The sequence below is a fragment of the Lontra canadensis genome, unplaced genomic scaffold, assembly GCF_010015895.1.
Source record: "Lontra canadensis isolate GAN:19392208 unplaced genomic scaffold, GSC_riverotter_1.0 scaffold39, whole genome shotgun sequence".
Lineage (NCBI taxonomy): Eukaryota > Metazoa > Chordata > Mammalia > Carnivora > Mustelidae > Lontra > Lontra canadensis.
Genome location: NW_022631033.1, coordinates 14,505,427 through 14,649,605, shown reverse-complemented (window position 1 = coordinate 14,649,605; position 144,179 = coordinate 14,505,427). Strand labels below are relative to the sequence as shown.

The window sequence follows — 144,179 nt, the reverse complement described above, 5'->3', positions numbered from 1 at the left end:
CCGATGTGGGGCTCCATCCCAGGACCTTGGGATCATGACCTGAGCCAAAGGCAGAGGCTTAACCCACTGAGCCACCCAGGAGACCCTATTATATTTACTTTTAACACAATAATTTAAGGACCAAAATGGAAAGGTTTAACTCATGGGGCACTACAGAGGATAGACTGTACATCGGCATAAAATTTGGATGAGAGCCAGTGGATTTGGTGAGCAAATCCTTGCACTAAGTCTTTGATATTTTCAAGCTAAGGTCATTTGAGCTAAAAGCCAGTTGGTAACTGAAGGAACAAGACTTTATTTTGAAGACAGAGCTCCGCCTAGTGGTCACTCCTAGGCTGACTTTGAAAGTTGAGTTCTAAAAACTTGGCCGGGTTCAGGGGAGCATCTCCCAGTTTGTTTTCTTTCTGCATTTATTTTCTACCCCTCTGCTTGAGCTGGGTTTCAGCTTCTACTCACCCCCTGGGTCAGGGGCCCTTGTGAGTCATTCTTTCACCTGGATGATGGTGACACACCCTTTCCTACTGTGTGATCAGATAGAAGGCTAAAGGGTCACAGCTGGCTTTGGCTGCCGTTTGATGGTTATAGAGACAGCTGGAGGCTGGCAGTGGGAAGAACATGGGGCTAAGGACCCCAGGAGACAGACGCAGGTCTTGGTCTTAGCTGTATCGTTAACTGGTACGCTGGTTTCCCACTGCAGGCTTCGAGCCTTCCTTCATCTGTGTAGCCAGAGGCCTGAGGAAGACCACTCTTCAGGGCCCCGGACAGTTCTGAGATTCCGTGGTTCAGGACAGTGTTTTGAGAGGAAGAGGGATGGTAGACCTGGCATCTGTCATTTCTCGTGGAGGCCTTCTTCCATGAGTTTGGCCCTCTCTGAAGTCAAGTCATATGGCTGGCCTGGGGCCCCGTGAGAAGACAACGCAAGCACCAGCTGCGGGATGGCTCCAGTCACTTTAGTGAGGGGGTGTCCACGTCCTCCTCACAGGGGAGTTTGCTGATGGAAGGAGTCTTGGAAGAAGTACTCAAAGGGGAGGAAGCAGCCTTTAAAATGGGCAAGCACTGGGCACCTGGGTGGCTCAGTTGCTTAAGCAACTGCCTTGGGCTTAGGTCATGATCCTGGTAGTCCCAGGATCAAGTCCCATATCAGGCTCCCTGCCTGCTTCTCCCTCTGATCCTACCCCCCTCTCCTGCTCTCTCTCTCTCTCTCAAGTAAATAAATAAAATCTTAAAAAAAAAAATAAAATGGGCAAGCACAATGAGGGACTGTAATTTAAATCTATCAAATTAACAAAGAGTGTTTTTTTTTTTTTAATTCTGCTCATTGGAGGCAAGGCTTTGGTGAGATGAGCAAGCTGATGGGAATGTGAACAGGTTGACCTTTGTGTCAACAATTTGTTGCAATTTGGCAACATCGAGAGCTTTAAAAAATGATCATTATCCTCAGCCCTCCATTAGGTTAGAGAAAAAACTAGAAACGAAACGGTCTAGCTTTAGAGAAGAGGTTGAATAGGGCAGCCTTCAGTTGTTATATTTGTACTTGTTTTGCCACCAAGTCTTTCTTTAAATGCAATATTAGCTGAAAGTCTAAAATGCAAAATGGATTGATGTGGAGGATGGGGGTTCTGCTCCCGGTCCCCCACCTGGAGGGGAGGACTCGGTCAGTCCTTGTTCTATCTCCACTCTGACAGCTCCCAGGGCACTTCCTTGGCAAAAGCAGGGCTCTGTGGCATAGCTCAAAGCCACTGAGTCTGTCACAGGACAGGAATCGCATTTCCCTCTGACTGGTAGAATTCTAGATGATTCTTTCCCCAATATTTTTACTTTTCCATACTTGGCAAATTTTTCATCATGGTCCTTTTTTTTTTTGCCACTAAATATTTATGTTAAGATATTAAAAATGTCAGTTTATTATTTTAGAGTTGTACTCATAATTGTCATAGGAACTACATGTCAACCTGGCCAGCATAGTCTTTCTTCTTGGCAGGTCCTCAAGCTTATTTGGGAACCTCGGTAACAAGAAGATCAGGATTAGGAAAATAAAAGCCACTCAAAATCCCACCACCTAGAGAAAACTACTGTTAGTATTTTTAGTGTATTTCCTTTCAGATGTTTTCTATGTGATATGTGTACATATATATACAGTATATAGGTATTATTAAATATATACTAAATGTATCATACAATGTAGCTTACATATGGCATTTTTTATTATAAACAGTTTCACATCCTATTTATTTATTTATTTATTTTTTAAAGATTTTATTTATTTATTTGACAGAGAGAGATCACAAGCAGGCAGAGAGGCAGGCAGAGAGAGAGGAGGAAGCAGGCTCCCTGCTGAGCAGAGAGCCCGATGCGGGGCTCGATCCCAGGACTCTGAGATCATGACCTGAGCCGAAGGCAGCGGCTTAACCCACTGAGCCACCCAGGCGCCCCTCACATCCTATTTATTTTTGTAAACATTATAAATTCCCAAAATGTGAGGTTTTGAAAACATGCTGTTTAATAGTTTCTCAATATTCAATTCTATTGACAAAACAATTTTATAACCAATGTTTTTGCTGTGATAGCACTCATGTGAATATATTGTCCATTTATCTTTTCTGTATCTAATTCTTTCTTTAAATTAGATTCCTAGTAGGGGCCAAAGATTCTGAATGTTTTCCAGGCTCAAGAAGTGTATCGCCAAATTTCCCTCCCATCAGTGATTATGACACAACACTTAGAAAAAGTCCTCCCAAAAAGTGAGTGACCCAGTAACCTTTATTTTGGTAGTGATCAATTGATTTAGGATTAGAAATTTATGTACAATGTAGCCTGTTCATTAGGGAATAAGTGTATTTATTTAGATAATAATTATAAGTCTGCTACAGGAATTTACATGTAAATGTTTTTTATTTGTTTCAAATTCAGCTCTGATCTCTTGCATGTTAAGGAGTCCTTTTTCCTTTGTCAGTTTATAGTCCATTAACATTACATAGTTAAAGCAAATTGCTGGTTTTCGGTTTTCTGTGACTAGCCTCAGTTAAGCCAAGACCGACAGCATTCAGCTTTGGACAGAGAATAAAGGCAAAAGCAAGCCAGCAAACCAGCAATCCCCCCACACTCACTGAAAGCAGTCTGTCCTCTGCTTCACGAAACGCAGAGAGCTGCTCTGTCTCCGACTGCCCATTCTCAGAAGCTTGCCTCTCCTGTTGTTTCACAAACGAGATGCAGGCTTTGCTCCCGGGACCCTTTGCTCCCAGGACACTGTGCTCCTTCCCTCGAATCCCGAGTGTGTCCTTGTTGATGGAGCTTTTCCCCTCATTTTAGAGCTGGCAGGAGAATATCCTTACATCAGAGCACTCAGATATGACATGCTGGCATCGAGTCCTGCTTTGCGTAAAAACCTACGGGTACCTACATGCCAGAGTTTTTAGGAAGTGACTTAGTAAGAACGTCTCAAGGGCAGGAATTCCCCGAACCTAGTACAGTGTCTGACACAGGGGACGGGCTCAATAAAAAAATTGTTGAATTGCGACCTGGGAATGTAAAGGTGGGTAACATTATAGGAATAGTTTATATTGATTCTTCATTTTTCTAAAATAATTCTAAAATAATTGGAAAAAAATAACTTGGAGAAAATGAAGCTTTTTGTCTTGAATTTTGGAGAGCTTTTTTGGTTTTTGTTTTTTTAATGGCAGCTTTGCTGGCTATCCTTACTGATGCCACTAGTTTTAAATGTCAGTAAAAATGTAAACAGTATAATGATAGTACTTTACACTGGTAGTTTACAAGGATTCCCTCATGTATCTTATCTCATTTAATTCTTAATTAATTAGTTAAAGCATTTCATATTAATTAAAGCACAAATTTTACATTTAGTATTAGTGCCCTTGCTTGTTTCTATTTTATAGCTAAAAAAAAAATAGATATTTAGAGAGATTGAATAGCTTACTCACATAAATATCCAAGCTGGGAGTCACTTTTTCCCACACTATGAAGCCCTATAAACATTTGAGATAAACTTGGTTTTGTAAGTACAGAGTCACGTTGTTGGCAGGTACAGGGAAGTTGTAAGAACGTTTCCTTGCTGGTTGTAAAAAGTAAAGAAACTGCAACACTCAGAAAATCACAGGAGTCCACTTAGCTCACAGGAGCCCCTACTTTGTCTTTCAGTGTCCCTGCCTGTTCGCCCCAGTGAGGAACAGTTTAAAAGTTGGAGAGTCCACACAACCCAGATCCCAGGTCATGTGTTGGGAGGCAAAGCCTCTCCCATTGCCCTTTCCTTTCTCCTCTGCTTGGCTGGTCCTTAATATCATGATGTGAAAGGCCCCAGCATTGCAGTTACGGAGGGAGAGCTGGACGTGTTCTTCTAGAAGGTAAGCAACTCTGTGATATCTTGCTGGAACTGGGGCATTTTCTTAGTGGGGTGTCTGCACTGGCTCATGCTGGCAGCGAGCAATGAGTCTGTCACTTAACGTTTCTGTACTTTTTGCAGCCAGGTGTCAAATACAGCTGCTGTTAAATAAGGTGGCATCAAACAATGTTGTAATCCCTGCAGCTCTGTGAGGACGGTCGGCACTGGTGCAGTCAGGAGCACTGAAGCTGAGGGAAGTTTCTGCTTAGACTTTCTGAATCTAATTTGTACAAGGAAGAGAAACAGTTTGATGGTAGATCACCTATTAGATTTAATGACAATAAATTTATCAGGAAAAAAGAATTAGAAGCTTTCTACTAGCAATTTATTGGGAAATTGATCAAATGGTGGTGGAAACGCAGCCGCAGGCTGACTAAGGATACAGGATTTGGGCAAAAACCAACTAAAGTGTTCTCTGAGAATCAGTTGGACAGATGGAATTTTCAGTAAAGAATAGTGTATATTTTAGTATTATCCGTAGATTGCATACTACACAAACTTTGTACCAGGTGTGTGTGTGCGGTGTCATCCATACATACCCATGTATGTGTCTGTAGTGAGACCTGCTTTTAAACACTTAGTAGCTAGCACATGACTGCCTTTGAGAATGAGAGGTGGTGCTGGTAATACAGATGCGGGAACAACAGGTGAATCAGGACAAACACCCCCGCCCGTATCAAACCTCCTAGGTTTACAGACTGTCTCTGCCCAGAGGCTCTGCCTCATCCTCCAAAAAGCCTTTCTCTCTGTAAGCACATTTGCCCCCAGGGGATCACAGGAACATTACTTCCTGAAAGACTTGCTTCCTCTGGCTTGATCCTTTCTCCAAGCCTTTCATTTTAGAACCAATTCTGGTGCTTAGTAACTCTGATAGGAGACTCTCTTCATGTCCGGTGGATCTTATTTTTCTTACTGCAAAATGGGCCCAATAGCACCACCTTACAGGGTGGTAAAGTTAGAAATAGTACATGTAATGTGCTTTAATATGTTTGTCAAAAAGTAGATGCTCAATGAATGGTATTATTTTTCTTATTATGGCTACTTCTATTATGATTATTGTTACTCTTTTGTTTGATGCTCTTGCCTCAGACTCCATATGTTGGACATACTTCCATTGGCTAAAGCTTCTGGACTTTGATGATTCTGAGCTCTCTAATCTACCCTAGAAGGTGAGGGCTGCTTTCCCCCTTTCCATGCCTAGTCCTGGTTTGTGGGGTGGTGGTTGCATGGAGGTGTAACCTGCGATCACTCTGCTTGTTTTCTAAGAGGAGCCCTGATACACAGCGGTGGGCCTCCGCAAATAGCTCTTGGTGCCCAGGGCTGTCCCTTCCCTAAGCTAAACCTGTACCCAAGTTCAGCCAGTCAGACTACTGTAGCCCTGAGGGCCTACCTGTGCAAACCAGGCTGGGAAGGATCCCTCCCTGGGAGCACCTGGAAGGCTCAGTTGGTTAAACTTCTGACTCTTGATCAGGCTCAGGTTTCCATCTTATGGTTGTGAGTTCAAGGCCCATGTTGGGCTCCACAATGGGCATGGAACCTACTTAAACAAAACAAAACAAAAAAAAACAAATCCCTCTGTGGTATAGATGTAGTGAAAAGAAGGGCTTTCTGTACTCCAATATTCATAGCAGCAATGGCCACAATTGCCAAACTGTGGAAAGAGCCAAAATGCCCTTCAATAGACAACTGGATAAAGAAGATGTGGTCCATATATACAATGGAATATTATGTCTCTATCAGAAAGAATGAATATCCAACTTTTATATCAACATGGATGGGACTGGAGGAGATTATGCTGAATGAAATAAGTCAAGCAGAGAGTCAATTATATGGTTTCACTTACTTGTGGAGCATAAGGAATAACACGGAGGACATTAGGAGAAGGAAAGAAGTGAATTATGGAAATCGGAGCAGGAGACAAATCATGAGAGACTGTGGACTCTAAGAAACAAACTGAGGGTTTTGGAGGGGAAAGGGGTGGGAGGATGGGCGAGGCCTGGTGGTGGGTATTGTGGAGGGCACGGATTGCATGGAGCATTGGGTGTGGTGCATATATAATGAATCTTGGAACACTGAAAAAAGAAAAAAAAAAAAGAATCCATCCGTGGACTTTCTGAATTGGAATGAAGGGAAGAACAGCGTTGATTGGGGGCTGGAGGCCCAGGGGCTGACGGAGACCAGTTACTTACCTAGAAGAGCCAGTGGGAGAGTCTAAAGCCAACGATAGTGAGTCGGATTCAGGAGGTGGTGGGAGAGTCCTGCTGGGACAGTTGTCCCTGAGGTCTGGTTGCTTCCTATTCCTCTCTGGAGGTGTCCTGATATCTCCACACCTTGCAAGGATGGTCTCCCACTTCACTGAAGCCAATCCCAGCCAGCTTTCCTTTGCTTACAGCAACAACAATGCTTCTAATTAATACTTCTGGGGTCCCCGGTTCCGGAGAGGGGAAATTGGACACTCTCTGCCCCTGCTCTCTGCAGAATGGGCCCCCATTTAAGGATGGAGCTACCTCTTAATGTTTTATAGCAAATGCTCAAGACAAGCACATAGCATACCCCAGATAAAAGGGATGGGACACTAGTGTCCATGGCCTAAAGAACCTGGCTCTAGGGGGCTGCTGTGCCCTGAGTGGATCAGAAGTGACTCCTATGACTTACTGGCTTGATTCCTGGATCTGAGCTCCTAGAAGCCCTTGTGAATAACAGACCAATCGTGCTGCTTTGCTGTGAAGTGGACAGTGTTTGTGGTTTTTTGTTTGTTTGTTTGTTTTTTACGATTTTATTTATTTATCTGACAGTACAAGTAGGGGAGCAGCAGGCAGAGGGAGAAGCTGACCAGAGAGCCTGATGTGGGGCTTGATCCCAGGACCCTGGATCATGACCTGAACCGAAGGCAGAGGCTTAACCCACTGAGCCACCCAGATGCCCCAGACGAACAGCATTTAATTCAGGGAGAGCATGTGTCTCCACGGCCTCTCCCAGGTTTGTGGCAGGCATCACCAATCGATCACAGCACTCCACAGTTGAGCTTGGATGCAGCCTCTGAGCCCCTTCCATCACAGGTATGCTTGGTTCTTCTCAGAAATACCACCGAGTCTGTCTTCACAGTCCAGTGGGCCTCTGTGTTTGAGGCCACATAATATAAAACGGCAATTTTGGATTTGGCTCTTGTGAGTTCTTTGCATGTGGATGTTCTGTGTCCCACAAAGCTACTTCCACTTCTGAGTTAAACGTTAATACCCAGGGGAGGTGACAGTCTACTTTTAAGTTGCTAGTGAAATGGGCTGGGCAGTAGGTATATACAAGTGGGCTTATGGAGCAGTCTGGGTTTCCATAGAAACAAGAGGCGGTTGAATCAAATCCGTGAATCAACTTTTCCACACTGGTTTCGAGCCCAGAATGAAGCCGGAAAAGGATATTTACCAACCATGCAGGCAGAGTGAGAACTTCGAGAGCAAAGCCCTCCAAAAAGACAGCCAAAGAAAATGGCAGTGGCTCCCCACAAAACTCACATCGGAACCCCGGCTGCAGCCTCACGGGCCACTGGCATGGCACAGATGCCAAGTAGCCCGGCTCGGGAAATACAAGTGTTTGTACCTCATTCTGGACACGTCCCACCCTTAAGAAAGCCTTCCTCAGCCTGGGGGTGGTGATTTAGGGTCTTGGAGTTTAATGCAAGTACAGTCCCGCACTTTGCAACCCCAAAGCTTCCAGCTTCTTGGACACCTCGTTAAGAAAGCCAAAGGTGTGGTGCTGGCCAGGGGGAAGGTTCAAGCGGAAGGCCGCCGTGAGCCATGAGCACAGAGCTTTGGCCCCTCCATCATAGCCCTTGTTCTCCAGCAGTCTGTGTGGAGGGCCGGGTGCTTCTGCTCACACTTTCCTTCAGGCCGTGCATGTGAACTTGTGAGCCTGTGATGACTGCCTTCCTGCAGGAGCAGGAGAAGCCGAAGGAAAGCCCTTTGGTGTGTATGTGTGTGTGTGGGGGGGTGCGGTGCAGGTAGGCATAGTTTGGAAGGACGTCCCTGTTTTCCTCGAGACTCCCATCCAGCCAAATGGTTGCAGCCCTGGGCTTTGCTCTGATCAAACCATCACGGAACAGATAGAGTTGCAGAAACCAAAGCATCACTGATATTTTATCAACTGCTCAAAAAGCTAAGAACTCTAGTTTCGTAGAATTTGGAGAGCTGGAGGGGACCAACAAGGTTTTATAAGATTTTTAATCCAACCCTCTCCTTCTCTCTGAGAAGAAGCCTATTCAGCCTACTGATGTGCTTACTACCTGGCCAGGCTTAGCCCTGAATAAGCATCCTCTTGTGGGGGCGGGGGGAGGCTGGGGACATATGCTCAAAACTGAATCTCGGTCGGATTTGAGTCTTCGGAGCCCATGGTACAAGGCTTACTGGCAGGTCATTTCTGAACAGATGAATTCAAGGTCTGACAGCAGTTCACATTTCCTCCAGGAACGCACTTAGGGCACATGTCAGTTTCCTATTGCTGCTGTAACAAGGTACTACCAATTTCAGGGCTTAAAACTGTACAGATTTATTATCTTACAGTTCTGGATGACAGAAATTTAAAATAAATCTCGCAGAACCGAAATCAAGGTGTTGCCAAGGCTGTGTTCATTTTTGAAGACTCTCGGGGGAATCCATTTCCTTGAACTTCCCACCTCCAGAGGCTGCCCCCATTCCTTGACCTGTGCCCTCTTGCCCCCCCCCCCCTTCAGAGCCGGTGACGTGGGCTCAGGTTCTTCTGGTTTGCACAACACATCACTCTGACCTCCCTTCCAAATTCCCTCTTTCACATTTAAATACGCTTGTAATGTCACTGGCTGCACTCTGATAATCCAGGATAGTTTCCCCAGCAACCCTAATGCCATTGACTTTAATTTGCCACATACCTACCTTATACACACGTTCCAGGAATTAGGACGGAGACCTCTCATTCTTTTGTCTACCCTGGTTTGTCAGGAGCAGTCCCTACAGCAGGCCTTTGACATCCATCATCTTGACCTCTGAAGATTTGGAGGTTCTTGGTTTCAGCTGTTTGGGAGTGATAGTGAGGGTTCAGGACATATAATCATTTGCCGTTTTACTTCAGTGCTACTGTGCCAAAGCCAGTATCTTACCAGTGAGTGAGCCTGGCCTGCCTCCTAGCTGCAACGTTCCTCTGTTGATTTCGTTTAATGAGTTCAGATTAGTTCTCACAATAACCCTGTGAAATTGATATTATAATTCCTGGATTTACGGTGAATATGCATGTAAAAATTATAGGCTGTAACTCTATTTCCAAATTCAAGGATTATTTACACCTTCTCCACAAAAATGTGAAGGTTTTACGTTCTTAGTGGACCCAGGCTGTCTTGCATGCAGGCCCGAGTCTTTCTTAAGAAATCTTTGGCCACTAGAGGGAGACAATTCTTTGAAGAACCAAGGCCATTTCTCATCTCTGTGGGTTTAGATAGCTGAAAACAGTGTTTCTGTTTAAGAAGGTATCTAGGGCTGATGTCACGTTGGACAATGACGGGGCAATTCCCACACTCACCCCCAGTGATCAACTTTCACCATTATCCCCTTGGCTCCTGCTTCCATAGTATTCTTTGCCCTCCTAAGCAAGGGTCCTTTTTACCTATCCACTGGCAGCTTAAAACTTAAAAAATCTCCTCTGTCTTTTCTTCCTGAGGGGAACTTTGTGGAAAGAAGGCCCCCCAAAATTTCAGAACTGACACTATATAAAAACATAGAATCCCAAAGATTTCAAGTCTCTAAGTGCTGCCACATAGGGTCTAAAATAGGGGCCACTGCTCACCCCGACAAACCCTGTTGGAATGACGGGTCATCTGACAATATTGTTCTGAAAGGGAACCAGGTACATTTTCTATGTTAGAGGGTTCTGGGTTCTCTGACTCAAGACCCTCTGTTAGAGGATTCTGGGTTCCCTGACGCTCCTCACATTTCACAGTCTAAAAAATGCAACTTCTGTGTTAAAGGGCTTGCATTTCATGAGGTAAGATGGCGGATCTGGTGATCACGTGAGCCCTGTTGAGGCACTATGGAGGAAAATGAGGCACGGATACTGGGTAGTCACGTCAGTAATAGAGTGCAGACAAGACCCAGTAGGAATGAAACAGAATGACTTTAGCTCAATGCTCTGTGTAACAGATTTCAGACCGTTGACGGCCTATTAGATAATAGCCCATGCCCTCCTCCCCTCCCTCTCTTACACTTACACAGACATTCTGATTCATCCCTGGAAGCGCTGTTGCTAAACCACCGTTACTAATTGGGATGTGTCATATCACTTGTGTTTGAGGAGGTAAATGGGTCTCAGTTATGACTGTGGATTTGTAATTCACCTCGGAGAAGCCAGTCCTGTTATTTCTTAGCCATGCCTTAGAAAGAGAAAACATGATACATAAATGTGAAAATATGTGGGAATCATTTTATGATGATTTTATTGATACTGATGATATTTCAATATTTTATTTGCATTGCAAATAAAATGCATGTTCTTTTAAAATACAGGTGGACAGGGGCTCCTGGGTGGCTCAGTCATTGAGCGGCTGCCTTAGGCTCAGGTCTTGATCCCCGGGGTGCTGGGATTGAGACCCGCCTTAGGCTCCCTGCTCGGCAGGAAACCCGCTTCTCCCTCTCCCACTCCCCCTTCTTCTGTTCCCTCTCTTGTTGTCTCTCTCTCTGTCAAATCAATAAATAAAATCTTAAAAAAAAATACAGGTGGACATATGGAAAGAGTACCTAAGTATGCGGCACAGCTCTTTGCCATGACTAAGAGATGCTAAAATAGAATGGCTTATACAAAACAGAAGTTTATGTATCTTTTTTCTCATTAACTTTCAAAGGTAGAGGAGTGGTTTGGGGATAGCGGGCTGGCCTTGCTTCATGAGATCATTCAGGAATTGAGGCTGCTGGGACTCTCTGCTGTGGATCTCTCACCTCTGGGCGCACTGTGACTGTTCCTGTCACTCTCTTTCCTCCTTCCATGGGAGGGGGGAAAGCAGTACAGAGTAAACAGTTTTGTCTTTAAGGGAATAATTTCACTCATATCCCAGATCTTATCACATGGCCTCTCTTGCCTGCAAGGGAGAGACTGGGAGAGAGGGTCTCTCAAGCTAGGGAGGCACTGTGCCCAGCTAAAACTCAGAAGCGGAGACCAGATGTCTGGGGACGGTTTAGTAGCTCCTGCCACCATCAGCCTTTCTGGCTACAGAATTACTCATGGGCATGCGCACCCTTCTTCTTTATTCTATGGAGAATAAATATCCCTGTCCCCCAGGGGAATAAGCCAGAGTGCCCTCCAGTTTATGGTCCAGGAACTTCAGACAATGGAGAGAATTGAACAGGTCCAAGTGGGTCTCCTTTTGGTCCAAAGAATGATCAACCAAAAGACGAGCTGTCAGCCTGCCTACCTCCTCCGCGATGGAATGGGGACAAGATCACCACAACACAAACTGCCGTCCAGGAAAAGGCAGAAGGGGAACCCACAGCAGCCACTGTCCCTGGCATTCAGGTCCTGCAGGGTTTGCATAGAGTAATCTCCCTTTTGAGAGGCACGATAAGTTCTGTGATCAGCCCGCCTGGCATCTCCAGGGACCCTCTGGAAGAAGCGCCCTTGTCCACCATCCTGTCTGGCCCCAGTTCCTCCCGGGGAAGTTTCCTTCTTGTCCACGTTCCTCCTTGGCCGCCTTTGAAGCAGGTGTGATAAGTCTTCCCTTCGTCTGGCTGGATGGCGCTCACCATCCAGTTCCTGTCTGTGCATTTTCAAGGGCCTGGGGAATGATTTATGGGTTTGAATCGTCACAAGCTTTTGCCAGGTTTGTGGTTTCTTTGGCAATATGATTCTTTTAAAAATATAAAAAGATGTCAATCTATTTTAGTCTGTCAATTTCATGAGCAAGTAACCACAATCAAGGATCTTGACTGACATGTAATTATTTTACCTGCAGAGTCTGGTCTTTTAATCATGTCTTCAGAGTTCAGTCCATTTATTTCTCTTGCTACCAAGTAACACTTACCTTGAGACCCTCCAAAAAATGAGCTGGAATGGGGAGAAACTCCCCTTAATTGCCTCTCCCCCCAAAAGCTCATTGCTACAGAGATGACATTGCTTCTAGGCCTTTCTGGTGAACAGAGCTGTGGGTTTAAAAAGTAATAATATATAAGGATTTTTATTGACATTTTCTTTTCAAATTTTATGCAGCATGGAGTTTTAACATCTTTGCTTCTGTGATAGTATCTCTTTTCATTATTTAATTTCTGTTACTATTAGAACCTAATTTTTTCTTTTTAGTTGGCACACAACGTTGTTAGTTTGAGGTATATAGCATAGTGATACAGCAAGTCTGTATGTTTTGCTGCGTTCACCACCAGTAAGGACCTAATAGTCTCGAGTCAATTTTATTATCTTATGGATTTCTAGAAATTTGACAATCTTCTCTGTTTTTTTTTTCTTTTAAAAAAAGATTTTATTTATTTATTTATTTGAGAGAGACAGAAAGCATGAGAGAGGGGAGGGTCAGAGGGAAAAGCAGACTCCCCACTGAGCAGGGAAGAGGATTCAGGACTCCATCCTGGAACTCCGGGATCATGACCTGAGCCAAAGGCAGATGCTTGCCTGACTGAGCCACCCAGCGCCCATCTCTCTTTTCAACTTTATTGAAATTAAGTAGTTTGGGACATCTTCCATTTCTGTTGTTGTCTATTTGTGTACTCACTCTCACTCTCTCTTCTTTATTGAACTTGCCAACTTTTGGTTTTTTGAACATCTGTTTTATGTTCGTTTCTATTTCTTTAATTTTGGCTCTTTTTATTGATTTGCTCCTAATTTTGTTGGGCTTATTCTGTTGTTCTACTTGTAATTTCTTGGGTTAGGTACTTAGATCATTAATTTTTAAGCTTTCTTATTTTATAATATAAATATAAATATTTACAAATATAAATATATTTCTAAATATAAATATATATAAATATAAAAATATATTTATTTATATTTATTTATAAATAAATATATTTATATTATAAATATAAATAATATAAATATTTAAAGTTATAAATTTCCCTCTAAATGCAATTGTAGCTGCATCTGCTTGTTTTATCTTGGAGTATCAATATTCTTCTTCCACTCTGAATATTTTATAGTTCTCATAATGATTTCTTCTTTATCCATGAATTATTCAGCATTTTCTTTGTTGCCAGACCTATGTAATCCAGAGTGTTTGTGTTAGAAAAATAAGAAGGAAATTCTCTTTTTACTGTTGATTTAAAATTTAATTAGGTTGTGGCCAGATACTATGGGCTGCATGGTATCAAATTCTGAAATTTGTTGAGTAGTTTTTTTGGTCCATTTTGCATAGATGTTCCATGTGTGCTTGCACAGAATAGGAGATCTCTGCTTGTTTGGTGCAATGTTCAATATGCCTCCATTAGACCATTCCTGTTGATTATGCTCTTCAAATGTGCTCTGTTAGTGATTTTGAAGCACCGATTATTTGGAGAAGTGTTTTGGAATCTCCCATCATGGGATAGATTCTTCCATTTCTCATAGTTTTGTGAGGTATTCCTGCATATCTTTGGAGACTGTATTATAAGTTATTAGAACTTTGTAATTGATCCATTTTCCTGGCAAACTAAACTTTTTTATTATGTAGCTTCTCTTCATCTCCAGTTGTGATTTTATCTTAAACTCTATTTGGTCTGATATTAATATAGCCTTACCTGTTGATTTTTGTCTAGAATCTGTGTGCTACCTTTTTATTTTCAACATAACTGTAGACTTACATGTTTAAGGATATTCTTGTAAATGGCACATAGTTATATTTTTTAAAATCCGATTTGATAATCTTCACTTTTAAAGGGGAAAATTGAGTTCTAGCATTGTTCGTAAGTAATAGGACACCTGGATTTGTATCTGTCACCGTGTTTTATTGCCCATGATGTTGCTGTTGTTCAACATTTTCTCTTGTGTTCTATCATTTTTCTTCTTTTGGGGTTGGTTATTTTTCCTCACATTTCCCTCTCTCCTACTAGTTTACATTTATATATTTTAAATGCATGATTACAAAATTTACTATGACATATTCAGTTTAGAAGAAAGCCAACAAAGATGACCTTAGATCTTCTTCACTTTCTGTGTAATTATTGTATTTCTTTCTGATTTTAACCCCATGCAGCCTATCAATACTGTTTTCTGTACCAAAGTTTCTTCTGATTTAGGCGCATAGTCATTATTTTCTTTATTTTTCCTTCCTTCTTGCATCAGAAACCAATTGGGTCAACTTACCTCATATCTAAAGCATATCCTTTATAGAGTTTCCTTTAATGAGTCTGTGAGGCAAACTCTCTCAGTCTTTATGTGCCTGAAAATACTTTTATTTTGCTCTTACTACTGAAAGTTATTTCCCCTGATTCTAGGCTCATCATTATTTTTTATTGAGCAACTTGACAATATTACTCCATTGTCTTCTGGCTTCCACTGTTGCTGATTAAGAAGTAATTTGTTATTCTACTTTTTGTTTCTATTGACTATTCTCTCTCTCTCTCTCTTTTTTTTTTTTAAATCATGTCTACTTTCTAAGAATTTTATTTGGTCTTTGGTGTTGTCTAATTTCACTATGATCTGCCTAGATATATACTATTTTTTCCACCCTCAGCTTTATTGAGGTGTAATTGACAAATAAAAATTATATGTGTTTAAGGTATACAGTGTGATGTTTTGATAGCCGTGACACTGTGCAATGATTACCACAATCAAGCTGGTTAACATCCATCACCTTGCATAACAATCATAATTTTTGTATGTATGGTGAAAACACTTAAGATCTGCTCTCTTCTTTGCAAATTTCAGATATGCGATATCATATTATTAACTATAGTCACCATACTGTACAGCCAATCCTCAGAACTTATTCATTATGTGTAACTGGAAGTTTGTTCCTTCTGACCAACATCTCCCCATTTTCTCTACTGCTCAGCCCCCAGCAACCACCATCCTACTCTCTGTTTTTATGAGTTCAACTAATTTTAGATTCCACATTTAAATGAGATCATGCAGTATTTGTCCTTCTACATCTGGCTTATGTAATTTAGCTGAATGTCCTCCTTGTTTATCCGTAAGCATTACTTCTTATTTACCTATCTGGAACTTATCGGGCATCCTAAATCAGAAGGCTGCTGACCTTGGTCGCTTCTGGGCAAGACTCCACTAATACTCTTCCAACATTACCCTGCCCCATTTCTTCCTCTACTTTAGGAATTATGTTTAAATGTTCAGTATCCTCCACCTCTAACCATGCTTTCATATTTCCTTTCCTTTTTTCTTTCTGTACTGCATTCTGCATTATTTTCTCAGCTCTGCTTTCCAGTTCATTAATGCTTTATTCAACTTTGTCTAATCTTTTATTGAAACTTCCTCTAAGTTTGAAATCATGTTTATTTTACTCTTCAGTTATGGAATTTCTGTTTGGTTCAAGGCAAGTTACTTCAGCATTTACATAAGCATTATAATTAACCTTTACTAATTTCAGGTGCCTGTGAGCACTATCAGTTTGGGGTAATTTGAAGCCACATCCTTCGCCTGCCGTTTATTTGACTATGCAAACAGTGTGCATTTGGGTTCAAACTCACCTGGGCGCTAGGTTGTCATTAAGAATTCTCATGGACTTTTCACTCACCAGAATTTCAAGAAAGGCAGTTTTCCTTTCTTGTTGTCTCAGAGTGATAGAGAGATGGGTTTTGTTTTGTTTTTCTGTTTTTAGTGATGGTCTTTCATCTGTTGTATGGAGTTCCCTTTTTATGATTCTGTTAGACTCCCCCTCATCTTTATCTGGCCTACTATTTGTCTCTTGTTCCCTGCTAGGAGTGACACCTTAAAAAGCAGGAAAAATAAAATATGATAAAAACGGTGAAAGAGGCAAGCCATAAGAGACTTCTACCTATAGGAAACAAACAGGGTTGCTGGAGGGGAGGAGAATGGGCGCATGGGGTAATTGGGTGATGGTAATTAAGGAGGGCACTCATTATAATGAGCACTGGGTATTATATGCAACTGATGAATCCCTAAATTCTACTCCTGAAAGTAATAATACACTATATGTTAATTAAATTGCATTTAAATAAAAAATTTAAAAATAAATAAAAAATAAAAAGCAAACCTCCAGATCACCTCTATCTGGCAAGTGTGCTCATGGTGAGAGCTGATCTTAGTGGTTGACCAGTCTGGCTTCTTGTGTTCACTTGGTTTGGGGTCCCAGTGATTCTTTTCTTTCTTTCGAGATTGTTAATACATTTCACAAATATTTTAAAGAAATTATTTGGTAATTTTTTTTAGTTGATTTCAGCAAGCAGGTCACAACTGATATTTAATTCATCATATTCCTAGAAATGACATCACCACCAGGTTTTATTTACCTCTAGAACCAAATTTAAAATTCGGCTTCAGTTGCTAGCAACATACATTGACTTGGAATGTACATTCTCTGTGATATGCCTACCTAGCTCTTAGAGCATAGAAGAGTGCTGCACAACTTTTGCATGATGATAGCATTTGGTATTAAAAATAGTCTCTGTTTTCATAAGATAAGCTCACAGTAATAAATGCATATTTGCAAAATTGCTCTGATCCTTGGGTGTCTTTAGAGAAGGGACTCCTGAGAGCTCGACATTTTGGGTCAGCCTCTTACAAGAAGGAGAGATCTTGGGTCAAACGAAGACCAAGCCCTTCTGCCTGGATAAACATAGACCTGGAAAGTATATCCCTGGGTGATCTGGGATGCTTCTGGCTCCGCTTGAACCAGTTCGGGCAGGTGCATAGTTAACATTTTTTTTTTAACATTTTTTAAGGCAGGAAACTGGAAACTTCTTTCTAGACCCCACTTGTCAGACCCTGGACTGGAAAGAGGTACTTTGTGTGACCTAGTAGCCTTAGTGCTTAGGTGGTTGTTGGTGCAAAGATCAGAGTCCCCCTCAGAACCCCTTAAGAAAATGGGGTTCCCTCCCTCCTACACTGTTGGTGGGAATGCAAGCTGGTGCAACCACTCTGGAAAACAGCATGAAGGTTCCTCAAAATGTTGAAAATAGAACTACCCTATGACCCAGCAATTGCACTACTGGGTATTTACCCTAAAGATACAAACGTAGTGATCTGAAGGGGCATGTGCACCCGAATGTTTATAGCAGCAATGTCTACAATAGCCAAACTATGGAAAGAACCTAGATGTCCATCAACATACGAATGGATAAAGAAGATGTGGTATATATACACAATGGAATACTACGCAGCCATAAAAAGATGAAATCTTGCCATTTGCGACGACGTGGATGGAACTAGAGGGTATCATGCTTAGAGAAATAAGTCAATCGGAGAAAGACAACTATCATATGATCTCCCTGATATGAGGGAGAGGAGATGCAACATGGGGGGTTAAGGGGGTGGGAGAAGAGTAAATGAAACAAGATGGGATTGGGAGGGAGACAAACCTTAAGTGACTCTTAATCTCACAAAACAAACTGAGGGTTGATGGGGGGAGGGGGACTGGGAGAGGGTGCTGGGGTTATGGACATTGGGGAGGGTATGTGCTATGGTGAGTGCTGTGAAGTGTGTAAACCTGGGGATTCACAGACCTGTACCCCTGGGGATAAAAATATATTATATGTTTATAAAAAATAAAATAAAATAAATAATAAAAAAAAAAAAGAAAAAAAAGAAAATGGGGTTCCCTAGGAGGATACCATGGACTCAAGGCAGAGCTGACAAGGATCCAAGGTGGAAGTGGGACTGGCTACATCCTGTTTCTCTGTTTTATGGACGTACAGTATCTCCCACATCTGTTTCTGCTTCTCCTTCTTCATTTGCTCCTCTCCACCACCTTGATTCCTCTGCTTATTTAATGGTTTCTGCTTCTTCATGGCTTCAGCTTACATATGTCTCTGGCACTGATCCAAGTGCTGGTTCCCAGAGGGGGAAATCTTGTGGCCATGTTCATCTTGTCCCTTGAGGCCTATACAAGTTGTTAAACCAGCTTGCCTTGGGTCACAGGCCCACCCTTGACCAATCAGCTGTGGTCAGGTCATAGGGCGGAGTCCGCTGACACACAAATGGCTAATGGGAAGGCTGCCCTCCAGTGGGGCCTGGGGCCTGGGCAAGGCTGTGTAGGAGAGAATACTTCCAAGGGGCTTGGTGTGTCCACAGAGGACAAATGCTTATTGCTGGGATTTAAACTAGTATCCTCCAGAGCAAAGGTAGTTGGTGCTTGCATTCTAATTAACAATCACATACATGTTTATGGCTTTCCAAATTATCAACTCATTCCTCCCTCTTGCTAGTTTCGAGGCACCTCTACCTTCTAGAGCTTCTTATGGCACTGGGCATTTTATTAAGACAAAGGGAGGGCTTGTCCTTTCTGTCTTTCTAACAGTATTCTGCATTGACAAGGCCTCACCAAGCCCTATGGACTAGAAGCAAAGTAAATATCCTTACCCAATAACATTGAGAGTTTTCTCCAAAACATCAAGTTTATGTCCCTGTCCTCAATTCCGGAATTCAAAAAGCTCCGAAAATGTAAATATTTTCATAACTTACTTGGGGAGAATCCCGATCTTACCTGAACTCACTGGGTGGCGTACATCCACCTTGATCCAGTGTGAAGCCACTTAGAGTTTGTGTTTTTCCCACTTAGTATGAATGTATATACATTTTCTGTAGAAATGTTAACAGACTTGATGGAGTGATGCCTCAGATGCTGCGGAACTTTGTAGAATATACTCGATGTGCGCTGCATTCCCTTTGTAAATCAGAAAAACACCTCAATTTCAAAACATAGCTGGCCCCAAGCATTTCAAATAAGGGATTGTGGAGCTGGCCCATTGAAAGCAAGTAATAAATATATGACAGACAAATAAGCAATAAAAGGGAGAGTTGGAGTGGAAGGAGACACAGAATAAAGTTGAAATCTAAAAAAAAACATTAATATGGGAGACAACTCTGCCCTTATTTACTTTTGCGTTCCCATAGGCAAGTTCTTGTACCCACTCGACACTCAGCTCTCTCTTCTCCAAAATGAAGAGAGTACAGTTGGATCATTTCTGCAATCCCTTCTGTGTTTACAGTTCTGCAATTCTGGGGTCCCAGTTCCTTTTTTCAAAGCAGTTCTTCCCATCTGGCAGCAACCAAGATGTGGCAACCTTTTGTCAAGGCATTTCCAGTGGACACGCATTGTCCTTTCACATTTCACACAGTGAAGATAAACTCAAACATACTCATTGATTTGACTAATCATTTTCCCAGTTTTCTTAAAAACAAAACAAAACAAAACAAAACACAAAAACCAAAAAAAACACCAAGCAGTTTCAATTGGTTGTGAGTCTTTACATGCAACTGTTGCATAATTATTAAATAATTTATTTTATTTCCTTCTGCATCCATGATGATTTCTATTTATCCTGCAAAGACATAAAGAGAGAACATTAGGTCATTTGTACAAGAATATTTGAACCAGGACTCAGAATTGCTCATTCTTGACGGGTGTGCTGAGATCACTTCCCTAGTTCTATTTTGAAGATAAAGTTCCTTTGTTACCTTGGACCATGGTTTGAATTAGGTTAACTTCTCTCTTTTTTTTTTTCTGATTTATATGACGAGGTGATTGCTTAAAGATGGCAATTCTCCGAAAGTACCGATCCTGACAAATGGTACCACTCTGTCATCCAAGGCAGAACCTTGGGTTCTATCCAGGACCTTTCCCTTTCTCTTACCACCCACATGTTCAATTAATCACCAAGACCTGCTGATTTAAAAAAAAATAATAAGTTATACTATGTTTCTGGCCTACAGAAAATCTGAGAGTGTAATATAAATGACACCCTGGTACCAACCTTCAGGTTTGTGAAATTGTAGCATTTTGTCACAAATCTATCAACCTTGGGTTTTTGCTTTGTTTTTTAAATAAATAGAACATAACAGACATAGTTGAAACCCCCAGTGTACGTCTCTCCAATTTCATTCTCCTCTCTCCTTTCGAGAGGAAACCTCAATCCTGATTGTGGTGTTTTTAATTTCCTCTGTGTTGATACTATTAATATATTGGGCTGCATGTTTGAATGTTAATATTTTATATTGTTTGTATCAACCTGCAGTTTGTTTTTCCATTCAACGTTGTTCTTGAGATCCGTCCAAGAACTAGACATTTAAGTCTACAGTCGTTCCCCCTTCTCTGTGGGCGATACATTCCAGGACCAACTGCAGATAGTTCTGAACCCTAATATATACTGTGTTCTTTCCTATACATACACACCTCTGATGAAGTTTAATTTATAAATTAGGCACAGTAAGAGATTAACAACAATAACTAACAATGAAATAGAACAGTTATAACAGCATGCTGTAATAAGAGTTGTGTGAATGTGGTCACAAAATCTCTTACTGTCCTATACTCCTCCTTCTTCCTGTGATGCTGGGGGACTATCGGATGCCTCCCTGGTGAGAGGCAGTGAGGTGAATGAGGTAGGTGTGACCCAGCTTCAGGCTAGGCTATTACTGACCTTCTGATTCTGTGGCAGAAGCAGGATCATCTGATCCTGACCATGGGTGACCACAGGTAACAAACCATGGAAAGTGAGACTGCAGATGGGGGCTATGGACCCTTGGGGTTCATTCTTTTGAGCAGCTGTGTTGTGTTCTATTAGACGAATGTTGATGTCACTTATTCATACTCTCACTAGTGGACATTTCGACTGTTTCTAATTTTTTACCATTAGACACTGCTGCAGTAAATGCCTATGTGCCTAGATCCTTGTACAGACAGAGTGAGAGCTTCTCTGGGGACTGGTGGAGTGCAGCACCGGTGTCCAGACACTCGTGTGGTACAGAACCTTGATTTCTCTTAGCACACTTTTTTGGTCACAGGGTTATAAGCTTCCTCTTTTGGGAGCCACTAAAACAAATCTTTTGATAGTATAGAAAAGCTTTCTTGCCTGTTTCAGTAAGAAGCCTTACAAGCGGTACCATGACAAGGGGCAACGCCAGTGTGGACTGACCGGTGCGAGTGCGCATGTATTTGCAGTAATCTTCACCCCCAGCTCCCAAACAGAGGACTCCATTGCTTTGTTTTTCTCAAAAGCGCTTTTATCTTCCCAAGATGCCTGTTACTGATGACCAGGCTTCTAGTTTCAATTTAATTTTTTTTAACTTTTCATTTTGAAAAAATTTTAGACTTACTGAAAAGTTGCACAAACAAGGCAGAGTGTTCCCATAAGCCCTTCCCCTACCTTTGCCTGAGGTTAGCATTGTGTGTCTCCAGAGTACAGTTATCAAAGCTAACGCTGGTCCAGAACCATTAAGTGGACGACTTTATCTGCATGTACCAGTTTTCCCTTCCTGTCTCCTTCTGTTCACGGATCCCATCCAGGGTCCTGGGTCCTATTGCAATTGGTTGTCATGTTGCCTCAACTGCCTCTGGTTTGTGACCCATGTCTTGGTCTTCCCTTGTTTTTCATGACCTTGATATTCTTTTTTTTTTTTTAAGATTTTATTTATTTATTTGACATAGATGACAAGTAAGCAGAGAGGCAGGCAGAGAGAGAGAAAGGAGGAAGCAGGCTCCCCGCTGAGGAGAGAGCCGGATGCGGGGCTCGATCCCAGGACTCTGGGAACATGACCTGAGCTGAAGGCAGAGGCTTTAACCCACTGAGCCACCCAAGTGCCCCATGACCTTGATATTCTTAAGGAGTACTTGATAGTTATTCTGTAGAAAATACCCCAGTCTGGTTTTGTCTGGTGTTTTGCTCACGATTAGGTTGGGGTTATGGATTTTTGGAAAGAACACCTTGCAGAGCCAAGTGCCTGTCCCATCTTATGAGATGACGGGGGTACATGATGTCCATGTGACATCATTGGTGATACTAACCTCCATCACCTGTAATGTTGTGTTTGCCATATTTCTCCCCTGCAAAGTTACTTGTTCCTTTCTCTATTCGGTTCTTTGAAAATTGGTCTCTAGGTCTGGCCCAACCTTGATGGCAAGGGAGTAGGGATCAAGTTCCAACTCCTGGAGTGAGGGTATCAGCATGTATTCTTTGGAATTCTTTTGAAAGAAATATTTGTTACTTCTCCCCTATTTATTTGTTTACTCAGCAATTCATTTTACATTATGGACTTGTATATTTCCTTTGTACTCTGGATTAATATTCCAATATTGCATTGCTTAGTTTATGACGCAGATTGTTCTGGCTTTGGCCACTGGGAGCCCTTTCAGTTTGGCTCCCACGCCTCTTTGACACACCCCATCCTTTTCTTCTCTTCTGATCACTTCCTGACTTTCTTCCAAGGAGTCTGGCATTCGTCAGTGGATGTTGCCCGTGACAGTCATGTCTGTAGTGTCCTAATGGTCATTTCTATTTCCTCCCTCACTTCAATCAAGATAAATGAAAGATACTTAGGGGATTTATTATTTTTTTCTTTTGCTCAGGCTTTGATTCCTCTTCCTAATTTCAAAAATTGAATGTTTTCCCCCCAGACATGGGTCTCTAAAGAGACCTGGACTTGAATTTCCATTCTGTTGTTTCAGGCTCTTTGGCATTAGGCTTCCCCGAGCCTTGCATTTCCTTTGTCTCACAGAGGTACATGGAAAGAACCAAGATGCCCTTCAACAGACAAATGATAAAGAAGATGTGGTCCATATATACAATGGAGTATGATGCCTCCATCAGAAAGGATGAATACCCAACTTTTGTATCAACCTGGATGGGACTGGAAGAGATGATGCTGAGTGAAATAAGTCAAGCAGAGAGTAAATTATATGGTTTCACTTACGTGTGGAGCATAAGGAATAACACAGAGGACATTTGGGAGTTGGAGAGGAGAAGTAAATTGGGGGAAATCAGAGGGGGAGACGAACCATGAGAGACTGTGGACTCTGAGAAACAAACTTGAGGGTTTTGGAGGGGAGAGGGAGTGCGGGGTTGGGTGAGCCTGGTAGTGGGTATTACAGAAGGCACAGATTGCATGAAGCAGTGGGTGTGGTGCATAAACAATGAATTTTGGAATACTGACAAAAAATTAAATTAAAAAAAAACCCCCAAATACCCACCTTATAAAGTTATCAGAAGGTCCAAATGAAGCCCCCCACCCCCATGGCCTCCAGAAACTATTTGCTAACACGAAAACTGGGACAATGATGTGACCGTGCTCAGCTTTGTCCGCTACTGTGTGGCACTGTCCACGGTGTTTCCTGAGCGGGGCTTTGACCAGAATCAAATGAGGAACTTGAAAAGCCACATTGGCTCAGTCTTCCTGGCTGGGATCATGGTGGGGTGGGTTCAGCCCTTACCTGTACTCTGGACAGGTGAGCCCCGGGGGGTTCCACCACAGTACGTGTGAGTCTGGAGCCAGGTCCAAAGGCGAACGGGGGCTGCTGATGGCTGGAAAGAAAGGATCCCTGCCTCTGACCTGGAAACGCCTGAGATGGCGGACGAGTGAGGCTAATGATTTCTAGATACTCCACTTCATATTCGTATGAACCTGCTTAGTCAGCTGCCTTTTAAAGAGAGAGTCTGTTCTTGGGAGACCTTTTTCATTTAAAAAGTGCACAAGGACTACTTTTCTGGCGGGAACAAATAGAATGATTATTGTATGGACTTTCTCTTAATACTACCTTGGACTCCTTTCTACCGTTCACTCTCATACTTGCCCGAGTGCTCACCCACTCGCTCGCTTTGATTCATTATGCACATATGTATTAGGAGATGATTACCCCAGTAAGGCTAGTAATACCCCCATCACCTTACATAATCACTGTTCGGGCTTTTGTGTGTGTGGTATAACATTGAAGATCTACTCTCTCAACAACTTTCAAGGATATCATTAATTGTGGTCATCATACTGTATGTTGTTAGATCCTAGAACTTACTCATCTCGTAACTGGGAGTTTGTACTCAACATCTCCCCATTTCCCCCACCCCACAGCCCCTAGCAACCAACCACCATTCTACTCTGTTTCTATGATTTTTTTTTTTTTTTAGATTCCACACACAAGTGAGAACATAGAGTTATCTTTCTCTGTCTAACTTGTTTTGCTTAGCAAAATGCCTTCTGGGTCCATCCATATCATTGAAAATGGAAGGATTTCCTTCTTTCTCGTGGCTAAATAATATCCTATTGTATATGTATATATACCCTGTCTTCTTTCTGGTTTCACTCATCGATGGACATTTAGGTTGTTTCCATTTATTGTTATTGTGAATAATACTACAGTAAACATGGGGGTGCAGCTAGCTCTTTAGGGTAGGGATTTTATTTCCTTCTCCATATCGTCACCAACACTTGTTATTTTTCATCTTTCTGAGGCTAGCCATTCTGAGAGGTCTGAGTTGATAGCTCACTGTGGTTTTGATTTGCATTTCCCTGATGATGAGCAACACCGAGCATCTTTTTATGTGCCTGTTGGCCATCTGGATGTCTTCTTTGGAAAAATGTCTATTCAGGTCCTTAGCTGGAAAAGACCAGAAAGCTTCTATCGCTTTTCAGAGGAGAGCACTGAAGCATGGAAAGGCAACTTCTCAGAATCACTCAATTGCATAATGCCAGAAGCCAGGCCATGGAATCCTGTCTTCTTTCTACAAGCCTTGATTTCTTTTCTGCCATGTCACCTTCCTTTCCATGGAGGCAAGGCTAAAAAGTGCTGACAGATCTGGGTAGCGCACTCTGGAGAGCTCATGCATGTCACTAGCAAGACCTGGAACAGAACAACTTTCAACACAAAGATGGTTCCAGATTTGGGAGGAAATTTTCCACTTTTCTGCATTGTCCGGGTTAAACTACTGTGACAAATGACCTTGTAGCATTGTCTACCTTTGAAAAACAAGTAGCAGGAAGTACTCATTCTTAAGTCTTAGGTGTTGGTAACCACATCCAAACAAGATCCTCCAGAGAACAAACACACACTTTGGATTGTAAGACTTTGGGCAGTTAATATTAACCACATTCTCTGACCTACTGCCTTTCAGCTTTTATTTCCAACCTTTTCCAGACCAGAAGGTAAAAGATTAGGGGGAATCTTACTGTAGGCAATGCTGGGATTTGTTTTGAATTCTATTCCATATGTTTCTTTCTTTTCTTGTGTGTTGGTATGTATACCAAAGGGGCTTATTTGCAATAACTTATTGACCCAAAACTTTAGAGAAGTTGTCTAAATGTGATCATAAAACAGTAAGATCATGTAAAATAAGATAAGCCTTATCAGCAGTGCCCTCCCCAGATATGTCACAATCACTATCAGTGGAGGCTTGAGAGCGTCTGAGGACCTGTGGATTCTCAGGGAGCTGCATTTTGGGTTGTGCCCCCCGATAGCGGCAGAGGAAAGTGGATACCCCAGTGTATACTCATCCTTAAAATTCAGAGACCTTTCCCCAAGTGAGTCCAGGCCCCCCGCTTCCCCAAATGGTGAAAACCACCTCCTCCTGCAGATGAGTTCGGACACCAGCAACTTGAAAAATAGGACAATAAACACTGTATACAGCTGCATAGAAAAAAAAAAAAAAGTGGCTGAGACCTAGACAATATGTTTTTAAAATGTGATGGTGACGGAGACACCAGTGCAAAGTTCACAAATGGTGCTCACCTATTTTTATCATCTCATGTTTATATTCTGAATGAAGAAGTTTGTGTTACTAAATTGTAAGCGAAAAAGTCAGAGAGTTCAAATTGGGCAGAGACGCAGGATGGCAGCAAATTAAAAGATTGTCCTTTTCTTGACTCCACCCGTTGGTTAGCCCAACTGCAAAGTTAGCGTAGACCTCCGTCATCTTCTAAATTTCTACCTCTCTGTGAGTGCCTGTATTTCTGGAACGCTCACCCAAAATAATAAGGTCACCCTGTCTTCCCTGGTGTTGATTCTGGGTTGTTTGGGGACCTGGCTTCTCTGAAGGAGTTGGTCTCCAGACTTTCTAGTAAAGGGTGAGCATAGATGTTTTTAAAAGGGGGTGCTGTACCTTTAAATTCTGAAAGTGAACTTGGCTCAGGAAGGCCAGCAGTCAAGGTCCAGCCCCTGGAAGAGAGAATAGCTACACATTCTCCATCCTCAGTCTTTGCAAGGGGACGGCTGTGCCAGCCGAAAGGGCGGGCAGGCTCCTGGCAGCATGGCTGTGAAGCTCAGGGCCCTCCTGCTGGTCCTTGCACTCAGCCTGGCGCAGCCAGCCGCGGCTGGCCGGAAGCTCCTGGTGTTTCTGCTGGATGGTTTTCGCTCTGACTACATCAGTGATGAGGCCCTGGAGTCCTTGCCTGGTTTCAAAGAGATTGTGAGCCGGGGAGTAAAAGTGGATTACTTGACCCCCGACTTTCCTAGTCTGTCTTACCCCAATTACTACACCCTAATGACTGGTGAGTACTGTGTCCTCTTCTGGGTGGGGTGGGGGTGGTGGCCAGAGCCCAACAGGGAACAGTGAGCTCCTGGCATCGAAGTCTGATTTAAATGTTCAGGTTTCCCTAGCCCTTTGGGATGCCCAAGTTCTTGGCTGAGACTTTTTTTTTTTTCACAGTTGTGTTGTTCTCCAAAAGTTATCCCAAGGACCTGTTTTGGTGTGGAGAACATGTGACATAAATAGATGATTTTAGAAGTAGTTATTTGTTTCACAAATAAAAATCCTAGTTAACTCTGTACTTTCTAAGTTCAAGCTAAAAAGTCAACAGGTCTTCATGTGTTGGTACCAAATTCCTTCTGTCCCTTTGCTCTGCAGTCATCTGTCATCCTGGAGGTGTTTTGGCTTGTTTATCAATGTGCCCAATGATGAAAATTACGCACAGGATTCCTGGATTGTGTGGAGAAAATGTGTAGGTCATTCCCTGAAGAATTACTGAGCAATGCCACTTGTCCCTCTTTTGCTTTCTTGGGCCAAGTAAAATGACATGGAGAAGAAAAAAAAAATGTTTTGTGGTTTGGATTCCCATCTTTAACTTTTAGTATCTTTTAAAACAAAACAAACAAAACCCTAGCCAACCCCAGAGCACGCTTGGGTTTGGGAAGCTGATTTTTCCTAAAAATGATCTTCATCAGGGATTTCCAGAACGCCAAATGTGATTGCACAAACTCAGTCCTCTATCTGTGAGATAGAACCGTATTTTCTGCTCTCACAGTGGGATTCCCAGCCTCTGGTTTGTTTTCTAGTTAACCTTTGTTAAGGCCAGCAAGAGGCTTTCAGAAAGAATTTATTAAACTGTCCAGGGAGGCTGTTAAGAATGCGCTGTTAGTGCTGCTTATGCAGGACTTAGCTACGTGCTCCGAGCATAAGGAAAACTCTATAAATTATGTTAACGGGAAGAGGAGGAGAACTCTTGGATCTCATTATGAATCTCCACACCGAGGCAAACCCGAAGGAGTCTAGAAAGACAAATTGATACTTCTGACTTCAAGCGTAGGTAGTGGATGCATCTGTACATAAAAATGCCATAAAATTAAGGGGGGAAGATACTTTGGAGAATTAGGAATGAAAGTATGGGGAGTAAAAAAAATCCAGACAGCACCCAGGCAAGGAATTTATTTGCTTGTTTTTTAATTTCCCCCAACAGACAAACAACCAGCCTCAGTAAGATAAAGAGAATGAACAAAAGTCCTCTCGTCCCCACTTGGCATGCTTCTGCCCTTGCAGGGAGCTGGTTCGCAGGCTGCTGGGTCACACATAGATGGCATTGTGTGTCACAGCCTGACTCCAGTTCTGTCCTGGGAGTTTCACACACGCAGACCACCCCCACTCCGGTTGTCTCACAGTGTCTTGCTGGGAGACCCAATTCATAAAGAGCCACGTGCAGTTTTCTCCAAGCCAGTGGAGAATGAACAAAATCCATTTTAGAGAGCCAGGCTCCAGTGAGGAAAAGGGGACTGTGACAGTCTGCACAGTGAAACCAAGCCGGTGGCCTGGCCTTTTGTTTGTCAGACCCACACTCCTGATACTGGCACAACGAATGATTGGCACAAAATGCCAGTCACGCGGGGACATACCTTCTTCTCAGACTAGGGTTTTTTTCACTTTTCTACTCGTGACAGAGAGCCCTTTCCGTGATGGGACAGGCAGAGCCCATGAGTGTCTGGCAAAGAGCTCACCTTCACTGTAAAACCAAGGCTAGCCTGAGCTCCATACATGTTCTGCCTGAATATTTTTAGGTGGTAAGAAGTAGTATTTGAAAGCCTTACTTATGTCAACTTTCCCACTTTTATAGAAGCAATATTTTTTTAAAAGATTTATTTATTTATTTGAGAGAGGGAGAGAGCACGAGTGGGAGGTGCAGAGGGAGAAGGACAGAGAGTCTCAAGCAGACTCCATACTGAGCGCAGAGCCCCACATGGGACTCGATCTCATGACCCTGAGATCACTACCTGGGCTGAAACCAAGAGTTGGATGCCTAAGACACTGTGCCACCCAGGCACCCCATGGAAACAGTATGGTACACAGAACGTGTCTAACAAGGCTCACGTTCAGGCACGTGTGTCTTTGGGTTTGTCTCGTACCTACTGAGTGAGCATATGGCCCAGAGCAAGCTTGGGGGCCGGGAGCACCAGGCCACAAAGCTGGTTTCGTCTCCACTGCCCTGGAACTGACTCGGGGCTACGTTGAGACAATTCCTCCCAATGGCCATGCTGAGTTTTCCACCTGATGTTGAAAAATTCCCGTTTTCATTTAAGGAGTAATATATCCATTGGGAATTGTACTTAAACATACGGTTTGAGCATTTGAGCACTTTATGAATCGACAAAAGGAGCATGCTGGATCCTTTGGTACTAAAAGTTATACTGTTATAAGGTTCATCAGAATTCCTAAGAGAGATGATGATCTCACTTCATTACATGAATTACTGCCCACAAGACATAAAGCCTTTGGTGTTCTTACTTTGCATAATGAGGAATATTAGGCTGTTGGCCTTGGAGCTGGAAAAACTTGGTTGGAGTCTTCTCGGGGTCAGGATGGTACCGGACAACTTCGGGCAGCCCAATGCACTGCCCTGAGCCTGTTCCAGATCCTAAGTCAGGCTAGGACCTCAGGCGCTGCCAGATGCAGGCATGAAAATAAGCAGTACATAGGGAATTAAAAAAAAAAAATTAGGACTGGCAACTCTTGGGAGCCTAAAAATGAGAAATGAAGCAAAGGTCTGATACCCTAGAGAGGAGAATTTTTTGGGAAGCCACATGGATGGTGACGGGGAATGAACAGTAACGGGATGCATAAGGAACCTGGGAAATCGTCTAGCCTAGTCACTGACATGAACCCACTGTGGCTGATTTTTTTTCTCCTTCAAAATACATATTGGCAGCAGGACCAATGTGAACAAAATTCTAATTTTGGATTAAAATTAGAAGATCCATTAAACAATTGATTGCTGGGGAGACACAGAATCTTAAAACAGGGCCTTTCATCCAGGGAGGCCACCATCAAGTTGAGGAGGACAGACACCTAGTTGGGTACCTACTAATATCCTAAGATGAATGAAAAGGGCTGAATTGTTTCCCTCCAAAATGTATGTATTGAAGTCCCAACCCCGAGTATCTCTGAATGTAATATATACAGTAATGACTGTAAAGATACAGTCTTCAGAGAGTGAGTGAGGTGAAACGAGGCTGTCCGAGAGGGCCCAATCCAATCTGACTGATATTCTTTCAGAAGAGGAAGAGACACCAAGAATAAATGTACTCAGAGAAAAGGCCCTGTGAGGACACAGTGAGCAGGCGCCATCTGCAAGCCAAGGAGAGAGGCCTCACCAGAAAGGAAATCTGCTGGCACCTTGACCTTGGATTTCCAGCCTCCAGCACTGCTGTTTGGCTGCCCAGTCTGTGGTATTTTGTTATGCAGCTCCAGCAAACGAATACACAGACGGCCTGAGGGTTCTTTTCCTCATATGCTGCAGGAGACCAGAACCAGAGTGTTCTTCCAGTTGTGGTGGCATGTGAAGCATTTTAAGGAGGTGGGCTGTGAGCTGGAGTCAAGAGCCCCACGCATGGCACGCACAGGTGTAGATCTTCCTCTGTGCATCAGCTCTCTTTCCGAAGAGTTGTGTGGACCAGCCTCATTTCAGTTAAAACACAGCCATGGTGTAAACACAACCACTGCTCCGCTTTCTGTTTTGTTTTTAATTTAAAAAAATATTTATTGATTTGAGAGAGAGAGAGAGAAAGAGAGTGGCGGGTATACGGGGGGACAGAGAGAGAAGCAGACTCCCCACTGAGCAGAGAACCCGACATGGGATTCAGTCCCTGGACCCTGGGATCATGACATGAGCCAAAGGCAGACACTTAACCAACCGAGCCGCCCAGGTGCCCCTGCTTTCTGTTTCGATCTCTCTTACTGTAGATCTCGTTGTAAAGTTATTCTCTCTCTGAGGTTAATTCACAGTTAAGTAAAGTTTAACATAAAAATCCATGGAAGAAAAGCAACGATTTGCTCACTCCAAATCATGGGTAAGAGAAAATGGTGGATATTTTTGAGGAAGTATAACTTAGTATCATTTTATCAAGGCTGATGGCAACGTTTGTTTGTAATTCTTGAATGCTTCTGGTTAAGCGTTTGGGGAAAGTGGTCTAGAAATGTCCTGAATAGCAGGGAAGCTGGTCTAGAATGTCATCTTTACTGAAGATCATCTACAAACATATGCTGAAATTAGCTTGTTCTGCAATATGCTATTATCAGTTCAACATTTAAAAACTTGTAAATAAAATACAGGGAGGTTGGGTGCCTCACTCCAGGCACCAAGCAATGTCAGTAACAGGACGGACACTAGAGGGCAGGTGTCAGAGGCCAGGTTCTCACCAGCAATTAGCAGGACTCTGACCCCCGTCCTGGAGTGCCGAGGAGGTCAGGCGTCAGACCTGGGACTTGGGGACAGAAGTCTCCTCAAGACCAGTCCAGGAGACAATTAGAGCCTGAGTAAAGGTGCTTCATTGATCTGCTGGAATCCAAGGAAACCAAGGATGTTAAGCATTAGAATTAATATTTGTGCCAACGTCTTTCCTGTTGCTCTCCTAGAAATTACATGGACACAAATTCTTCCCAGTTATCAAGGATGCAACATTATGGAGTAAGATATTGCAGGGTAAGGTATGCTTTTCCCTGATTTTGTGAAAATAGCTGATTTAAATGAAAACCAGCTGTCACTTGAACCAACAGAAATCACTACAGAAAGTAGTTGAGAAATCACGTTTTGAAAAAAGCCTGCCTCCTCAGTCTTCTGGAGAGCTCAGGTTTTACCTGATGGACTGCCCACAGATCCCTGCATCCCCACAGCACTAGCAGTGTGGACGTGGGCCCCAGGGCACCCTCCTTCCCCCAAGCTCAGCATCTGCTCAGGGACATTCATCCCAGCATGTTAGCGTCCCTCGATTTAGACGCCTCCTTGAATACATGATATCCAGTATGCCCTCTACTTCTCCTGTCTTTCTCTCTTACACAAAACCCAGTTCCACTTTTTGTTTTCACCAAAGACCTCATATGGTCAAATGTCAATCCTCAGGCTTCTATTTCAGGCCCAGCAGCAGCGCTGGGCTGGGCCCTGCTGCTCCTTCCCGATAGCCCTCTCAGTTTCCTCTGGTTGTACCAACTGCTCGCTCCTTGGTCCCTTCCTTACCTCACTCTCCCTCACAGCCCGAGAGGGCTATCCTTTCCAGGTGCATGGCCAAATCTGTACTCCTCTTACCTCCAGCCCTAGAGTCCACACCCTCTGTTGCCAGAACTGCCCTACAGCCCCTGTTCCCTCCACCCACCTGCCCTACCTTCTGTGCGCCTCCACGGACAACCAGAGTAGTTCTTTTACAGCATGAATCTGATCACGTCGCTCCTCCATTCAGACCCTCCAGTAGATCCTGCTTTCACTCCAAGTAGAATCTAAAGTTCTTTGAGAACTGGCCCCATGCAGCCATCCCATTCCTTTCCCAGCTCATGCCTGACCCTCTTCCCCTTGCTTCTCACCTGTTCCAGGCACGCGGCCACCCCTGGAATGCTTTTCCCCAGAAAGACTCAAGGTTTACGCCCCTTCTTTTTTCAGATTTCTTTCCTGAAGTCACTGCAGTGATCTGCCTTCCCCACTCACTACCTGAGGAGCCCACGTGACTCCATCATTCTCTCCTCTCTCTCTCTCTCTCCTTATTCTTCATCTCAGCACCATGGATTATTTATTCTGACTTCTTTAAATAAAATTTGTTATCACGAAGCAGTATTATAATAATGATTAAAACATTCAGAGTTTCAGGGAACTTGTCAGTTATTATTTTGGTTCTAGATAACTCCTAAACTAAAAAGAAGGAAAAAACCTGAAATTATGCTCTGCTCTATGGAAGCAATTAACAGCCATTTAGGAGAACTAATTACTAGCTATGTCTAATAATCTCATATATCTCAAGACATGTCATCAGTTTTGTTTTAAATTTTGACTATAAGGTTGGAGGCAATAAGAGGGTTGAAAGGAAAGTCACTCATGGGGGGGGGGGGGGGCTGTGCCAAAGTAGGAGATCAAAAGCATGGGGCATTGGGAGGAGATTTAACTAGGAAACTAGTCATCAGCATAGCCCAAGAGAGAACCTGATTCTCACCAAGATTGCTGAGGCCAAGAAAACAGAGGCAACGTTAAAACTCGAGCAAGGCCAATGGCTCAGAACCACCTGAACATCCGTGACAGGACAGTGAAGGACAAGGTTCGTGTGGTCCTGGCTGTCGGACCTTGGATCGGATCTGGCAACTTGAAGGGCTGGAAGGGCCATCCTTATGTTCTGAGCCTCCAACCCAGATTGTTTAAGTGGCCAAGGTAGGAACCTAGGCATCATGACAGGCTCTGTAGACATTTGGAAACACGAGATCGCATTGGGGCTGAATCGCGTCCTCCGGCCCTGCAGATTTATATCTGGTGGGGCCTAACCCAATATGACTAATGTCCTTGAAAGAAGGGATTAGGACACAGGTGGGCACAGAGGGAAGGCCATGTGAAGACATGGGAAGAAGGTGGCCATCTACAGGCCAAGGAGAGGGTCTTTAGAAGAGGCCAGTTGTGATGACATCTTGCTACCAGATGTCTAGCCCCCGGAATTGTGAAGCAGAAATTCTTGTTGTGTAAGCTGCCTGGTATGGTACGCTATGCCAGCTCTTGGAAACAAATACAGTCAGGAGGGTGACGCAACTCTGCCAACGGAAGAGTGAGGTGTTTTTAGACAGACCTCTTCTGTCCCCCATATTCTGAGAGTTTCCAGGGGTTTCCACCTCAGAATTGAGTTAGTCATGGTGCATTGATTTCCTAGGGCTGCTGTAACAAATTATAACACGCTGGGTGGCTTGAAACACCAGGAATTTATTCCTTCACAGTTTTGGAGGCTGGTGATCAGAAATCAAGGTGTTAGCAGACCCCTGCTCTCTGGAAGACTGTAGGGGAGAATCTCTACCATGCTTTTCTCTTAGCTTCTGGTGTTGCCAGCAATCCTTGGTCTTCTCTGCCTGTTGATGCACTGATGTCTCACTCTAGTCTCTGCCTCCGTTGTCTCCTGGTGGTCTCTCTGTGTATCTCTGTGTCTCTTCTCTTCTTACAAGGACACCAGCTACACTGGATTAGGGTCCATCCTAATGAATTCATTTTACTTGACTATATCTGCAAACACCTTGTTTCCAAACAAGGTCACACTCACAGGTACTACGGGATAGAACCTCAACACGTTTTTGGGGAAGCACAGTCAACCCCTTACACACGGTAGAGTGGAAAGAGCTGTGAATTTGCTGCAGAAGACCTGATTTCATCTCTTCTGTCACCTCTTAACTTCCAGAATTTGAACAAGTTCTTGCAAGTTTGAATATTATCTGTCATTAAAATGGAAAAAGGAAAACTTACCCACCAGGCTTGTGGGACCCTTCGTGTAAAGCCACCATTATAAAAACTGTACCTATTACACATTTTATCACTAAGATTAGGCAAAATTATGTTGTAGTTAACAAGCTGTATCAGAGGTTTACAACCATGGTTTATCTCTCACTCATGTATGGACTTTAAGGATTAACTCTGCCCCATATCCTCTTCATTTTGAGATCCAGGCTGAAAAAGGAACTTCTGTATGGGATGAGCTGTTCACGTGGCTAAGGGACAAAGGGAACCTGGCAGAATGACGTGGCAATGTTTAGAACCTTTGCTCCAAGTAGCACAAATCACATCTGCTCAATCCATTGGGCAAAGCAAATTATATGGCCCAGCTTGATGCCAGTAGGTCATAGTGGGGACAGGAACTGTCTTGAACATTCGTGCAGCATATCACGCACACTGAACGGGCACTAGCTGCATTTGATAAGAAGCTTGTGGGTCTTCGTGAGAAGGAATGGCATGTATGTGTCTACAATGCAGGCAGAAAAGTATTATTGGGAGTTATTCTGGGCTTGGACATTTCCATCTAGTTCCATCTAGAACTAAACATTGAAAGATGAGTGGAAAGATTTTTAGCAGGAGATGTGTTTGGGGCCAGATCTTAAGGGAAAAAAAAAAAAAGAAAGAAAGAAAAATCTGTGAAATCTGCCAGATGTGAGAGTCACAGCACAAGCAAGTCAGAGAAGCAGAACAAGGCAGGTGAAAGGGCGCTAAACCCATTCACCACTTGAGTGTGGGCTGAAGGGCTGGAGAGATGAATTTGGGGAAAAAAAAAAAAAAGACGTGCGGTTGATGGAAGGCTTTGAAAGCTGCACTGAAAATAGCCCACTAGGCTCCTCCTTTCTTCCTCTTCCACTTTAAACGTTCAAGCCTCTATTCTTCATGATGGTCTGTAAGTGAGGGGTTGAGTTTGAGGAGCAGCTTGAAGGCAGCCCTCACTGAGGCCCACTCAGCACTGAGAGGGTAGGAGGAAGTATTAGGAAGGGAGCAGGAATTGATTCGAGGACCCGGAGGTACCCAGAGCCCGGGGCTCCTGTGAGCAGAGACCAGAGACGGGGAAGCTTGGAGACCCATCTATTTGGGGAAGTAGACTTTTTTTTAAGATTTTATTTATTTATTTGAGAGAGATCACAAATAGGCAGAGAGACCCACAGAGAGAGAGGAAGGGAAGCAGGCTCCCCGCTGAGCAGAGAGCCCAATGCGGGGCTCTACCCCAGGACCCCGAGATCATGACCTGAGCTGAAGGCAGAGGCTTTAACCCACTGAGCCACCCAGGCACCTGGGGGAAGTAGATTTTATAAGAATAGATTTCAAGTTGAAGTAGGAGAGTAATCTGAATTGGCCCTTCAGGGGATCAGAGAGAGTGGCTTAAAGGACAGTTCCAGAAACATGCGGAATAACAAAGACGGAAAATGCTGCAGTGGATCCCAGTGGGCCCCCAGTGAATGGACTTCTTTTCTCTCTGGGTGTTTCTCACAGACACACACTTAAATCTCTCTTCCCGTCTGCCTGAGCTTGGTCTGCATTTTGTCATTTACCTCCCAGGGACGCCGAACCGCATCTTTCTTACGGGTCCTGGTCGCGCGGCCTCAAGAAGCAGGCTGGCTGGGTAAAGTACAGGACCACAGAAGTGTGAAAGGCAGGAACCGGCTTAGGCTCAGAGAAAAAATGTGTTCCAGGAATTTACAAAAATAATCTTTGCTGGTGTGTCATTATTTAAGCTCCCATCAGCAGACCTCTCTACACCAAAGTGCCACTTTTCAAAAAGTGTGTTTCTCTTGGCTTCCATGGTGATGAGAGGGCGTTCTTGTTATATGGCATTCAGCTGCTGGAACCTGACTCCTTGAAGAAGGGAATGGTTTAGGGCTGTGGGTAAAGCTTAAAAATGTGGTGAAAGCTTTTGATTATAATAACAGCAAACCCGTTTCCAGAAGGTTCACCGGCACGGTCCTCCAACCATGGCTGCTCTCCCCTCCCCCTTCCCGTCCCCCCAGTGTTGATTGATAGGACCATATTCCTCTTGCCAAGGCTTCTGGGAGTTTGGTTGAAGCACGCTGCACTCAGTACCTGCTTCATCATGAACGATATGCCAGAAATGGGTTAAAGGACATTTAAAATTATTTTGGAGGGAGCCTGAGTCAGCGTGCTAATAACATTTATTTCAGAGACATTTTAAACAACACGTACTCAAGTTTCAGAGTCCTCTCACATGAATAGTGCCATTGTGTCCACCGTCTCCCAGGCGAGGACCTGGGGCAGGTCTGGGGCTTCTCTGGCTCCCGTGTGTAGTTTTTGGCTCTTGTCGGATACTGTGCTCAATCATAACCCGGTCCTACCTTCTGCCATTTCCTTCCCAGGGAGAAAGGGTCCGGCAGACAGGTCAGGGAACCACGTGGAGCCGTCTCATTTGGGCAAAGGGCTGCTCAGGCTGGGATCATGAACAGACTTGTAGTCGGGGTTACTGTGGATATTTTACCCCTCGATGAAGTCACGCCCCCTGGCTGCCTGCCTCAAAGAGCTTCTGTGGTCACCAGGTGTGCAGCAGGAGGACAAGTGGGGTCGCTGTGCACATGTTTGCAGCACCGGGTCCCAGCCTGGGTGCTGGGGTCCTGGTCCCTGCCCAGTCCCCTGGGGATGAGCAGCCTTGTGTGTTCATGCCATGTTGTCCAACCCAAATGTCTGATGTGAAGCAGGTCGAGAAGCGCTGGTGGAGCAGAGAGGGCACAGGAGGGAGGGCAGGGTGCCAGGTTCGGCTCCTGACTCTGCCAGGACCGCTGGGAATCAGATAAGTCTTGTCATCTTCCTAGCCCTGAGTTCCCACAGCTTTAAGATGAGATACCACCTTACACCAGTTAGAATGGCCAAAATTAGCAAGACAGGAAACAACATGTGTTGGAGAGGATGTGGAGAAAGGGGAACCCTCTTATACTGTTGGGAATGCAAGTTGGTGCAGCCACTTTGGAGAACAGTGTGGAGAGTCCTCAAGAAATTAAAAATAGAGCTTCCCTATGACTCTGCCATTGCACTACTGGGTATTTACCCCAAAGATACAGATGTAGTGAAAAGAAGGGCCATCTGTACCCCAATGTTTATAGCAGCAATGGCCACGGTCACCAAACTGTGGAAAGAACCAAGATGCCCTTCAACGGACGAATGGAGAAGGAAGATGTGGTCCATATACACTATGGAGTATTATGCCTCCATCAGAAAGGATGAATACCCAACTTTTGTAGCAACATGGACGGGACTGGAAGAGATTATGCTGAGTGAAATAAGTCAAGCAGAGACAGTCAAGTATTATATGGTTTCACTTATTTGTGGAGCATAACAAATAACTTGGAGGACATGGGGAGATGGAAAGGAGAAGGGAGTTGAGGGAAATTGGAAGGGGAGGTGAACCATGAGAGACTATGGACTCTGAAAATCAACCTGAGGGTTTTGAAGGGGCGGGAGGTGGGTGGGAGGTTGGGGGAGCCAGGTGGTGGGTATTAAGGAGGGCACATATTGCATGGAGCACTGGGTGTGGTGCATAAACAATGAATACTTTTACGCTGAAAAGAAAAAAAAAAGAAAGAAAAGGCGGGAGGCCTGGGAAAGAGCCCTGGGGTTAACTGTGCGCTTACTGAGTGCCAGTTACATGCTGGGAATGTTCTAAGTGCCCTGTTCTAGGTTCTGGGAATGGTCATGAGGCTCAAAGGAGATTCTCCGGGGCCACGGTGGGACGGAGGGAGAGGGTGATCAGATGGGGCTCTCAATGATGTTCTGCCTCCTTCTGTTAGGGTCACAGCAAGTCCCCTTTGACCTCTTTTATGCATTTAAAGGAAGTAGTCTGTGGTTCACCCCACTGGCTGCTGGTGGCCCCGGACAAGGGTACCGGCCTGAGGGGAGGGTGAGAGGCAGCGGACAGAGGTGCCCCCATCTAGTGATGTAGGAGTCAGCCACCCCTAGAGTTTGCCTGAGGGATCCCTGGGCCTTGGCTCTTCTTCTGGATTCTGCACACAAACCAAATAATTGAGCCCACTGGCTCTGCGGCTGTCTAGTTTTCCCTGAAAAATATCTATATGTATAAGGATTTGATTTCCTTGGGTGGGCTTGAGGAAACATTCTGCTTTAATGATTGAAGGCAAAAACCTTAAACAAACATAGGTATTTGGGAGAAAACCTCCAATATTGGGCTTCTAGTCCTTCATTCCCTGGCAGATCACAGGCCCAGCCTCAAACATGCTCCCCACCTGCGCCAGCCCCTGCCCCTGTGGGGGGTGCAGGGAATGGAAGCCTATTAAAGGGTTGTCCCACCAGGTTCACCTTCTCTGGCTGTCTGAGCTCCCTTTCCAGGCTTTGGTGTGAGCTCCCTTTCCGGGCTTTGGGTGTGCTCTCCTCTCTAGGAAACACCCTGACCTGCAAAGACACCCTGCCAAGAGTCCACCAAAGAGGGCAGATGTGAGGCCAGGCCATGTCAGGCCACGAGGGCACCTCAGAGCAGTCACCAGGGTCTACACTCCTGAAAAAGGTCCCCAAACCCCTCTCCCTGAGCTGTTCCCAACTGCCAGACCATGTACTCTGTGTGAGTGGTCAGTTATTTTACAGACTTTTCACACATATTCTCCCGGTCTCCAGTCAGAAACAGTGTCTCCCACCCTCTGCCTGGCCGGGCCCCACCAGGAGGCAGGAGGTACAAGCAACCTCTGCTGGAAGACACCCCCATTCAAGGTCACTGGGGCCCTGGCAAGGATTTTTGCCAACTGGAGGAAAAACCTACCTTTAAAAATAGACAAGAAACTAGAGCCACGGTTCCCTCCTGCAGGTATGTGAGGGACAAAGAGAGGAGGGCGATGTCTTATTGCCCGTCTTTTGAACAATATGATTTCTCTACTCAAAATATTAAATTAAAAATATATCCATATCCAGTGGAACGTGTTCATCTCTATTTGAGTAAGTAGACGTTTTAATTTAGCATTAATAAGGCCCCCTGTTTTCCTTCAGGCTGCTCTAACAAAGAACCGTAGCTTAGGCAGCTTACAAACAACAGAAATTTACTTTTCGCAGTTCTGGGGGCTTGAAGTCTCTGATCAGCATGCCAGTGGGTCTGCTTCTGGCGAGGATTCTTGCAACTCTTCTGGGTTGCAAATGGCCCTGTTCTCATTGTGTCCCCACATGGCAAGGAGGGTGAGAGAGTTCTCTGGGGTCCCTTTTATAAGGGCGCTAATCTCATTCATGAGGGCTCCATCCCCATAACCTAAGCACCACCAAAAGACCCAGCCTCTTAATAACTTCACGTTGGAAATTAGACTTCAGTGAATGACTTTGGACATTTAGTCCATTGCACTGCCCTTGTGACTTAAAGAAATATATTCACACTGAAAGAGTTTTTAAGAAGATGCTTTCCAGGCTAGTGGGCATAAAGCAGTGTTCTGTGGTTTGCTTTGGTCTTCTCAGTCTGTACTGCAGGCTTTCCAGCAACAACCAGCCAGGGCTCAGGAGATCATGGTGAAAGCCACTCCCATCACCCTTCATGGAACACTGTCTCCTCAGGGGAGCTGCCACTGCCCCCCGCGAGAAGCAGGACTGAAGACAGTCTATCAGGCCCAACCTTGTTTCTACCCTCTAAAGGCTCTTCCATTCCCTAGGTGCGTCCTTCCAACTACCCCTGCGGACAAAACGAGTCCGCACAGCAATCCGTCCTGCTTTTGGTCTACACCTGCTCACGGGCAAAGGGAGTGTTAGTTGTCTGTGTCTGGGTCCGGTGCTTGCTCAGAAGAGACATTGTTTGTCGGACCTTGCTGGTTCAACTAGTAACGGGACTTCTGTCCAACCCCTGGGGGAAAGCCTTATGTCATCTATCTTTTTTGTAGACTCTATAGAATTTTGTTGCTGAACATTCCCTACTAAGGTTCCACCTCTCTTTAACAAACCACTGGTGCATTCATATTCCTGTGTCGATCTCACTGGGTTCTGGAGTCCTTCTGGCCATATTTCAGAGGCTTCTCAGTTCCCCCCTTCACGTTCACACCAAATATGCTTCTCCTCCCCCGGGGCTCATAGCAACACCGTCGCTGCTTTTAGCCTGTCATCCTGGACTCCCCAGCAGGCAGGGCTGTCCTCCCTTGTGCTGGGCTCTGTGGGTGGATCCGATTCCATGTTCCCGTTACTCCCAGTCCAGCCCCTTCCCCTACAGGTTAGCCAGCTGGCCTCGTCCCAAACCATGACACCCCTCCCTGTGCAGTCAGAGTCCATTTTAGCATGCATTCGTCAGTGTAAAATAGAACATTGAAACTATGTGAATGAGCTTGGGAATATGTAACAAAACCCACTATATCCCAATCCAAAATGTCCCCCAGAGGCATTCAGAATCACACAATATGAAAAGCAGAAGCAGCTGTAGAAATGCTGGTGCATTTGTTTGTCTCATTGTGCAGAACAGGAGACCAAGGCCTAAGATTCAGACCCAGCGGCTAGGTAAGGGCAGAGCCTCACCAAGCACAGGGCTCTGCAGCCGACTGGGGTCTGGCGTCCCTCGAATGCACAGGGACAGAAGCCCAGGCGTCCTTTGTGACCCTGCCTGCCTGTTTGTCGGTGGGTTGCTCTGCCTGGGCTCTCAGCTCTGCTCCAGACCCACCCCTCTTTCACAGCGGGGCTTCCCTGCCTGGGTGGCTCTTGCTTCTTCCCTCACCCTTATTAACCTCTCCCAGGATGTATAAGCTGAAATGGAATGAGAGTCAAAGTAGCTTTCTGTGAGATTTCCTCCAAGATCTGATCAAGGAGGAGATGGAACCACCTAGAAGGCTGGGGCTGGTGTTGGACACAGCTGAGCCATCCTCCCTACTTCCCGGGGCCATGGATGATCACTGAAGGCTGGCTGCTATCCTTTCAGCTTCTTAAAAACCTCCCCCAAGTTCTGATGGAGCAGATAAGAAGACCCCGTTCCAGAGAATTTGCTCTCAGACTGTGTCAGCATGTACTTGAACATCTAGCTAAAAAGTAAAATAATCAGATGGGGGAAAATGACTTTATAGATCAAATCCCAGCCATCTGTTTGTTCTTTTGAAATGAGTAGCCGGCTACATGGGTGTCTCGAAAATTCACCTCAGGAGGTTCCCTCAGTGGGCATCAGATTAGTCCCTACCATTTAGGGTCCTGTTGGCCAGTTGTGAAATCCCCACTAGAATGGAATTCTGGAGAATGATCTCTTCACTTCTCCCTTGTCACCTCACTGATTTTGTTGGAGGCCTCTCTGGGAACTCTCAGTCCTTCCCTTTGCTGAAGCTACTTATTGCTTGTGGAAGGATTCTGCTCCCGTCCTCCCTGGAACCCCCAAGCCTCCGCTCCAGCCCACATGCCAGCTTCCCTCCTCCTGTCCTTCTCCTGCAGGTCCAAATAAGATGTATTTCCTGTAAAGGGCTTTGACCCACAGATGGGGACCTTTTAGAGCTGGGTGGTGCTTTGAGTTTGCTAACTCCTTTACCGCTTACTGTCTGAACCACAGAATTTGGTAATTACGACAACATATAATGTGGCCATACACGCATACAGTACATTCATGTATGAATACTCTGTATGTGAGAATATAGCAAACATTTACTATCCTAAATAAGTCGCTATTCTAGAGATGACCAGGACATGGCTTCTGTCTTGGGTGAACTTGGAATTAAGCAACTAAACTGGCGTTGAAATAAATAGAATCACAGGACAGAATAGAATAGGCACAGGAGACACAGAGACCCTTTCTGCGAGTGTGTGGGGAAGAGGAAAGGCTTGCTGAGGTGCTGATAATTAAATAAAACCTGAAGGATTTGGACTTGGTTGAGACTTGGAGGAAGGGCCTTAAGGTTGGCTGGTCTCACGCAAGTCAAGGGGCAGAGGCAGGAATGATGAGGAGTGTGTGGAGAGCGGGACTGGGCTTTGAGATGCCTACTGCGACATTTCTGAGCATTGTGGGTCTGTGGGAGGCCATCCAGGTGGGCAGGGAGAACTCACCTGAGAGTCAGGTCCTCAGAGGCAGAATGAACCTGGAGTCAAGGAGATGCTGGCCTCTGCGAAGAGGGAATGGGCAAGACCGGTTGGATGTGGAGGATCAGAGAAAAAAAAAGTCTCAGTATCAGACAAGAATTGAAGTTAGTCTTTTAGTAATGTTAATGAATTGATCTGTATGTAAAGTGGATCCAAGTTCACAATCTTGAATGCATAAGAAACAGTGCGTGTCTTTATATTCTTAAAAAAAATCATCTATGCAAGTGATGAATCAGTAAATTCTCCTCCTGAAAACAATATTTCACTGTATGTTAACTAACTCGAATTTAAATAAAAATATGAACAAAATTAAAAGAAAAAATAGAAATTTACAATTTAACCCCAAATAAGTCGACCTCCTATGTCTGACCACCCTCCCCAAATCCAAATCTGTGGGTGAACCTGAAAACATACTAAGTCAAATTAGCCATATACAAAAGGAAAAATATTAGCTGATTCCCCTTATGTGAAGTACCTAGGGTAGTCAGATTCATAGAGGCGGGAAGTAGAATGGTGGTAACTACAGGCTGGGAGGAATGGGAAGTTAGTGTTTAATAGGAGAGAGTTTCAGTTTGGAATAAGGAAAGTTCTGGAAGTGGATGATGGTGATATTGCACAACAGCATGAATGCACTTAATGCTACTGAACTGCACACTGAAAAATGGTTTTAAAATGGTGATTTTTATATTATGTGTATTTTACCACAACTAAAAAAAAAAAAAATCCTAAATCTGACTCTGACTCCCATCCCATTGGGCTCAGTGGAAATTCAGTCTCAGTCAGTGCTGGGTAGGTAGTGGAGTGACTTTTCTTCCAAGTCTAGGGTAATGCAAAGGTCCTGGGTCATATATAGTCCGAAGGCATTGAGGACAGCAGCCCTTGTCATTGGTCCATGTCAATCCATGTGGCTCCAGAAACCAGGCTCTGCTGCTCTGAGCTGGAAAACCTTGTGCCTTGACTCCAGCCTCCCCTGTTCTGTCTCTCAAATGTCAATCCTCTCCATGGAGTTCCGCCACCAAGCAGTGCATCATTTTCTGCTCTCACTGGACCAGCAAATCCTTCTTAGCTCTCCCTGGTCTAGAGGAAAAATTTCCACCGGGACGAGTTTCACGGTTGTGTGACCCATGCCGTCACACTGGGCCCCATGCTTATAGGGACCCTGCACGTGCTTTCATGCTCTGCTGTCACCATTTTGAAATTCTTACTAATTCATGAACAAGGGATCCCATATGGTTATGTTGCACTAGGTCCTGGCAATTATGTAGTCCACCCCACCTTTTTCTCTTCCTTGCTTCCCTCAAAGGCAAATATGCCTTCCTTATATTCTCCCCTGCAGAGATGTGTTCACAGTAAGTTCAAATGAGCTCCTTTGAGATGATAAAGTGTCCCAGAGGAAAGAATGTGTCCAGCAGGCAGTATAAGCTGTTGTTCCAGAAACACAGACCACTCCAAAGACAAAAGGGGCTGGGTGCCCGCTTGAAACACAATGGAAGTAAATATCTAAAAAGAGAACAGGCTAGTTCATATTTCAGTAAAATATCTCACTGCAGTAATAAAAATATAAATCAGTTTTATATTTAGAACTGATTTTATGTTTATTTATAATCGTTTATATAAAATCATTTATATTCTTATACCTTGGGAACTTGCAAGATATCTGGGTGGTGATTTCTTTACCAGTCATGATGGTTTAGAGATGAAGATTTCAGAGTCGTCCTCAGAGAGGTAGGAAATTATATGAGTAGATGAGACCCCTTGGGAAGATTATAGCAAGAGAAGAAAAAGAGGTCGAGATGAAACCTTGAGGGACCTTGCTAAATTTAGGGAGCATGATATAGAAGGAGAAAGAAGAAAGGAGAAAAGAAGAAATACAGACCTATCACAGACCATTGTAGCAAAGACCCAAAATTAAAATCAGCAGGAGTCAAACAGGCTCAAAGTAATCAAGGAAAAATATTTTTCAACAGGAGACAGAATTACCATACAGAAGAATTAAAGAAAAGAAAAAACAATAGGTCATTAGATTAGGGGGCTTGCACGTAGCAGCAGGGATTGGAGACCAGTAAGGAGATGGAAAGGAGGGACAATCCTTTGTAGATGAATTCTGTATTTGGAGGATTCGGGGGCTGGTGTTTGTCTGTTGATATGCTGGTTTATGGGTCTATATAGTTGTGATCTCCACTGATCTTTTAAAATTATTATTACAATTTTATTGAGGTATACTTTACATGCCATAAAATCTAACCATTTATAGTGTACAATTCAATGATTTTTAGTATATTTACAGAGATATGCAGCTATCGTCACAATATAATTTTACACTGTTTCCATCACCCCTCAACAAAACCTTGTACCCTGTATTTGCTCCTCATTCCCACTTCCAGCAACTACATTAGGCAACCGCTAATCTACCTTCTTTCTCTAAAGGTTAGCTTTTTCTGGACATTTTATATAAATTGAACTATAGAATATGTATTTTTTGGGGGATCTGGCTTCTTTCACTCTTCATAGTGGTTTTGGGGTTCATCCATGTCCTATCAGTCCATCATTCCTTTCCACTGGCAAGGAGTCTCCATTACACAGACAGACCACATTGTGTTTGTCCATCCACCAGCTGATGAACATTTGGGTTGTTTCCAGTCTTCGGCTGTTGTGAATAATGCTGCTACAAACATTCGTGTACAGAGTGTTTGTCTAGACGTATGTTGTCATTTCTTCTGCATAGGTACTTTGGAGTAGAATTGCTGAGTCATGTGGTAATTTTACATTTAACATTTTGAGAAACTGCCAGACTGGCTCTCAAAATGGCTGCCTGACTTTACGTTCCCACCAGTGATGTATGAGGGGTCCCATTTCCCTACATCCTCAATAACACTTGCCATTGTCTTTTTTCATTATCACCATTCTAGTGGGGGAGAAGTGGTATCTCACTGTGGTTTTGAGTTGCATTTTCCTAATAATTAGTGATGCTTGACATAACACACTTAGTGGCTATTTTATAACTTCTTGGGAGGAATGTCTATTCAAATTATATTACCCATTGTTTAAAACAGGGTTATCTGTTTCTATTACTAGTTATAGGAATTTTTCATACAATTTGGATATACTTTTCTTAGAGGAAATACGACTTGCAAATATTTTTCTCTTAGGAGTCAGGCTGTTTTTTCACCTTCCTAATGGCGTGGCCTCAAGTGTAAAAGCATTTAATGAAATCTATACATTGATTTTTTTTCCTTCATTACTTGTACTTTTCATGTCATATGTAAGAAACAGCTGCTTAAGCCAATGTCAGGAAGATTTACCCCTGTGTTTTCTTTGAAGAGTTTTGTACTTTTAGCTCTTACATTTAGGTTTGTGATTCATTTTGAGTTAATTTTCGTGTGTCGTGTGAGGCAGTAACCCAGCACCATTTGTCAAAAAGAGTATTTCTTTCCTACTGAATTTTCTTGACACTTTCGTTGAAAAGCAACTGACCATAAATGTTAGAGTTTATTCCTGGGCTCTCCATTTTATTCCATATGTCTCTCCTTATGCCAGGACCATACTGCTGTGATTACTTAGTTTTGTAGTAAGTTTTGAAATCAGGATGTGATTCCACCCCTCCCCCCTAGCCTTTTTGCTTGTTTTTAAAGATTGTTTTGGCTATTCTCAGTCACTTGTATTTCCCAGTGAGTTTTAGGATGAGCTTATCAACCTCTGGGGGGAAAAAAAAGAAATCCAGCTAGGATTTTGATAGGGATTGTACTGAATCTAGAACAATTTAGAAAGCATAGCCACCTCAGCAACATGATGTCTTCTGATCTGTAAACATGGGATGGGTTTCCATTTACTCACGTTCTAAACCCTTTTAGCCATGTTTGATAGTTTTCCATGCATGAGTCTTGCACTTCTTTTGTTAGATATTTCTAAGCACTTTACTCTTTTTTATATCATTGTGAATGGAATTATTTTCTTAATTTCCTTTTTGCAGCATATGAAAGCCCAGTTGGTTTGGGGGTGTTGATCTAGTATATGGCGACTTTGCTGAACTTGTTTATTAGTTCTTTTTTTTTTTTAAAGATTTTTATTTATTTATTTGACAGATCACAAGTAGGCAGAGAGGCAGGCAGAGAGAGAGAGAGGAGGAAGCAGGCTCCCTGCTGAGCAGAGAGCCTGATGTGGGGCTTGATCCCAGGACCCTGAGATCATGACCTGAGCCAAAGGCAGAGGCTTTAACCCATTGAGCCACCCAGGCGCCCCTCGTTTATTAGTTCTAATAGTATTTCGTGGATTCCATCAGATTCTGTGCATACAAGAATATGCAAGATCATGTTGCTTGCAAATTAAGACAATTATTTCTTCCTTTCTCATCTTGATGCCTTCGATTGATCTTTATAATCACGATCTTTATAATAATCATCTTTATAGTTGGGAGTTACATAAGGGCATTTCTGCAGATGACAGACATTAAGTCTAGAGAGGGTAAGCTTGTCTGAGGTCACCTAGCCAGGAAGTGTGTAAATAAGACCAGGACAGAGGACTTCCTACCCCCATCCATCACTCAGCATTTTCGCCATGCTGCTTCTGGTTGGTAGAGAAGACAATGGATGGCCTACATCTCTACAGCACTCCTATTGTCTTCCAGATACAGTCAAGCAGGGAGCAGAATGTACATTTCCCAGATGTCTGCAGTATTTATATGTCTATACATCTGTAGCGCTCAGTCCTGGGTGCTTTCAAATACTGCGTCTGTCAATCCTCATAAAACCCCGTTCGGTAGGCATAGTTATCCCCATTTCACAGATGAGGAGATCAAGGCTGTGAGATAGTAAATTACTTGCCTGAGATCACAAAGCCAAGCAACAGAATAACCAGGAGTACAAAATCCTGTGATCCTCCCGCGGCCTCATGCTCCCTCTCTTTTCCTGCCTCCAAGGAAGTGGCCCTCAGGGCAGCTCCACCCTGTGTGGCCATCTGTGTGGCCATCTGAGTGTCTGTCCCTCGGACAGTGAGCTCATGGCTGCGTTACACGCGTGGCATATGCCTGCACGTACAGCTCCCCACAGTGCAAGAGTCCGTGCCTTTCCAGGCTTCCTCCAGACTAAGCGACCTCCTGGGCAACTCTGTTTTTAAACCCTCCTTTGTGAGCCTCAATGGACAATGTGAACAATGAGGGCTTCTGGGGGCGGGTATAAGAGAGGATTCAACCTCAGACACTCAGCTACTCATCTCAAATGGCCGAGGCTGAACAGTTTTGAGGAATGGTTTAAACAGGCCTCTTTTGATAAGCCACATCTGGGATCCTGACCCAGACCGCCAAGACGCATCTCTGGGCTAATTACCCTTGGTTCTGGGTGCCTGGGAGGCCACGGCAGCCCCTCAATGGAGAGGGAGTCCGAGTTGCCCTACATCCCACTCATGCTCCCTGACACCCAGTAGGAACTCAGTAAATGCCTCTTTGTATTGGCTTTAAAGTTACTTGGAAACCACTTTATTTTAAACACTAGGCCAGTTTCTGTCTTCCCTATCCCACCCCCACTCCTAACAGAAAGGGAGGTCCCGCTGCCAGTCTGCCAAGGGGGACGTTCTCAGTCTCACAGCAGGAGAAAGATCCGAGCAGAAATGGCAAAGATCGCCCTGGGCAGAGCTCTGTGATTCTGTCTGCCCTCATCTCCCCCAGGCCAGTCCACACCCAACCCAGGACATGTCCTCGATTTACAAAGCGGAAACGGGTATCATAAAGTACCTTGCAAACTCAAATATTTTAAGATGCAAGTAGACACCCAACTTAAAATGCTTACGTTTTGCCTTTTCACTAAATTCCAAATTGGTGAGTAAACCAGCGCTCTGGTGATTTGAGACGACTTCTTTTGTACTCCCCAGAGATTTCGGGTTTGGGAGTTTAAGACATTTATAATGGAGAGTCTGGAAAAGTTCTCAGAAACGATAGTTCCCTGGGGCGACACGGTGTGAGGTAGAAGGTGTCCTGCCTCAGCCCAGCTTCCCCTTCCAGGTGGTTTTGTGGTCAGCAGGAGAATAAGAATTCCTTAATAAAATGAAATAAAAAGGCAATGCTTCTGCCAAAACAGGATTGCTCTGCATTTTACATAGCCGTATTTTATATTTTTTCAATTCACTGCCAAATCCGACCCCTTCTCCCCTCATGGGAGTCCCTTCCTGTCCACATTAATAGGCCAATGTTAGGTGTTGGCCTGGTTGCTTCTCCGGTCTCCTGAAGAGATCTGCGTGAGGGGAGCCATGAACTGGCAGCAAGAGATGTAGGTTCTAGTCTAGCCCATGGCACTCTCTTGACTTTGTGGCCTCAGAGTCTTTCTTGGTTCATTTCTTTTCTTTAAAAAAAAAAAAAAAATGAGGGGGTTGAAGGCTCCTGGGACATGAATCCCAGTGCCACAACAAGGGGCTGTTTCTTATCTGTTGTTAGGATCTGTTCCTCCTAAACTTTCGGACCCCGGCTCCCGTCAAAGGAAAGGTGGTGTTGTTATTGGACCTTGTGTCCCCTCCTCAGTGCCATCCCTAGGGGACCGAGCTGGACCTGTAGCTTTGGTTAGCATTGGAAGCCTTATGTCCCTACATTTACATTGCAAACCATGAATTTAGTTTTTACACGCATCCCTGCCCTGTTAAGATGCAGCATTATGATTTTTAAAAAGAAGGAAAATGGCCTGGCTTGAGGTAGGATTTGGGGGATTAGAAACCTAGGCCAGAAATTTCTATTTAAAATCACATCCTTCACTACCAGTTTCCTAGAGGAATAAAGTTTAATGCTTTGGGGGAAATAAACTAATGGACTCCATCCCCCTTTGGTCTCAGTAACCCCCACACAGAGTCATGGCCGTGAAAAGAGGGGCGGCCAAGGGAAAAAGTCCCCATGTGACCACAAGGATCTATTTATCCTCTCAGCCCCAGTCCATTTCCCCCACGCAGTTGCCGACCAGCTGGACACACAGAGCTACTCAGCCCGAGCCCCAGCCCCTGAGACGGTCTGAAAGGCTGAGTGGCCGCCCGGGTGGGTTAAGAAGGGAAAATCCAGGAAATTCAGTTTTGAAAGAATGGCAAGTGCATTGGTTTGCTTGATCCCCTTCTCTGTCATTTTGGTCCCTATCCCTCTTTCCCGACTGATTGGGTTTCAAGTCCAAGTGATCGTATGGCCAGAGCTTGACTCCTACGTGGTCATCAGGACCTCCTTGATCACCTACGGGAAAAAAAGTGAGATGCAAAAATGGCTTTATGAGTGGGCCTGGAGGATCAGGAATGAATCTTGGGTTTGCGGTTTGATGTCTTTATTTTGAAATGTCTCCACCATTTAATGGGTGGTGTATTCTCCTTAATCTTTTCTCCTCATAATCGCTGCTCCCTGATGCCACATTGTTTGTGCATTTTCAAAGCACGGGAGCTCGTTGGCTTCAGTTTTCATGTGTGTCTTCTCCTGAGCTCTTGGTATGTTCTTCCTCAGACGTCCGTCGGTCTGTGGTCCGATGCACCAGCAGCAAACACAGTGGCGAAGCCAAGACGCAGCTCGTATGGAAGCTTCTCGTCACGTGCCTGCTGATGACACAAGCAGAGAGCATGGCTTCCCAAGTCTTTGGATGATATCAGGAAGAGTGAAAGAGACTTTTTTTTTTTTTTTTTTTTAACTTGGAGGAAAAACCTCAGACAATGTTTGATTTTGTTGAACAGAACTGGGTTGATATTTTAAGAAAATGTTTGCTTTGTAAGTCTCAGAATTGAGCTCGCAGAAGGCAAGCTCCGTTAACGTTTTCTTAAGGAGACACCACTGGGAAAGGGTTCAGGCGCAAAGTAAACCAATGCTTGACTTCTAGAATTAAAATATAAACTCGCGGCTAAAAACAAAGACTGCTGGGCTCGTTCAACCTGTGGGCCATTTGCCTTCTTTCCTGAGATAGTCTCTTGTAAGAGCTTGCTCCTTGAAAGTGAACTTAAAGGAACTTAGGACAAGATGCCTCTGCTTTCATAAATGATCTACTAGGCTCCAGCAAGCGGTCATCAAGTCTTTTATTTTTATAACGTAATATATGCTCCATGACATCGGGGACTTGGTCTCATTCAGTGCTCTATCCCCCACTCCCAGAACAGCGCCTGACTCATTCATTCGTTAAATAACTATTCTCAGAGCACTAGCTCTGTGGACATAAAAGGTGCTCATCATCCACTTATCATTCATTCAGAAAGTATCCAGTGCCTTCCCCGGGCCCAGAGATACACAATTCTAGGCATTGGGGACACCCAGGAACAAAACTAAGTGAAGTTTCTGCCCTCATGAAACGCCTATTCCTGGGAAGTGCCACAAATCAGCGGAGAGGTTATAAAAGTCGGGTGGCAATAAAGTCTATGGAGAAAATTAAAGCAGGTTGAGGGCACTGAAAATGACGAGAGTGCCATTTGACAGAGTGTTCTGGAAATGACTCTGATTAGTAGGAATTTGAGCAGAGACCTAAAGAAAATAAGGGGGCCTGCCATGTAGATATCTGAGGGCAAAGCATTCCAGGCAGAGGGACCAGCACGGATGGAAGGTCCGAGGCTGGTGTGTGCTGGGGATGTGGGTGTGATGTGTGATGTGAGGTGAGTGGTGGGGAGACTGGCAGATGAGGTCTGAAAAGGACAAGTGGTGTGGCAGCCGTGAACGTGCACTGCTCCGATTTCCAGATTTTACAGTTAACCCACAGTACCGCAGCCCCACGTCTCCCAGGCTGATCTTCACTGATGACTGAGCAAGGCTGGGATCTGAGGGCAGGCCCGTTCCCTTGCTGGTGACTTTGGTTGAAGGATGCCCCCCCATCGACCTGGCCCAAATTTCTTAGAATTGTGAGGTTCTTTCTACCCAACCCTTTCCTTCTCTGCCTCCTCTCACACGTGTCAGCCATTTCCTGCCAACTCTCGTGTCCTCCCCTGCATCCGTGATAGATGCTTCCTCCAGGACATCTTGTGTGTCTTCTTCTTGAAGGAACTGAACTAACCCAAGGCCACGTCAGGTCTCTGTAGGTCATGGTGCAGACCATGGGTCTTATCCTGAGTATGGGGAACACGTCTGGGGGGTTTTGAGTAGAAGAGCAGAGTGATAGCATCTTTCATTTTAGAAAGATCACTCTGGTTACTGGGGCGAGGAGATGAGGAACCGACTGGGATTAGTGCAGAAGCAGGAAGACTGCTAGGAGGCTTCAGCTCAGACTGGGGTTGGGCAGGTATGTGAAGTACTAGTTTGACTTTCTACCATAACTGCTCTTCCTAAGTCAACCCAAGACCTTCCAATAACAAGATCCAGTGACATCTTCCAGCATCTTTCTGTGGCATTTTACCTTTTGACCACACCTACCTTCTAGAGACTGTTTCTGTTGGGTTCTGAGTGTCCTCTCTCCTCTCAATATCACCTTCGTGTAACTTCCACTGACTCTTTTTTTTTTTTTCTTGCCAGTGCCTTCACACTGGGGCTCCTCAGAGTTTGGTCCTAGTTCTTCTTGTTCTCTCTTCTCATCTCGATGGCTGACTGCTAGCACACATTTGTCGTTAACTCCCGTTCGTCACTCCCTCAACCCCAGGCAACCACTAATCCACTTTATGACTTTTTAGCTTTGCCTCCTATGGATATTTCATATATTTATTATTTGTTTTTTTTTAAGATTTTATTTATTTGAGAGAGAGAGAGACAGAGTGAGAGAGCCTGAGAGGGGAGGTCGGAGGGAGAAGCAGACTCTCCATGGAGCTGGGAGCCTGACGTGGGACTTGATCCCAGGACTCTGGGATCACGACCCGAGCCGAAGGCAGTCGCTTAACCAACTGAGCCACCCAGGCACCCCTGGATATTTCATATAAATGGAGTCGTTCAATACGTGGTCCCTTGGGTCTTGCTTTTTCTACTGATGAGAACAGAATAGCTTTGAGGTTCATATCCATGGTTTGTTCCTTTTTTAATTGCTGAATAGAAGTCTATCATCTGAATATTTTCCAGATTTTTACAATAAAAAATCTTCAAGCTAAAGAAATCCTGAGAGTATTAGGAATTAGGGAATGTTCATGTGCCCTTCACTTGGTTCTCTAATTGTTAACATTTGACACATTTGCTTTATTCCCACTTGAGAAATAGAGGTTTCTGCTTTGTTTTGTTTTTGTTTTTGTTGAATCAGTTGCAAGTAAGTTACCCATATCATGACATTTCAGCTCTAAATAATTCAGCATGTACAGAATGTTCCCCTATATAACCATGGTCATTTTCACATTTTCTCAATTGCCCAAATAGTATCCGTTATAACTTTTTTTGAAATAAAACTTCTAATCAAGGTTCAAATAGTACATTTGGTTGCCATGATTTTTGGTCTCTATTAAGAATATTATCCTTGCTTTTTTCTTTTGTTTGGACTTTTGTAATGTTAACATTCTTGAAAAGCCCAGCCAGTTCTTTTATAAACCGGCCGCATTTTGGATTTGTCTGATTTTTCTTCATGGCTAGATTCAGATAAACTGTTTTTTTTGTTTGTTTTTTTTTGTTTTTGTTTTTTTTTTGCAACAGTGCTACAATTTTTTAAAATCCAAACCAGGACAAGGTGTCATATAAGTTGGAAGATGGCGATGTGTGTCAAAGGGTCTCAGGGTGTTGGCATTGTTCTAGAAAAGGGTCATAGCTGCCCTTCTGTTGTCCCCACACAGATGCTGAGACCATGTAGCTCTCTGTAGCATTGGTTGGGTTGGTCCTACAGGATTTACTCTTAAGGTGGATACATTTTCAGTTTTGCTGTAGATCCTGTTTGTCTTTGTGGGGGGACTAGGCGACATTCAAATTCTATGCAATCGATCAGGACACTTTTGAGAAGGAAAAGTTGCTAAGAATCATTACTTTGGAACAACGGGTATAAACCATGACTATCTGGGGTAAACTCTACCCATAACCAGGTAATTCAGGTAATTCTACTCCCAGGTATATACTTTTTTTTTTTAGATTTTTTTTTAATATTTATTTGACAGACAAAGATCATAAGTAGGCAGAGAGGCAGGCAGAGAGAGAGAGAGGAGGAAGCAGGCTCCCTGCTAAGCAGAGAACTCCATTCGGGGCTCGATCCCAGGACCCTGGGATCCTGACCCGAGCCGTAGGCAGAGGCTTTAACCCACTGAGCCACCCAGGCGCCCCTCCCAGGTATATACTTTGAAGAAAGGGATGTTCTGCGTTCTCACTACGGTTTGTTTTGGTATGAATTTTGATATTACAGTTTAACCTGCTTTTTTATATGCTGCAGTTACCTAAGGATTCATGTATTTCATTAGTTTGGAAAATTATCAGCCGTCATCTCTTGTAATACTGACCTTCCCCCAGTCTCTCTATTCTTCCTCCTGGGTCTCTTATTAGTTGTGAATTAAAACCTCTCATTCCGCTCTTCCTATCTCTGAGTCCTTGTATTAGCTTCCTAGGGCTGCCATAAACTACCAACAAGGTGACTTTAAACAACAGCAGTGTATTCTCTCACAGCTCTGGAGGCCAGAGTCAGAATCCAGATGTTGGCAAGGTTGGTTCCTTCTAGAGGCTCCAAGGGAGGATCTGTCCATCCCTCTCTCCTAGCTTCTGGGACCGCCAGAATCCTGGGCTTATAGATTCATCACTGATCCTTATCTCCTTCAACACATGGCCTTCTCCTGTGTGTGTCTGTGTCTTCTCCTCTTCTTGGAAAGACCTGTGGGTGATCCAGGATGATCTCATCTCAAGTTCCCTAAGTTAATTACACATGTAAAAATCCTTTTCCCAAATAAGGTCACATCCACAGGTTCTGGGTAGACATCTTTGGAGGAGCCACCGTTCAAACCCACTACAGTCTTTATGTCATACTTTAATGTCTTTCCCTTATAATGCTGACTTCTGGGTCTTTCAGTTTTATATTCCAGTTTACTATCTTTTTAAATGTGTTTATTCCGCCATTTAGCTGACCACCAAAATTTTAACTTAAATGATTGTATTTTTAATGTGAAAATGCCTCTCTGGTTTTTCTTGACAGTCTTTGGTTCCTTGTTAATTTTGATTCTCTTTTATCAAACATGTCATAAATCTCATTTTATATTCTAGATATGGGAGTCCCAAACTTTTAAACCCCTGGTGCTAAATTTGAGTTGTTTCTGCTGACTCTCACAGTGACTGATTAATTAGTTAAAGTCAAACTGACTTCTTACACACTTAAACTCCAAAATCTCAGTGGCTTAGCGTTCTAAATCTCTTTTCTTATTGCATTATGTCAAGTGGGTGGATTGGGGTAGGATTTCGCTCCATGCAGTCATCAAGGGACCTTGACGGGCGAAGGCTGTGCCATATTCCGCGTGTGGCTCCCAACGTCCCGCTGAGAACCAGCATCCTGCGAGTGGACAGGGAGAGACTGCAGAGGATCACAGAGGTAGTCACTGTGGGGCCAGGCTGAGAATTTTTTTTTTTTTTTTTAAGACCAATTCTGCCTTCTTTATGTTGGCCAAAGTGCATTCGCAGCACCACCTAGATTCAAGGGTGACTGGAAACTATCATTGCTGGCTGGACTTTGCTTCCCAGCCACAACTAGTCCCTATGGAAGGAAAGCAAGAGACATTTGTTGAGAACAACCTGCCTGTGCCACATGGTTTATTTCTCTGTGTGTTTGGTCTTTTTTTTTTTTTTTTAAGCTCATATTTCATTGAACCTACTATGTGGGAAATCTGAGGCCTTAAATTGGGACTTTCCTTGAGAGAAGAGATTCAATTGCTTCTACAGGAAAGAAGGCACACTACTAATCTGGGACCACTTGTGAGTTTAGCAAAAATTTTTTTTTTAAAGATTTTATTTATTTATTTGACAGACAGAGATCACAAGCAGGCAGAGAGGCAGGCAGAGAGAGGAGGAAGCAGGCTCCCCGCTGCTGAGCAGAGAGCCCGATGCGGGGCTCGATCCCAGGACCCTGGGATCATGACCTGAGCTGAAGGCAGAGGCTTCAACCCACTGAGCCACCCAGGCACCCCGCTTAGCAAAATTTTAAACACTATGTGTGTGTGCGTGTGCATGTGTGTGTCGGTGTACGTGTGCGGTATATTATATCTAGGATCTAGTTATATTATATATTGTAGTTATATTGTAGGGGGAGAACCCTTCCGAGTACCTAACCTGCCAGCCTTCACATCAGCGTTCGCACATGCCTGTTGATGGCGGAAAGCATCTAAGCTCCGAATGTTCAAGTTTAATCTATTTCATTGTCTGTGCGGTAGCTGGCAACAGTAGCTGGCAGTCTAAAAGTAAAAGCTATTCACATATTTCTACACACTCAATATCTGCCTAATAAAATCATGTATTCTGGTTACTTGCCATTCATCTGACAATCTAGTAGGTCCAGTACTAGGAGGAAGCATGAATCTCTTGAAAAATACAAGCATGACTATGTACATATATCATGTCATGTTTCTCCAGCACCTTTCTTCCAAAGAGCTCTCAAACGTTTTTATATTTATTAACTCATATATCCTTAGGATTTCTTAATCTAGTGCAAAGGGGTAAGATTCTTTTAGTCCCACCTTAGTGGTGAGAAAGCTGAGCCCCTTGTTGTAGCTGAAGACTGAGTCTCTCTCCAGGCCAGATTCCTTCCTCTTGGCCACATTTCCGCTGCCATGACGACCATCCGAGCCTGGGCAGTAAGGATGGTGTGCACATAGCTGCCACTTATGTTTTGGTGTTTTCATAGTCCTATGTTAATTCTCGTGATGGAAGTTTCTTACTGAGTCACCTTGAAAAAGGTTCCGTCAACTCCAGCGGGTTTTGCTTCAGGCCGCACCAGCCCGAGCTGGTAACAATGTCCATTACAGATCACGCCTCTGTAAGGCTGGTACCTAGAGCTCTGATCCTCACCAAATCCTTCCCCTCCTGCGGTCCCGTACAGGAGGTGTGCTCCCTGTGGCCCACGGAAAGGCAGCACGGCATGCGGCTCAGGAGCCATAACCCCAGTCCGATGGCCTGTGCACATGCTTGTGTCTGTCCCCCCGTCACCTTGAGTAGGTCACTTCACTTCTCTGGGCTTCCATCTGCTCACCTAGATAAAAAGATGATGACGATGTGTCTACTTCACGGGGTGGGTGTGAGGATTAAAAAAGTAATGCTGGTGATGCACCTTGTATTCTGTTTGGCGCAGACTTAGTTTTTGGTACCTGTTAGCTGCGATGGGGAAGATGACTCTGGGAAAGGCCTCCCTCTGTTGGCCACCGGTGCTGGCTCTGGAGTCAAACCGCTGGGGTTGGATTCGAGCTCTGCCGCCTAACAAACACACAACCTTGGGATATTGACTCAGTCCTTCCTAGTCTGTCCCCGGAGATTTCCATTCCAGTGCTGGCTTTGATTTTCCCAGTGGTGGGATAAAATGCCCTCTTCTGCAGCTGTGGCCCCGAAGGAAGGGCTCCTCTGCCATTTGCCTTTGGCATCAACTCAGTAGTGGTGGAGAAGGGAAGAGAGCAGGGCTATTATGGAAAGAATCGTTGCCTTTAATCCAATGATTATTAGGCAATTCGTTTACATGAATCACTTTTCTTTCATCCCCTGTAAGAGGAAAAAATAATATGTGATTTATAGTCTTCCTCTGATCTGGACGGGGAGTGGATCCTAGTTTATGCAGGCAGAGATGGATGTGGGTCTGCAGGTTTGGAAACTGGGACTTGGAACAAGCGGAAGGGCTCTGCCGGAGGTTAAAGAGAGAATGAGAGGCCTAGGGAGCAAGGGGGTAGATCTGGATGGAAGGGAGTCGGGAAGCAAACCTGAGCACTTTGGAGTACGGGGTCGGCGGGGGATACAGGTCCTGGGAGCCGCCTGGGGAGAAGAGAGATTGGAGCACTGTATCTTGTGGGGGTTTGGTGTAAGGGCTGTGCACAGTGTATTAGGAAATCTTCAGCAAAGGGTACATTGTTTCTTAATGCTTTTATGGGAGTGGATTATTTCCAGTGAGTGCATACAAGTACGGAATTAGCTGGCGATGATGAAGGAACTGAGAGATCCCCAAGGTGACCAGCTGAGTGATCGCTGGAGCCAGAGTGCAGTGTGGGGCTCCAGGGACTTGAGGGCTTGTGCAGTTGCAGGCAATGCAAATGTCACTACCTTTGCCCCTTCGTGTCCCCTGGGGAATTCCAATAATACCTGAGAACAGAGCAGTAAACTCAAATGCATATACTTCATTATAAAATAATATTTTAAGATACTTTTGGGTACAAATTAAATATAGATTAGTTCCAATCCTGCCAGGGGAACTTACATAACTTACTTCATTATCTGGGCCACAGTTCTCCCATCTGTAAACTATCTGTTACATAAGGCTAATGTGAAGATAAGGTGAGATAATTCTGGAAACCTCTCAGCACAGTACCTGGCTCATAGTAGAAGCTTCTGTTCTCATAGGTTATTATTAGGTATGTTGCAGACATACAGTATCTTGTATATTTCATTAGTTTGGCAGAGAATTAAAGCACTAAGATCTTTTCTAATTGATTGGATGATTGACTGATACTCTATTTTGTTTCAAAAAAACAAGTACTTAGGGACTCTTCTAAGAGCTTCCTCTTTCACTATCCAGCAAAGGTGTTTCTTTAGCTCTTGCCCCTTCCTCCTAGTTTGTCCTAATTACTTTTTTTTTTAAGATTTTATTTATTTATTTGAGAGACAGAGAGAGAACACAGAGGAGAGTGAGAGGGAGAAATAGACTCCCTGCTGAACAGAGAACCCCATGTGGGACTCGATCCCAGGACCCTGGGATCATGACCTGAGTCCAAGGCAGATGCTTAACTCACTGAGCCAGCCACCCAGGCACTCCACATTGAAGTACTTTTTAAAAAAATGATGTTGTTTCATACCTAATAAAATGAATGATAATTATTCAATAGCATCTGTTACACAGTCCATGTTCTAAGTTCTCTAATTATCTCAAAAGTGCCTGTGCAGTTGATCTCTTTGAATCAGGATCCAAACAAAACCATATTGGATTTTTGGATGTGGCCGTTAGTCTCCTTTAACCAACAAGTCCTCTATCTTATTTATTTATTATTTATTCTCAAATTTTTAAAAAGATTTTATTTATTTGACACAGAGAAAGAGATCACAAGTAGGCAGAGAGGCAGGCAGAGAGAGAGGGAGAAGCAGGCTCCCTGCTGAGCTGAGAGCCCGATGCGGGGCTGGATCCCAGGACCCTGGGACCATGACCGGAGCCGAAGGCAGAGGCTTAACCCATTGAGCCACCCAGGCGCCCCCTCAAATATTTTTTAAATTGACAAAACTGGGTCTTTTGTCCTGAAAATGTCTCATGTTGTAGATTTGGCCTCTTACAGCCTTGTGGCGGTCTTAATATGTTCCTGCATCTCCTACATTTCTTGAAAACTACGAGTTCCATCCAGAGGTCTGATTAGATTCAGGTTCAGTGTTTTTTAAGGCAAGAATCCATCATCGATGGGACTGTTTTCCTGCTCTTGTGTCCCCTCCTACGCTCATAACGTCTGGTTTTCTAACTTTTCGTTAAACTTGACCTGTGGGTTTGGATGGTTTCAGCCTAATCCATTTACTATCAAGTTTCCCGTAAACCTTTATCTACTGATTTGAGCAACCACCACCAACTGTCAACACCTACATCCATTCCTTTCACCAGGGTTGCAGAATCCCTCCCTTCCCAAGTGAAGCAATCTTCTGGAAGCGGATTTGTTTTGGAATTTCCATTTGGCCTGTATATCCTTATGCTCAAGCCCTACATTGGGCTCCCTGCTCAGCAGGAAGCCTGCTTCTCCCTCACCCTCTGCCTGCTGCTTCCCCTACTCGTGCTCTCTCTGCCAAATAAATAAATAAGTAAATGAGTAAATAAATAAAATCCTTTTTAAAAAAGTTCTTCAATATAAGAAAGAGAAGATTTATTTAAGATTTAAAATATGATGTCTGGGATTTACTTTACAAATATTCCAGTGGGGAAGGGAAACATGAAACCAAGGCAGAATGTTCTTTGTTGTTGTTTATCCTATTCTTTCTGTACGTTTGAACATTCCCATAAAAGAAAACTTTTAAACTTTAAGCTCTTCAGAAGAGATACACTTACACTTAGCCCAGAAGCACTTGAACACAAATAAGACTGAGATTTGCCATAGGCGGCTCAGCCTGGAGGGAGGCACAAAGCCACCATGCTAAGGCTTGGTGCTCAGTGCCCTGTGCCACCAGGTCTAGGACCTCACTCTAAAGGGTCGTGGACAGCGTGCTCAACGGCCAGGGCTCTGGCCTGGCACTGTGAGCTGAGAGTGAGGAGGGCCAAGTGGCCAGAAATGTCCACAGAGCCTGTGTGATGGCTGCAGGGAGGGGAGTCCTGGGAAAAGTAAAGGACCGAGTGGAGGCAATCCACGCCTGCTGCTAGAGATAAAGACTCGGGCAGCTCCTCGGTCCAGAGGCACACAGGAGAGCTGCGAGCAGAGCTAAGGATGAAACCCTGCCAGGACTCAGCCCCCACTCCACCTCTACTGCTCCCTTCCTGCCGCCCACACGTGCCCCTACTGCAGCCTGAGGTTCTCCGGCCCAGGGAGCACATCTTTACACTGGGGACACGTCTTCCCAGCTTGGCCACCAAAAAGAATGGGTTCTCTAGCGTGGGGAATGCAGGGCAGGTGCCTGACCCGCACATTCCAGATCCTTGAGCAGCTGTCACTGCAGCCACGAGCAGGGCCTGGCTTGGTGTCCGTGGCCCCCTTTTCCCACTCACTGTAGTCAGAGAGGTCTGGTCATAGAAGCTGCTGAATGGACCGTGTGTTGGGGGGAGGCATTTCCCAAGGGACAGGGGTAGCGGCTCCCAGAAGGACACAGGGGGGCTAGAGAAGTTAAATGCTCAGGGCAGTGACCCTTACAAATTGGGGTGAAAAATCACTGACCTTAAGGCAAAGAATAAAGGGTAGGATAATAAAAGACTGAATAGAAGCAAATGCCGAATAAGAAGCAAGTACCAATAGAGGCAAGTAAAAAGAAAAATGAAACAAAACAAAGATCAGGATGGGAGGCGAGGTGGCTGAGGACAGGAAACAACACGAGAATTAAAATGAGTGACGTTCATACTGGAGATGGCTCCTGGTTCTGCATCTGCGCGACTGAAGGAGCCCCCTGACCCCCAGGCTTCGTTGCCTGCCTCCGCCCGGATTCTTGGCATGTTTAGCATCTCTACAGACAGCTTTAAGAATCCTGGGGTGCCTTCCAACCCTGAAATGCAAACACGAAAGGTGAGGCTGGGTGAGGCTGGCACAGGCGAGAGGCGCTTAGCGTCACCGGGGTGTTGCAGCAGGTGGTGGCGTTTTTGTGACCGCCAGTAGAGGGCAGTGTCGGGCCACGCATGTTCCAGGCACAGGGGAGCCGTTTTCTCAGCCCTCCTGGGCCCTTGGTTAGGTTCTGAATGTGGGATTCAGGCCTCCCAGACTTTCCTGAGCAAGGCACATATGTGGCAATGCTTCTTTTATATTCCTTCAAGGATTTGAGAGTCTGCCTCTGACCGTGTTGTGCAAACACGAAGTAGGAGATAGGCGGCCCACCCGCATCCCGCCCTAGAAGCCCCTGACACCGGCATGCTGGGCACGGCCCTTTGCAGGGGGCTTTAGGTAATGCTGTGCACCCACCAAGTGCCTGCTGTGTGCCTACTGTGTGCTAACGTTCTAGCCATTGCCGTTATTTAACTCTGTGAGAAAGTATGATTACCTCCATTTTTCAGATGAGGAAATGAAGGCTCCTTGAGGTTAAATGACTTGTGTGAGCTCCCACGGCCGGGGTAGGATCCCGACTTCAGTCTGTTGGGCTCCAGCACACCATGCCCTAGGCCACGTGCTTCTCACAGGTCCTCAGTTCCTGCCTGTTCTCATCCTGCCTGAGCTGCTATTTTTAACTCAAAAAGCTCCTCTGTTCCAGCAGTGTGGACTCCTTGGACTGGGAAACTATCAGGACATCAAAAAGATACTTCTCACACCAAGCCAAGTGATGAATTGCTCATTTGAGTTACTCTTTCATCTGCAAGGCAGATTTTCTTTCGACAGGTTTTATGTATGCTAAGAGCACCCAAGGAGAATTATATATATAAATCATTAGGTGAGGTGGAGTGTCAGCTCTGAAACTGTCCATTTACGTGCTGATCGCTGGTGCTCATTGATCGGAGCAGATGAACCGTGGCTACAATGGTGACCTGAACTGTTTCTTCCTCCCATGACTTGGGAAGCCGGTCTCACTTCTCCACGGTCACACCTGGCCCAGTGTATAGTGAACTTGGACAGGCCAGCATCATACCTCACACATTCTAGCAACGACCAACAAAACTAATCACACTGACAAAAGTTAGTTTTCTTGGGGCGCTTGGGTGGCTCAGTGGGTTAAGCCTCTGCCTTCAGCTCAGGTCATGATCCCAGGGTCCTGGGATCAAGCCCCCATTCGGGCTCTCTGCTCAGCAGGGAGCCTGCTTCCCCCCTCCTCTCTGCCTGCCTCTCTGCCTACTTGTGATCTCTGTCTGTCAAATAAATAAATAAATAATCTTGGGAAAAAAAAAAGTTAGTTTTCTTCCATTTGGTTCCTACCTCCACCCCCCCCAAAAAAAGGCAGGGGTGGGGTGGAATGGTTTTCATTTTTATAGATTGGTTGGCCCACACTAGATTGAGCCATTGACGTTGCTGTTTACCTCATACTCCTGAACAGCTGCATTTGATGATTTTTTATCAGTTTCTGGAATTAATGGTTGATCCAATAATATTTTGATATCTGGTCTCTGTTGTTGGAGATCACCCATCGGTCATCCCAGATTCTACACCAATGGAAAAGCCGGCTTGGAGAATGTGGGTTGGATCCAAGATCTACATGTGCCTTTCTTTTTTCTTTTTCTTTTTTTTACTGAGTTGAACTCTCCATCCTTGCCCCCCACCCCTCCCCCAGCCACAGGTGGGACAACCGGAGAACTAGAACCACCCCCTGCCCCTCCCCCTGCTCTGGCAAGAGCTGCTGTCCTGGGTGAGAGAAGAGAATGTAAACACTTGGCAGGCAGACAGGATGGGAGGGGGCTGGAGCCTGTTTTATGCCCAAGTAACTACCCCAAGTGGTGTGAGGAATGTGGCCAAGCTTATATCACTGGGGGAGAGGAGGGCAGTTCATTGCGGGGCGGGGGGGAGATGGAGGGGATGGAGGCTTTTTCACTTCGGGATAGAGGTACTGGCTGAATTTCACTCGGGTATGCAGCATAAGAAGTTTCTCCCTTCAAATACCTTCCATCTCTAGAAGTCCCTATAAGTACTCAGAAAAATGGGAATGTGTCTCTCAAAAGAGATTCCATCTTAATGCAATAATTAGTTCAGGCTTGTTTCTAACACCTCTTGTGCATAGAGGTGAGGACAGATTAAATTATTTGGGAATTTCTTTGAGCTTTGATTAAAAAATATTAGCTTTCCAAAAATAAAAAGTGTTAAATAAAATCTCCAAAACTTACATTTTTGTCCTTACGCAGGAAAATAATTTTTGTTTCTTCTCCTGTGCTCCGTTGTTAAATAATTGCACCCATCTAGTGCATACCGGAAAAATAAAACCGTACATTTTTTTTTCTTTTAGTCCAGTGACCTCAAAACTACAAGTGTGAATGTCTCTAATAAAACTAGCTCTCCTTTTTAACATTTGGGGTTATTTCTGTTGCATTCCCTACACTTCACACTATAATCAAAGCCTGTTATCTCGGTCTTGCAATATCTGTGACTCAGACTCTAATCATGACTGTGTCTGGCACATAGATCAGTAGTTGCATTCAGAGACGTGCAAGTTTTGAGATTTTCTTTCAACTTGACCGTGCATGTTTCATTTGAAGCCCCTTCTTGAACATACCAAATTCTGTCTTTGAACAAGTTAAGAAAATAAGATGTATTTCCCAAGAGAGGTGATCCTTAAAACCAATGTCAACTTGTAAGTTAGGTGCCTTGAGCAAGACATTCTTAATTCTTTGAAGCGTCTTGGGTATCAAATAGTCCTTCGAAAGTTCACCCATCGAAATAGGGTCTAAACTCACCTTTAGAGCTTCCAAATGCTCAAGAAGTGCTGAGAGGGGTTAGCAGTACAAAGTCTGACTTAGAACATTCTCGGTTGCCTGGCTCTGATTCAGGAATATGGTTACTTCTTGGAGCCACATCAATTTGAGGTGTTGTGTATATACTCAGTCTTTAAATGCACCCATTAACTTGAGACCCCCAGATTTCAGACCTTTGGGAGCCTCTCTTTTTACAACTGGACTTTTTCCAGAGGAAGACAGAATGTATGATCTCTATCTGCTTCGTTAGTATCCCTTGTCTGGCAGCATTCCCTTCTTTAGAGAAATTTATGGTAATGTCTGTGCACGATAGTCAATTGTAAAAGATCAAAGGGTCTGGCTTTCTGGAGATCTGCGCCCCTCCATGCGGTTACCTTGGTGAGAGTCTCAGAAGCAACCCTGGGTTATGAGGCAATTTCTCTTGAGATGAGCAAGTCCTGATGGGCTGATCAGCAGCCTGGTGGCTGGAGGGGAGTGGATGCTGGGGGACACGAGGGCACCGAATCAGTGGGATCTGGCTTTTGAATTGGGGCTCTGCCTTCTTACCAGCTGTGTTGCCATTTTGAGCCTTAGTTCTCCACCTGCAAATGAGGATAACAGTACGCATCTCTTGGACTTACGTTGGATACGAAGATGGAAGCAGAAAGCACCTAATTCCAGATCCATACGAGGTGGCCAAGAACGAGTCTTATTACTAAGTTGATCGGTCTTATTACTAAGCTTATTATTACCTGTCAGATTGGTTCACACCTTTGGCCTTCAGGTGGTAAGACATCCTGAGTGAGTCTAACTCAGCCTCTAGCCCACCCGTGCATTGCCCCGGTTGAAGTACTTCCTGCCGCTTTCTTCCTGGACAGAGCCGGTCCCCCGAGGCCATCTCGTCCTTGAGGGGGCAGCATTCCAGGTTGCGTGATAGCACGCACAGCAGCGGCAGCAGCAGCCTCCCTCGGGGCCCGCTGAGTGCTGGGGCTGCACTGGTGGGCCGGTGTCTGCCCTGGCCAGCTAGCGTTAGCGGATCATCCCGGGGAAGGGCAAGGCCTCCGGCCCCAGGCTCCTGAGTTGAGTCCTGGCTCCACCAAACATGCTGCTGAGAGACTTCAGGAACGTCACCTCTCTGGGCCTCAGTTACTTCATCTATAAAGTGGGCTAACAATAGTACCTATCCCCTGAGTTGCTGTCAGCGTTGAGGGCTACGTTAGTTTCTGAGAGCTGTTACAATAAATCAGCGCACACTTACTGGATGCCAGTTTCAGAAATCAGGGTGTCGGCAGGGTCCCACCCCATTTAACAGCTCCGAGGGAGTATCCTTCCGTGCCTCTTCTAGCTTCTGGTAGCTCTCGGTGCCCTTTGGCTTATAGACAGCCGTCTTCTCCCCCTGTCTTCACAGCATCTTCCCTCGGCGTGTGTCTCTCTCTGTGTCCAAATCTCCCCTTTTATAAGGACATCAGTTATATTAAATTAGGGCCAACCCTAATGACTTCAATTTTAATTTGATTATCCTCTCTAAAGACCCAGTTTCTAGATAAGGTTCCATTTTGAGGTACGAGGGTTAAGCCTCGAACATATCTGTTTTGGGAGGACACAACTCAACCTATAACATATGAACTGAGAACAGTACTTGAAACACAGCAGGCACTGTCCTGCCTGGAAAGTACTATTATTCCCATTTTGGAGATGGAAAAAAAAATGAGGCTCTGGGAAGGTAAGGATTAACCTCAATTCCCACAGCTAGAGAAGGGGAGACCCCTTAGCCTAGACCCTGGTGTGTCTGGCCACATGCCCGCCATCTCTCCACGGTAGCCGTCATCTCCAGGGGTGGACAGCCTGTCCCAGTGTGCCCATCATATATGATTGTGACACTGATTTCCAGCAGGTGGCCCCAGAGGCTTGTCTGCAACTCTGGCCTCAGCCTCTTGAGGGCTGCCCCTGGGTGAAAATGTGTTCTAGAACAATCATTTCCCAGATGCTCATCAGTATTTTAGAACCTGTATTTACACCACCATGTTTCAACTAAACTGATGGGCCTAACGTGCAACTTCATTTCTCCCTTTCCAATGAGCTGTTCTAATATTGATTAGACACAGCCCCATTCATCCAATGGAAACACCGGTGGACCCCAGAAAAACACAACGAATGACTTTAGAAATTAAAGATTCGTATTACTTTGTAAGAGTGGTTATACATCAGAGTTAAGAAAGCTTTTGTAGAATAGAGAAATCCCTCTCCTGGTTCCTCATTGGCTGTGGAACCTGAGTGTTCAGTGATCCAATAGGCTACGTGGTTGTTTTTTGCAGGTGTATTTACAGACACAAGCAAATGGTTTAAAAAAAAAAAAAAAGCCAAGAGGTCTCCTCTTGAGATTAGCATAAATGTGTGTTCCGGAATACAAATATGACCATTAACTCTACTGTAGTCATGAAAAATGAAGAGCAAAAGAACATTACACTGAAAGACAAGGGATCAGAGTTCAAGTTGCTTTTGTTCTCTTTGCCCCTGTACCCTGTGCACCACTTGTTAGCACTGTGACCTTGGGCAAGTACTCAACCCTTTCATACCTTATGTGTACATAATGCAGAGAGTTAGTCCTTGCCTCTGAATGTACAGGTAGACGATTAGGTAGACCTGGAGGCCCCCAGCTGTTCCCTCCACTTCTGAGGTCAATGTGATTTTCTTGAAAAATCTCTGGCTTATGGTTTTCTTTTTTGCCGGGTCTTCTCTATTTATCTGTTTGCCCTTCTCTACCTCCCCTCGCCCTCCCGGAGCTCTGGGAGGCTGACCTCCTGGATGGCCTCAGCTGGCCATGGGGAAGAGATTGAATTCGGGAGACCGGTCCTGACTCCCTCGCTCAGCGCTGGCCGCACTCCTCCGCTTGCTCTGGAGCCTCAGTGCGGTGGGGGAGGGGTGCTGGCCCTCTGCCACACTAACCTTGGGTTGCTTCGCCATCTCTTGTTGGTTCCCCCAAACCCTGGCCACCGCTTTGTAAATCGCGCCTCTTGGGAAGCTGTACCATCTGTTTACTGTGCCAGGACCTTGACCCCATCAGGCCATGACCACCTTGAATTGTACCAGCACAACATACCGTTAAGAGCTTCTTGCCCTTTAAGGGAAGTGAACGATGAGTGACGGAAAGTGGAACTCTGTTTTACCTGAACAAGAAATTCCCCTCCCTCTCATCTCTTCTTCATTTTGTGCTTGCCCTCACCTCTGTGTGCAGTACTCTTTGTGCCTGAAAAGCCCTCCTTAGCTTTCAATTCCCAGCTCCTCTAGAGGATCTCCCTGACTCTTGCAGGTGGAGTTGGCCTCCCCTCACTCTGCATTCCTCATGGGCTCCCTATGTCCCTCCTAGCCTGCTTCTCGTGCTTCACCGTTCCTATGAGAGAGCAACAGAGAGGGCGTTCCTCAGCCTGACAATGAGAGCTGTCAGGTAAAATACAGGGTGCCCGGCCACTTTTGAATTTGAGATAAACAACAAATAATATTTTTTTTCCAACAAATAATATTTTAGCAGAAGTACGTTCCATGGAAAATGGGACACACTTATAGAGGAAAAAATTCATTGTTATCTGAAATTCAAATTTAACTGAGAATTATTCATCTTTGTCTTTTTCCTTCTCTCTCTTTTTTTCCCCCTAAAATAAACCTGGCAACTCTAACGACAATGGCCTTCTAAAGTGGGTGGCTTCTGTTTAAAGAAACACTTTTTCTTTTTCCTCCTCTTTCCTTTCTCCCTTCCTTCCTTTTTTCCAGCATTCTACGAGCTAATGAGTATGCAAATTCGCGAGTTGAGCAGGAGTTCTGGAGGACTGAATTGCTTTTGAAAACACTGAGGTCTGGAGAGAAATTTGGCTGGTAGGTGCCGTGGAGCAGATAATGGACAGGAGGTGAATCAGTGAGATGGACAAGGCTGGGACCTTTACAGTGAGGGGCCAAGGAGGAATATTTTGTTGGGGGGGTGGTTCTTCGTAGAAATGTCATACAATGTAATAAATGACTGAGCTTCATTTCTGGGATGCCATGTATAATGGAAGCAAGAGTGTAGAAGAGAAGGTGTCTCCAATGATGTGGGAATTTGCAAGAATCTTGGTGGAAATAGGGTTGCAACCATTCAAGTGGAGAGCACAAGAGAAAAGCATTTGCAGCTGATCTCTAGATTATATTTGTTTCTGTGATTCTCCACCCTAATAATAGCAATAAACGTGAATGTTAACAGTGCTTACTATGTGCTATGTATATGTGTGTGTGTGTGTGTGTATATATATATATATATGTATGTGTATGTGCGTATGTGCTTGCACATATGTCTGTGTATATGCAAACATACTCCTCACTCTGTTCAGTTTGAGGAAGCACAAGATCCAGTTACCACAGTTGAGTTAAATAATACCAGTTCTCCAGCAACAGGATTCTAACTTCGGTTGCCACTCCATATTAACTAAAATAAATATGGCAACCTTAATTGTAGCTATTGTAGCATAAAGTATAATTCACTGCTGGCTCCTCAGTCCACAGACCACTTTGTAAATAACAAATGTGTATCACGATCAGTGACCAATCGCATCACTTCTTTCAAGGTCTGTTAGTAATTGGTTGTTGCACATGTTACTTAGTTCAGGCACAGACAGCAAAACATGTAATTGTGTTGCTTCCCCACCTCCCAGCGATAAACCCACGTAATTTAACTAGAATGCACCCTGCTGCTGGATAATGCTGCTCCAGGTCACCCTAATTCTCTTCAACACTTGAACAAAGGTGGGAACATGTGCTTTTTATTACAAAAACATCTTCAGTAATCTAGCAAATAGATCAAGGTGCTATTCAACTCTTCAAAGCCTATTTTCTTAGACAGGCTGTTGACCAAGCTATGGCATTACAGTGGGAGATCATGCAGGTTCTTTAGCTAAGTTTTGGAAGAAATATGACCTAAACACGCAGCTGAAAACATCCACGCCTCGTAGAAGCAGAAGTAGATGAAATAGACACCAAAAAGCCAATAGAATGGATCGATGAAACCAGGAGAAGGTTCTTTAAAAAGATCAACAAAATTTGATAAACCTATAGCCAGACTCATCAAAAAAGGGTGGGGGGACTCAAATAAACAAAATCCAAAATGAAAGAGGAAAACTAAACCACACCACAGACATACAAAGGATTACAAGAGAATATCCTGAAAAATTATATGCCAAGAGATTGGACAATCTAGAAGAAATGGATGAATTCCTAAAAACATATAACCTCCCAAAACTGAATCAAGAAGAAAGTGAACATTTGAAAAGACAAATTACTAGCAAGGAAATTGAATCAGTATACAACAAACTCCCAAAAAACAAAAGTCCTAAACCAGACAGCTTCAGAGATGAATTCTACTAAACATTTAAAAAAGAGTCTAGAAGTAGGACGTGGCAGAAATGTACTGCTTTGTGCAAATACCTTTGCAGGAGCTGAACCCAAAGTAAGTGGGCTCTTAGAGGAAATAGTTGATCGGGAGGATGTTGATGCCAGGTGTCATCAGACACTGTCACTGTGCAGCCAGAGGAACTTAGCAAAGGTGAACTTATTGACATAAATGAAGGAAGCATTTGTGATGACAAGGAAGAAGATGTTCTAAAGTGAGAGCAGCGAGCATCTTCATATTAAAAGAATTCTCAGAGATATTTCATGATACTGAAAGCACAAAGGATAAAATGTTTGAAGCTGATCCAAACTTAGAAAGGGTAGGACAGTTTGCTAAGACAAGGAAAATATGCTCACTTGTATTGTGTTTTATCTTGGGAAGAAGAAGGCGAGCACTGTTCAAACCAGTGTGATAAGTTTTATTTTTACAAAGAAATAAGACTCTTTGTCAATATTGCTAATGTTTTAAATTATAGTGTACTAATAAGTATTAATTTTACTAATTTCTTCATTTCTCTATATCATTATTACTTCCAGTAAGAGAACTTTTAATATTTTGACAAAAATACTAAAAGCCATGGAAGAATTTTAATTTTTCCCTCTGATTATTAGGATAGTTTTGCCTGGTTTCAGATTGCATGGTCATTTTTTAAAAAACTTAATTCCAGGATCGTTTACATACAGCATTCTATTAGTTTCAGGTGTACAATATTCAACAGTTCTAGATATTACTCAGTGCTCATCATAAGTGTGCTTCAATCCCTATCCCTGTTTCACCTCCATAACTATCTGTTTGTTCTCCATAGTTAAGAGTAGTTTTTTGTCTCTTTTTTTCTTTGTTTTGTTTCTTAAATTCCGTATACAAATGAAATCATATGGTATTTGTCTTTCTCTGATTGACTTATTTCTCTTAGCAGTATACCCTCTAAATCCATCCATGTTGTTGCAAAAGTCAAGATTTCATGCTTTTTTATGGCTGAGTAATATTCCATTGTATATGTATATACCACATCTTCTTTATCCATTCATCAATTGATAAACACTTGGGCTGCTTTCGTAGTTTGGCTATTGTAAATTATGCTCCAATAAACAGGAGTGCATATATCCCTTTGAACTGGTGCTTTCATAGTTTGGGGGGTAAGTACCCAGTAGTGGAATTACTGGATCATATGGTGGTTCTATTTTTAATTTTTGGAGGAACCTCCATACTGTTTTCCACAGCGGCTGCCCCAGTTTACATCCCACCAACAGTGCACGAGGATTCTTTTTTCTCCACACCCTCACCAACACATATTGTCTCGTCTTTTTTATTTCAGCCATTCTGACAGATGTGAGGTGATATTTCATTGTTGTTTTGATTTGCATTTCCTTGATGATGAGTGATATTGAACATCTTTTCATGTGTGTTGGCTATCTGTATGTCTTCTTTGGAGAAATGTATGTCCATGTCTTCTGCCCATTTTTAAATTAAATTATTTGTCTTTTTGGTGTTGAGTTGTAGAAGTTCTTTGTACATTTGGATATTAACCCTTTATCGGATATGTCCTTTGCACAGATCTTCTCTCATACAGTAGTTTGACTTCATTTTGTTGATTGTTTCCCTCATCGTGCAAAAGCTTTTCATTTTGATGTAGTCCCAATAATTTATTTTTGCTTTTGTTTCCCTTGCTTCAGGAAACATATCTAGAAAAATGTTGCTATGGCCTATGTCAAAGAAATTACTGCCTGTGCTGTCTTCTAGGATTTTTTTTTTGAAGATTTTATTTATTAATTTGACAGACAGAGATCACAAGTAGACAGAGAGAGAGAGTGGAGGAACAGGCTCTCCACTGAGCAGAGAGCCAGATGCAGGGCTCAATCCCAGGACTCTGGGATCATGACCTGAGCTGATGGCAGAGGCTTTAACCCACTGAGCCTCCCAGGTGCCCCTCTTCTAGGATTTTTATGGTTTTATTTTATTTATTTGGGTCTTTAATCTATTTTGAGTTAATTCTGTGTATGGTGTAAGAAAGTGGTCCACTTTCATTCTTTTGCATATAGCTGTTCAATTTTCCCAACACCTCTTTGTAGAAGAGACTATCTTTTTCCCATGGCATATTCTTTCCTCTTTTGTCGAAGAATAATTGACCATATAATCGTAGGTTTATTTATAAGCTCTTTATTCTGTTCCTTTGATCTCTGTCTGTTTCTGTGCCAGTACCATACTATCTTGATTACTCAGCTTTGTACTATCTCTTGAAATCTGGGAATGTGAGACCTCCAGTTTTGTTCTCCTTTTTCAAGATTGCTTTCATTATTCAGGGTCTTTGTGTGGTTCCATACAAATCTTAGGATTGTTTGTTCTTGTTCTGTGAGAAATGTTGTTGATATTTTAATAGGGATAGCATTAAATATTTAGAATGCTTTGGGTAGTATGGACAATTTAATAAAATTTGTCCTTTCAATCCATGAGCATGGGATATCTTTCCATTTGTTTATGTCATCTTCAATTTCTTTCATCCCTGTTTTATAGTTCTCAGACCTCTTAGCTTAAGTTTATTCCTAGGTATTTTATTATTTTGGGTGCAATTGTAAATGGGATTATTTTCTTAACTCTTCATTATGCTACTTCATTATTGGTATATAGAAATGCAATGGATTTATATATTGATTTTGTATCCTGTGACCTTACTGAATTCATTTACCAGTTCTAATATTTCTTGGTGGAGTCTTTAGGGTTTTCTAGGGATTTTAGGGTTTTTTTTTTGTCATCTGCAAATATTGAAAGTTTCACTTCTTCCTTACCAATTTTTTTTAAAGATTTATTTATTTATTTATTTATTTATTTATTTATTTATTTGAGAGAGATGGGGGAAGAGTGAGAAGAGGAGTGGGGGTGAGGCAAAGGGAGATGTAGACTCCCTGCTGAGCAGAGAGCCTGATGGAGGGCTCAGTCCTGGACTCCAGGATCATTACCTGACCCGAAGGCAGATGCTTAACCAACTGAGCCACCCAGGTACCCTTTTCTTACCAATTTGGATGCCTTTTATTTCTTTTTGTTGTCTGATTGTTGTGGCTAGGATTTCCAGTATTATGTTGAATAAAAGTGATGAGAGTGGACATCCTTGTCTTGTTCCTGACCTTAGGGGAAACGTTCTTAGTGTTTTACCATTGAGTGTGTTGTAAGCTGTGGCTTTTTCATATATGGTCTTTATTATGTTGAGATACATTACTTCCAAACATATTTTGTTGAGGCTTTTTATCATGAATGGATGTTGTACTTTGTCTAATGTATTTTCTGTATATATTTAAAGGATCATATGGTTCTTATCCTTTCTTTTATTAATGTGATGTATCATGTTGATTGATTTGCAAATATTGGACCACATTTGCATCCTGGGAGTAAATATAACCTGATAGTGGTGAATAATTTTTTTTAATGTATTGTTGGATTCAGTTTGCTAATATTTTTTGAGGATTTTTGCATCTGTGTTCACCAGAGATACTGGCCTATAGTTCTCTTTTTTTGTAGTGTCTTTATCTGGTTTTGGTGTCAGAATAATGCTGGCCTCATGGAATGAATTGAGAAGCTTTCCTTCCTCTTCTATTTTTTTTGGAATAGTTTGAGAATAATAGGTATTATTAACTCTTTTTTAAATGTTTAGTAGAATTCATTTCTGAAGCTGTCTGGTTTAGGACTTTTGTTTTTTGGAGTTTTTTGTATACTGATTCAATTTCCTTTCTAGTAATTTGTCTTTTCAAATGTTCACTTTCTTCTTGATTCAGTTTTGGGAGGTTATATGTTTTTAGGAATTCATCCATTTCTTCTAGATTGTCCAATCTCTTGGCATATAATTTTTCAGGATATTCTCTTATAATCCTTTTTTTTTTTTTTTTACTTGTTGTGAAGTTTTATTTTTATCTCACGTAATAGAGGTACATGGATATAGGATTTTTACTTATTCACATTTTCACACTTGGGGTCCAGTTCTGTGGTGTGGTTTAGTTTTCCTCTTTCATTTTGGATTTTGTTTATTTGAGTGTCCCCACCCTTTTTTGATGAGTCTGGCTAAAGGTTTATCAAATTTTGTTGATCTTTTTAAAGAACCTTCTCCTGGCTTCATCAATCCATTCTATTGACTTTTTAGTGTCTATTTCATCTATTTCTGCTTAATCTTTATTATTTTCTTCTGCTGGATTTGGATTTTATTTGTTCTTCTTTTTCTAACTCCTTTAGGTGTAAGATTAGGTTGTTTACTTGAGATTTTTCTTGTTCTTAAGGTAGCTCTGTATTGCTATAAACTTCACTCTTAGAACAGCTTTTGCTGCATCCCAGGGCTTTTAGACCATGCATTTTCATTTTCATTCATCTCCATGTTTTTTTTTTTTTAATTTCCTTTTTGATTTCTTGGTTGACCCATTCATTGTTTAGTAGCATGTTCTTTAACTTCCATGTGTTTGTGGTCTTTACAGATTTTTTCTCTTTGTCGGTTTCTAGTTTCATAGCATTGTGGTTGGAAAAGATTCATTTATGACTTTGTAATTGGTTGAGACTTGTTTTGTAGCCTAATATGTGATCTATTCTGGAGAATGTTCCATGTGCACTTGAAAAGAATGTGTATTCTTCTGTTTTAGGATGTAATGTTCTGAATATATCTGTTAGATCCATCTGGTCCAATATGTCATTCAAAGCCACTGTTTCCTTGTTGATTCTGTTTGGATGATCTAAGTATTGATATAAGTGGGGTGTTAAAGTCCCCTACTATTATTGTATTACTGTCAATTACTTTCTCTATGTTTGTTATTAGTTGCTTTATGTATTTGGGTGTTCCCATGTTGGATGCATAAATATTTACAATTGTTATATCTTCTAGTTCGATTGTTCCCTTATGATTAGTGTCCTTCTTTGTCTCTTGTTACAGTCGTTGTTTTAAAGTCTATTTTGTCTGAAATAAGTATTGCTTCCTCAGTTTTCTCTTCACTTCCCTTTGCATGTTAAATGTTTTTCCATCACTTTCACTTTCAGTGTGTCTTGAAATGAGTATCTTGTAGGAAGCAAACAGATGGGTCTTGCTTTTTTGTCCATTTTGTCTCCCCTTGTCTTTTGATTGGAGCATTTAGTACATTTACATTCAAAGTAATTATTGACAGGTATGTATTTATTACCATCTTGTTCCTTGTTTTATGGTTATTTCTGTAGTTCTTCTCTGTTCCTTTCTTCTCTCAGGGTTTGTTGACTTTCTTTAGTGATATACTGGGTTTTATTTCTCTTTATTTTTGTGCTTGGTCATTTTTATGGTCCTACACTACCATGCAAAGGGAGAACTGCATATCCATATGTATATATCACAATAATTATTATATAATTATTAATATATATATTATATATTAATAATTATATAATAATTATCCTTATTACTCTGATGAGAAAATTGATGCTTTACAGAGTCTAAGCTACTTGTGCAAGGTCATGCAGAGAGTAAATAGTAGAGCTTGGATTTACATCTGTGCAGTCTGCCTCTAAGACCTGCCCCCTTAACTATTATACCACAGTGTTGCCCCTACCAAGCTGTGAGCACTTCAAAGAGAGGGATCATAGCTTGTGATCTTTAAATGCCTGGCGTATAAACATTTGATAAATACACATTGAGTGAATGAAAAAAAAAAAGAATAAATGAAATGAAGAACTATAAAAGGAAGTAACATTTACTGTTTGAAAACAATGAGAAAAAATTAAGACTGATTGAAGACTAGGTAACAGCAAATTTATAGATGTCCATGAGTTACAGATAAAATAGACAGATGTGCAGTCATTTCATTTGATGTGAAGGCCAGCCATTTCTGAGATGTTTAGAGACATAACAGATGCAAAGGATTATGGGTATTTGCTAAGAAGCTTCTGGTGATGGTCATTACCTCAGAACACACTTGACAAAGACTTTGGGGGATAAAGAATGAAGGTTTCCTATCCTTCTCCTTTCATTACAGTCGTTCTAGGTGTGGAAACTATTCCATGAGCTTCTTCTGAGAAAGGCAGGCAGTAGCCCCTGAACTTGCCACTGGCCTGAAGCCACTAGCAGCCCCTAGTCAAGTGCAATAGCTCCTAAACTGAAGGGCATCTATGGATGGGCTTCAAGGATCCACAAATCCTTTAGAGGGCTTCTGATGGAATGAGCACTGGGTGTTGTATGCAACTGATGAATCACTAAATTCTACCCCTGACACTCATTTTTAAAAAATGTCCACAAGTCCTTCAAGTATCAGGTTGATTGCCACAATTTGTGTTAACAAATTTATAAACTCTTCAGGAGGGAAAAAGAGACAAACATTCAACTGTGTTTGGAAATTTTGTACCAGGAGCTGTCCCCATTTTCAGAGTGAGTGCTACACCTTCTGGAACAAATTTTAAAGTCCCACCTGGTTTGGAGGAGGGCATGAACAGAAGTAGGCCTTCTTTATATCATACCTGAAAACCACCCAAGATTTGTGGTTTGGGTCCGTGTCAGGAAAGTTCCTGTTGAAGTCTTGAGGAAAGGGTCCAAATAATCAAACTTTGAGCAAAGCTCTGTTTGGAAAGCCCAAACCAGAGGAAAACCAAGAAGAGTTGCAGATGTATAAAAATAGATATGGGTCAGGCAGAAATATGGAGATGAGAGCTTGTGGGCTGCAGAAGCCAGTACATTGTGTTTTGTTCTGTTCTTACAGTCACCGCTTTTGCCCAGGCAATAAAAATGAAAGAGCAAGAGAGAGACAGAGTAGGTAAGGAAACCAGCTTGAGTAAGAGCGGACTCAGACTGTTATAAGCACAGGCTGCCAGCCTTAATATATTTGTGGAAAGAAATCAGCTCATCTGGGAGAGAAGATTCAGAGCAGACATGAGATGGGGAACATACATCCTCCTGCTGGCTTCCGAGAAAGGCAATGCTTCCCAGAACAAAGGGATGCCCCTGGAGACCAGCGCAGCATCTATGATTAAGCCTTTGAAGAATACACCCTCCCATTTTAAAGGCCCCAAACTACCAAAAGAATAAAACCTACTTTCTAAACAGGGGTCTGAGGTTAGTCTTGTTGAAAGAGCTCCAGTCAACACTTGGAAACCCTTTAACTCCAATAGAGAGAACCACTGGTCCCAGGATCTTCTTTAGGTACCATTTATTTATAGGAAGTGAGCAGGAAGTATATCACTTCCAGCCTTTGGAGAAGTGTTGATCTCCATACATCTGTGTTTCCTTTAGAATGGATGAGCCGGGGCACCTGGGTGGCTCAGTGGGTTAAGCCACTGCCTTCGGCTCAGGTCATGATCTCAAGGTCCTGGGATCGAGCCCCACATCGGGTTCTCCACTCAGCAGGGAGCCTGCTTCCCCCTCTCTCTCTGCCTGCCTCTCTGTCCACTTGTGATCTCTCTCTCTCTCTCTCTGTCAAATAAATAAATAAAACCTTAAAAAGTGAGAGAGAGAGAGAGAGAATGGATGAGCCACTCTGGGCTAGACCAATCAGTGTGCTAGATGGGAGCAGAAACCAAAGCCACCCTTGGGTCCTCGTCTTAAAAATTCTTCCCAAAGAATGCCATAATTAAAGTTATCAGAGCTCACTTGAGTCAGTGGGCACCACGGATTCAGCCGGTGTGTAAAGGGAGGATCAAGGCTAATGCTACATCTTACGTAATGGGGAGGCGAGAAGATCCATCACAAAAAAAGCCAAGGGACTCAGATAACCACAGGAAACAAGATTTCATCATTTGAAACTTTAAAATATGCCAGAACTCTGTGTTAACTGCACATATAGATCCTGTCTCTCCTCAGTGAGGCTCTATGGATATTTCCAAAAAAGAGATGGAGAATTTAATTTAACAGAAATTCTCTGGAAGAATGTTCTCTTCTCTCTCTCTCTCTCACACACACACAAACACACCTCCCACAATCCAGTCATAAGACAGCTCTACAATGCACAGGAAGCTCCTTATAATTTTTAGCTAGAGAACAAAAGAGGGTGAGATAGTTTGCACCCTCAAGGGTCTAGACGGTTGAGTGTGAGGGTTGAAAAGAAGAGAAACATTTTATCAAATGATATTGTGGGATTTCCGAGATACACAATTTATAAGTACTTTAAAAATTATTTTCAGTTGCTTCATTCTTCCTTGAAAGTAGCACCTTGTGGAAACTGGATCACATGAGGCCCCTGCTTTAGATTGAGTTTCAGGCATTTCTTCTAAAATAGTCAAAACATTTTCAGGTAAAAACAGAAATTCCCTGTACCCCTCCACTTGGTGTCTCTCCCCATTATCCTAGCCCTTCCAGGCCTTCCCTGTGATTCGTCTAGAAACGTCTTGGTGTACTGACTTTGGTAATGCTTTTTTCCACACCCCATTCCAATTTTGCACCCTTGTCAGTCTGTGACACCAGCTCCAGATGAGATACCTCTGCCCTTAGGAGGACGGTAGAAAAGACCAAAAAGGACACATTTCCCAGTGAATATTACCATGATTATCTTGCCTTGTGAAAAGGGTGAGCATTAGTAGGATAATTAAAAATGTCTTCGATACAGGATGCTGTATAGGTAAGAAATATTACTCAAGAGAGGATCACCTTGATACTATTAAACTCTGATATGCTAAAAAAAAAAAAAACCAACCAAACATAATCAATCAATAAGAAGGATGCTCTTACTTTTAGTGAGTTAGAACATACTAGGAGTTATCCTCAAAAGAGTGGATGAGAATACCTCCAAGTCTCAAGTTAAGGTGGCATCCTGGTCCCCTTCTTAGCCTCAGCCCAAGGAAGAAACTCTGTTGAGTATTACATTACAAGGCCCTTGAGGATGGGGACAACATGTATTGATTTTGAATCTCTACGCCTATCACAATGTGGAGCCCATAGGAGCTATTGAATACATGTTAGTTGAAGGAATAAATAAATATAACTAAATGCCTTAACTATTGGAGAAATTGCTCAAAGTTTTTTATTTTATTTTTTAATGTTATCAGTCCACACGTGAAAGCTGTGGTCAGGGTCCAAAAACTAACTCTGCATCCTTGGGTAAAACATTATTTTGTTTGGATCTCTGGGCTTTAAGTTCAAAGCCTGATTTGTGGAAGGCCTGGGTTCCTATGATGAAATAAAAGGTTTTTCCTTTATCATATTTTGGGTCTCCCAATTTTCAAAAATGCATTTTTATGGTTTCTCTTTGGTTTTGTTTAAAAATGAATCTGTTGTGTGTGTTGAGGTAGGGTAGAGGTGCTCAAGAAGAAAGAAGAACAGCAAACAAACCCCAAAAAAGCCACTTTGATGAAGCCTAGTTAGTGAGCCCAGTGAAGCGTGTTTCATCCTGATGCCAAATGACGCTCACGAAAATTGCAGCAATTTTTGATGCACTTGCCAATGTTTGTGTTATTTTTACTTTAAAGATGTAGCAGATTGCTCCAAAATAAATAATTTAAGCCTAACGTTTCAAAAGAGTCCAAGCGCTTGCGTCTTTCACTTCTGGCTTCTCTTCTGGGACTAAGCTGTGCCCAACAGAAGCAATCCTCATTTCTATGTAACACTCCATTTGGAGGGCTGTTTCCTTGCTTTGTTTTTCAAAGTTGAATCTATTTTTCACCATTCTGTTCCAAATGTCGTAAATTCTATCATTGTTCTGCACTGAAGCGATAACTCCTCTTATCCAGGAAAACAAGGGAATAAACTCCACAGCATCTAGATTCATGACTTTGTGGGAGGAGGTTTCAAAGGGGTGCTCTGGGGTGAAGATCTCAACCCAGCCCCATGGGAAGCTACAATTTCCGTATGGATTCACATTTAGATTTCAAGCCATGAACAATGGGTCAAATTTTGTGCACTACGTCTTCAGTATAACTTAAAATAGGATGGGAAATTAACTTCACACAAAATGACCCCATCCTCAACCAATTATTAGACTTCTCATTTGTCTTTGTGGTACAATCTAAGAGAGAAGAAACCTCTATGATTTAGAAAAAAATCAAAAGTGAGTCTTCATGCTGTTCTGTATTTCCTAACTGTGCACGAGTGGCTTTTATAAACAGAAAAGAGAAAATGGCTTTTATAAAAAGATGAAGAATGTAAAGACCAGAACAATGAACTGACGGCCTTGTGTTCTCATTAATGTAGGCCGCCATTGTGAGGTCCACCAGATGATTGGGAACTACATGTGGGACCCCACCACCAACAAGTCATTTGACATTGGTGTCAACAGAGACAGCCTGATGCCTCTGTGGTGGAATGGATCAGAACCTCTGTGGGTCACTCTGACCAAGGCCAAAAGGAAGGTCTACATGTACTACTGGCCAGGTGAGTGTGTGTTGACACCCAGGTCCCTCCAGCCTTCCAAATCTCAAACACCATGGAGTGTTTTAAGACAAATGATGTAGTTGTCATGTTCAAAGACCAAGCCAGAGTTTGAAAAGTGGGAGCCTTACAAGAAATATGTCTTATGGGCATGTTTTCTAAACTTTTGTTTTGAGCTAATATCTGACCAGACACAATGCTATTTCCTGATTTCCTTGGTTCGGCAACATTGTTGTAGTAGATCACGCTTCTTCATGTGCAAAATTTTGGATAGTCAAAAGAGGTAAATTATGTGTTGCTTCTCTGCTTTACAAAAGAATTTGGCATACTGTTTCTATACATTTTGAGCTCCCCTGCAATGTTGAAAAGACAATTCAAAGCACTTACAACTTTTTGGTGCTGCATTAAATGAAGTCTCCTTGTATTAATATTCCTCCCGTACATCAGAGATCAATGAGAAACTAAATTACTTTACTTACTGCAATGAGGTAAGTCATCATGCAAACTACCCTGGCTGCTGTGAGAAGTCTTCAGAATATTCTCATCTTGGCAGTTAAAATCTTGCACTAAGGATGAGAGGTTTCAGTGCTAACAAAATAATCCATTTACAATTGTCTTCCCATTGGTGAGATTCATTCTTTAGGTAAGTGGGTAATTTGACTTCCCGATGTACATGGCTGTAGACGCTTTTTGGTGTAATACTGCTGATTGCCATGATGAAAGAAGACATCAGGGGAGGCCTGGGAGAAATGAAGGGATTAACGGGGAGAGGCAGCTGGGGAAGCTCACTGGCCTGGGTTGGAGGACAGCAGCAGCCTGATAGAGTTGTGGGAGCACGGTGGGTTGTGGGGGACAGTGGTAGGTGGGGTCGGGAAGAACAGAGAGAAGGATGAGTAAGCTGAGGCTGAATCACAGATGGCCCACACTGAGGGCGTGGGCCTTCAGCAGGAGTTTGGAGGATGCTGGGTGGAGGCGGTCGTGTGGAGAGCTGCTCAGGGCACTCAAGGCCATGCCAGCTCTTGGAGGAGCACGGAACACAGACAGATGGAGACCCTGGAAAACAGACCCACAGCCATGCTGGGGTAAGTGCCCGGAAAACTGCCACAGAGCAGAGACTAGCATCCATAGGTGAGCCCACGAAGGCCGGAGCAGGCTGCATAAAACAGAAACTGGGCAGAAGAACAATTAGACCCAGGCTGGCTCTGCTGGCAGGTGGACTTTCAAAGAGAGGACTGGAGTTTCTTCAGAAGATACCTGGGGTTCTGCTCATAGCAGCTACCTCAGCTGACATGAGAAGCTTTCAAGCAAGGGAAGGTTTTAAGGGGACTTCGTTACCTTAAATGGAGACTCAACTTTTCTGGGCCGGACATGAGATTAAGAAAAGAAGTCCGTGTACTGGCCAAGCTAACCGGACTTGCTAGAGGAGCGAGGCTTATGGATCAGCCCAATGTGATGAGGTCTCAAGCCAAAAAATACACTTTGAGTTCATTCTCAGAAATCATTATTTTTTTATTTTATTTTTTATTTTTTTTAAAGATTTTATTTATTTATTTGACAGACAGAGATCACAAGTAGGCAGAGAGGCAGGCAGAGAGAGAGGAGGAAGCAGGCTCCCTACTGAGCAGAGAGCCCGATTCGGGGCTGGATCCCAGGACCTTGGGATCACGACCTGAGCCAAAGGCAGAGGCTTTAACCCACTGAGCCATCCAGGCGCCCCAGAAATCATTATTAACAAGTACAAGGGCCCATGTGCATGGGCCTAGGAGAAGGAACAGATTGGACACTCTGACTTAGGGACCACCTTAGACAAATCTAAGGACCATCAAGACACAAGTTGGCCCAGTTCTGTAAGGGTCAGCTTCCATGGTAGCTGGTGAATTTGATTTCCTATGTCTTGGAACTTGAGCTTTTTGTGCTCTGAAGAGCACATCCCTCATTATCTCTCCCCAGCTCCCTACATGCTGCTCCTCTACCCATGATCTCCTGCCAGTGGCCTTTCATAGCAGTAAAAGGGAGATGGCTGCCATATTTCAGAGCTCTCTGTACAGCATTATAGAGAACTATTCTCTATCTCATCCTGGAGGCTCTGGCTCCTTCAGGATAATGAACAACTTGAAGTTTTATATCTCTGAATATCTAAAAAAACAAAACAAAACAAAACAAAACCCTCAAAGCTAATTTGCATGTAAAATATCATGTTTTCCTCCAAAACAGCTCCTTAAGGGTAAGAAAGATCCAATCACTTCTGTTGAGTCACAGTTTAACAGCTAATGTGATGTGACAAATACGCCTTATGATCAGTTTATAGTGTTAGCTATTGGGAGGAAAGAAGCTAAAAAGAAAGTCTCCTTGGATTTCCTCAGCGACCTAAATGAAGATTAGCTACAGATTTGGCCACGTTGAAATCTTGATCGAAATCGGATGAGTGTCTTATTTCTCAGACACTGTCCGGTCCTTCTAGGCTGGACATCCCAACAAAGGCTCTCCAAGAGCCAAGTGTCTCTGAAGGCCCCACCCGCTGACCCAGCCAGGAGTCCTCTTGCACCGTCCGTTCTTACTAGTGACAGAGGGGGGATTAACAGTCACTGCTATCCTTTCTCCCTCCACCCGGGTCCCCTCCAGCCCCTCTGCACAGCCAACAGCCCAGTGAGCGTTCATTTGTTTCTACAAGATTAACTGAAGTGCAGTGGCATTTCTTCTAAACATGACTTGATTTTATTTTTCTTCCCAAATCCTCCTCTTCCTTCTCCACTTCCCACAGGACATTGTACAGGCCTCTGGACAAGGCCTGGACAATCTTCATTGCTCCAGTGAGCTGTGTTATGACACTTCGAGTCTCGCCGTGAAGTCAATATTTAGAAGTGCAATTTAGAAATGGCAGTAGTTCAAGTTTTCCTGTCAGGTAGATAAAGCAGCAGATGGCAAAATTCATCAGTGGTGAAGAGTCCAAAATAGCCCACCTCAAGTCTCGAGAAATTTAATATTGTAAACAGACCCTTTATTACCCCACCCAATGGTGCTATTGATCTGTGCAGGGAGAAGTGTACCATGGGAGGTGATCCCCGGCCCTAAATCAAATATTTCTTTGGGAAGCCCAAAGAAATCATCCAGGAACAGTAAACTGGGGGCCTAGCACTGTTCTGCAAAGGATAAGAGCTGTGTGTGTGTCGTCTGATAACTTTATCCCCTATTCCGTCCCTTTGGTTTGAGATCAAAGAAATTTTATTGAGGGGGAAAAGGAAGAGGCTCCGATAGACGCTTCATAGTAAGAGCAACCCAAAACAGAGAAGGATGGAGGAGGAGGAAAAATGAGGGGGGAAAGGGAGGATAAGTCAGACACCATGTGGAAACAGAGTTTTAGTCCGTATGGTTTTAAAGTTCATTCTTATGGCTTTCGTGAAATACCAAAAAGGAACAAAGATTAGCAACTTCTTAGGAGTCTCCGATTAAAACTCCTTGGAGTGTTTGAAGACTCTGAGTTCTCTGTCTTTTATCATGCAGTTTGCAGTGTGAACTCCCTATAGCCAAGCACTGGGGTGGGGGGGTTCAGCTGAGGAGCAGCCATTCATATGGTTCTGGACAGGGCTGGGTGTGGGTCTAGGCTCTTCTACAGACCTCTTCCTGTCCTATGCAGGTGTTCAGATAAATAGGGCAGCTTTTGTGTGGGGAAGGACACATTTCCACCTACCTTCTCTTCTCTACTTTCCAGAGGTGAGCTAAGTGGGGACTTTAGGGGTGAGTAACTGAGCTCATACCAAGTTTTGGTTGTTATAAACAGGGTGATTTCATCTTTGTGAGTAAGGAGACGGATTAGCTCTTGACTGAGAATTATGAATTGTTCACAGCCTCTTCCCCTGTCCCGTGGTGGTGGGTTCCCGACAGCCTTCAGCTGGGCTGACCTTGGTATACACTAAGGCACAGGGAAGAGTAGGGATCCAGCACCGGTTATACAAATGTGTGAGTTAACGTTATGAATGCCTCAGTTCTTTGACTCTATGACAGCACTCCAAATATCTGAATAAAAACTGAAATTTTCTTTTCAGATAAATATTTGACATCGTGAATGCAAGGGATCCAGAGTTTCACTAAATTTTCCAATAATGTTGCAATTTAACATTAGACTTTAAGATCTATGTGATTTTAGAACCCAAAGAGGCCCTAATATATAGTTTGCTGATTCCTACACTGTAAATCAGGACCTCTTTAGGAGGCTTCTCAAAACTATGGGTCCCCTTTGAAGAAAAACACACCCATGCATACAACACTAATGATTTTGTGCTCATGTAATATAAGAAACTACAACGATGAGGACTGGCAAATGGTCTTTGACATAGCAACACACATATATCTAATCTATATGTAATTGATTTGATTTTTTCTAATGTGATAGAAACATGTGTTAAAAGTCACCGAAGTACGAAGCAAAACTCAAGCTCCTGTAATTCATCTTGTCTGGCTAGAGTGGGCTTGGGTCAAAATTCTCTAAGACTCTTTGGGTTAAATTGACCTTGAGTCATTTCCTTTGTTGGCCAGAAACCTTGGTCAGGTCGGCATCCCTGATGTTTCTGTCTGTGTCAGCCAGAAAAAGATCATGAATTCTCATTTCCAGTTGGAGGATGTCTCAAGGAAGTGATCTTCCAAAGCATTCTGCAGGACTTGTAGGCGTCAAGGATCTCTGCTCTAGAGAAACTAAGGAGGTGTTGCCTCTCTGGACCACTGCCTGCAAGAACAACTCCTCCAATGCTGGAAAGTTTTCATAGCTATCCAGCCACATGCTGTCTCCTCGCTCAGGCTGGCACCTTGGCCAAAAGAGCTCACCGTCTCTCAGCAGCACCCGTGATGGTAGTTAGAAAGCCTTAAAGAGAAATCCAGGGATGAACTTCTGTCTTCACAAGTCATGGCAAATCCGTTTCTTCCTAGAACATCTTAAAAGGGTGTGACTCCAGGCCCTGAAATCAGCTCTTAGGAGACAACTATGAGCAAAACCAGATCAGGCTCTCCTCACTCCAAGCCCCCTCCCTCCAGGAACTCACCATCCCATGAAGGAGGCCAATGATAATCTTACACTTGCCCAAATAAATGTAGAAATCCTCTTGTTAAAACTACAATAATGAAAAGTAGATTACATTATGACGTTATCTAATGAGGGATCTGGGTTCATCAGAGAGACTGGCAAGAACTAATGCCTTGGGTGACTCAGGGAGTCCATGGGAGAGAGCACCCAGGCTGAGGGAACAGCAGTCTCCAGGTCTGGCGGGGATGCGAGAAGCAGCAGGCTCAGGAAACTGAGAGGGGAGGATGGATGTGGTGTGGATGAGACGGAGAGAAGCCGAGGCCAGGTCTGGTTCTGTGGGCCAAACAGGAGAATTTGTTCCTATCCTGAGAGGGAGAAGAAGTCACTGGAAGGCTTTAAGGAGGAAGGAAGCAGTGTCATACTTGCATTTTGACAAGACCAGTCTGGCTACTATGTGGAGAATGGATATGGCACCCCAAGGGGATGTGATAGTTGGGAGCTGGTATGGACCTGAGAAGGAGGTGACACTAGCTTAAAAATAGTGAGAAATGGAATGACTTGGGACATATTTAGGAATTAAAATCGCCAGGACCTGGTGATGAACTGGATTTGGGATTGAGCAATGGCAGGCGTGACATCGGGTTTCTGGCTGACAGAACTGTGTGGGTGGTGAGTCTTCACTTAAATGGGGGAAGCTGGAAGAGGAATGGTTTGGGGGCAAAGGAACGTCAGCTCTGTGTTGACTTGGAGACATGTGGACCGGGCAGGCCTGGAGCTCGGGGAAGAGAGCTGGAGGTACTGAGGTGTGGTTCATGGTGGTGGCATCAGGAGTCCTTGGTGACATGTGGGTACAGAAGCTCACCTAGGGAAGGAACAGACCTGAGAAGAAGAGAGGGTCCCAGACACAGCATTGAGGAAATGAATGATCAGATGAAGGGGAGCCTGCGGAGGAAACAAAGAAGCAGTAGCTTGAGAAGCAGGATTATAAGCAGAAGAGTTGTGGACTGTGTAACAAAGAACAGCAATATCCCTTTATAAAGGCGTCTAATAAGGGGCTTGATCTCATCCGAGAGCAGGGAAAGGTGTCCCTGAGGGAGTGACTCCAGTGGAAATCTCTTGTCACAGAAACCAAAGGAGTAAAATGGTTTCAAGATGAGAGAGGCCATCATCAGTCCTCCCTGTTGAGGGATATACAGAGGCTGCAAAGGGGGTCTGGGCAGAGATGTCACGGGCAAGCTCTGAACTTTGTGGAAGTTTCATCTCTTTACCATTTTCTAAATTAAACTAATAAAAATTTTTATTAATAATGCAGGGTACCCTTTAATTTCTGTCTATTGCACGAGAGTCTTGATTTTAATAGCAACACTGATTATTATACTTCATCTAGAATTATTTTTTTCTAAATATTTTATTTATTTGACACACAGAGAGAGAAATCACAAGTAGGCAGAGAGAGAGGGGGAAGCAGGCTCCCTGCTGAGCAGAGAGCCCAATGCGGGACTCGATCCCAGGACCCTGAGATCATGACCTGAGCCAAAGTCAGAGGTTCAACCCACAGAGCCACCCGGGTACCCCTAGAATTGGTTTTGGGAAAAACAAAATATACAAACAGTAAAATTTGGCATGATTTCTCCCACAAAGATAACTGCTTAATTTTCAGTTAAACAGGGAAAGATGGTGGGAAAAAAAAAAAAACACACCTTTTTTTCTGGTCAGTGACTGTTTTGAATGGCATTAATTACATGCTAATGAGAAACAAGGCATATTTCCTCGGGTGGGGAGGCAGACGAGAGGTCGGCAGCTCCCGTCTACCCTGGCCCATGCTGGGATTATGCAAGACACACGGTATTGCATGAGCAAGTGGGCCAGATCTCTAGGAGCATTCAAGGCAGAGGAAAGGATCGAGGTCTGTGGTTCAAAGACAAAGGGAACATGTTATCTTTACCGAGCTGCAGAGGAAAACAAGGTGGCAGCTGACGGACTATGGCGGGCGTGAAAAGGTAGAAAACTTGAAATGGCCAGATCTTTATGTGCTATGTAAAGGGATTTGAGTTCAGGGAGCAGGGTATATTAGTAAGTTAATGTCAGTTGTGGAAACAGATAAGCCCCAAAGTCTCAGTGGCTTCACCCTATAGAAATTTTTTTTTTGGTCCACAGAAAGCCCAAAACCGGTGTTCCCGACCAGCAGTCAACTCTCCAAATAATAATGCAGACACTGTTTGGGACTGAAATGTGTTCCCCCCCAAATTTTGTGTCTTGGAGCCGTAATCCCCATGTGATGGTATTTGGGGCCGGGGCCTGTGGGAGGCAAATTAGATTGACATGAGGTCCCGAGGCCAGGGCTTCCATGCTGGGCTCAGTGCCCTTACAGGAAGAGGAAGATACCAGAACTTTCTCGGCCACACAGTGAGAAGGTGACCCTTTGCAAACCAGGAAGAGGCGCCTCACCAGACCCCAGATCTGGCAGCACCTTGATCTTGAACTTCCCAGCTCCGACCACGGTGAGAAATAAACGTTTGCTGGTTAAAAACCATCCAGTCGATGGTATTTTATTACAGCAGCCTGAACACACCAAAGCAGAAGGGAAGGAGGGAAAGATGGAAAAGAAGGAAGAAGGAAAGAGTGAGAGACAGACATTACCCCAACGTTTGTTAGACTAAGTGAGGAGGCGGATGTGCCAGAAACAAGCAAATCAAAACAAGGCAACTGGATTTTCAGGGCTCCTGTTCCTGCCTTCATTAGGACTTGGAAGTGCTGGGCGTTCCTCCTGCTCCTCCTGGGTGCTCAGGGCTCACGGCCACACTCCACCGGTCTGGCTTCCAGAGCCATGTGCCAGCCCAGAGCTCCCTGAGCCCTGCCTCACCCTGTGTACCACCTGCCTTCCCTTCCCTCAGTGCACCCCTGCCAGCTGGTCCCACCGAGAGGTTTCAACTCGGGCTAGTGATGGGGTATCTCCAGACAGACCGTCTTTTTTTCTAACAGCTCCCAGGGCCTTGCTCATTTAAAGGAACAACTGACCAATACAGGAATGATAGCCTTCAGGGTAGAATCCAAGGAGCAAGAAAGTTTTGTTCTCTAGGATCAGGTCAGCGGCCTCTCTCTGGGCTGACTGGGGCATTCTGCCAGCTCTGGAGCTTGTTTGGGGTCAAGGTTAATTCCCACCGATAGCTCCATCTGGCCCAGAGCTGAGGTTGGTGTGGGAGACTCAGAAGTCCTGAGGGTCTCACCACCTCCATTTGCTTTCTGCATTAGTCCTCGCACTGAACTCTGACCTCAGGCTGTCTGGGAAGACTTGGTTGCCCCAGCGAGGACCCATTTTCCTGCAGGGATCTCACCAGAGAGAGCTCTGTCGAAAATGCTGCACTCCCCCCACTTTCCCATTCAGGGCAGTGTCTGGGTCCCAGGCTCTTTCCTGGGGTTAGCAGATTACAAATCAGAATTCCTTACCCAGTAGGATGGCCTCCACCAATCCTCTCTACTCCCCACTAGGTCCTCCTCTCTTGTCTGTTTAGAGGCAATTTTTTTTTAAAAGATTTTATTTATTTATTTGACAGAGATCACAAGTAGGCAGAGAGGCAGGCAGAGAGAGAGAGGAGGAAGCAGGCTCCCCACTGAGCAGGGAGCCCGATGCGGGGCTCGACCCCAGGACCCTGGAATCATGACCTGAGCCGAAGTCAGAGGCTTTAACCCATTGAGCCACCCAGGCACCCCAAGACAATTTTATTTTTTAAGTTTCTGTCCTTGTTTCTCCCTCCAAAGGAGAGATACTCCACCCTGGATGCAGGTAAGAATTACATGAGGCCATTGTAAAATGCCAGGGCCCAAGCTGCACTCTCAGAGGTTCCGACGTAACTGGTTTGGAGGGAGGGCCCCTCTGTCAGTGATTGTAGAAGCTCCCCCAGTGACTCTCCTGGGCAGCCAGGGCCAAGAGCCTTTGCTCAGAGACACTAGGCTGTGTATCTGCGACTCGATGTGCCGTCTCTGGCCCCTCTCACGGTCCCAGGCTAGCTACACTGTCCTGCAGATCCTCTTTACCTGCCCAAGTCGTGGCTAGAGAACCCCCCGGGGTCACTCTGCTCCAGCATGTTTGAAATGAAGTCACTTTGGCCTTCTCTGATGCCAACAAGGAAAAGACTGGGCGGGTTGAGCATCTAAAGTAAACTGGGGACTTCACACACATCCCTTTATTAAATCCTCAGAACAGTCATGAGAAATGACTGCTTCTTTCCCCACTTTACCACGGAGGATGTGCAAGTTCCAGAGAGAGCATGCAGCTGGGAAGCAAGGAGCTGGGCTGCCCCCGGGGCTGTCTGACTCCCAAGTCCCAGGCAAGGTCCGCCCCCCTCCCCCGCCCGGTACCCGAACCTCGGCCAAGGCTGGGGAGGGTCTTGTGCTGCTGGGGCACCCACTGTCCCTCCCAGGCTTGCCAGCCCAACTCCCCAGAGCAGAGCCAGCTGGGATCCAGGCAGAGGGGGCTGGCAAAGTGAAGAAAGGGGCCCAAAGTTGGTGCTCCTGTATTACACAAGCCCTCAGTAGAGAATGCTGGAGTCTTGGTTCTTGGTGGCTGAGGACGGTCCTGCAGCCACTCCTCCTAGGAGGGTCTGTGCCACAGACTCTGCTGGTCCCAAAGCCCTCCAAGTGGGCAGGGGGCCCCAGCCACCACTCCTGTGACTTCCTCGTGTGGCTTGGTGGGCCACTGGCTGTTCGTCAAAGAGATTTCGCTGTATGGGACAAAGAGGCAGCACTTCATGTGCAGGGACCTCTGTCCCCTCCTGCCCCTCCTGCTGTGTTTCCAGCACTTCACTGAAGCACTTGGGAAACCTCGGGGAGATTTAAAGAAAGGAACCAGAATGTGGCTGTAGACCAGTTCAGCTCCTTCCTTGCCGTGGGACCTGGGGACAGTCACTTAATCTTTTTGTACTCCAGTTTCATCATCTAGCCAACAGGAGTGACCATATGTACCTCTTAGGCTTGTTGGCATATGACATGAGATTAGACATGTAGAAAATCTGACCAGAGTAAATGCTTAATCACTGTAATACACCTCTGGCCCCCCGATTCTAAAAAAGGGTCATCAGTTTGTACCGACTTTAAGTCATATAGGGAGAGTCCTCCGATCCAGGTCCCTCTTAGCTTAAAATAAAGCTGCAAGGTCACATCAAGAATGCAAATATACATTTGCAGCAAACACCATAGAGCGATATGCAAGTCCTATTTTAAATCACTAAGAGAATTCTGGGACAGGTCATCAGGCCAGTAAGGAATGGGAGGAGAGTGTTTCTAGGAAAGAGGTAGACAGAGGGGGCTGACCACTGGGTCATCAGAGAAAGAAAGGGGAGATCCTGCCTGTTCAATGTCTCAGAAGCCATGGACAGGATTTGCATTCCCAGCACCACATGAGAGGGAGAACCTAATGCTGGGCAGTGTAGCCACTGGACTGGCCACAGGCTGTTTGCCTAAAGATTGCAGAGAAGTGACTTTGCAAGGCTCACACAAAGCACTCAGTCCTGGTCCCAGATGTCCCTAGTAGTGGCTCAGAGCCACCTCAGAAGTTGGGGAGAGCAAGGGACCTCCATTTATATGGAGAGAAAGGGCTACTTGTAAGACTTGGCAATCATAGCTCAGATTTGGGGTTGGGGGTGAGGGATCTCTGGATAGGTGCTAGAATTCTAGCAGAGTAGCTGACTGGGCTGAGCTCTGCGGGCAGGAGTTCATCGGCATCTTACATCCTAAGTAGGTCCAGCCTGCTGCCATCTAAATGACAAGAAACCACTTAGAGAAAGAGTCTTTGGGATACCATGCAGGGCAGAAGTCAAGATGGCTTCCTTTGGAAGCATGGTATCACTGTACTCATGTAATTAGCCATAAGATTTAGATAATCCTGAAGCTGGTGCCCCTGACCCAGAGACACTGCTGATAGCTTCTGTGAGGGGGCACTCAGGGGCATCATTCCAGGAGCAGTCATTCATTCCTCACCTGGTCCCACTTGGGAGGAAGGCAGTCCTTGGTCCTGGGCCAGAGATTTTCCCCATCTAAAACTAACTGGCAGATGCAGAGATTAGATCTCCACCTTGGCTTCATTATGCCTTGCTGTGGTTTCACCACCGCCTTCCTAACGCAGAGACTCAGCTTGGGTTAGGCATACATTCCTTCTCACCTTGGTTCCCCATTAGTCGCCTTTTATGCCTAGTGAGTCATTTTCAGACAAGTTTTCAGAATCTTCTCTAATGGATGAGTTGTCTCTCATCTCATTTGTCTCCTGGTCTTGCTCTCTGCCCTTGCACACAAAACCAGTCCTCCGTGGCGTCCTGTGTTCAGGCCAACCCACCACCCTTTCCCTACATCAGAAGAGAGCCGTCACCAGAGGTCTTCCAGCTCTGTGGGCTAGGCCAACCCTGGGGAAAGGGTCTCTGAGATCAAAGGCCACACTTTCCCCAAGGACCTGTTCCCACAAGCTCCCGTGCCTCAGATGTATTTTCCTGGAAAAGGTTACATGTTTCTAAGAGAGTTAATTGGCTTAGCTGTTTTAATAAGCTCTCTTGAGACATGTATTCAACAGTTGTACACCTGCCTCATATCACATAAAACGCAGCTCACAGGGGTTATTGTTACAAGATGTGTCAGAGTTGGCAAGCTGAGCTGCACTCGGAAGGCGAGACCCGTGCTCTTGGAAGTTGGGGAAATGTGACTTTTTTTATGGGCTTAACTTGGTGGTCTTTGGAGAGAGTTGCCCAGAAGCAAGGGTCATTCAGGAAAGCAGTGTGCCTAGTAGAAATGTGCCTCAGCTGGGAGAGCTGATCATCAGCTGGCCTGGAGACCTTGGGACATTCACTTTGCCCATGAGAGGCCCTTGATTTCTCTCTAAAATAAAGAGGTTTGATGTAAGGCTTTCCTGAAGGGCTGTGAGCTGTGAGTTGTGCAAGGATGCCACATCCATGGGAACATCGTTCACATTATAGACATAGTAGATTTGCATATTTATTTTGACAACACTTTGGCCCATGGCAAGTCAAGTGTTGTGATAGAATCGGGTATTCAAGTAAGTCTCTGTTGGATGGTAGTTAAGTGTTTTCTAAAAGGAAATGCCTTTTTAAAAAATCAAGCATGGGCTTAGTGGTGACCCTCTTTGTCCTTTAAGTTCCCTCTGACTTCATATTTTCTACTCAGGATATTTTTATTAGGTTGTAGAAAAGGATACTCACCCAGTGCGAGGTTGGGACGTCCATCAGGAAGGTGGACTCTAGGCAGAGATAAGATGGGTCCTAAAAAATGAACCCAGGGCAATTCTTTTCAAATTTCCCTGGGAACCGGAGGAAACAAGGTGAAGTAAAGCCAAAACATGCCCTCATGGTGTTCGTAAAACCAAAATCTTACTCTAGAGTTCCTGGTTACTTTTTCAAACTGTGAGATCCAGGCCATTGCCTTTGTTTCTCCACAGATCTCCGTGCAGAGATCTAGGAATCCTGTTTTCCTCAGTCATGTTGAGGTGACCTACAGTGACCTCCGTTGACCAGATTCCAGGCTTTCCCTGAAGCCATGGAAATGGCCTGAAGCAGCAAACTCAGAGGTTGAGCAACTCACCCACTTCTCACAGATTGGGCCTATGATAGATCCGGAATGGGCACACAGAATCCTGATTAGAGAACTATCTCATGCGAGCCACACAACAGCCCCCCATACCAGTCGGCTGAATTCCATCAGATAAAGACTAAAGAAAATAAAACAAAATATCTACAGTAATTCACTCAGGAATAATTAGCCTTGCTCGCTCTAAAACCACCAGTTTCATTAATTTCATGTTCCATGGCATTGTGGCTGTCATCTGTTGCTAGCTATTTCCTTTGCCAGTCATTTATTCATTCTAGGTTATAAAATTAAAGGTATGGTGGATGTGTCTGCCTTTTGAGATTTCACCAAAGAGAGACCATTCTGGATGGACAGAGCAGAAGGCTTACCCTTGTCCCAATTTCTGTCTACCTGGGTACTAGTTGAATCTCTTCTCAGGGGCACAGGGAGGTATATAGTTTCTATCAAAATTAACTGTGTTTGCAGGACTTGGATTCAGGGCATCTCTGATGGGTTGAGATACAATCCTTTTGCTCCATCATCTGGATCTGATTACCTGAGTAGATAGCAAATTATAATGCCCCATGTGCTCTGCTATGAAGGTTCTTTCTCTCTCTCTGCTCACAGAGCTTCAGTTATGGGACAACCTAGAGGAGAACAGATCATACAACTGTCAGTCATATGTCACCTCCAACTCCCCACACTTGATGCCCAGCTGCTTTCTGAACATTACAGTTCCCATAGAGGAGAGCTACTGCTGCCTGGTTTCCTAGTTCAGGGGTCTTTAAACTGGGTTCCCAACGATTTACGAAATTTATGAAAATTTTCCTTAAATTGCTTTTAAGGAAATCAGTTCTAAGGTCCTAAAGTTTCATGCACATTGCACCTATTGTCTTGACTAAAAACATGCCCTTTCCATACTTTACATAAGAAAGGAATATCCATCAGCCATGCAGAACCTTACTAAGGTGCATCGCTCTCATAAATGAAAGCCTCTAGGTACCAAACAAAGGGACAGTTCAAAACACTGGTGTAGGTGTTGAGAAAGTGAATACATCTAGGGATAAAATAACAAAACTTTAAAAAAAAAATCAAGTATTTTCCACTGCTTGCTTTTAAATTATTTAGGAAAAACTTAATTGAGTTGTCAGCTGAAACATTATTTAAAAATTTATGATAGATCACTATGTGAATGTTGGCATTCGAAGAAGCGGTTCAAAGAATTAAATGACATTGGTACAACAAACTTCTTTTATTTCCATCTACTTATTTATGTGAACAACTCTCTTAGCACTTAGACTTAATAGGGATGGAGTGGATTCTGAAATTGTCTTATTCTAGATCAGCCGTATTCATCCATGGGTATGTGAATTGATTTTCAAAAGCATCCCTATTCCTTTAATTATGAAATGATTTATTTTTTATTTTGTTTTATTTATTTATCTGAGACAGAGAGAGCACGAGTGGGGTGAGGGGAAGAGGCAGAAGCAGACTCCCTGCTAATCAGGGAATTCAAGACTCTATCCTGGGACTCTGGGATCATGACCTGAGCCAAAGGCAGAGGCTTTAAACCACTGAGCCACCCAGGTGCCCCAGAAACGTAAAATTTAAAGTATGCAAACATCTTTGTATTTTCTAGAAAGTTACAGAAGTAGAAATTTATATTAGACTTCAGTAGATCAATATTTTAATTTTTTGTCATATCCAGAATCCTATGCCAAGAAGTTATTAATTAAAATATATAAATAGAAAACTAATAAAGGTTGAAAATGGAACAACAATAATAATACATACTTAATCCAAAAAAAATCAAAAAAAGAGAAAAACTATCCAATATGTGATGAACACATGATGTTTAGTTAGATGGCCGATTGAAACACAAAGATATCAGTAAATACATTACATGTAGAAATTTGCTTTTTTACTGAAATTTTATTATTTCAATTAATCTGAGTTATTCTATTTGTTTCAAGTTCAAAAGCTGGTGAAATTAATTCATATTGTTAGAATAGTGTTTACACTTGGGAGAACCGGGACTAGAATGTGCCTGTGTGTGATAGTAATGTTCCGTCTCCTGATCTGTGTGCCGGTTACACAGTTGCATTCACTTTATAGGAGTTCATTGACCTGTGCAATTATGATCTATTCATTTTTTTTTTTAAGATTTTATTTATTTGTCAGAGAGAGAGAGAGTGAGCACAGGCAGACAGAATGGCAGGCAGAGGCAGAGGGAGAAGCAGGGTCCCTGTGAGCAAGGAGCCCGATGTGGGACTCGATCCCAGGACACCGGGATCATGACCTGAGCCGAAGGCAGCCGCTTAACCCACTGAACCACCCAGACATGCCTGATCTATTCATTTTGCGTCTCTGTTAAACTTTAATAAACATTTGCATTAAAAACAACTATCATCAAAACAAAACAAAAAAACAACTATCATCAGACAGGACAAAAATAAAACCTAATAGATACTGCTTATAAAAGGCATACATTAAATGTAAGTATGTGAAAAAATTTAAAGTAATAACATTTTTAAAAAGATATACGACACACAAGAAATTAACCAAGAGAGAGCTGGTGCAGCTATATGAATATCAATCAATGTACACTAAAAACCTAGACTATTTTTTTAAATAAAGAAGAATACTTTACATTGATATAGGGTTCAATCCACCAAGAAAATGTAACAATTCTAAACTGTAATGCTTCTAATTGTACAATCTCAAAATAAATAGAGCAAAAATTGACAGAACTAAGGCAGTGATAGGTACGTTCACAATGATATTAGAAGATTGTTAAAACCTCTTTTCAGAAACTGATAAAATAAAAAAACAAAAAAATTAGAAGGGTGTGGAAAATTTATACAACATACTTAACATATTTACCTAATCGACATGACTAAAACACTTCACCCAACAGCTGATGAATACACATTATTCCGAAGTCGACACAGAATATTTGTAAAAAATGACCATATGTTAGTCATAAAGCATTTATCAACAAATTGGAAAAGTGGGAAATCATACAGAATGTGTTCTGACCACAGTGTAATTAAAGGATAGTCAGTAATAGAGAGAAAACTTTAAATCCTCATGTATTGGGAAAATAGCCAGAGACTTCTAAATAATTCATGGCCCAGAGAAGAAGGTACTGTTGAAATTTAGAAAATATCTTGAATGGAAGGTTAGTGAAAATACTACATATAATGAATGTAGCAGGATAAATGGAATGCAACTAAACGCATGCCTGAAAAGAAATCAATACTCATATTGGATGATAGTTAAGTGTTTTCTAAAAGGAAATGCCTTAAAAAAAAAAATCCTTGCACTAAGTCTTTGATATTTTCAAGCTAAGGTCATTTGAGCTGAAAGCTCAATATATACATATATCTATATATACTCATACTTGCATATGTAGATAAAAATAATGGCTGAAAATCAATAATCTGTCTTCATCTCAAAGAAAATTAAATTCCACCAAATGGAAATAAGGCAATAATAACAATAAGAACAGAAATGAAGTAGAAAGCAAACATATGAGAGAGGGGATTGACAAAGCCACATTTGTTACTAGAAAAAAATGAGGGGTGCTTGGATGGCTCAGTCAGTTGTCTGACTCTCGATTTTGGCTCAGGTCATGATCTCAGGGTCAAGGGATCAAGCTCCATGTTGGGCTCAGCGCTCAGCACAGAGTCTGCTTGTCTCTCTCCCTCTATTTCTCCCCCCAGCTTGCACTGTCTATCTCTAAATAAATAAACAGGTAAATAAAATCTTTTAAAAAAAGAAAAAAACTAATAAAATGGGTGAAACCTTGACAAGACTTATTAAGGAATAAAAAGAGAATAACCAATAATACAAATAACAATAATAACCAATAATAACCAAAAATAACAAATAACCAATAATAAAATGGAAAAGGGATCATCAATATGGAAACTATAGGCATTAAAAAGCCAGCAAAATAATATTATGAAAAATATTATGCCAATGTATTTGAAAATGTAAATGAAATAGATTTCTGGAGAAAAATTACCAAATGGACAAAAAGAAATAGAAAATTGGAATACTTTTATATATATTTTAAAATTAAATCTTTAAAGCCTTCCCTAGGGGCGCCTGGGTGACTTAGTCAGTTAAGCATCTGCCTTTGGCTCAGGTCATGATCCCAGGGTCCTGGGATCGAGTCCAGTGTTGGACTCCTTGCTCTGCAGGGAGTCTGCTTCTCCCTTTCCCTCTGCTCTTCACCCAGCTTGGTTCTCTCTTTCTCCCCAAATAAATAAAATCTTTAAAAACAATAATAAAAAATAAACAAAAGTAGAATGTCCCAGTATCAGATGCCTCCACTAGTGACGTTTTCAAACTTGTGAGGGAGAAGTAACACCAATCTTACACAAACTCTTTCAGAGAATGTATAATGATTAATCACATCCATAATGAGGTCGGTAGGAGGTTGATACTGAAATGTGGCAAGAATAGCAAAAGAAAGTTAAATTATAGGAACTTTTTTCATGGACAGAGATGTAAAAATTCTGAACAAAATATTTGTAAACTGAATCAATCAATATATAAATAGAATAATATATGCTGACCAAATTGGGTTTATTACAGGAATAAAAGATAGGTTTCATATTTTAAAATCTATCAATGTAATTCACAACAGCAATAATGAAATTTTAAAAAATTGATCATCTTAGTAGATACATAAAAACTATTTGATAAATATCAACGAACATTCATAAAAAAAACTCTTGGTGAAACAAAACTGGAATTTATTAGAATGGACTTGGGTAACTAGTAAAATACCTCCTTAATCTGAAAAAGACTAACTACCAATAACCCTATAGCTAAACATAATAGTTCATAGTAAATGGGTTCAAGAATGAGACAAGGATACTTCCTACCATAACTTCCATTCAGAATTATATTTAGAGGTCCTATCCAGTTGGGGGATGTGATGGGGGAGGGCAGGGCTAAAAATAAAACAAAAAGAAGAAAAAAAAATCATCATTATTCTAGATGACGCTGCAAAAATCCAAAAGAATTTATGTTTAGAGTTAATGAGATAAGTCTATTGATATAAGATCAATATTTTAAAACTATTGTATTTAAATATACTAGGGAAAAAAAACGTAGAAAATGAAATTTAAAAACCAATATCATTGGGGTGGCTGGTGGTTCAGTCAGTTCAGTATCTGGTTTCAGCTTGGGTCATGATCCCAAAGTCCTGGGATCGAGCCCCATGTCGGGATCTCTATTTACTGGGAAGCCTGCCTCTCCCTCTGCCTGCTGCTGCCTCTGCTTGGGCACACTCTCCCTCTCTCCCTCAGTCTGTGTCAATAAATAAATAAAATCTTAAAAAAAATAAGACCAGTATTATTTACAATAGAATCAAAACACAAAAAAATAAAGGAATAAATCTAACAGAAATAGCTTGAGAACTTTACTTGGAAAATTATTTAGAGAAACGTAAAAAGACCTTAAAAAGTGGAGGCATATATTATGTTAATGAGCTGGAAATCTTAATATTACATCAACTTTCCCAATTTGATCTATAGATTGATCTATAGTTGATCTATAGATTCAGTATAATCCCAATCAAAATTTTAGCAGCTTGTGTTTATGTGTGTGTGTGTGTGAATTGACAGGTCAATTCTAAAATTTATATGGAAATTCAGGTTCAAGAATAGCAAAAACAATCTTGAGTCAAATGAATAAAACTGGAAGATTTACACCATTAAATATAGACATTTTAAAACTGCAAAAATGAACACAAAATGGTATTTACACAAGAGCAGGCAAATAGGCTAAGAGTAAAGTTCAGATACTCTTTTTAAAAAAAAAAAAAGATTTCTCTAAGGGCGCCTGGGTGGCTCAGTGGGTTAAGCCTCTGCCTTCGGCTCGGGTCATGATCTCAGGGTCCTGGGATCGAGCCCTGCATCGGGCTCTCTGTTCAGGGGGAAGCCTGCTTCCCCCTCTCTACCTGCCTGCCTCCGCTCTGCCTACTTGTGATATCTCTCTGTCAAATAAATTTAAAAAAAAAAAAGATTTCTCTATTTATTTGAGAGAGAGAGAGCATGAGGAGAGGCAGAGGGAGAGGGAAAGAGAATCTGAAGCAGACTCCATATTTATAAAAATGATGGGATGCTTGGGTGGCTTAGTCAGTTACATGTCTGTCTTTGACTCAGGTCATGATCCCAGGGCCCCAGGATTGAGACCCACATGGGGCTCCCTGCTCAGTGGAGAGCATAATAAAGATGCTTACATATACAACTTTCTTAGAATATGTTCCTAGAACTGGTTTGCCTAGGGGAAGCATGCATACAATAAAAATTGTGTAAATATCACCTAACAACATTATTCTCAAAGAACGAGAGGGACTCAGGAATTCACACATATGTATATGTTTTCCAAACACAAGACTTGATCCATAGAGGACAGTGAAAGCAATCTATGGATTGCTAATCAGTATTTAAAAAAAAAAAAGAATAGAATAGAACAAGGAAATATGAGCCTGCATTGTTCATAGTTTGGTGAAACTTTTGTATCTGCTGTGTTTCTGTACTGTTTCATGAAGCAATATGAGTATTTTGCCACAAGCTTATAGAAAAAAACGTGTTTTTTTTTTCTTTTTTAAGATTTTATTTATTTATTTGACAGAGAGATCACAAGTAGGCAGAGAGGCAGGCAGAGAGAGAGAGAGAGAAGCAGGCTCCCTGCTGAGCAGAGAGCCCGATGCAGGGCTCAAAGGCAAAGGCAGAGGCTTAACCCACTGAGTCACCCAGGCGCCCCTAGAAAAAACATTTTTAAAATGTTCCTGTAGATGAGCTCTTCAGGCATGCCTTCTGGTTTCCAACACTCATTTTTTTATTTCCTTTTCTTGTTAACTGCCTTGATAAGAAGTTTTATAACCGTAATAAATTGCAGCAGGGATGGCAACATTCCTGATTTGCTTCCGACCTAAATGTAAATGCATCCCGTGAAGTTTCGAAAAGGAGAATTTTCACCGTAGTTAATATCTAGTGCATCAGTGAAAGTCTCATTTCCTCTTTACATCAAGTTACGTAAGGGGTTTCTTTTTCATTTATAAGCAGTTGGGTTTATATTTAGTTAACTGTTATGATTAATCCCTAATTTTATTGCCTGAGGTCAGATAATATGCATGGTGGCCTATAAAATTTCTGCTTTTTGGAAGTTATTGAGATTTTCTTTGTGGACTGGAATGCGATCAACTTTTCTCTTCAGTTTGATAATACTGAATATTCTGTAATAGTAAAATTTTCAATATCTCTTGAATCCAGTGTATTAGTAACGTTCAAATCCTCTATATCTTTAAATAAAACAAGATGAAATCAGAGAGGGAGACAAACTATAAGACACTCAATCATAGGAAACAAACAGGGTTGCTGGAGGGGAAGGGAGTGTGGGTTGGGTAACTAGGTGATGGACATTGGGGAGGGTATGTGTTGTAATGAGCACTGGGTATTACATAAGACTGATGAATCATTGACCTCTACCTCTGAAACTAATAATACATTAAATGTTAATTAATTGAATTTAAATTTAAAAAATTCAAATCTTCTATATCTTTATGTAGCTATATTTTATATATCATTTATTCTTTATTTCTTAAGTTGTCATTAAAATCTTCCACCAAGATTGCAAATTTGTAAGACTACTGTGTGTGTGTTGTTTGGGACTTCATCAAGATCAAAAGCTTCTCCACAGCAAAGGAAACAGTCAACAAAACAAAGAGGCAACACATGGAATGGGAGAAGATATTTGCAATTGACAATACAGACTAAGGGTTGATATCCAAGATCTACTCAAACTCAACACAGACAAAACAGATAATCACATCAAAAAATGGGCAGAAGACATAAACAGACACTTCTCCAAAGAAGACATACAAATGGCTAACAGACACATGAAAAATATTCATCATCATTAGCCATCAGGGAGATTCAAATCAAAACCATTGAGATACCACCTTACACCAGTTAGAATGTATGTTAATGATATGTAAACAATCTTACCCATTCTTATTATTTATTTTTATTGAGATAAAATTATATCAAAATTGTATTTTTTCAGGTATACAACAAAATCATTTGACATATATATGGTGAAATAATTATCACACTTGATCTTAGCCAAAAGGCCGAGAAACAATATGAAATAATTATCACAATAAGTCTAGTTAACGTTCCCTACCACACATAGTCATAAATTATTCTTTCTTATGATGAGAACTTTTAAGATCTCCCCTCTTAACAAGCATACACCTTCTTAACTGTTAATGTGGATTTATAGCTATTTCAGGTTTTTGAGACTACCTTTGGGGTGTTTTTTTGGTTCAGAGGGTGGGTTTCATCTACTCTTTTATATCTAAAATTTCTGTGTCATTTTATATCAAGTGTAAATTTTTAAAGTATTTTATAGTTGGATTTTGTTTGTTTCATCTTCACATTCTTTCAGAGCTTAATCCATTCACATTTATTTTGAAACAAGTATAGTTGGTTTTCTCTTGTATTGATTTCAGATTTTATTGTTTTTTTTTCTAATGGTTACTCTAGACATACCAACATGCATCTTTAGCTTTTTCACATTCTACCCTGAAATAATACTATATTACTTCACAATGAAATTAGAGTTTTTAAATTTTATAATGCCATTTATCCACTTATACATTCTTCATATTCTTATTGTCATCTATTTTACTTATGCATATATTGTAAATCCCATAATATATTGTTTTTAATTTTGCTTTGAATAGTCAATAATCTCTTAAAGAAATTTCTTATATGTTTACCCTTTCTGGCCAACATTTGTGTCATCTGTGGACCTTGTTCTGTTGAATATTTTTCTCTTGATTAGGAGGCACATTTTATTACTTCTTAGTACATCTCATGATTTTTTATTATATGCCAAACATTATGTGAAAAAGAACAGTAGAGGGTGTAACAAATGGTATTTCCCCTGAGAAAAATTCATGCCTCTTCCTATGTTAGGCCTTTAGGGTGGAGGCTAAGTCAATCTAATCTGTAGTTGAACTTGGTCTGGGGGATTTTGAAGCTTTAGTTAGATTTACTTTGCCACTAGTTTCAAATGTCATGAGGGAAGATAACGATTATCCCTTTATCAGTCCATGGAATTTGTCCAGTGGAGAACTCTCTGGTCTTTACATGGAAAGTTTACGTTGCCTACTTTTTGAATCACTGAGTTCTTTTTCTCTCCAACATTGTCCTCAGCTTTCTGCAGCTTGGAAGATCCCTCTCCCCTCTGATGTTCTGTCCTCAGCCTCTGATGAGCTATTGCCTTGCACCTCATTTTAAACTTCATATGTTACACTTTTTTCCCCAAAGGTCTCCTCCCACTAGACTAGATTCCTGAATGCTCTAGGATAGAGACCCTGACTGACACATTTTTGTATCCGCTATGTCTTACCACAGTGACTAGTTCATAGTAGGTGCCCAGTAATAGTCAACGAACTTAAACTGAGACTTGCTCATCCCTCTCCTGCCCTATATTTCGATAATAAGGTTGGGTATCTCTTCCTCAGAGCAAATACTTCTACTTGTCCAGGAGTCTGGGGCAGTGAAGCTGAGGCTGTAGTAACTCCTAACATCTGAATGCCCTTAATTCTTTTACTTTGTTTTGGGGTGCTGGGTGGCTCAGTCAGTTTGGCCTCTGACTCTTGATTTCGGCTCAGGTCATGATCTCAGGCTCATGGGATCAAGCCCCATGCCCAGCTCTGTGCTCAACATGGAGTCTGCTTGTCCCTCTCCCTCTGCTCTTCCCCACCTTCTCCTCTCCCCCCACCCTGCTTGTGTGCTGTCTCCATCTGAAATAAACAAATAAAATCTTTAAAAAAAATTATTTTCCTTCATTTTGGGAGAGGCAAAGACATGTATGTCTCAGATCCTTGCTTTAATTCAGTGATTTTTAGGCTTGCTAATTTGGTGTGGTATTTCTAAGTCCAGTTAGATTACAGAAATATTTATTTTTTTATTCCAGAACTAATCAGATACTACCTAATACTTGATTTTAGAATAGACAAAGACACACTAGAAGACTGAGCAGTTATGAAAAAATTCTATGGAAAAAAGTTTTAATTGAGAGCTTTCTGTGTATGAATTCATTTTGTTTCAAGTTGGGAAAGACCAACATTAACCAATTTTTGCTGGTCCCTGTTATGGGACACCCGTGTCCCATAGGAACGACATTTGAGAACCTCTGCTCCAGTTAAACAAAATTGCAGTTAAATATGCCACTTATCAGCAGTAAGTTCTTTTATTTCATGAAAATGAACCAAGATTTTATTTTGACTAATGGTGTTTGCTTCCTGAAATAAGCTCAAAAATCTACCTTAATTATTAAAGAAAATAACCATTTACCATCTTTTTCCTTCTTAGGCTGTGAAGTGGAGATTCTTGGGGTCAGGCCTACTTACTGCCTAGAATATAAAAACGTCCCGACAGATACCAATTTTGCCAATGCTGTGAGCGATGCTCTTGACTCCCTCAAGTAAGTGTTCCAAAGTTTCAGCCAATCATTGTTCTTCATTATTTCCAGGACCACTAATGAATGCTAAAGTGAATTAAGAAGGTTTGGTACAGGTGGAGTAATATCTCCAAGAGGTGGTTAACCTCTTGCATGTTGACTGTTAACTGCTACCAGAGAGTAATTGTGAGTGAGCCCTTTTAGGTAGGGGCACTCTTCATAAATGTTGAATCAAGAGCAAGAAAGTCCGAAAGGGTTTGAAACTTTCTTCTTTACATTGACGGACCATAGAGAAGCAATATGAAGGTCAACATCTCTCTAATTAAGATTTAGGGAATGCTTGAATTTCAGAAAATGTCATTATTTGGTTAAAAGGGTGGCTCTTTGGGGAAGTAAATTTGAAAAAATTGCCTGCTCTCCCCACTTCTTGGCAATGTGTGAAACACGTTAGCGCATTAGAAGATAGAACCTTTTATTCCTCCCACATGGAACAATGACACAGAGCTTTAAAAATGCAGAAATCATTAATGGTGTCTAAAATAGCACACAAGAGTCTGTCAGAGAATCTGATCAACAAGAAAGGTCAGGAGAAAGCCTCAAGGCAGTCTCAGACGTCACTAGATGTGGAAGTCAAGATGGGAGACCAGGTGGGCTGTACCTGAGTAATCAGCAACCAAGAGGCCATGGATGTTGGGAGCTCTCTCATTTCCAGGACTGGATTTGCAGTCGCCTTGGCTGCTGAGTGGGTCTCCTGGGTAGCATCAAGGCAGAAGACCCATAGCATTCAGTTTGGACACCAGGCAGGGACCGTTATCCTCTGAGGAGAAAGAGCCTGGTTTTCAAGCTGGGCAGACTCCAAGGGCCACCATATCCTAGGCACTGCGTACAACTCACCAGCAGAAACTGCATGAATTGGCCCATAGCTGAGATTGCCCCAGGTATAGAACTGACCAGTTATGAATCCCATTCTTGCCATCACCACCCCAAACATTGCAGGGAGCACCAGTCACCCCCACAGAACTGTACAAGGAGAAAACAACACCCCTCCCTTCACTGCTTCTTAGAATAATTCTACTTCCATGAAACCTACCAAGGGGGGTTGCTTTGAGGCACAGGGAGGTTTAGGCTCTGACAGATTGGAGAAAAAATAGGTTTGAAATACTTTAAAACTGAGATGTAACAAAGTTTAAAGTTTAGATTTTTTTTTTTTTTCCTGGAGGGAAGAGGGAAGGGACAGGGTCTGGAATGAACTTTAAATAAATATTATTAACTATTGAATAAATATTCTTCAACATATGGTTTGTAAATCATGTGTGTTATATGATCCTGCCTCCTACCTACTCTGCTTTCTTTTCCTTGCCCACAAGTGCTAGAAAACCACACACACATGTGATGGCCTGGAATATCATGTTTCAAACTAGTTTGTGCAAAGCAGCAGGGTACTACACGCACAGCAGATGAGCAGAGCTCGAATTCTGGAATAGCTCTGTGTCCATACAGTGCTGTTTCCAACATATCCAAAAAGCTGGCCACCCCTACAGACTGTGGCCACGCTAAATATGAACATTTAGAACATTGTCATGCAGATACCTCCAAAGAACCCAGCACTCTGGGAGTGTAATCATTTTCACATTCATCTTGCCTTGACAGCCAAATGGTCCCTCACTGTATCCAGCCCAGTGATTCAGCAGGTGGGGAGGTACACAGACCTAGCAGGCTCAGGTTAGCCAGTGCCCGCTAGCTCGTCCATCCAAGCAGGCTTCCTCGTCCTGAGGCATCGTGGCATGCTGGAGGAACGAGTGCTGGGCTCTGGCTCCTAGAGAAAGTTCTGCTTCTCTGTTTCTAGAGATGTTTTACTTTTTCCCTTTTCAAGCAACATGGCAAAGCTCTGGAACACTGGGGAACAACATCTTTACCTTAGAGCACAGCATTTAGAAAGGGGAAGGATTAAGTGGTGTGTGTGTGTGTGTGTGTGTGTGTGTGTGTGTGTGTGTGTTTAGCAAAGGCATTGGGCTCCCCTGGACAGAAAAGGCTACCAAGAACTGCAGGCCCAAGAAGCTGGCCCTGGGCTAGGCCTCTACCTGGTATGACCTGATGCCAGCCACCACATTGTTCAATTGGCACCATTCACACTGTAGTCTACATGAAAGGCCTTGAACTCCAGGGGATGGCATTCCCGTGATCTACCAGGGAACGATGCTTCTGCAGTTGGGCAGTGAAGGCCTAGGCAGGATGGAATCAGGCCAGTGCAATTGTCTTGTGGGGTCTTCATACTGTCAAAGTTAACAGGGTCACCAGAAAGGGCCCCTGTGAATAGTGGTTGGAAAGCTGGAGAACCACCATTTCTAAAACTAGTCAGGGTTTGAAATGAGACAGAGAGAAAAAAGGAAGAAAGACAATAGGCCAGATGATACCTATTGCCTGTGGAAAGCAGTAAGATGAGCTAGGCTCTCTTGCAAAGAAAAAGAAGGAACCTTCTTTAATCAACCTATGCAGATTGATTGACTGATTGATTTAGAGCAGGTACATGAGGGGTAGAGGGAGAGGGAGAGAGAGAATCTTAAGCAGGTTCCATGGAGCCCGACGTGGGGCTTGATCACACGACCCTGAGATCATGACCTGAGCTGAAACCAAGAGTCCGACCTTAGCTGACTGAGCCATCCAAGCGCTCCTAACCTATGTGTTTTCAGAACATGTCTCATTACCTTCTCACAAAGTAGAAGAAAGGATTGACACTGGTGGGCCAACACAGCTAAGACCACTTTACATATAGCAACTTTTTCGTGTAAGAATGCAACTCAAAGGAATAATGAATTCTTTTGCTCTGTGTGTTAGGCAAAGACATATTAACTATTTATCTTTCCATCAGATGGCCTGTGAACTAGGAGCAAACTTTGGACTCCATAGCTTACCTCTTGGTTTCTGCTCAGCTCTGTCTCATAATTCCTAGCTATCATTTGAAGAGTGCTTAGAGTTCACACGAGTGTGCAAACACGGGCACACACGCATTTTTCCTGATCAGTACTGCTTTCGGAGTGTCTCTGTCTGCTCTGCTCTTAGTCTGAGAGGCAGAGAGAATGGGATAGAGGATAGATACGTTTTTACAGAAGGCAGTTAAGACTGACCTACGGACAGCATTTCAGCAAAGGGTCCAGCTCAGCGAAGAGGCAGCACGGTTCTGTAGGAAGGGCGAGTCCCATTTCCATGTTTGATCTGGACATTGCCTTCCAGGCCTCATAAAGCTTTATTGACCCAAGTCATATCCACAGTAGATGCTACTTCAGCACCTAGACAACCTCTAGCCTAGAGGGAAGGAGAAGGTGAAGAGAATTCATGTATTCAGCACCCACCGGCTAGCATTGTGTCAAAGGCGCCATTGCTGTTGACCCGTTCCGCTGTCACATCTACTGGACTTCTCAGGTGTGGTCTTCCCCCTCTTACAAAGAGCCCGCTGACTCTCCCAAAGTTACATTCACTGCCTTGGGTCACCCACAGCTAGCAGGTGGTGGAGCCGGAGCCCAGGTCTGAGCGAGAAGTGTCTGGACGTTTCAGAGTCAAGTAGCAGCTCTTCTTCTGGTCTGCACCCATACCTCTGACGTGCCCCAAAACCCAATCAGATGGAGAGGCTGGAGAGGATGGCTCCTTCCAAGTCACCCCTGTGGGGCTGTCCTGGGTCCAGGGCTCACGAGGGCCTGAGGTGGACTGGCAGCCATTGTGGTCTGCCTGCTGTTTGCCATGTCCAGCAGTACACGGCCTCGGTCACAGGCGTGTTAGGTGCCATGACCCCACACACGGGGACAGCGAAGTGATTCCCCCACCCAAACAGCCACAACAGGAAGCTGTTTGCCATCACATCACTTAGAACTTCCTCCTGGAAGTTCTGTTTGTAGGCTAGTCATGCTTTGGCAAGCAGGAAAAGGGGCATGAGTAGCTCATCTGGGGGTTACAGGGTGTGGGGGCAGCCACAGGCAGCCCTGACGTCCCGGAGGGGCCAGGAGACTGCCCCTAGGAGAAACCTGATGCAGCCTCTTGAAAGGATTCGTCAAGTAACAACTGGGCCATGGGGGCAGTGGACATAGCCCCCATCCATTGTCAAGCTCCAGGCTACGGAAAACAGCTCCAGAGGAATTCCATTAGGATCTCAGAACGTCAGTGGCTGCTGGTGACCATAAAAGAACGGACGGATGATGAGACGGTTCTTTCCACAGACCACAGGGCAACTGGTGCAAATGTCCTGGCCTTTGTCCCTCGTCCTCGTGGACTCTAAGGGAAGGGGCTCAGCATATAGGCTGACATCATCTGGCTGCATCTGGAAGGAAGAGAGAAATGGAAGTCATCCCCTTCCCTTTGCCTCCCTGTTGCTGTGTGTCAAGCACTTTACAGACATCAGCTTGTTTCATACCCAGTGTAGTCCTCTGTGGAGGTCTTTCACATGGCACATCGAGGCTTCCAGATATTTCTGCTGTCCTCGAGACCACCCGCATAGCAAGGTTCCCATCTTTGAGCCCAGATATGTGTAATTCCAATGCCCTATCAAAGTGTTATCTTCAAAACTAACTTCTGTCATATGCTCAGTACATATGTATATGAGAATTATGCCCAAGTTCAAATCACTTTATTTTTGAGGGGACCCAGGGATGACCTGGCTGCTTGAATGGAGAATGTGATAAGCACACGTGTGAAGGAAAAGAATGATAGAGGATGATGGCATACGATTATCATGAAAAGCCAAAAATGCTTCCCAACTTAGAGGATAACCAGACCATGATCTTTGAGACTGCTTTCTCCATCAGGGAAAATAACCTTCATCTTACTGGCTTCCTACAGATGAACAGCTAAATTTACACAGTCCGGGCTCGAGTGGGTCATAAAATCTGGTGACCCATACGTAAGTTTATTAGACACCTGTCTTTTAGGACACGGGCATGACAGGCAGCTGTTTTGGGGGCCTAATTTCTAAGTTTTGGATCATTTTTCTTAACAGCTGACAACTTCAACCATCCCTTTGAATTGCCCCCCATTTCTCTCTCCCTAAGTCTTCTCTTTCCAACTCACTTCAGTCAGGAAAATGGATGTGAGGTTATGAACTTTTACACTGAAAAGAGATCTGGACAGCATCTTAAGATGATGGGGGACCTGGGTGTCTCTGAGACCCTAGGGCTGGGGGCTCCTTGCAGCTCTCAAGTACTGGGCCGACAGCCACATGTCCTTAGGCTCGGTTCCTGGACCCCCTAAAGCTATAAATTATGAAGGGCCAACAAGAGGTCTGCAGGCATTTCCACCCATCACTCCTCACCCAACTGCTCCATTACAAATGAGCTGACCCGTGTTGGAGACCAGATCCATGTGGAAAACAGGCCGACCAAGAGTCTGTGCGCTAAACTACAAACAGGCAAGAGCTCTCAGCCCTCGAAGACTTGGGTCCCTAATGAATCAACGGAGCTCCAACCTGGAAATCTTTTCCAAAGGCGCCCGCATAAATCCCTGACTCGCCCGCATCCAAACTCCAGTGTTCCTGGCACCTGGGGTCGACAGCTCCTTCAAAGGAAGTCATCAGGTGAATCTGTGACATTGGCTTCCCGATCACACAGAGATTTGTGGGTACGGCACAGAGCCTGCAGGAGACTAGCCAAGGGTCTGCTGCGTTCAGGGGAAGTGCAGTGACCTAAAAGCATGTCATTGAAATCGAAAGCAACTGTCAGCCCGTTTGTGCAACTTTCCCCCGTGCAAGCCCCACCCTGGAAGCGCACACACTTGAACCCGGGATACCCTGTGTGAACCTGCACATCTGGGCAGCTACACATGCAAGTGCATAAAGCATGTAAAGGCTGAGGCTCATCTGAGAGCGAGATTTTCTGGAAGGTTGCATCACGTCCATTAGTTTATCCATGTAACCAACACGGGCCTCACAGCAGTTTAGGGATGTGATGCAAGTGCCATTTCCTGGCGAGACATTTTATCCGCCGCCCACACCCTTGCGGGCCTTGCGGTGACTTTTTGTTCTCTGCCATCTATAGATGGGTGAGTCATTCACACTTTCGCGAGTATGAATAATGATAATATCACTTTTGAAAAACACCTGACCCGGTCCCGGTTGCGGAGGAGGGTGGTAATGGTATTTGTTAAGGAAGGGCCGGTTTGCTGTGTTCTAAGAAAAGAAAACACCCGACCAGAAATTTCACTTAACTTGAAACGAATGTCCCCTCAAACACATAAATGAAGTGCCCCTCAGGGAAAGCGTAGAACGTCACAGCATCATTAAAGGGCATGCCCTCGTGGCAAGCAGGACCATAATGAAGGAAGATGCTAGGTGCGATATTGTCTGAAAACCGTCCCCTGTGTAGTGAAAGGAGTAGACACGAACTTTCAAAAGCCTGGGCTGGTAGAATGTTCTGATCTTGGAGATGCACATTTCCAGGTCTAGCTATGTCTCTGTGAGGCCTTGAGTAAGTCCTAGAACCCTTTCTGGCCTATTTCCCCATCTGCAAAATGTACAGATGCGTTTCCGGAGGGACGATTCACATAGTAGTTCCGGAAATCTGAGACAATCCAACCCACAGACATGGCGCATTATCCATCAAGAAGGGTGAAATTCTTATAAGACAGTAAGGACCATTTCCACAAGAAGAATAAGCCGAAATGCTGCTCCATTAGGGTGGGCCGTTGAGTTCTTAGTGGTTGTGGTCCAGGTTTTGTAGTCAGCCCAATGCGGGTTTGAGTCCTAGTTCCATCTCTCCCTGGCTGTGTAATGCAGGCAACTGTACTGAGCTCTCTGTTCAATGCATTCCTATCCTAAACGGTTGCTGTGAGGATTAAATAATGAAGGAAAAGCCTTCAACATAGTGCCTGACCAAGAGGAACTGTCATTTATTGAGCACTTACTATTAGTAGACTTTCAACTGTTATAGAGCACCAACTGTATGCCAAATGCAGTAGGCTACAACTGAGCTACAATAGAGCATGAATCGCCCTCCCCCCAAAGAGCTTCACAGCTTAGAGTCATCAAGAGGCAACTACAGCCCAGCATGGAAGAGCGTTTACCAGGAGATGAGTCTGGAGAGCCGCAGGGGCACCCGGGGGGGCTACCCAGCTGAGCCTGGGGCACCAGAGCCAGCTTCCTGGGAGAGGCACCATCTCCCCTGAGACCTGGAGGAGGCGTGGGAGCTGTTTTTAACTCTGGCCGTGCAAACCACACTCTCTGAACTTCCAGGAGGCAATTTTCCCTCCTCTGTGGATTGCAAGACCCAAGGCACAGCAGGCTCTGAGGTCACACGTTCTTTTACTGCTCATGTTCCAAGTGTTGGGGCAGACTCATTGGGAGACACCACGCCATCTCATTGGTGTGTGTGCCCTTAAAATATGGCTCTTCCGGAGAAATAAGGCAATCCACCAAGAATATTAATTATTAGCTTTTGTAAAGTGCAAGCAAAGGAATTAGCTTGAATTTCTTCTGCATGGCTTCAACTTCTGTCTATCACTATAACTGCTCCCATCATTAGCGTCATCATCAGCAGGATCACTGTTTCATTTGGGTGCTTAGGGGGGAGTCGTGGGCAAAGCTTGGGCGTGGTGGGGAGGCGGTGGAAAGCACTATGTGAGGGAGGGAGGTACCTCACACCGCATTTTTCTCCCCTCCCTGACTCTGCAGGCCTCCTTCTCCAATTGAGATCACTAGTTCCTGGTCATTCTTAGCCTAACATCAAGGGCTTGGATTATTAGTACTCTGCCATTATCAGTGTTATAAGCACTCTGGCCAAGAGGGAGAGTTTTTCCAGAGCCAGGGTCTCCCTGGGACCCACAGAAGTGTGGTCACTGTTAGAATTCGCTCTATGTTCACACTGGAGCTGACGGTTCATTTCCTCTATGAAGGGTCAACTTCACGTCAGTGTCTGCTGACAGCAGGCCCTGGACGCTGACCTGTTTGCCTCCTCCAGGCCATGCTAGAAAAGCTTACTCTCTTCTTGCCAGGGTTGAACACACAGTCTGCTGTCGTATTTAGATAACTCCTGCAGGTCCAGCAATAATCGAACAGTCGTGATTCAAATGATTGCTTCTAGTTGTTCTGATCTTATGACAACAACGGATGGTAGAGTAGAGCTATGAGAACTGGCCCCTGCCTGTTACAGCCTCCTCCAGCTTTTGAGGCATGACGAGCGATGCCACATGAGCCCAGAGCACAGATGTCGCCTGACCATGCTCTCGGACTGTTGCACCAAGGAGCTCAGGATTGTCAGGCCCAGATGCAGAGGTCATGTTTCTTCCTTGGTGATCACTGTGTTCGTTTTAAGGTGTCAGCTTTGCCTGGCCCACAGGCCAGGGGTCTGGGACCCCAGGGTTTTCACAGAGGACTGCTGGTTGGAGGGGGAGAAAGCTGCTGAGGGCCTCCCTGACTTGCGTCCCTCTCACTCTGCTCCCTCCAGGAGTGGCCGGGCGGACCTGGCGGCCATATACTATGAGCGCATTGATGTGGAAGGCCACCACTATGGCCCCTCGTCGCCTCAGCGGAAAGACGCCCTGAAGGCCGTGGACACCGTCCTCACGTACATGACCAAGTGGATCCAGGTAACCGGCGACAAGGACCGTGAGGCTGAGCTCCCCTCTTGTCCGTTTCTTCCTGCCTCACTGGCTGTCATAAGCCCTCAGCGTCCTCCTTCTCACTGGTCCTGGCGGACGAGGCCAGCACCAGGCTGGGATGGGGCTCTTTTCTTCACACAACCCCTCCTCAGACACCAGGGGATCCCTTGCTTTACAACCGGCCCAGCAGGACCGAGATGGCCGGATTGGCGTCCTACCTGGCTTGTTAGCCAGCGCAGTTCTTTACCAAACCTAGTAAGTCTGTGAACCAGGTCCACGCGGGAGTGGAGAACAGACCTGGGCTCTGTCCCTGAGCCTGCCACCCCCTTGCCTGCTGACACTCAACAAGGTAAAGCTTTCCTGGGCCTTATTTTCCACGTTTGTGGAATGGGGGAGTGACAGCTCCCGTCGTAGCACACAGGTCTGCTGAAAGAGCCAAAGGAGAGGAGATCAGACAAAGTAGCTCCAAGGGAAACAGCCCAGGAGGGATGATTTCTAGCTCTCCTGGAAAGGGGAGTGTGCTCTCGCATTGCCCCCCTCTGGGTGCTTCTACGGTGACGTCCAGCCGGGCTCATCAGGGCAGAAGAGGAGATGATTCAGTCTCTGAGTGAGGGAGGATCCTTGCCCCCATAACTTCGAGTTTATAAGACCTGCCAGAGTGAGCACGTCTCTGCCGGGTCACTGTCCTGATGGCCTTTGTCCACCCGCAGGAGCGGGAGCTTCAAGAGCACCTCAATGTCATCATCTTCTCAGATCACGGGATGACCGACATTTCCTGGACGGACAAAGTGATCGAGCTGAATAAGTACATCAGCCTCAAGGACGTGCAGCAAGTGAAAGACCGAGGGCCCGTCGTGAGCCTCTGGCCAGCCCCGGGGAAGCACTCTGAGGCAAGAAGCTCCGTGGTGGGAGGGAGAAGAATGGGGGGACGGTCTGGGAGGGGGAGGGGGTGTAACGCGGCCCCTTCCCATGGCTCCGCACTTGATCTTCGCCCTGGTGCGTCAGCGCTGAAGCGGGGATCTGTGCCGGGAGCTGGGCTGCCCAGGGCACGTGACCTACCTCGCGCCCCCTTGACCTCTGCCAAGCTGCCCCTCCTCCCATGTGTGTCTTCTCTTCTCTGAAATGGGTGTGATGGACTCTGCTCCATAGATGTTGGTGGAAATTAAATGAGATAAAGGATGTGCGGTGCTTGGCACGTTAAGCTCTTAGCTGTTAGTAGGGCTGTGTTCTTATTGGCCGAAATGCGGCACTTCCCAGGCAAACCCCGGGGAGAGCGGATGCATGCAGAGAATGCTCTTTGGAGCAAAGCTGCCCATCTGATCTGTTTTCATCAGGGAACTGGAGATACGAAGGTGATGAATGAACAGGGGCTGAGGCTGTGCGTGTCAAAGGTCAGCTCCTTATCTAAGGAGGCTCGCTGCTTGGGTGCAAATCCCCTCCTGATCACGGACCCGTAACCCACGGCTCCCTGACCCAGCCCCTCTGCTTTTCTTCCGAGTCCACGCGGGTGCCGATGCCATCAGAGCTGTCCTCCTGGGCTGCTAGAAACCCACAGAACCATGCTGGACCCACCTCAAGGACGACATATGTGCCACTTATTACAGTGATCACCATTGCAGGGGGGCATTTCCAAGGGGGTGCTCCCCACACACACTGTCCTGCTCAGCACTCTGAGATGGCGAGACGTTTCTCACCCTTCTCTCCAAACCATAATTATCTGCGGTACTTGGCAAATCATGATGAGAAAATAAGGGACAAGCAGCATCTTGGCCTCCTGCTTCACCCCATGTTGCCTTGTCACGTTCTAGGGCAAGCTCTGGGACTTCCACCCGCTCCCAGAGAACACTTTGTGCTCTGGACCAGGAGGTGGGTCACTTCCTTGGGGGAGGCTCAGACTGCTGTCCGTGGCAGTGCCAACCCCAGGGTGCCAGGAACTGGCCTAGGAGCATGATGCCTCCACCCATCCTCATGGCATGGCTGTGGCTGACAGTGGAAGCTCACTGGTATAGATGGGCACAGCCCGCGGGAGGCCAGCGTCTCTCCCCTGGTCCTTTTGACCTCCTCCTGCCCACTCCCATATCAAAGTCTGAGATCTGTCCATTTGGGGTTGGAGCAACACAGTTGCCAACAGTGCCGCTCCTCTCCAGCCTTGTCCCATTTCCTAGGTGGTCGCCCCTTTTTCTCAAGTTCCGTGGTCAGGAAGCGGAGGTGCTGACCATTTGTACAGCAGCTTGCGAAATCCCTCAGTATGCAGCCAGGAGGAATGCTCTACACATTGGCAGGCCCCCCAGAAAATGGCTTCTTGCAAAGAAGTGGTTTCCCTGACGAGGAAGATGATCTCCGTCTCCAGCTTGGCACTCGGGGGATGGGCTGCCTCCGGAGTGCCTGAGCGTCGGCAGTTTAGGAGCTGGAAGAGCTTCTTCCAATGCGACGTTCTAGGCAGGCGGGTTCGAGCCGCCTGAAGCAGTTGGTGGATTATTCCAGAGTGGGGGCTGTGTTTGGGTGACAGTTCATCATGTGAGGGGCACAACAGTTTGTGCGACCCGGTGTGTGTCATCGGATTTTTCACGAATCCGAAATCTGGCTGCAGATGCGTCCCACTTCCCTTAAGAACGATGGATTTTCTCAAGTAGGAAATCATCACTCATGGGGTCATCAGAAACGCTCTGCTTTAAGCCTCAAGGCTAATTATTCTCCAGAAGTGAGCTGAAAAGCTCAATTTTATATTCGCCTCCACCCAGAAAGATGGGTGTCCTTAGACTAAGGGCCAATGAGTCAACATCAAGCCATTGATTTCAATGCCAGTGATAAATATTTAAGCGGCTGGTAGATATTGGAAATATATGCAGAGTTTACACCCCTCATCATGAAATTAGCAGTGTAATGAAGGGCAGACAGATGACTAATAATTTTAAGATTCAGGTGTAGATAAGATGTGCTCTAGGTCAAGTCAAAGGACAAATCCCCTTTCTTTGATCTTAGTTACATTTAACATTAGGCAGACCAATTCCTCATTTGCCTTTTTTTTTAAGATTTTATTTACTTATTTGACACACAGAGAGAGATCACAAGTAGGCAGAGAGGCAGACAGAGTGAGAGAGAGAGAGGAGGAAGCAGACTCCCTGCTGAGCAGAGAGCCCGACTCGGGACTCGATCCCAGGATCCTGAGACCATGACCCGAGCTGAAGACAGAGGCTTAACCCACTGAGCCACCCAGGCACCCCCTCATTTGCCTTTTAATTTTATTATAGAGTTTTTGACATAGACAAGCTTTTGTAATTTGTTTATTAACTGTTGAGTAGGCAAATTATTATATAATATTGAAAAGTATTAAGTTATCATTTCCATAATTCTCCTTATAGTTTTACTGCATATGTTCTTTAGTTTTATAGTTATTCAAACCTCAAATAATAATAATAATAATCCTGTCTGTATTCTTCTGCAACTTGCTTCATTCTGTCTTCTCAAACTGAGATTCCTGAGATGATGGCAGGTGCCCCGTGGAGCTGTAATCTGTCCCTGTTCGTTGCTGTATAGTATTTTCCCCAGAGAACCTCATGAGTCATTTCTGCCTTCCATGGTTGCTGGGCATTTGGGCTGTTCCCATCTGCAGTCTATGTCCCTCTCTGTGTCTCCCGGTGCATGAGTGTGAAGGGTTCTTGCTAGGTCCCTCGTGGCTAACTGTTTAGGTCACAGGATGTGTGGATCTTCAGCCCACCTTATTTTCTGAGACATACAGAAGTTCCTCATTCTTATGTACTCAAACGTATCAGGTGCTTTGGTCATTTCTTTGGTCTGTAAAGTTGTCCCTCTCTTCCATGTGCTGTAAATATTCACATATGGTTAAGAAAGAGAATGCCAACTGCTGACTCTTGTTCTCTCTGCAGATATATGACAGACTGAGAACAGTGGAACACATGACTGTCTACGAGAAAGAAGCCATACCGAGCAGGTTCTACTACAAGAAAGGGAAATTTGTCTCTCCTTTGACCTTAGTGGCTGACGAAGGATGGTTCATAACTGAGGTAATTATAAAATCACCACAATATGTTCATTATACAAATTCTGTCAAACACCCAAAGGTAAATAATTACTCGGCTTTTGCACGTTAAAGATTTTGTTTTCACTTAAATGCCCTTCATGGCCTTACTCCCATCTTTAGAGGCCCAAGTCGCCTTGATCTAGTGACTTTGTAGACACACAACTGCAGATGTGGACCCAGAGCCACTGTTCAGACTTCGTGGCTCCAGACTCATTATATTTTGACAAACTGCCCTTAACTCAATTACCCAGGCTTACAATGTAACCGATGCAGTTTAAAGTGCAACAATTACCATGAACCAAAGCCATTGCTTCAGGGCAGTGGAAATCCAGGAGATGCTCAGCTTTGCTTTCACCTTTAAGAGAAATGTGTGGCAAACACAAGTGCAGAGATCCAGGTTCCCCACTGGATTTTGTAGAGGAGATTACCTTGCGTTTGGGCTCCAAACCTCATTGCCTCACACAAAAGGGACTTCAGCAGCTCCAGCCTGCCTGCCTTGATGGCCAGCTCAGTGGGCTCTCTGATCAACCTCGGATTGCAGGCTGGTGTGCCCCGCCCCGGCCTTCAGGGGAACCGGGGTCAAGGCTGATCTAGAATCAGTACCCAGAGAGGGTGTGGCTTATCCTCGCCGAGTCTGGAGACCGCTCTCAAACAGACCAGCCTGCAGGGTGAAAGAGAATGCCAGGTATTGGCACCTGGGGGTCGTTGGACGCCGATGAGATCTAAGGCCTAGGACTAGCATTTATCTGCCAGAGAGAGGATCAGCAGAAACGCCGATCAGGCAAATGGATGGAAGTCTAGGGACCTAGGTGTGGAAAAATGAATGTTCCTTGACGTGAAATCGGGTCATTGAGGAGGACTGAGTCATTCCTGCGTGCTCGCAAAGAGGAGCATCTGGTCACCAAGGAAACAGAATAGACCCGGACAGAGCTGTCAGTCCGCGCAGTCCTGAGACCCAGCGGGGCCCACCGAATCAGCGGACTTCGGCTTCCACACCATGTGAGCGTAAATTTCCATGAAGGTCCCTCTGCCTCCTCATGCTTCTTTCTTCATTCTAGCACACCGTTTGATGTTTTCCCGGGGTGAGATTATTCTGGGTTCCCAGGATTTTCATGCACAGTGGTTTGCTCACAGCTTTGCACGAACACACGGGCAGTCGATTATGTCACCTGGCTAGGTGTATACACCGCTGTGTTCCGGAAAGCCAGCTTTCCCAAGTCACTCAACAGGGCTTGCATTTTGTAAGTTTCTCAGTTTAGGAAATTCTGGTTGAAAGACTTTGACTTGTTCAAAGCAAAGAGGTGATGAAGGTCAGTCTGGGTAGCTGGCACTCATTTCTTAGGATGATTATGTGCCTCTCCTGTTTCCTTTCTTATATTTAGCTGAAATCAAGTGCACTGAGAAGCTGGTTCATGGTAGGAAGGGGCGATTGAGGTGATTTGGAGTAATTTATGGGAAAGCCGTCTTAGATGGGAAGAGTGGCAAAGCCAAAGACACGGCACAACTAATGAGATGCCATCTCCGTTCCAGTAGGAGAGGCCCCAGAGCCTCCAGTAGGGTGGGATGAGCACCGGGAAAGCTGCTCTAGCTTTGAGTGCTTTTTGGAAGGTAAGAGTCTTAGCAGTAGCACATCCAGCAAGGAGATGCGTATTTTTCCAGGGAGTGACTAAAACACAGTAGCGGAGGATCTGGAGGTATCAGCAAGATGCTCCTCATTATAATTCGTTTTCACTTGAATACATGTGCCTTAAATAATGAAGACTTATTACCTTATAAAACTAGAAGTCAACCAGCAGCTCAATCATATCAGTCATATCAAGACCCCGAGTCAGCTCTTCTGCCATTCTTTTGGCTTTCTCTTCAGGGTCGCAAGATGGCTGCTGCAGCCCCAAGCATCACATCCCTTCAGGTCATCCCAAACAGAAAAGAAAGGGTATGGCTTCTTCTTGTATGTCTCTTAGTTTTATTGGGGAGCAAAAAATATAACCCCAGAATCAGAGGCCGATACTAGTTTCATGGAACTCTGACAATTATAAAATTTGAAAAGAATATGTAATTATGAGTGTAAAATTAGGTGTAAGGGGGTGCCTGTGGCTCAGTGGGTTGAGCCTCTGCCTTCGGCTCAGGTCATGATCTCAGGGTCCTGGGATTGAGCCCCACATCGGGCTCTCTGCTCAGCAGGGAGCCTGCTTCCCCATCTCTCTCTCTGCCTCTCTGCCTACTTGTGATCTCTGTCAAATAAATAAATAAAATCTAAAAAATATATTTAAAAAATTAGGTGTAGGGACTCAGAAGAAATGCATGAGAGTGAGAAGCCCTGATGATTAAGCTTCTCTAACTGCACCATTCGTTAATCCACTTCTGCCCAGACCCCAGTAGCAAGCCTCCTCACAGGTTTCATCCAGAAACAGCAGTTTCTAACAGTTTCTAGCAGTGTGGCTAGAAAATTCCTACCTCAAGTCCACTTCGGTCCTAAGTTCTAGCACTATGCTGCAATGTGGACCGACCCGCGGCCACAGTCACAAGACAAAGGTGATATAGAGGCTGCGGAATGAGGCACACAAGGTCCCTGAAACCTAGGTACAAAGAAGAGGAGTGAGAGGAGAATGAGGACAAACGTGCTGGCGGCAGCCCACTCACAGAGCCCAGTGACAGAGCCGATGGGGCCCCATTGCTGCCTCCCTGACCTCCCAGCGCCCCTCCCCTCTGCACTGAGGGTCCACGCACCTGCTGTTTTGCAGGAAGCTTGCCGACCAGTGTGTCTTCTGAAAGCCAGCCCGTACTGTATTATATACTATGTTACCTTATATTACTTTTGTAATTACACAATGCATATACACATGTTTGTGTGAATCAGAACTAAGTCAGGGGCTACCCGGTTAACTGTATGGCTTCAGAAGCAGGGGAGAAGCCACCAGAACAGAAAGGAAGAATGTCTAACAGCTGATGATTACTTGAAAAGCTTTTAAAAAATATATAATTATTTCAAAAAGGAAATTTGGGGTGATTTTTTAAATATTTGAAGCAGAAAGTGGTTTTGGTTTTAAAGAAAGAACCCAGAAGGAAGATCAATAAGATGTGAAAAAATAAGATTCTGAAAGGTTTAGTGTTGACCCATTAAATATCAGGACTATCAGTGTTATTACCTCTTCCCGCTTTAATTACTGACGGGTGTTATAGAACAAATCTTTTTTGATCATTACTGGTTCATTAGAAGCTTTACAATGACTCCTCCCCCACAGTTTCAATGACATGAACATAAAGTCATTTTCCCTTCTGCAGGTAATAAATCCAATAGGAAAAATTTCTTCTTAAAATTTTGGGCAATGACAACAATAACAGCTATTTTGAATAAATTTCCCCTCCCCCCCTTACTGTTTCTGTTCCTTTCAGTGACTCTGCATGGAGGATATTGTTAGTCCTGAAAGTAGCACACCACAACATAACACAGAACACAAATATGGTTCTGAGCTTCCTAGCAGCCAGTTCAAAGAAGGAAGCACAGTCAGTGACATTAATGTAACTTAGAGGGTCGTCACATAACGACACAAATGTTTCTCTGAAAAATTCTAGTTGTCCCTGAGTCCCAAGAGAAATTAGCTGTCTTTCAGCCACTCCTTTTTGTACCTTAGTTTCCTAGACTGAATGAATATCTTTATCCTTTGACTCCTGTCCTTGAATTCATGGACTTTTTTTTTCAAGACTCACAGGTAAAAATTATAATTTCAGATTATACCTTGATAGAACATGGAGTTTTATCTCTTTGTCTTCTGAAAAATCCTAGAGACAAGTGTCCATTTCTTTCTTGTTGCCTTGGTCTTTTTTCTTTTGCATCTTTCTGTTGGTCATTATACTTACATGACGCAGAGAATCGAGAACCCTGCTCACCATCTTTGCTCCCACTTTGAGCTGGGCTCTCCGTCTCCCCCCATGGCTGTTTGCAGAGTCTCTCCCCAGCGGTAGAAGAAGGCTGTGTTTTGCTCCATGACCTGCACAGCAGCGTGCAGCACATGTGAGGTTGTTTCTGTCCTGGACCGTACTTGGGGGCTGCAGCAGGGGCCAACTTCTCAGGCCTGAAAGCAATCTCTCCGGGTCTGGGTTTGAGCAGCTGAGGCTTTCTTTCTGAGTTAGACGTGATTAGAAACACAGCTGAGTCAGGACAAATTGGTGCTGGTTGGGGCCAACAAAAGAATCCCATCTCCCTTTCCTTTCCCCCTACAGCCACCATTCAGCAACAGGCAAGACTCGGCTTCCTTGGCAACGATGCGGTTCCCATCTAAACACCAACTTTTTGCTCCTGCTTTACATTTTGCAGACTCTAAGCCTTGCTGCTCTACTGGGAACACTTAATTGAATTCATTTTTTTTTTAAACGGTCCCTAAGAGAGCTGTCACCGAAAAAGATAAAGACAAGGAAGCAGGTTGAGCCGGTCACCTGGCATCGCACATTTCCCCGCGTGGCCGCTGTTGCTGCCGCAGGAAAGCTGAAAGCCGGCTCCGGCCAGCAGCTCCCCGCAGCTTGCTTCTGCTCCTGCGCTCTTTAGTGTATGGACTGGCTTGCCACCCACTGCCACCCCTGGCCCTGGCGCTCCCCCTGCAAGGGCAGCGATCTGAGGAATCCGTGTTCCCAGAGGACGGACCACACACGAAGGGTGGGAACACCCAGGCCACCCACCTAGGTCAAGCCCCGGCCTGGCACACCTGCCAGGCTCCTTTCTTCAAAACGGCTGCCCCCGCCCTCCCTGTCTCCCTGAGACCTGGTTGCTGTGGGAACCTCTTTGCTTGTGCTTGCCAGGGGTCAAGGGCCACACTCTTCACCAGCCACCCCACTCCCCTGTCCTCTCCCGAGGTTTCCCTCACCCCTGCTCTACCCGCTCCCTCCTCCAGGGGCATCTGCAGTGGGGCTAGACATGGTTTCATCCCGATGTGGTGGTCCAAAGGCCCTCAGGAGGCAGGCCCCACGTGTCCTAGGCATATGGGATGGTCAAGGACAACACAGGGAGATGCAAAGGGGGCAAATGCTAGGAGTGGTTTCTGCCAGACTAAAGTGCATTCTTCCATCCCCCACTCCATCCTCTACCTATAGGCAGCGTCCCCCGCCATGTGCCCCCTCTGTCCGGAAGCAGAGTGTCCCTCCGAAACCCTTCGTAGGCAGAGGTGGTGCAAAGCCAAGACAGTTACCATTACTTCATATGGAAGAATTTTTTGAGCATTCCCAGACCCAGAAAATTACCTCTTAGGCTTTTTTGATACCTTAGATCCCTGTCTTGCTATGGACGCACAAAATAAATCGAAATAAAGCACAGATGCTCACAGACACAGTTCGATGCTCTGGTGGCTTCCTGCTGAATGTGGTTTCCAAGGAAGGAGCTGGTCGGTGCTCCCCCTCCCACCCCCCACTCCCCTACCCCCCAACCCCCGCCGCTGCTTGGCTGCACGAGGTCCCTATGAAAACCCAATATTGAACACCATTTTTGCTTTTCACCTTTATTCATAGAAGCGAAAACCCTCCTCAGATTTCTTTCGGTTACCTACCAATAAAGTAGCTCTTTTTGTAAAAACAAAGTGGTGTCACTCGAACTTTCAAAAAGCGGGGGACACCTGTACCTAAAAAAAAAAAAAAATCAGCCTATACTCAGCGGGCTCTGGTAACATCAGTCAGAACCCCGGGGTGCCCTTTCCTCCTCAACTCCCATCCATCCTTTAGCCCAGCTCAATCACCGTCTCTCCCAGGAAACACCCAGCTCTCCCTTAATTTCCTCCATCCTGACATTCCCACAAAAGCTGGAATCACTCCCCTACAGACTGCATTTGTCCATATGCCCTTGAACCCCTCCTTCCTGGGCTAGAAACCCCTTGCAGGCAGCCCCGTGGCGTCTCTGCCTTCGTTTTCCTCCGTGGAACCTGGCACGTGGCAGAGGCTCAGTGCATGTTTGTGGAATATGAATTACTAAATGAATCAGTACATATTAAGGCGGTTGATTCTGGGTTCCTCTTCCCAGGCCGTTCGCTTTATATCTATAAATCAGTAACCAAATAAACGGAGAGGTCTGCTGGGTCAGGAAGGCCTTTCCTTTGGGCTCATTATCAGTAGCCAGAGAAGAAACTTGAACAGGGGGAAGGTGTTCAAACCAGTGATGGCAAGTCTAGCTTCCGCGAGTCTACAGCTGGAGCCCAGGTGTGGGACACACCGGCTCTCACCAGTACCCCCTCCCCGCTGCTGCAGGGGCTAAGTCCCGTAGCCTCTCCTAGACAGTGTCCCCCTCATGCCACAGTGCTCAGAAAGCCAGGATGGTGCCCCAGCCTGCGGAAGGATTGTGAAACATGGTGCTCGCTGTTGATCTTCCGGACTCCTGCCTGAAAAAAGTGCAGCTAAGCCAGACCCAAGCTTCTCAGGGAGGCCAATATTTGTCTCCAGAGGCAAGATTTATTTTGAAAACTGGCAAAGGATATGAAATGCCAGGCTCAATTCTAAGGCCTGGGGTTGAGTGGCAGTTAGGCGTGGACCCAAAATATTTGGGGAAATCAAGACAATCTGGAAAATGTGGCTTCTGAGTGTTAGTGGCAGCCAGAGTGGGGCTGTCCAGGCCCAACTAATTGAGCTTCAGGAAGTCGGATGTCCGGTGCTGGGAGCTGCTGACTTTCTGGGGGTGATTAGGGTCGTCTGGGAGCACATGCCGCCCCCCCCCAACCCGTGGCACACTTCAGTAAACACAATCCCGGGGAAAAGGGGGGGGGGAAGGGAGCCCAATCCACGCATCTCTAGCCCTTCACTGAAGCTGCCTTTGCTGTCGGGCATTTTCTGCTCAGAGGGTTGGGCTGTGTGTGGCCTCCAGGCTTTCCAGGGTCACACCAGGGCCGAGGCCCGAGCAGTTAGGTGCTGTGTTAGAAACGAAGGTCCATAAGACACAGAGACACTGTTAGAGAGACATCTCTTAGCCCGGAGTGTTCCCCACCACCGTTCCCACAGGGGTCCGAGGACCCATGGCAACAGGAAGCGTCTTGGGGAGCAACGGGAAATCCAAGAAACAGGTCTGTGATTGAAACCGTTGCTCAAAATTAACCCTCCCAGCAAAGTCACCAGAGCCAGCCAAACTGTCGTCACTGCCACCGAGTCTGAACTGAAGCCACCCCCGACTTGATAGTATCGGGCACCTCTTTCAGTCTGAGGTGATGTCAGAAGCTTATTTTGTGGTTTCCAGGACCTGGGAGGTTTCTCTTCTAACCATGTCCTAGGAGAATAAAGTAGATTTCATTTTAGATAGATGTTCCCGTTTTATGTATTTTAATCTGACCAGATTTCCCCTGGGTTCCCCAGAGCCCTGGAGATTTGGAGAGAGACCTCCTCAAGAGAGGGAGGGGACAGACTTTGGTGCCCGACCCCACCTCCCCTGGTAGATTTGTACGGTTAGTGGTTGGAAAGAGGGGTGATGATTTATCCACTATAAATAAGAAGCGTCCTTAGAAAAGGACAGATAATTTGACATAGCACAGGATGGCTGCCTGGTGAGTGGTTTCCAGGGGTTTCCAGACCTGACTCTGCACCCTGATCATCTGGGCAGAGATGATTAAACAGAGAGATTCCCTGCCTCCTCCTGGCCTACTGAATGCAAATACCCAAAATCAGACCCAGGATAAGCTCAGGGCAGTGTCTGCACGGCCAGGCATGGGAACCAGCGGTGTAGACAGTGAGCGCTCCCAGTGGGGAAGACTGGACCGGAAGTCAAACGGAGCAGGAGGCACCAGACAGTCCTCCACAGCTCCCCCCGCCAGGGAGGATATCCACGCAGGGTGGATTTCCGCATCCTCAGCCTCCCCACACGGAGTCATTTTGGGGTGCAGAGCAAGAGCTGGAGCCCAGATGTTGTCCTGGCAGCCAGCAGCCCTCCCGTCTCCTCAGGAGTATTTTTGTCTGCAGCTTAGCAACCATTTTCTGATCTACACTGAGGGGAAATCGGAAGGAAGAGGCAAGAGCTCTATGTGCTATCGGAGCCCCAGCATGCAATAATGAAAGAAAAAATGAGATTTTGCTAAAGCAAAGACTTTGGCTACGTGCAGACAGGAACCATAGACACGGATTGTTCCAGCTGCTCTTGCTTCTTGTCCTTCTATCCCTCCCTCTGCCTTTACCCTCACTCCCAACCCTACCCCCGTATCTGACCGTGCTCCCTGTACCTCTCAGCTCAGCACCATAACGGACTGAATCCGCCATAAAATGGCGAATTCAGAGATGCCTCCAGGCAGTGTTGAAGAAACTTCGTCAACTGGTTTGCTGATTTGGCAGTAAACAGTGAACGTGACTTCTTTTTTTTCTTTTTTAATTCTAAGGATGATTGAGACAAAGATCTAGGCGGGAAACTGTAACTCGTATCTCATAAAGATGCCCCTGGCGCACGTGGAAGTGCCTACCCTCAGCTTGCTTGAATTTGGGAAGCAGGCACCGAGATCGAGGAACACGAGTGTATGAACAGAATTACCCTTTCTCACAGCATTTCTGCTTGTGGAGCTCTTTCTGGTTCTTTCCTGTCAGAAATGATTAATTAGTTCAGTAGCTCATCAAAGGAAGGTCCCAGCACGTCTCCCTACCTGTGTATAGAGGAAGGGTCCCGGAAAGCTCTGGAATGTTCTGAACAAATTACACTTGGTGAAGATTTTATTTAAATTTCCAGGATAGCATTCACTGGAGAATAACCGGCATGTCCTGGTTTTCCCTGGAACTGTCCTGAAGTGTTGTGTCCCGGCAGCCCCTCAGTCCTGGGCAGAGTGCGATGGTTGGTCACCCTGTTGACTGGCACGACCTCAGGCAGGCACTGAGAGTGGAGAACGCCAGGTCCTCTCTCCTCCTCATGCCGGCCAACGTTTCTCTGCCGTGGCTGCTTCCTTCTCATGCTTCTCCCGTACGAGGTGGAACAAGCTGTCCCTGCCTGGCCTGGCCTTCCCCCCCAGCCAGAGCTCCCAGAGGTTCATTGCTGGGGACGCCTCGGGACCTGCCCACGCTCTGTTGGAGCCATCTGGGTGGCCTCTCACAGTGGGTCCCCCGACTATGCAGGCTCGCCCTTCCCACGGACAGTGATTCCCACCACAGGCCTCCCCAGGGCCTCATGGTACCCCACTGCCTGTCCCGGCCACCTCAGGAATCAATACTCAGAGGCCATAACCCCTCATCTTTCCTCAAGAAAGATAAGCTCTTTCAGGGGAAAGAATGCCTTCCTCCTCCGTGCCTCTCAGCCAGAAGCCTAGCAGAGAGCCCAACAGGTTCAGAGCTCAGCGCACGTCTGCTGAGCTGTGGAACAAAATGGACAGGCTCTTAGATCCCTGCCTTCTCCCATGGGAAGATAAGGACATCTCCCACCCCTGTTGGGGCTCCTTTCCCCAACAAGACCCTGCTCCTTCTAGATTCCCCCCTTCACCTATTCATGAGGGGGAAACCCCTTCCAGGTGGAGCCCTTATTGGGGCCTTCTATGACATGCTGCAGCAGGACCCGGTGTTTCCTGGGAACTGGCTGCCAACCCCACCATGAGCCCAGTTTTCTTAGTGACCCCAGCTTAGGAACACTGCCCTCCCCCTGCCCCATGGACACGCGCACAACACCATTCCTCTACCCCTGTCTCAGCTTTGACCAAATCTGGAGGCTCTGGGCACCTCCCCAGACATAGTGATGTCTCTGTGGCTCTGGTGGTCTCATAGGTGGTCTCATAGGTGGGTCTCTGTGGCTAGTCCCTGGGCCTGCGAGAGTCGGGCTGGGGTTAGGTCTCCTCGCCCAGCCGCTGGAGGATCCGCAGCCTGGGGATTTCTACTCTGGAGGCTGAGCGACCTGGGACACACATTCATCAGCAGGACCTCATCTGTAGGCATCTAGGGTGACAATGTGGGGTCACACAACAAAAACAGGGGAAGCCACCAGGAAAGGAAAGGGAGAAAATCGTCCTCATGCCATTTGGAAGTTAAGGCTGCGCACGTGCTATCACCCATTCAGTCACTTCCGGGATATGCTTAGCTTCTCCCATAAGCTGCCAGATCCTTATTACTTTTAGAATCAGTAAGAGCAGTTGTTTCACTGGAGCAACTTGTCACTTTAATAAAAAGGAACACATTCACCTGCGATCGGACAAAGCCCCAGTTACCGTCAGGCTGAGGTTTTCAAGGATCTATGTTTGTGTTCGTGGAATCCAGACTGGAATTCGTAAATCAGGTATAATCCGTCTTCGTCTCCCTTTCATCTGTCCCTTTGTCACAGGGCACATATGTCCTGTGGGGGTCACAGGTGGTGAGGTTGTCAGTAAGAGAATGTTCTATCTGGTGCTGCGGGAATCAGTGCCCGGGAGCCCGACGGGCAAAGCAACACCTCCAGTTAGCCGACAAAGCTAAATTGGGATGTGTTGTGATCATCACCACAGACAAAGAACAAAAATGGTATAACAGGTTAGAAATGCAGTAAGTTAATGAAAACGTTCCCGTGGAAAAATACAAGCTACAGCTGGAGAAGGAGGGACAGGGGATTATGGAAATTCAGGAAACGGAGAGTCAGTGATATAGTGTGATTTGGAAAGCAAAGGAGCGATTTATGGGGTGAGACGGGATGGGTGTGCAATGCAGTATGACAGCTAACTAAGCAAAGGGGACTTCAGGCCCCATAACCATCACTGCCCCACTGTGCGGGACCAGCGTACCCCGCCCCACAGCCAGCGGCATCTGGTGACCATCCCACAGCCATTTACTGAGCATCTACTCTGTGCCGGGCACATGGCGCACAGTCCTGTCCTCCTCCAGAAACTCTGGGAGGCAGGTATAATAACACCCAGCGGGGAAACAAGCTCCGAGAAGTATCTTGCCCAGGATCTGAGCCAGCTTGCAGAACCAGAAAGGGACAAAGTGGAATCCAATTTTAAAACTCTTTTTTCTATACACTTGAGAACTGGCCACACTCCTTGGTGAGTAAAGAGGCAAGGTCACGGGCAGTGACCTTTGGCCGTGGGGCCGTGGATGGTACATGAAGACCAGGAGACAGCCCACCTGGGTTCCAATCCCAGTCCTGCCTCTCCACAGCTGTGCGGCTTTAAGAGGGTCCCTTAACCTCTCTGGGCCTCAGTTCCTTCAACTGTGCAGTGGGAAGGTCATCCACTGTCAGCACAGGCTCCCAGCGGACTAAATCGCTGGTAGTATGACACGTCTTATGAGCCGACCTGTGAATTCCTGGGACTCGTGCTTTCCTGCGTTGGCTACGACCAGTCCACTCCTCTTCCTGCATCTGAAGTGGTTGCGATCTCAGACCCTGCTCAGCAGAGGTGCCTTGACCGTCAGGCATGAATGTAATCCGTGTGGAAGGGCGAGGGACATGTCCAGCTGGCAGCGGCCCCCTCAGGACCTACGGCTGTCGCATAAGCCAGCATCTGCCCTCTGAGGAAGTTGAGTTCTGAAGGAAAGAGGGTGACAGGGAAGTGATGGTTCCAGACCCCACCCCAAATGGAGGCCGTTGGCGGAAACGAAGGTGTGACCAGCCTGGGTAAGAGGAACGGCCATGCCATCTTCGCACGTTTGACTGAATGGAGAGGAGGAAACTAACTATCCCCAGTGGGTCGTGAGGGTGCGGTTCGAGAAGGGGAAAGATGGGGGTGGGATGCGGCGGCGGAAAGGGCTCGGGCTTTGATGGCTTTGCTAGAAGAACAAGGTGATTCAGTTCAACACTGTGTTTTCCAACAACTCTCCGACAGCAGTCGGTGTCCTGCGGTTCAGTCCCAACCCCAGAGCTGGAGCAGCCCTTCACGTTAGGGGGCTCCATCCCACCTGACTGTCCCCACTTCTGACACCAGTCCCGGGTCCTGCGTCCCCAGGCTACACACTGGTGTCTGGCTTGGCTACCGATTGCAGGATTCTCACAACCCTTTTCAGGTTCGATAAATGACCAGATTGGATCACAGAGCTCAGAAATGTGCTCTATTTATGACTAGTTTTCTCACAGAGGCTACGACTCAGAGAGGCATAGAGCAAAGGATGGTGGGTGAGGGCCACGGAGCCCCCAGGCTGTCTCTGGGGTCACCGCCCTCCAAGCGTGTGGTTTGTTCACCCATCTGGAAGCTCCCTGAGCCACGTTGCTCCAGGGTTTTTACACGGGTGCCACTGCATAGGCACGGGTGACTCCGTCCTAGGCCACAAGACTGAACGCAGTCTTAGAGGTCAGAGGACATCCCCATCTCACGGTTGGTCCCTCCAGTGACCTCCTGAAGCTCCGCAGCCCCCCACCCATCAGCGATCTCGTTAACAGACACTCAGGTATGGAAGAAAGGGGCTCATTATGAATAACAAAAACGACCCCATCACTCCGGAAATTCCAAGGGTTTTAGGAGCTCTGGGCCTGGAACCTGGGACAAAGGCCAAATATACTTTTCTCTACACCGAAGATACACTTGAACATCCCTTCTGTCTCTCACGTGATATATTTAGTGACTTACAAACTGAGGACGAGGTACCGTCCTGCTCAGAAAATACCTTTATAGGTAGAGTTCTCTGGCAATTTCACGGGCTGCCTCCCAAGGTCCGTGCTACCTGGATGGAGTAGGACGTGATCTGAGGTTGGAGGACCCCAGTGGGGAATGCTGAGAAGGAGATCCCACGGTGGGTGGGCCCGAAGCTCACTCATCACAATGGCTGGGACGCAGTGTAATATGACTGCCTCTCTTGGTTTCAGAATCGAGACACACTTCCTTTTTGGATGAACAGCACCGGCAAGAGGGAAGGCTGGCAGCACGGGTGGCATGGCTACGACAACGAGCTCATGGACATGAGGGGAATCTTCCTGGCCTTTGGCCCCGGTAGGCAAGACATGACCACATGCTTTGTCCTCCATTCCCAAGGAAGCGGTCTCCAGGAGGGGCTGACAGCACTAGTAAAGGCTCAAGTGATCTCTTTACGGACCCTCTTTATGAGCAAAGCTGAGTAAATCCAGCTGGTCTCCACGAAACATCTCTGGCTGGCCGGCTTTCAGATGCTTCTTAGGTTTGGCAAACGTGGCCAAATACTTTTCCTTGTAAATTTTAAATCTTGAGTGCGGTGAAGAAAATGGATTCCACATGTTTGTGATTCATTTTTTACTTAATTCATCAAAATGTTATTTCACAGCTAGCTGATGTCCAGGAAAGCTTATCAGACACCAGGTTGCCGACAGCTGTGAGTCTGAGCTGACGTGATCATGTCACAGGGTCTGACTCCTCCGCAGGTCCTCCCTGTCTAGAGCACCCAACCCTGTGAGGGTGGGTCATTCGGTTTAGGGCCCAACCAGAAGCTGGGATGTGCTCAAGACCAGGCTAGGAAATGACCTTGAGATGGACTTTGAATGAGCCAGAAGACCTAGGGACATCTGGATGTCCTTGGATGAAAGCAAATTTACTCTGCCTTCCTTGACCAGATACATTTCTAAGGCTGGATTAGAGGGGGGATGGAGAGGGTCTGTTTGGTCATTTGCTTTAACTGACAGAGGACTGTGAATTCACATTGTGGAGAAGTTTATCAAATACTCAAAGTCCATACTATGACCCAAACACCCCTTTCGTTCTTTAAAAAAAAAAAAAAAGAGAGAGAGGCATTCAGCAGCCATTAGCCCTCAGTTGACTGGCTCATAAGCTAGTCTCCTGTCTCACTACTGTCCACTATCCTTATTAGATGTAGTAACTTACCCTGACGTCTGTATTCCAAATGCTGTCTTCTGGACATAGATTATAATGTTTCAGCCCATGACAGTCCGTGCTTCCCTTTCCAAGTATAGGTTAGAAATCATGCCTAGAAGGTCTGCTCTTCTTCTTGATGTAGCAAGACAAAAGATCTATGTTTGCCTTGGGTCACTCTACTTACCGCAAAATAGCTGCTGTCAACACCTGGCTGTCCATTTCTGCGTGCTCCACCTCCTGAGCCTAGGGAATCACATTAGTCTAGGTCCTTTCTCATATGTGATACGAGTTCCCAAGTCCTGAAGCAAGTGTCAGTACCAGTGGCAGCCAACATTACAGAGTGCTAACTGGGTTCACAACATTGGCCCAAGAGAGTTCAGAGGATGTCTAGGCACACGGCCATGAACTAGTGAGAGTTAGTGGGAGCTCCCTGTCAATCACACCTCAGGTCAGATTAACCTCTTACACTACATTCAACACGAGTTCACCAAAGCTCAAAAACATAATGAACGACGAAGGAAGCCTCAAGGACATTGTTGAGGTCAACTGTTGGATGGATTAGGCTGGAGACTTTCCACGGCTGCTGCCTTTAAATGGGAGAACATTTAACATCAAGGCTTTCATTCAAAAGCGTAACTTTTTCCTTCCTTAGAAGAGAGAAGTAAGATCGTGAATGCAAACCAGTTGTCAGCAGAAGGAGGGTTTATAAGCAATGGTCTCAGGCATAGAGCAAATCTAGCCTCAAACCAAAATGTTAAAACAAAGTATCCAAAGCTACATGAGCTTAAAGTTAAATTCAGAGCGGAAAGTTTGTCTGTCCACAAAAGCCTCCATCATAGGCTCCTATTAAACCAAAAGCCAAAGGCTTTTACAGAGAGAGAGATGACCCCTGATGGAAGTGGACTGGGCCCATTACAAAAATGCTTCTAGGCAGATACCGCCTTGAGAGCCTCCCTCAAACCATCACGTTTCTGGCTCCAGTTCTCATGAAAAATTGAACAGCTTTACACACTGACTGTTTACTCTGAAGAAAATTTAAGAGTGAGGCCTTTAATAGCTATCTAGCTGCACTGTGAGATAAAGGTACATCCTTCCTGATTAATTGTATGCGCTTCTCATTCAGGGAGGAAGCCGGGCATCATTACGGCTGCTCAGGTACTGCTTAGAAGTCAGTAAGTCTGGTCCGGCAGAAAGAAAAGGAAATAATTCTGGAAGATAGCCTTTCTCTGGTTAATCCAGGTTTCTAATTTGAACCACCTAATCTCGCCCCAGAGAACTCCACATTTCAAGATAAGACGGCAGGAGTGTGAGTCGGTGAGCTGCCTGTGAGCTAGCGAGCCTCACCCGGAGAGCAGCCCAAGGTGGCCAGGCATGGCGTGCGGCTGCAGAACCTTCTCTCTTTAGGAGCAACAGTTTCAATATCTGGAAAATTTAAATTCATGGAGATAACCTGGATTGCCAATCCAGATTCAACATGCCACCTTGAGTTAGTAGAGCTTGGCCGGGTCCTCCCCAGCTGCATCTGGTATTGTTCTGCTGTTAAGGAATTTTCTAGAAGCTCTCATTCTAGCCTGGATCTTCTACTCATTGGGCGCAAAGTCCTAGCACTGCAGCATAGGAATTCATGAACCAGATGGAATGGGGGGGGGGCAATTCTCCTTCCTGCTTACGTGCAGAGGATTTAACTTTGTACTTTCAATGTAAAATGTTTTCTAATAATTTTATTGTCAGTAGAGCTTGATCTCCGTTTCTCCCACTGAGTGTTAAAGACACGGGCATTTGGAAGGCTGGGGAAGGACATGTTGAGTTTACTTTGTCTGCCACCCCCACACCATCTCCACCCACACACATGACAAGGACATGGCCACCATGTGGGGAGGCGGTGTGGTCATCACACCCAGGTCCATAGCAAGTCGCAAGGAGGGAGACGAGTTGCTGCCACATGGCTGGGACAAGCTTTCCATTGGTTTTTCATACCACAGCTGATTCTGCTCTGGGGAAGTCTCACCACTGTCCTCACCTCATTGCAATCCATCGCCTTGATATTGAGAAGGGCTGGGATTCTGGGGCAGTCCTAAATCTCCTCTCCATGCAGGTTCCAGATTTTGACCAGTTTTTACCATGAGGTGATGCTGCCTTATCCCTTATCCTTCCTGCCCCCCAAATAAAGTGAATCCTCCGAATAATTTATAGGGTAAATATTTCCAGTCCATAGTTTTCCCTTGTGGGGTGTTTATTCTACACACTTATTACTAAGAACAGCTACCGCTCATTGAGCAGATGCACTGTGCCTGGAACCGTGGTTTAGGTACCCTTCCCATACCCTTTCCTGGGCTTGCCCAGCTACTAAGCAGCTGTGGGCTGGTTGCAGAGCCCATTAACTTCTTATGCTAGAGTCAACATTACCTCTCCAAAGTGAGCAAAACCCATCACTTGGGAAGTAGGCCTGGGTCGAACATACTCTGTGGGCGCGTTTTCTGAATAGAACTTCTGTGTTTGTGATTTCAGGCTTAATATAAGAGCAGCATTTGGTGTCAGCACTTCTGAACTCTGTTGCCATTGGTGTTTGTTTGCTTTTTAAAGTACTTGTGATCATTTGAGAAGAGCAATTATAAAGGATTATCTTCTGAGGGAGACAACTTGGCTTTACAGCCCCCAAACCACCCATTTCCTTTCAAAGTCTTATATGGACTGGAAGCGCTAGCAGAGGCCTTCATGGTTAGATAAAACCTCCTTCTAGAATTCAGTCTCAATATAGCTCCAGTTTGGGGCCCAAAAGAGAAACTGCTGTGTACACTACTAACTTCTTACACTCACTCTCTGAACAGACACGGACTTGGCTTTCAGCCTCCTCTTTCCTCCTGTGGAGAAGGAGAAAGTGGACTCTTCTCTGCAATCCGTCCGCACTCACTAGGCTGTGAACGGCTGCCCCTGCCTTCTAGAATCCTGCATCACCACTGGAGTCTGGGGCAGCCGCAGGGTGGAAGCAAGCACAGCACTCTTCTCCCTCCACCCGAGGAGTGCTTGATGCCCTCACCTGGGTCCCCAACTCCAATACCAGTTTGCTCATTTTCCCCTCGGCTAAGTTGTTTGAGCTGCCAGCGAAAGGCTCCCAATGAATGTTCCATTGATTCTCCAAACATATTTAAGAAACCATCGCTGTTGTTTCTGAGGTGGCCAGAACTGAGGCAACCATACAGGTTCACATTCCACGAAGCCCTGAGACCTCAATGTGGCAGGAAAATGAAGGAATGTTCCTCAGTGGCTCAGGGGCCCCCTGGCCAACCAGCTGCTGCTAGATAGATGTTCTGGAAGATAAGCAGAGCGTGTAATTGGGTTTGAGGGGCTCAGCAAGACAGTCAGCCTTTTTGACCACAGCTGCTCTCCAGGGCTCGGCAGAAATGAGCAGCAAACATGGAGATGCCTTCTGCCTCTCCAGGATAGCTCTGTTGTCAGGAAGGGTCCACAGTTATGTACAAAGATGGTCTGCTGACTTGTCTTTCTAAAGAAGCTCATCTCCCTGAGCCCTAGAGAACAGCTTCCTTTTGTAAGCTATAGCCCTTCCAGATCCCCTTCCACGTTCACCGTGACTTGGCCGCGCCCCATTGACAGAGCTGATTTCCAATCCCAAAGCTGCCTGGAGCCTGAGTAGAATTCTATGTGTCGTGACTTGGCTCCTTTCTGCCCCAGGCATGGCTGTGACTACTTGTTTGCTTGCCTTTCCCTTTCAGATTTCAAATCCAACTTCAGAGCTGCTCCGATCAGATCCGTGGATGTCTACAATGTCATGTGCAACGTGGCGGGCATCACTCCCCTGCCCAACAACGGCTCCTGGTCCAGGGTGATGTGCATGCTGGAGGAGCAGGCCGGCTCGGCTCTGTCTGTCCGGCTGAACGGCTGGCTTCTGGTCTCAATTCTCCTCCTACTGTTCGTATAGATGTTGCTATTGTTGTCCCCAAATGTTCAGCCAAGGGTGCCTCCACGGTGGGATGGTTTTCATTTTCTATTTGAATAATAGCTTCCTTAACGCAATCAAGGCCACCAAAATTGTAAATGTACTGTTCTTGGATGATTCCATACATTAAAGTCCTTACTTCTTAAAACAAACAAACCAACAAACACCAAAAACCCCAAGCTTTATTTCTTCTGGAGGTAAGGAAAATCCAGCTCCTCATTGGTTCAACTCCATGTCATCTTCTGCATTGTCCCCATGCGGTCACTCAGATGAGCTGAGTAGGAGCCGACCCATGGGGCAAGCAGACCTCGAGTGGATAGTGCATGGGGTCTTGGGCCCGTCTCTGTCCTGCTTTGCACAAAGCAGGCCCTTGTCTGTGTCCACTCCACACCCAGGAGCCATCCTTGGGGTCTAGAGCTGCAATCCTGCCCTGCTCCTTCCAGCCCAGAAAAACAAAGCCCACATAAAAGCAAAGCTGTCTTCTGTTTCTGGCCCAGCTCATGGACTTGAGTTTTTTTGTTGTTTTTTTGGGGGGGTTGTTTGTTTGTTTGTTTTTCATTTTATACCAAGTCCCAGAAAGGGCGTATCTTAGCTTGGATCACCTATCAAAAGTATGAAGGACTGAAGAATTCATAGAACAAGGTAGAAGTTGTGGGTGCCCTCCCAGAGTCTGGAGTGCACACAAATGTCTCCCTTGGCTTGAGGAGCAGAAAAGCTTGCAGCAGACCCAAGCTTCTGTGAGGCTCAGTCTGTCCCATCATGGAGCCTGGCACATGGCAGGCCCTGCATGGCTTTGGATCCCCAGATGGAGTGTAGGCTATGGCAATACTGACCTATCATTACACATCTCGCTGATGACTCATGGACATGTTTGCAGAAATCTCAGTTCACTGCTTGGGATGGTGGCACGGTAAGCCAAAGTTCTAGGCACCAGTAGTCTGGAGCAAGGCTCATGGAATACTACCAGCAAAGTGTATCCCGAGGGACCCAGAAGCCCCAAGGAAATGGTGGAGGTGGGGGTGGGGTGGGAAACGGAGAGAACACGATGGAACCACATCCCAGTCACTAACCAATTAGCCATTTGATTCGGAAAAGGTTTAGTCCGAGAGCCACCTCAGGGACCTAAGTTCTTGGGGAACCCCTAAGAAGACCCACTGAGCCTGATTTGAAATGTTTTCAGGTTAGTGATCTAGAGTTGCTGTAGGAAATCTTGCTGTGAAACAAAGGGTAACGGCATGTTTAAATGATCAGAGTCACACAGACCTATCATAGTGTTAACAGTGAGTTTACACTAAATAGGGACACACCTGCAAAAGAGACTTTCCATCAGGAAGAGATAGCCCAACAGGTCTCCCCAGCATGATGAAGCCCCATTACAGCGTTTGCCTTGAGAAATGAACGTCAAGGCTCACCCTGATTGGAGAAGGGTGGGAACATCTCTGTGCCTTGAATCATGAGAGCAAAAGATCGCTACTTAACAAATACATATACCAATTCCGTGGTCCCAAAGGATTTCTAGGGATTTAGGTAATGTGTTTTAAAAGTGCCAGCCAACCATCCAACCAGTTAGAAAGAGGACAAGCTGGCCTTTGTTATTTGGCTGAAAACAAACTGGTGCTCTCAGAACATTGGGCAGTGGTGTTGAAACAGGCATCCATTGTTCAAAGTGCCCTTTGTCCAGAAAATGAATCCAGTGGAGCCCACCTTCCTCCCTTGTGAAGGAAGGATGGCTTAGAGATACCCAAGTGATTCAGTTAAAAGGGGATCATGAAAATCAAGAGAGTACAAACAGGCACATAGTCTTACCCTTTGTGTTTCCAGCTCTATTCTATCATTTTCCCCTCACTCATCCCTAACGACTTCAAGTTGCATAATAAAAACTCAGATATTTGTCTGACAGAGTGTAGCTAATAAATAATCTTAAATAGATGAACAAGAGTAAGGTACTTTTGGAATCATAAATACTGGTAAATAGTAAAGAAAATCCAGACACTAAAGGAGAAAATAACTTTTTCCTAAAATAATGCCTACCTTTTAGTGGCTTAATTATTTGGCTAGAATATTTTCCCCTTTGATTTATATTTCAAAGTTACATTATCTTCCTCAGGAAAATTTCCTCTAAATGTTTTCTGTTCCTTTCGAGTAAAATCTCATACATATAGACTCCTCTCCTCCTGGAGTATTTTGCTACTTCACTCCTAATTCCAGGAGGAAGTTAGTTGGACTGACCTGCAAATACCGAAGATAAACCAAAGGAATGATCCTTACGTTAAAGATGAGATAAATGGCTACTTTTCTTGCCCAATGTCTAATCTCCAGAACCCAACTCAATTAAATTCTGAAGACATAAGCATCCATTAGAACAGACCCAGGGAATTCTTTCTAGCCTCCAAGAGTCCTGATTATAGAGTACCAACTCTTCCTACTTTTAAAGAGAACTTGGAAATCCACATGGATCTGAGTTCAGTCACTGACGGCCGTTTGCAAAGTTCCTGGGATTGTAAGTGCCATCTGGCCTGCTTCCAGAAATGTAGATTCAGAAAATCTGGGTGGGACCTCAGCGCTTGTAGGTTTGGGTTTGCTCTATGGAGAGAGAGGTTCTGGTTAGACCTTGGTAGACCTGAGTCTTCTGACAGCAATTTCATAATCCGCCAGTTTCTCCAGAGCCCATTGGACTGGGATCGCCTGCTGATCCCAGCAGGGCCAAGCCTCCAGACCTCTCTAAGCCAAAGCAGATCTGCAAGCCCCAGGGATGGAGACAGGCACCCAGAGGGGCAAAGTTGGCTTCTCCATACCCCATTCCCATGAGTCTAGGATTCCCAAGAGCGTTTTCCAACAAACTCATTGTTGAAGATGTAGGCCTGGTTTATGGATTTTCTTTAAAAAAAAAAAAAAAGTGTTTTTTGCATTTCTGTAAATAGCAAAAGATTTCAAAATGTGATTGTGCATTTAATCTTTTTAAACAATTTTTGATAGACCAAAGTCAGCTCTTGTGAACTACTTGCTAGAAGGAAGGGCAGTGGTAACCTTGGACGACTGGTTCTAGAACATGTGAAACTCGGTCTCAGGTGTATGCTGTGAAAAATATCCTTGTGTGTGTATTGCTTGGAAATCATAAAATAGCACCTAGTTCAGTGCCTCAAATGTTTAATAAATGTTCCATAAATATGTGTTGAATAAAAAAATAAATCTCATGAAGGAGACCTGCTTACACTTCAGATACTCTCTTCGTCTATAGTTCCACAAGTTAAAAGAATGATTCATTTTTGACTTCCTATCTTTTATCGCCCAACTGATAATATAACTATACTTCATTGCATTAAACATAGTCCATCCCAGGCTTATGAATTTGATAATGGAAGGAAGGAAGGAAGGAGAGAAGGAAGGAAAGGAAGGGAGGGAGGAAAGAAGGAAGGGAGGAGGGAAGGAAGGGAGAGGAGGAAGAGAGATTAGATTTTGAATATACTAAACACAATATACTTTTAGAATAACAGCTTTATCAAATTTAATTCATATAACATGTAATTCATCCACTTAAATTGTATAATTCAACAGCTTGAGTCTAGTCACAGAATTGTGCAACCGTCACCACCATCAGCTTGAGAACAATTTTATCACCCCCAAAGAATTCTATATCCACAAGTATAGTATTAGCGGGTCAGTCCCATTTCCTGCCCACCCACCCCCCAACCTGTCTTAGGCCACCACTAAATTACATTTTGTCTCTACAGGTTTCCCTATTCGAGGTATTTCATTAAAATGGAATAACAATATGTTGTCTTTTGTGGCTGGCTTCTTTCACTCAACATAATGTTTTCAACATTTTAGCATGAATCAGTACTTTCTTCCTTTTATTTCCAAATTATACTCCATTGTATGGAGTGGCTACATTTTATTTATCCATTATTTAGTTGATGTACCTTTGTTTTTTTCTCACTTTTTGGATAGCACGAATATTGGTACTCTGAACACTCATGTGTGAATTTTTGTGCACATATGTTTGCATTTGTTTGGGGAATATACCGAGAGAATAATTGTAGGATCACATGCTAACTCTATATTAAACTTTTGAGGAACTATCAGATCATTTTCCAAATTGACTGCACCATTTTGCATTCCCACCAGCAGTGTGAGAGGGTGCAATTTTCTCCACATCTTCACCAACACTTGAATAATGTCTTTTTTTATTATAGCCATCCTGGCAGGTATGATGTGAGATCTCAAATAATGTTGGGCAACTTTGCATGTGCCTACTGGCTGTGTGTCTATCTTTATTCAAGAAATGTTTATTCAAACGCTTTGCCCATTTTTTAAAAAACTGGGTTTTGGCCTTTTTATTATTGAGTTGTAAGAATTCTTTATATATTCTGGATGCAAGTCCCTTATCAGATACATGTTTTGCAGAAACTTGTATTTCCCTGTCCTATGGATGTTCTTTTCACTTTCTTGGATAGTATCCTTCATGGCACAAGTTTTTAATTTTGACAAAGTGCAATTAATCTATTTTTCCTTTCATCAGTTGTGCTTTTGTGTCCTCTCCAAGAAGGCTTTGCCCAACCCAAGATCATGAAGATTTACTCCTCTGATTTATTCTAGGAGTGTTACGGTTTTAACTTATATTTAGGTCCATGATCCCTTTGAGTTAAGTTTTCGTTTATGGTATGAGGAACTGATGCTTCCGCATTCTTTTGCCTGTGGATATCCAGTTGTCCCAGGATTGCTTGTTGCCAAGCATACCAACTTTTTAGAGAAATGTGAAAATGATTCTGTTGGATATAAACACTTTAAAAAAATAATAATCACTCCAAAAATGTGAATTTTTTTGTACCTCAACACTGGATATGCAACACAGTGTTTATTCCTCATACCACCCCCACCGACCAGGTTGGGCCCCCCACCATACTCTCCCTGTATACCCTGGCTACAAATAACATCCTCTGTTGTTCTCTGTCATACACCGATCAAAATTCTAATCATACAATAAATAAAGATCTTGTTTAATATTGTCTATTTTTCTCACTGGAATTTCAGTGAGAGAGGGACAGTGTCTATCTTATTCACCCAGGGAAATGCCCGACGCACAATAGGTATTGAATGGATATCTGTTGAATGCATAAATGACTTGGCATTTTATTGCATTTTCTTCCCATTTTTACCACTGCCCCTTACATCCCCACACACAGAAATCACGAACACTTTTTAAAGCTCCCGCTTCACCATTTTAATCTCACTTCTGACCTTCTTGATCTAACCCATTTTTCCTAAGTAATTACTTACCTTGGTTTTCCTTTGGCACTGAAAAATATTGTACCTCGCAATTATCTTTATTTCTATTTCCTTGAATTCAACACATCTATTTTGCATGAGTTTGTTTTGTGTGCTAAATATGGGAACAATTACATTTTCCCTCTCTGACTCATTAGATTATAGTTTTGAATATACTAAACATAATATGCTAAACTATAATATGAGATATTATAGTTTTCTTGGAAGAAGAGGGCTTCCCTCCCTCCCTCCCCCTTTGTTCACTCCTTCCTTCCTTTGGAAGGTCAGGACTTTTGGGGACCCTAATAATTGGCATCCCTGCTTCGTAATTAATTTTGTATGTAATTGAGGTAGACCCAGTGTTTGAAAGATAGTGAAACATCACCTTTATTACAATAAAGCTGATAGTTATTGGAGAATGCGGGGTATAATACCACACCTCTGAATCACACAGATTGGCCCACCAAGACCCTAGACCTGTAAGCGCTCTGCAGCCTATCAGAAGGGAAGCAAATGGTCTATCAAGACCAAAGGCAAAAAGATGAATCCACAGCGGTTAAGAGTTAATTCCTTGAACACTAAACACCTGCTGGGAGGTTTCTTCTCCAGGCCACCCAGCACACTTGCTTGACAGGCCAGGCCAAGTTCCTTCGGAGCATCACCGTGGCAGTTCCGAAGGTCACCAGCGTGATTCAGGAGGACTCAGTGTGGCCTGGTTCATGGTGAGGCCCCGCAGAGCTGCCTATAATTTGGCCCTTGGAAAGACGCTCCAGGTAATTCACTTGACTTTGCCCTTGCTCAACCCTCCCGGCCCTATGGGCCGTCCTGGCCTTCCTGCTGGGCTGGGACTTGGCGGAATTCCAAATGGGTTTCCCATTTTTGCCAGAAGCCCAGGAAGATAAGGCATAGTTCTGTGAGATAACAGTCTCCCATTTGTGTGTCTTAGCCTAACTCCTGGCAAAAGAATGATTCATTTTAAATCTTTTAGTCATGTAATTGCCGACAGAGTTTGTGATACTCTTGGCAAGTTTAAAACACAGTCAAATCATTTTATTTCATCGGGGCAGAGCCCAGGTCCAGCTTACCTCTGCATATCTAGATCCTGGAACAGAGTCAGGCCCCTAGAAGGTTCTCACACATTGGAAGAATGGATGAGTCCAATTGTTTTTAAAAGAGCACACTGAGGGGCACCTGGGTGGCTCAGTGGGTTAAAGCCTCTGCCTTCAGCTCAGGTCATGATCCCAGGGTCCTGGAAGCGAGCCCCCATCGGGCTCTCTGCTCCGCGGGGAGCCTGCTTTCTCCTCTCTCTCTGCCTGCCTCTCTGCCTGGTTGTGATCTCTGTCTGTCAAATAAATAAATAAAATTTAAAAAAAAAAAGAGCACAATAACTATGTCCTACAATCCTCGGAAGTTCTGGGGCTGCCTCGGGAACAGCCTGCCTCGTGTAGAGTGGGTCCCTTCAGAGAAGGTACAAACTGTTAGAGACACAAGAATAGCACACAGCACGCCCTTCATTATGGGTTGAATTGCTAGCCCCACGGCTCTCAAAAAAAGTTATATGTCCAAACCCAAGTCCCTGATACCTATGAATGTGACCTTATTTGGGAATAGAGTTGTACAGATGTAATCAAGACAGAGGAGGTCATACTGGGTTGGGGTGGGCTCTACTCCAATGACTGGTGGCCTTCTAAGAAGAGAGAGATTTAGATCCAGCGACACAGGGAAGAAGGCCACATGGCAGATGGGCAGAGACTGGATAATGTGTCTATAAGCCACAGAGCAGCAAGGACCACGGGCAACCACCAGCCGCTGTAGAGGGCAAGGAATGATTTTCCCCTAGAGCCTTCAGAGGGAGCACAGCTCTGCCGACACCTTGATTTCAGACTTCCAGCCTCCACTGTGAGAGGCTGCGTTTCTGTTAAGATACCTTGTAGGTGCAGACTTGTTACAGCGTTCATGGGAAACTGACACACGCTTCATGTCACTTTTAGCGTCAGTCCAGCTCATCAAGGAGTTCTTGACCCCTCCCCTCTTTCACATCAGATACTGCGAATGTTTGGGGAACACATAGAAGAAAAGATGCCATTACTGCCGTCACTGAACTTACATGGTAGTCATTTAATTTCTTCCATTTTTGAGCAGAGTTGAATTCTCCTTTCTGTGCAGCAAAATGTTTCAGTTGCTACAGGCAATGCACAGAGAGAATTTCAGAGAAAACAGGAGTAACACAATGAAAGAAGGCTCTAGAGCCAGAGAGCTGGAGGTGGGAGCTCATTGGCTGGTGCTCCTGATGGCACCTTGTCTGTTGCCTCCGGTGGGATCTTACTCCTTGGCCATTGGATGTTCCTCCACCGATTTACTCTTCACCTTCCCTGTGGAATTATCCCTCAGCAAAAGCAAGGATGATCATGCTACACACCTGATTAAAAACCACTCTTGTGTCTTTCATTCCTACAGAATTAAATTCCAAATTCTGCTTCCAAACCATGTCCGTGGTTTGACCCCTCTGTCCGGCACGCCCCTTCCCACTCTCTGTCTGTAAACTTATACTCACCCTTCATGGCCTGGATTCTCTGGGAGACCTTTGTACTTTCATGTCCTCTTCTTGTTTCATTTATTACAAAGCAAGTCACAGTGCAGTGTAATAATTTTCTTGGAAGTGTTCTCCAAACAGGGTGTAAGCAAAGCAGAATGGTGGGGTGGTATCTTCCCATTTTTGGAGTCCTCGAACAAAGTCTGGAGCACCAACGAAGTCGACCATGAAATACTTGGTAATTGTCTGGTGAATGAATAAATGAATGAATGAACAGAGAGAAGAAGTTAGTACATTCTAATCAGAAAATCCCCTGGAGTTTGGACAGAGCTCCTATAGCAGCGAGGGGTTGGGAGAGCCAAGTGCAGGAAGGTTTTGTAGAAAGGATCAGGGTTTGACAAATGACTAGCTGTGTGACACGGGATCCAGAGGGCGGGAGTTTCTCTCTCAGCATTTCAGCAGACCCCCTCTTCAGCCATGAGCAAGAGGAAGTGAAACGGATGGGAAGAAAAGAAGAAAAGATAAATTAGCTCTGTCTTCACCACGTTTAATTTGACTTTTCAACAAGACTAACACGCGCTTGTACCGTCATTTGCCTAGGCTTGGAGGAGACGACAGAAGGGAGTTCAGAGCCTTGAACACCCAAGATGTAGCAGATGGAGAAAGAGGAAGAATCCCAATCATCGTTTCCCCCTTCCCACGCCTTCTGAGTCCGAGCTGCCGTTGCTTCTGAGAAATGGGCAGTGGGAGACAAGAGGAGGTGAAGGGGAGCTTTCAGAGGAAGGAGAGGGGTGTTCAAGAGATCCCCTTCCGAGGACAGCTTTGTTTACACCTCTCCTCTCTCTCCTGTCCTGCTGCTTAGGATAGTCTGACCTCAGAGTGGGGTCAGGGGGACAAGTAGGAGCTGAATTTCTGCCACATCCCAGAAGAGGGTGGTGCCCCAGAAGCACCCCTCCACTCCCACAGTCAGCGACAAGGGCCAAAGGGACAGGACGGGGGTAGGACGGGGAGAGGGAAGGGTAGATAAAAGGAGACAAGGAAGCCATTTTGCTTGCTCTTAAATGAAAAGAGCAGAAGGAACTCTGGGACTTATCAGAGTTCAGGCCACAGTCCATTTCAACAACGTAAGAGGTATTTGGGGGTCAAAGCTCCAATGAGTAATGAGCATTATTTCCCTGGACCACTGTTGGGAATCTGCATGATTCCCATCTGCATTCCCATCAATCTGCATGAAGTGGTACCTGGCTTATGGAGAAGGATTTGAACACTCCAGGATCCAGGCTACTCTCTCCATCTGAAACCCTAAAACTAGCAGCCCCTTACCCAGTGCCTGGTGTTAGGAAATGCATGTTACACACAATGTCTCCTGCTTATTGCAGGCAATCAAGGAGCCTGGAGAAAGACAGGTGCAGGTCAGTAGGAGTCTGGCGGAGAAGCCCTGGCTTACTTAACCTGCCCTAGCCCCACCAGTCTCCATCAGCGCTCTTGTCTCAAGCCCCCGCCCCAGAAACACCCAAGGAAGGCAAAGCAGGGAGCTTTGCCAATAGCTTCAGACAATGTCTTCAGAACCCCCCACAGGCTGACACTGTTTCTGGAGCTTCCACTGGTGACCCCAAAGCCCCTACACGTGGCCTCTATAAGCTCCCAAGGAGGAATACTATGTTTGTGGACATGCCTTGTGTAATAATCTTGATAAATTCAAGTTTTTCGTTTGGGGCATTGGCTCTCAAACCTGGCCACCCAGAATTACCCGAGGAATAAATCTCACCAAGTGATTCTAATGTTCGATAAGAAATGAAAAATACCCATGAGTAAGAAAAAAACGTGATGAAAGAAGAAAAACGTGAGTACAAGTTAGGGCCTCTTAAGAATCCGAAGGGAGCATGGATGGTTTGCATAATTTTAATGTTCAGATTCATCTAGATTAGGACATACATGGTATTCTGCCATGTTACAAAAAATACAGCTCAGTATGCTAGAAGTTCTTTCATACTTTATAATAAAGATCAAAGTAATAAACCCAGAAGATGGCTTTGGTTTTTAACCAGACCACAATGGAGATGGACACTCTCCCTTCGGGGAATCACAAGTTACTTAGAGCCCTCCTGCAGGTGGCGTACCATTAATCCTAACCAGAAATATCCAGCAGCCAAACAGGAAACAGGTCCCCTGGTGTAGCCAGAACGCAGTACCCAGGAGAGGATGACCGGAAGAGCAACAGGCCTTGTTTGAGGCCACAAGATATGACATGCCGTGGACGGTGAACTTTAATCTGTCTTTGGGAGAAATTGTCTTTCCTGGTTTACTTGTCAGTTTGAACAAAGAAAATTAAATCTAGTGATTAAATTAACACGGACTGACTGTAAATCCAGCAGGGACCAGACAACTTAATGTCGGGAGACCCATTTAGAGGCAATAAAATTTACTGTGCAAATACTCAATGCAGGGATTTTGTGTCTTGAAACGTCAGACCTGTTCCTTTCTAGGAAAAGGCTGTCCTGAGTGCTCTCGGATGTCAACTCAGTGCCACAGGCATAATGGAGCTGCTGTTGCCAGGAGTCCAGAGAGGACAGGAAGGGCCAGCAGAGCCATGGAGAACACTTCTGAGAGGCTTTGAAGGTCGCCACATAACTGTATGTGTGCCTGTTGGAATGGGACATAAGCATCCTCTGTTTCTTTCCCTGTAAATGTAGAATGTCCTTATGCCAGCAAAAGGCTGCTACCCCAACAAGGAATGTAAGTCATCAGACCTTCAAACCCTGGTTGGCTGATGGGAGAGGGGAGATGAACTTTTAAAGCTTAAGAACCATCACAGCTAGAGGGTATTAGGCTGAGCAAAATAAGGCAGTCTGAGAAAGACAATTATATGATCTCACTGATATGAGGAATTTGAAAAACAAAACAGAAAGATCACAGGGGAAGGGAGGGAAAGATAAAACAAAACCAGAGAGGGAGACACACCATAAAAGACTCTTAATATCAGGAAACAAACTGAGGTTTGCTGGATTGAAGGTGGGTAGAGGGATGGGCTAACTGGGAGATGGACATTGCGGAGGGTGTGTGTTGTGGTGTGTGCTGTGTGTTGTGTAAGATTGATTAATCACAGACCTGTACCCCTGAAACAAATAAATAAATAATACAGTCTATGTTGATTTTTAAAGGCAAAAAAAGAAAAGGAAAAGAACCACGACAGCAATCATAAAGGGCAACATAAAAGTTTTAAACTTCTGTATGTCAAAAACTAAACAAAATTAAGTCAAATGGATTCCCAAATGACAACAAAAACACACTAAAAAGAATTACAGTACCTATGATAAATGGCAGAAATCCTTAATCTTTAAAAAAAAAAAACATTGGGATCAGTAAGAAAATCATTAAGGCCTCAGCAAATAAATGGATAAAGGGCATAGATTATTACATACAGATATTTAATAAACACACAAAATTATTCTATACTATATATAAACTGTACATGTCATATAACATATATAATAATTCTGTAATTTCAGGAGTAATCAGAATTGAAAATAAAGAAGATCCTATTTTTGTCTCCCACATTGGGAGAGGTTGTTTTCAACAGTTGCAGTGGGAAGCTGTGGGGGGCATTCCCCCAGTGGAAGTCCACCCACCTGGCAGGGCACATCAGGAGGAGAAACGTGACTGACCATGGGAAACTAGTGTGTCCCCCAGAGAACAGTTTGGCACTGTATATAAGAATCTTGAAAAATAGGCATAATCTCTAATCCAGCATGGCTTTCCAAATGTTTTCCCAAATTATTTACAAAGTAACAATGTATGCACATGTTCATGTTCAAAAAATCAAAAGGTGCCTAAGGGATGATAATGAAAAGCAGCAATCCCATGCTTTGTTCTTCTCACTCCTCTGGGCTTGACTCCAGGCTTGCGATCCTAGGCTTGATTTTCCAGCAGATTTTTCCCCTCTAATATTTATCCCCATATTCTTTCCATAACCATTGTGCTTATGACACTCTTACATTTTTAGACAATATCTATTGACTTTCCTGGGCCCACTGCTCCTGTCTTTTCCTCTCCTGAGATTCTTTCACAGGTTTTACTTAGGGTGATCACCAGGGT

The 144,179-nt window shown here is 44.5% G+C and overlaps 1 protein-coding gene and 1 long non-coding RNA gene across 2 annotated transcripts in view; both read left to right on the top strand.

The window, feature by feature from the left end:
• LOC116874954 overlaps positions 1 to 4,339 on the top strand; it is a 5,646-nt gene extending 1,307 nt beyond the window's left edge. Inside the window, exons 2-3 of the long non-coding RNA XR_004384095.1 lie at positions 2,628 to 2,741; positions 4,156 to 4,339. This is a non-coding gene — a long non-coding RNA (uncharacterized LOC116874954). The remainder of the gene's footprint in view (positions 1 to 2,627; positions 2,742 to 4,155) is intronic.
• A 22,162-nt stretch (positions 4,340 to 26,501) lies between these two features.
• Positions 26,502 to 132,408, top strand: ENPP6 (ectonucleotide pyrophosphatase/phosphodiesterase 6). The gene is made up of 8 exons (XM_032869882.1): positions 26,502 to 26,776; positions 78,801 to 78,980; positions 101,967 to 102,078; positions 110,475 to 110,616; positions 111,339 to 111,518; positions 114,516 to 114,653; positions 127,356 to 127,479; positions 132,063 to 132,408. The coding sequence occupies exons 1-8, from the start codon at positions 26,536 to 26,538 to the stop codon at positions 132,266 to 132,268; spliced, it is 1,323 nt and encodes a 440-aa protein (XP_032725773.1). The 5' UTR covers positions 26,502 to 26,535; the 3' UTR covers positions 132,269 to 132,408.
• The last annotated feature ends 11,771 nt before the right edge of the window (positions 132,409 to 144,179 follow it).

Coding starts and splice junctions, on each gene's coding strand:
- ENPP6 (XM_032869882.1), top strand. CDS start 26,536: ATGGCTGTGAAGCTCAGGGCCCTCCTGCTGGTCCTTGCACTCAGCCTG. Junction 78,981..101,966: donor CTACATGTACTACTGGCCAG/GTGAGTGTGTGT, acceptor TTTCCTTCTTAG/GCTGTGAAGTGGAGATTCTT. Junction 127,480..132,062: donor CTTCCTGGCCTTTGGCCCCG/GTAGGCAAGACA, acceptor TTTCCCTTTCAG/ATTTCAAATCCAACTTCAGA.